Source organism: Eutrigla gurnardus (assembly GCF_963514095.1).
Source record: "Eutrigla gurnardus genome assembly, chromosome: 16".
Taxonomy (NCBI): Eukaryota; Metazoa; Chordata; class Actinopteri; order Perciformes; family Triglidae; genus Eutrigla; species Eutrigla gurnardus.
The window spans coordinates 21294419-21405439 of NC_139927.1; the positions used below are offsets into that span (position 1 = coordinate 21294419).

Genomic DNA, 111021 nt, shown 5'->3' on the forward strand with positions numbered 1-111021 from the left:
GAGGAATTTTCTTTATGATTGGTCCCTAGGAGTCATGTGCTGTTAGTCTGCTCTTATCTAAGCCTATGTTTTATCTGTTTTCATTACATTGAAGCACCTTTTGCATCAGAAAATATTTAATAAATTACACGTCATAATTATGGTGGCATTATCCTGTTCAACTCTACAATTTGAATTATAATATATTTCAATGGCATTACAGTAGTGTGTCATACAATATAATTATGAACATCTCAAGCAGCAAAACAACTTCATCCATATGCATAAATTGACATTAAATGTATCTCTGTCTATAATAACGTAAGGAGAATCGTGACCAGGCGTGTCATGGCTGACTTACTTCTTCCGGACGCCTTCGCGTGTCAGGCCCTTGGAAGAGAGCGTGTCTTGAGACAGATGGTTCCTCGCATGGAGGTTTATGCATGCTGCTCTCCAGGACATCCTCTGGTAATGCCTGACAGTGCAACATCACCTGTGGCTCGTGTTCTAATATTATAATCATTTATATTTGTAATATTTATGGAAGTGCAGTTAGTGACAGTGTGCTTGTAACAAGTTGTGGGTCAAATGAGTGGCTTGAAAACAAAGCAGCCACTGTAATGAATGCCACCGGTCTCACGCTTACGAAGCACATCTCTCATGCCCAAGAGAAATATCCATCCCATGCCCTCACATGAAGATGAATTGTAACTTAACAGGTTGAGATAAAATAATTATTATACAATCATCCCAAAACTAAATTACAGTAGCTATACATGTGTCTGAAACTACGCAATTAAAATGTCTCCACATTCCTTAAATCTGACTGAATGTGGTTGAAGCGTTCTTTTACACTCACAGAGCTTGTGTTTCTAAGAAATTGAACAGCGTGTAGGAGGACGAGCTGTTTAAAGTGCCTGCATTCATTGTCCTCTATCTTTGTGAATGGCTCTCTGTGTTGTGCAAGTGATAATTGTGGTGGGCCGCACGGCTTGTATTGGGGCTCTGGAGGATCAGGAAAATTGAATCCCATTAGTGATCCATTCAGGCGGCGTCTCTGAGTGTGTGTACAGCATTATCTGAGGTGGGAGATCTGTCCCTCTGTGGCATGTCTTGGGGCTGTGAGCCTGTGCATGAATAGCATGTCAACCTTTCCAGCTATGCTGGAGTTGCAGTTCGCTGCATCGCTGTAAGACGTGTGCATATGGCCATCTTGGAATGTTTGCAACCAGTGAAGGACGTGACCATATTTGGACTGCTGAAGAGTGGCGTTATCTTAGTAGCTAACACATTGGTACTGGCTAGCGTCTGTTTCATTGTAAATGGACCATCATTGACTAAATGAACATCATGCTGGATTGAAGGAACCTCAGCAAGATGTATACAATATTGTCATAACAAAAACTAGAAAGATGCATTCAGTAGAGTGCAGATCTGTGCCGGGTGTGTCTGCAACCAGCGCTGCTGCATTGTGGGATTGAATGAATGCAACCCATAACTGGCAAACTCCCAGGGAAGATCACAAGCGTGTCGATGGTGTTTTTCACTCGCACGTCTCACACAACAGATACACGCAGTGATCTGCATAGACTTGCTACTTGAATGCAGCACACAGAGGCGGCCTCGTTTGAGTGGTGCGTCCGTCGGGCTCCTGTTGTCGATGCTGGGCCTCTTGGTCGTAGATGTATGCCGCTGCCCCCGGTTTCATGGCTATAAAAGCAGATGAAAGTGGATCTGAATGGCGGAAAGAGAGGGAGGAGTGTTATTCAAAAATAAAAAAATGAGAGAACCAAAGAGAAAGAGAGAGAATCCAGTTGTCATTTATCAGTGCTTTCTATGAGCGGCTGTGAACATGAACAATGAAAACATGAAACATGAAAATTGGCATGGGTGACATCATGAGCAGTTAGAGGCTAAACCAGGATTGACCCCCCCCCCACACACACACACACACACATAACAGACAGACACACGCATATACGCAACCCCCACTCCAGGCCCACTCCACTTTACCCGTCTCCAAACGGCAGATGGAAGGCTTCATTACTGCTGTAGCTTTGGGAATAACACACGCACACACGTGCACATACACGTGCACACACACATGCACACACACAGTGAAACACATGCACACACACACATGCACACAAACACAAATGATGCTGCTAAAAAAAAATATATTTTTTAAAATGCTGGGGGTGCCCTGCACAGTGTTCCCACCATTAAACATACCTGTACAGTAGACGGACATAGAAAAGCTGTGACTCATACACGTAGAGCACATATGCAATTGTCTTCTGAGCACACACACACACACACACACACAACTCTTGCAAGGCAGCCATCACACCATGTCGCTGCAATACCAGAAGCTTGTTGGTTTTGTTTATTGTTTGTCTCCCAGCATTGGGACGCGTTTTAACACACACACACACACACACACACACATTTGCAGGCGCTCCAAATTGTTCGATTAAGTGGGTCATCCTCTCCTACAGTCTCTTGAAAGAGAAAAGAGCCTTTTTTTCGTGCGTTTATAGCTGCGAGGCAATCGCACCCTTCCATGGTTTTGGCTGCACCTTTTAAGAGTATTTATGGAAATGACAGTACAGCACTCTGGAGGGCCCCACACTGCTTGGTTGCTGAATGTGTGTTTGTGCATGTGTGTGCGTGTGTGTGTGTGTGTGTGTGTGTGTGTGTGTGTGTGTGTGTGTGTGTGTGTGTGTGTGTGTGTGTGTGTGTGTGTGTGTGTGTGTGTGTGTGTGTGTGTGTGTGTGTCTGTGTAAATGCACAGGGAGGATTTAAAAGCTCAGTTGTACTGTATGAATATCAGCTGCCATGCACAATAATGATGTGTATGACCAGGGTTGTGGTCTGTGGTTACTTATTTTTTTATTTATGAGCTGTAACACTTGACTAGGTCTGAGTCGCGACACCACCACTGAATTTGGCTGATTTTGGCAAGAGTGTACGGAGGCCAAACTGTCACTGCGAATGAAAGACCAAATATCTTACAGCTGATCCTTCTCTGGCTGTCTGAGAGAGACACTGACGGGGAAGGAGGAAGAGAGACAGAGGACTGAAGTGTCCATCTCTTTCTCTCTCCATCTGTCTGTCCGTCCGTCCCTTTGGACAGCTCTGCTGAGATCCAGTCTGACCAGACTCCCTGTCTGGACTGATTCGCCTCCAACAGCACAGGCTGCACAGGAAACATTGATGCTGTGTGAAATAAACAGGCTTCAAATTACATGAGTTGATGGTGAATATATTTCTGGTGTTTGGTCGGGGGGGGGTGGATAATGTTGGTATACACAGAGAGAGGCTGAGGAAAGCTACTGCACAGCCTGATGGGCCAAATGTATCTAGTAGGAACCTGAAATACAAGTATACACCAGTATAGGAGCCTAATAGTTCCACTTTGAATATGTCACACAGGTTTTACTAGATTTTCAATCCACTTACAGGGCCATTTCTGTCATTCACATATATTATGATTGTTATTAGTATAGTAGCATAAGTGTCATTACTATATCCATTTATCATTTGTCTTGTGAGCTTTTGTGCAAACTTGTCATACACTCATCCAAATCTTTTCACTTTTCCTCACAGCTCCTTCATTATTTCCTTAAGTGACACAGATTGAGTCAATATGCACAGCTTATTCAGACGAGTAATAACACTTTATTTGCACATTCCTCACACACTAGCTAACAGCTAGCCCAAACATTGCCCCCAGGAAATGTTATCATATTCATATCATCACCGTTTCATGCATCTTTGTCATTTTGAAACCATCTCTTGTATAATCTATCACCTGCCACAGGGACGGGACAGATACGTTTAATCTCAACCAGTTTGTCAAAAGTGGACAACAATACAGGTGAAATGACAAAGATGTATTGGATCTGCCGAGAAGACTGATGCATATTTTCGCCGTTCATGCCCTTGTCTGCTCTACAGGTGCCAAATAACCTGCCAATAGAATAGTGTTTTCACACTGTATTATAATCTTTATTATCAGAGTAGAAGCTTTTCATCTTTGCTACTTTTGATGAATCCACTATGTGGCAGCATAAAAACAAAACTGTAGACAATAAAGGCATTTGGACAATGAATCTGTTTTTTTTTTGTCCAAAATCTTTGCGTGTTAAAAATGAATATGACCTCCTATTGTGTCAATGGCATTTGCACACCGACTCCGTAAATTTTGTCCGTCAAAAAAAGTTTTCAGAACAGGTTCCACATCCAAAATGTCAACTGATGAGCTCATCCACCTCGTGGCTCAAAGCCTGAAGACTATAAAGATGCGGGGATGAAGGACGGGTTTGGCCAACTGTTCAGAGTCAAATTGATTGCGGAGTTCGGTGGTCTTCTCTGCAGTGTGCGGTTCCAGTAGTGCTAACAGTGTAGCAAACTGGACCACTGACATCCTGAAGTCCACCCGGAGCCGATTGGGATCGTTGATCAGCAGGTGATACTCCTTCTTGTTGATGGCCTCGGGATTAGATGGACCCAATATATTCTCTTTCTTCTTTCAAGAAGAATCTCCCTCACTGCTGGATGACTTTGTTTTTTGGACTCAGTGCAAAATAGGTATTCCTGTTGTATTGTGCCTGTTTGTGAAGGATTGTAACTCTAAAATGCTTGTGGGTGACTTCATTGTCTACGAGGAACAAATGTAGGTGGTCACCATGTAGGTGGTTTCATCCTATCATACTGTACTTTTCATGTGGTTACCCATCTTTGCAGAGTGAGATTGTAATGTATATCGTGTCATATAGAGATATCTGAGTTGTGTGATTGTGTGTGCGTGTGTGTGTGTGTGTGTGTGTGTGTGTGTGTGTGCTTGTGTGCTTCTGTGTTTGTGTGCGTGTGTGTACCTTGGCTGCGTATGTCTACACTCTTGCAGCAAGGTTGACATGAAGCTGAGAAGGAGTGTGAAGGGCACAGCACCTCAGGAGGAATGACACACCACATGCGCACACACACACACACACACACACACAGACAAATACAGTACACACAAATACACCTCCTCTCTCTTCGATGACTCATCCCACCCAGGGATAGCGGGTGAGGGAGAGTGAGGAAGAGAAAGACAGAGGAGATGGATGGGAGAGTGTGAGGGACAACACAAGTGGAGAGGGAAAGGCCAGTTTAGAGATTCACAAAGGAGACATATGGCATGAAGCATTTTCTTACTGACCTTTAATTTCAATGCTATGCTAATCCCATTCTGTGTGCCATTCCAAAAGTTATTCCCAGCCATTTATCCACGGCAAACATGCGATGTGATTTCCACAAGTGGAGTCTCACAGATGATTCTGTAAATCCTTTTTGTTTTAAAATGCTTCTCTTTCTTTGCATTGCGGCGGCTCAACTACGAACAACAGAAATCCTCCTAACCAGCTGAGCAATATGCTGAGCTTTGCTCCAGTCTGCCCTGCCGCTCCGCTGCACTCGTTTGATGCTATCTGGTAGAGAGATCCCAAACTTCCATGTTTTCAAGTCTTTATCACTGTACATCACAGTGTGTAGACCCAACTCTTAACTCTCTCCGAATCCCACAGTCTCTAATGTCTTTATCTTATGGCGTCAGGGTATTTGAGGAGGTAGATAGACTCCTGAGTAGCTAGGGATGTTGTCACAAGAGGTGATTATACTGCACTAAAGGAGGTGCACTATTGAGCTAGCTGTATTGCTGAGGATATGTCTGTATTGCTGACTGCTGCAGAGATAGTTGAGTGGTCAGGTCCCATGTGCCCAGAGAGCAACATGCAGCATATGCCCCTACTGCACCATTCCTCTATCCTAACTGTACTTTTCAGTGGTTGGGAGATAGATAGATCATCTACTAATAGAAAAGTCCCATATCTGACCAGAGTTAGAGTGACCTTGTATTTGAAATTGGATTCTAGATACAACAGTGGTGCATCATCAGTTATGATACAACTTTTTTTTGAATATCCAGAATGGATCTCAATTAAATCTGTGAACTAAATACAGGCGTAAATACAGACTGTGCAGAAATGAAGCTAGTTCGGATTCTCGTTCAAATGGCCAGTGCTAGTAAATGACTATGACAAAATAACAATATATATCTATTGAAGCAAACTGCTGATTTTCATTCCTTCTGGTATAAAATAAACATTTCATGTGAAATAATTTCACTCTTTGCTTTAAAGAAAATATAGATTTGTTTGAAGTCACAGAAATGATTCAAACTGTAAAGATGAAAAGTGTCTAACTTGTGTGTTGGTGTGTGATGTTAGTGTTTTTCCTCTCCGTGTGTTCTGAGTGACAGTGCGTGTTGTCGTCATGACGATTGTTCAGTTTGGCTTCACTGAGCCGGTTTTGCAGGTGAACTGTTTAGCTCAGGTGAGTGTTGGTGATGCAGACTGTGTTCCAGTTTTACTCATGTAGCTGCAGTTGTGACTGCTGTCGTTTGGCAATCAGAAAAAACTGTAAACTTCATCACTGAGAATGATTGTACATGTGAACACAACCTTGTGTGTGTGGAAAGTTCCAGCAACATCCAGCAGTGATACTGACTTCAAATGCTCAGCCAGAAGTGAATCAGACTGCAGGTCAATCAGTTTGAGCTGAGCATCGCTGGGTGCATTATCCATACTTCAAGTGAAGGGAGAGGAAATCATGTGCATTTCACTCTCAACAGTTTTGAAATCCTCAAATCGTCTTCAAAACTCACCACCCAGTTCCCCCAACATGAAGAGTACCTGCCAAGCTGATCAGCTCATGCTGTGGCTTGTTTCAGTGCTGGCATGTGGGTGGAGTATTGCCCTCCATTTGGCTTTAAGAGAAACTTTAATTTCTCATGAACGAGCTCTGGGATGTCCTTACCCTTCTTCTCACAAACCTCCTCAACCTCGGCTCTCAGGTCCCATACTCACTTTGTATGAGCTGAGCTGTCTGATAGCTGTCTGCTTGCTGTGTGGTAGCGTAGGTCAACCATGGTCAGTCTCATGCTTCTCCAAAAGTTCTGGGTTCATTGAATTCACGTCATCTTGCATCCTCTTCAAAAGTAATTTCCCCCAGGTACGTTTGGTACGTAAGATACTATCTCAGAGCGCCAGGAGACCACAGACCACTACGCTGTGTTTGCCTCCATTACCGATTCACTGACAAGTGACAATACGAGGAGAATCTCAACGCTGATTGGCTTCGGGTCAGATTGTCAATGCCAATTTGTTGCTCAAGCTCGATTGATGAAACGTTTTGTCTCATTCGTGCCGCAGAACATTTTTCGTGCGAATAAGTGCAGGCTGGCATATCTTGTTAAAAACTCTATATTCTCACAACTTTTTCTTCTTTAAACGTAATGGCTAACAGTTAACTCACACCTCGAAATGCCAAATGTCTGTTAACACATTACAGTGACAAATGTACTGATGCAAACTTAGCAGTCACCTTCAAAATTAAAGCAATGTAGTTGTATTGTGTGCATGATGTATACATATTTACGTTTGAGTCCTGGTTCCCCATTGACATTGGGGGTCGGTCAGGGACAGCCAAAGGCTGTACAAAGCCCAGGTCCGCTTTAGAGGTTTTCCGGGACGTCCAATCGGGAAGCGGCTCCGGGGTAGACCCAGAAACAAAAAATTATCCAGATCCAGTAACGTTGCTGCTCTGCCACTTGTGTTCATCAGATCCACCCGTCGCTCCTCCACTGTCCAAATATGGTCACTTCCTTTAATGGTTGCAAAAATCCAAGATCGGATAGGCCAAAATGCCGAACTCAAGGCTTCAAACTGTAGAACACAAACCATTGGGTGACGCCACCATGACAACATACACTTCTTATATACAGTCTATGGTCGATATCCAAGATTATGTTTATTCTACATTAACTACAAAAAATATGAATACATATATAAATATTTAATTAAATTAATTATTCATTTAATTTTCTTTTGTATGTAATAATGAATGCTGGGTAAGACATGTGATGATGTTGTCCAATGTCAAGTCTCTACTTGATCTTGATCATAAGATGAGAGATGTCACTAGTTTTTAGGCACAACCTAAGTGAGCAGTCGTACCCTTCAAAGATCAACAGGTAAGAAAAGACGAGAGGAGGGAAGAGGAGGAGGAAGCAACGCTCCCTAAAGCAGATTTCTCTGGCTTGTTTGCCCACAGACTAAAGCATCAGTTCAGCCGGCATCAGCACCAACATTAGACCTTAATAATCTTTAGTGAAGCTGTTTTTTAGATATACACTATATTGCCAAAAGTATTCACTCACCCATCTGTATATTTGAAATCAGGTGTTCCAATCACTTTATTGGCCACAGGTGTATAAATGCAAGAACCTAGGCATGCAGACTGTTTCTACAAACATGTGTGAAAGAATGGGTCGCTCTCAGGAGCTCAGTGAGTTCCAGCGTGGTACTGTGATAGGATGCCACCTGTGCAACAAGTCCAGTCGTGAAATGTCCACGCTCCTAAATATTCCACAGTCAACTGTCAGTGAGAAAATGACGGAGCGAGGTCAGCGGATGCTGAGGCACATAGTGCACAGAGGTCACCAACTTTCTACAGAGTCAATCACTACAGACCTCCAAACTTCATGTGGCCTTCAGATTAGCTCAAGAACAGTGTAGAGAGCTTCATGAAATGGGTTTCCATGGCGATCAGCTGCATCCAAGCCATACATCAGCAAGTGCAAAGCTTTGGATGCAGTGGTGTAAAGCACGCCGCCACTGGACTCCAGAGCAGTGGAGACGTTCTCTGGAGGGACCAATCACGCTTCTCCATCTGGAAATCTGATGGACGAGTCTGGGTTTGGCGGTTGCCAGGACAACGGTACTTGACTGCATTGTGCCATGTGTAAAGTTTGGTGGAGGGGGATTATGGTGTGGGGGTGTTTTTCAGGAGCTGGGCTTGGCCCCTTAGTTCCAGTGAAAGGAACTCTGAATGCTTCAGCATACCAAGAGATGTTGGACAATTCCATGCTCCCAACTTTGTGGAACAGTTTGGGGATGACCCCTTCCTGTTCCAACATGACTGTGCACCAGTGCACAAAGCAAGGTCCATAAAGACATGGATGAGAGAGTTTGGTGTGGATGAACTTGACTGGCCTGCACAGAGTCCTGACCTCAACCCGATAGAACACCTTTGGGATGTATTAGAGTGGAGACTGAGAGCCAGGCCTTCCCTCCAACATCAGTGCGTGACCTCACAAATACACTTCTGGAAGAATGGTCAAAAAGTCCCATAAACACTCCTAAACCTTGTGGAAAGCCTTCCAGAAGAGTTGAAGCTGTTATAGCTGCAAAGGGTGGACCGATGTCATATTAAACCCTATGGATTAAGAATGGGATGTCACTTAAATTCATATGCAAGTCAAGGCAGGTGAGCCAATACTTTTGGCAATATAGTGAATATTTCAAGAAAAGTTATACACACATTACGGTTGGCTTCCAGGCTTCCAGTTGGGTCATAGTAGGCTGTCATAGTAGTGTGCACTGGGGCACGCCTTAACTACTGCTTCCTGAACTGCTCCTTCAGGGTAAAAGCATTAACCAAATGTTAGCGAAGATCAATTTCCTTATTAGTGTTTACTGCAGCGTCTCATTGTAAACCACACAATTTTGTGTTGAAAATGAACATTTTTATTCTTTATCCTCCTTCCCCTGCTTTTGGTCATTCTTATTGCTCTCCTTCTGCCCCGCAGAAAAGGCAGCGGGACTCAAGGTGCTGCTAGATTGCCTCAGATAATGCAATGCTCTCAGGCAGAGCACAGGTGTGTGTGTGTGTGTGTGTGTGTGTGTGTGTGTGTGTGTGTGTGTGTGTGTGTGTGTGTGGGCTTGCCTGGCTGCCTCTGAGGGGAACATTTCTTCCCAAAAATCCAAACTGATCCCCCCAAAAGTCCAACAGCAAGCCCAGACAAGCCTTCACAGCATGCTGCCAAACAAACCCTCCGGAGGTTTTGCTTATAGGACCCCGATACAAATCATCCTCTGTGGAAATATAAAGCCCATTTCCAGTGATTTCTTATATTATGTGCAGGAAATGGGTGTTAATTGTTAAATGTGAAAATGGAGCAACATGGTCAAAAACCAACGTTATGCTGTTCTAAATAACTTGATAGGCCTACTGCAGAAAGTGGCAGAGCAAAGTTCGTCTTACATCCTCGTGAAAAGGCTGTTAAAATAAATAGTCGTGAACTAAAGCTGGTAAGCTAATTTTACATAGATACTGCTGTTTACTCCGCTCGGCCGTTTTGTTCTCAGGATTGTACATCATTTAAGTGTTTTTCACAATTGTTACACACAAATACTGGTACTTGAGAGACAATGACCACAACATGTAACTCATGCACCAACCCCCTTAACTAACTCTGCTAAACTGCAAGCACAATTCCTGCTTTACACTCAAATTGCAGTTTTAAAACACACTTTTTTCAAAACACTACACACAATTCTCTGCATTTGGCACCATTTTCATGAAGAAATCTCTTGGTTTCACAAGGAACACACTGCCATTCAAAATTCTAAAGTTAATTTCCCCACCTCGCACACTGACTCATCACATGGGCAAACACCTGCAACACAGTTTTACAATTTGCAATCAGAGCATTAGCATAAAAGTGCATGCATGCCAACATTGGCAACAGAGGCAGAGCCAGAGGAGTGAGAGTACGAGGAGCAGCCTAGCATGGATTTGCCATGCTAGGCGATATTACCCCCACTGCTTGGCCATCGCTTGCATTGCCTGTGATTTTTTTTTTTTGTAACTGTATACAGTAAATTCTTCTGGTTTTGTATGTAGACCACTGTATATGAAACTTTATGTTGGTTGGGATGAAAACTGTATACATTACAGTATTCTTGTTGGAAAAATAAAATATATAAAAACAATATTCTAAAATATTTAACAACACATGTATGTATGTACTGTCTGTAGTGAGTGTAACACTGAACAAAAAAAGGCCTAAGTCATTATGGTAAATGTGGAGAAGAAGTGTTCATCGTGTTTTACATTGAGCACATCAGTGTTCAACTGGTTCTTATAAATGTCTATTCATATGATGGTTTGTGTGTGTCATTTGACAACAAAATACCATTTTGAGAAGAAATAACATTGTTTTGAATGTAAAGTTTCATTTTGCAGGAGAATTGAGGGGTTTTGCCCATTGTGTGTGTGTTTTTTTGATTTGTGTGTAGAGTTCTGAGAGTATGAGGCATGCGTTCAGAAAATGTGTGTAAACAATGGAAACACTGTAACACACAAAAGGTGAAAATTGCACAACCTTCACTTCATGTATCAATAGCTTGACCCAATTTGGCGTCTTCACTCTCCCTTATCTGCATGAGACTCTGACTTTCCTTATTTACACTCTGATGTCAATTACACATCACCTGGTTGTCAAAACACTGCACACAATGTTCAGTTGTTGCACTTCTCAATAAAATCTCAAAGCATCAACCTGCAACACAAATATTCAAATCTCTAAACATTCAGGTCTGTTGGTATCAGGACTGCAGCATGAAAGTGTGTTGAACCTCCGTTTAGTTTGGTGAACGATGGAGAACTTTGAAGAGAGAGACAACCAGAGAGGAGAGGAGGAGGAGTGAGAGGAGGAGGAGGAGGAGGAGGAAGAAGAGGACAAGGAGGAGGAAAAGGAGAAGGACAAGGAGGAGGACAAAGAGGAAGAGGAGGACAAGGAGGAGGAAGAGGAGAAGGACAAGGAGGAGGAAGAGGAGGAAGAGGAGGAGGCCAATCAAAAGGATGCCTAATTAATTTTTGTGAAGGGGGGAGGGGGGGTGAGCAGACCTATTTACAGTACTGTGCTGTTCTCGCTGTGTGAACCAGAATCAGACCTTCTTTGCTGCATATCTGAACTGTTTTCTGTTTGACTAGGAAACAAGTAGACCTCATTCTCCAGAGTCATTGTCATTCATATGTGTGGTCCATTTCTATGATTATATTTTCAATGTTGCACTTCAGTGTGCAGCAAATGCTTAGTTGTGTGTACTCAATGCATGGTGTGTGTGTGTGTGTGTGTGTGTGTGTGTGTGTGTGTGTGTGTGTGTGTGTGTCATTTGAAAATATGGCGTTCTATTTTGTGAACAGGTGAGAGATTTGATGGAAGAGTCATCTTGCAAAGTGAGTCAGGCTGAGGTTGTTTCAGTTTTGTGTGTGCAGTTTTTGTTTGTTGTTCTTGTTTTGAGAAAAGTATGTTAACAATTGTGAAAAACTGTAATGAATGAAACACTTTTCTGAGGTTAATAAAGTTGTTAGCTTGGTCACTAATGGCTGCTGGGATCAGTTTATTGATTAGATGTATGTGTACTATGTATTTTATCAGTAGGAAATTGTGTTTTTATTTGATTAATTTCACTCCAGATGCCAACCTCCGGTTCTGAAAAGTGAAGCCATCGACTCCTCTCAGAGTCCTACTTCTATCTTGATGTATTATCTCAGTAAACATTGAGAACATGAGTTTATGGTCTCAATCTCTAGTTTCAAGTCTTCTTCAATCCAGCATGATGTTCATTTAGTACATTATGGTCCATTTAGAGTCCACCAGACCAGAAAGCAGGGGATGCTTTAGGGGGCGGGGATTACCTGCTGATTGACAGGTCGCTACCACAAATTTAACACTTGTACAGTTGTATAGTTGACCTTGAATTATGAAGCTAACTTTGTTAGCAGTTTCACACCAGAATCCACATGGATCCAGATCCAGTAAGGGTGCTGCTCTGCTGCTTGTGTTTATCAGATCCACCCGTCGCTCCTCCACACCACCAACTACGTCCACTTCTTAAATACAGTTCAATAGAGGGCGCCGGCCCCCTGTCCCACATGAAGAAGAATCAATAGCCCTTCATTGAATAAAACGTTTTTTAAAAATTACTTAAACAAGCAAGTGAATAATATAGCCTTAATACAGTAACTAAATATGCATAATTTGCAATAAAAATTCAGATTAAAAATGTTCTACGTTATCTACAGATAGCGGTAGTGTTGACGGTTGCTCTGTTGAAGATCCTCATCACAACTCCGATGACAACAGCATAATAAAGACCTTCCTCAGGAACACAATGTTGGATCATCTTAGTACACCGAACATGCTCTGTATGGAAATGTACTTGTCGAGGAGATCCTAGACTTTAACCATAGAGTCATTGAAAAACGTGCACGTCTCAAGGACACGTTTACATATAAAAGCTGAAAGATGTACAATTTCTACCTGTGTGTTTAAGGTCGTCTCAGAGGCGTGACAAAAGACCCTTTGAGACAGACATTCCACCGTAATCAGAGAGTTTAGATAGAACTTTGTCTGCATTTAGATAGCACCCCGGTGCTGCAGAATGAGTGAGACGTTCCACAGCGCGACCGCGGTATCGTCTATGGACTTGTCAGCCGTGTGACGTATTCAATGAACATCGGGAATATGATTAACTCGATGCATCAAAACAACTACGAAAGGTGAACTTTTGCTCATCTCGCACATTTACACGACTCTTCAACCGCAAGCGAAGTTGTAGTGTTTTGACAACAAGTCTCAGAGGTGTAATATTCTGTTACGCCTTTCTGCCTCGGCGAGCGTTTAGACTGACGATGGGGCAGAATAACGGCGGAATACTGCCGCAACAATAAGGCAGTCTACAAGGGGCTAATGACGAAACAGGGCGACGCAACCTCAGTGTGGATGGAGAGAGTCAGGAAGTCGGAACAGAAGGTCACATTTTAAAGACATGTTATGTTCGCGACCTGCCACAAGAATTTTTTTTTAAAGACATTGAAGCCTTTTTATTCATTTTTCAGACTGTGGAAACAGGGAGAAAGAGAGAGAAGACATGCGGGAAATGGGCCCCGGGCAGGAGTCGAACCCAGGACCACTGCGTCAAGGACATTGAGCCTCTGTACATGGGGCTGCTGCCCTAACCACTGCGCCACCAGCCGGGGCCTTCCTCAATAATTTTGCCATTTCAAATGCTGGCAAAATCAGATCTTTTATTACACCGAAGACAAATTTGAACTGTTTATTTTAAAAACAACATAATCTCTGCTTATAACGTTGAGAGGAAAAGTTCTTGTGTCATTGTAGAATTCTAAATTCCTGGCAGGACTCGACAACCAGCGGCTTGGAATCAGGGAGGGCTCCAGCTCAACCAGCTGCAGAGAGCTGCCATCCCCAGGAACAGAGACCTTGGCAGGGGATGGTTTTGAGACACACTGGGTCCTCTCCTCCAGCCTGGGGAACGGTGGAGGGGAGGAAGGAGCCCAGCCCAACAGGGGCCTTCGCTTGTCGAGCCCTGAGCGTGCTCAGTGTGTACTTGTTGGTGTGTGTACGTTAATATGTCAGTTTGTCTGCACCACTGCATGCTGCGTTGTGCTTATATGTGCCAGCTGCAGCGAGATTTATGTTGCACGTGTGTGTGTGTTTGTGTGTGTGTGTGTGTGTGTGTGTGTGTGTGTAAATGTGGATTCTGTCATCCATTGGGCCTCACACACATTCCAAAATAAATGTCTCCCACCAAGGATTACTATCGATCCGTGTGGAGCACTTATATTTGGAAAGAGAGCGGGAGAGACAGAATATACAACTCCCTCTCCGTCTCTCTTCGCCTGTCTTCTGAGGAATGGCACGTGTCCGCCTGTCTGCAGGAAAAGTATAAGGGATGATTTGGAAACACAGACCACTAAAGTGTTACAATGACAAACCACTACTCGCTATCTTTCAGACACGAAGGACAAAGAGAGTGTGAAGAAGAGAGGGAATGGTAAAGGGAGACACTAACACCCCCCTCTCACTTATTCTCCCTCTCTGAAGTAAGTGAAAATCTGTTGCTTGTCAGACTTGGGGGAGAGACGGGGTGAGAAGAAAATAGACAGTGAAAAGTGGAGAAACACACACGGAGAGACAAACGGAGAGAGGAAATAAAGAGGCCGTTTGATTGACAACCAATACGCCTGCCTGTTTTTTGTCACGCACATGATTGCTGACCCTCCCCTCTGTCCGGCTGGGGCCTCTGGGTAGACAGACCAAGATGGCAGCCCCATTTAAAGAATAAAAGATCATGAATGGATGGACGCCTCCCAGTTCGCTGCCTATCTCCGGGCTGTGCGTGTGTGCATATTGCATGTGTACATGCGAATGTTGGATTCAGCATTTTTATCCCATTCCACCCAATTACCATCAGCCTTAATCGCTCACGCTTAATCCGACCAGAATGACCACTGCTGGATCCTGGTGACATAGCTGGAACACCAAACTTTTGTTCTAAAAGTATTATTTTAACAAGATTGTGGTGTAGTTGTATGGTACTTTGTAGGAGACAGGCTTGCATGATGAAATACTATCTTTTCTTGCCATAGGTGTGTGAAGGTGGCTCATGCCAGGTGTAAAGGCTCTTTCTACAATTCTTCATTAATTATTTCTCCATAGTCTTTGATTTAAGTATGAGACCAAATTTGCAGCACTGTAAGTTTCAATAAACAGCCTTGGTTATAATCTATTAAAAGTTGAACTGCTTCATCAGGGTGTGGTGTGATCATTTCACTGACAATGGAAACATCAACACACAGCTGCCAGCAGCATTTCCCAGCTGACCCCCACCCAATTCAAACCAGGGAGAAGAGCACAGAGCACACACCGATGTAACTTTGGCACCTAACAAATGTCCAAATGGAGATCCCAACGAGAGGCTGAACTGTACTTATAGACACCAGATGTAATTGCTAGGGTCCATGATCAGATGTCATTATTCAGATAACTATCCAGGTGTAAATGAGATATCACTCATTCAGCCAGCCTCGGAGCTGGATCTGATTCCCAGCTGAAATCGTCCCAACCCTTCACCCTCTGAACGCAGCCAGAGCAGCAATCAGCCTGACTCAGATGGTTGCCTGGGTTACTCCTTCAAGTTCATCAATCAAGTTCAAGAATGTCTGTGATCAACAATGGCAACATTTGTGACTGCGGTGATTAGAAATGATCATTAATATCTACAAAAGGGTTATAGACCTTTTTACACTTTTAAACAATGATGACGTGTGTTAGCGTGTCATACAGTCTGGTAACGGAAGTACAGCTTGTCAAGGATGGACAAACAGACTTTCCGGATGTGTGTGTTAATAGTGAGAAAATACCTTTTTTGTGTTTGTACACAGCGATGATGTATTTTGTTGGCGGAGCCAAACTGGTGTCAGAAAGCGACAGTTCTGAGGTTGTACTGTCACAAAAATCACTAAGAATATAAATCATCTGGATGCAGAAGACGGGCTGTCTAACATTAATAAGCTAACAATGGTCAATGAGCTGTACTCACTGTACGGATCCAACTAAATGGACTAAGTTTCAGTTTACGGACATCTTCTATATCTGGTGTACAAAACAGTAAATGTAAACCTCAAGACCACAAATCTCTTGAATCTTTAAATGTTATACTTTGTCGTCATGTCTAGAATGTTCAGTACTAACGTTTATGTGTTCCAGACCGTCGCCCTGACGACGTCCTCAGTCATCACATTGTGACACCAATGATGTTATGAGTGCTAATGTGCTCAGTCATATTGGAACGTAAATGTCAGCATCCATACAGTAATATTCTATCACAGATAGAATATTACTGTATGGATGCTGTTAGAACTAGCTTACTATTTACATGCTACTTCTGCTAACATGCTAATGTTGCTAACGTTGATCAGTGGTGTTTACCATTATAAAATAGTCTGAGTATTACTAATATATGGTTATCTCCATCGTTGATTTGTCATTATGTGATAAACAGGAGAAAACTGATATGAAATTAACTGCAGAGACCAGAACTCAGGATGATGTCAGCAATCCAGTCATTTTTATATCTAAAAATATTGTCTGTTTCAACTTGTTTCTACTGTTTTTCTGCCACCATAATACGCATGCAACTGCACTGGCGTAAATGTGACGTTCACTCCAAATCAGTCTATACATAGACTAGCAAGTGGACCAATTTTCCGTGGCCACATGTATTTGCTGTGAAACGTAACACCAGCGCAACATCACAAGCACCAAGTCACCAGATGATCCATCTGTGGTCATGTACAGAACGTCAACACCCATGACATACACTCTTTGACTAGAATTTGTTTTAAAATGGTCAGTCCAGTGGTGGTCAACATGTTGAATATAGCTTGCAGCCGTAGACGCTGCTGGTGTTTAACAAGCGACCGTGTTAATTGATGACTCTCAGCCAAATGGGTCCACGGTTGCTCATAGCAACGGCAGCTGTTGAAATCACCAACAACAATTGGAAATACATCTTTGTTTATTATCTACACAAGCCTTTTGGACATGTTCAGCTGAAAGTCATCAGTTAACACGGTCACTGGTTCAACTGAAACACCCGTTGCTCTGAAATGGTCCTGATCTTGTCTGAGTTCTGTAGAACTTGTAGCGAGCGTGTAACAAGCAGACATTTAGATTCTGCTAACAGTTTGAATTCAGCGTTTAAAGCTTTGAACTCGTCTGAATGCTGGGACAAAACTGTACTTCCCACCAACATGCGCAGCGTTAGACGGGTCTGTATTAAACCATGAATTTACCAATCAGTCTCTAACAGCAAATATGCGGTAACTGGATTTTCTAAATACCCATTTCTATTTTTGCTGCCACTTGTTGACCCTAAAAATCATTAGATATTTCTGAGCTGAACCATACTACCTGGGCTCTGCCTTGCTCTGTCACCCTTTCTCTGTCTCTCTTTATTCCTCCTCTCCTTTCTTCTCTTTCTCTCCTCTCCTCCTCCTCTCCTTCCCTCTCTTTCTCTCCAGCTCCTGTCCTCCCCCTCCTCTCCTCTCTCTCCGACCTCTTCTGATTTCCTCTCTTTCTCACCCCCTCCTCTCCTTTCCTCTCTTTCTCCCCCTCTCCTCTCTTTCTCTCCCCTCCTTTTCTCCCCTCCCCCTCCTCTTCTCTCCTTCCCTCTCTTTCTCACCCCCTCCTCTCCTTTCCTCTCTTTCTCCCCCTCTCCTCTCTTTCTCTCCCCTCCTTTTCTCCCCTCCTCTCCTCTCTCTCCGCCCTCCTCTAATCTCCTCTCTTTCTCTCCCCTCCTTTTCTCCCCTCCTCTCCTCTCTCTCCGCCCTCCTCTCCTTTCCTCTCTTTCTCCCCCTCTCCTCTCTTTCTCTCCCCTCCTCTTCTCCCCTTCCCCTCCTCTCCTCTCCTTCCCTCTCTTTCTCTCCCCCTCCTGTCCTCCCCCTCCTCTCCTCTCTTTCCGCCCTCCTCTAATTTCCTCTCTTTCTCACCCCCTCCTCTCCTTTCCTCTCTTTCTCCCCCTCTCCTCTCTTTCTCTCCCCTCCTCTTCTCCCCTCCCCCTCCTCTCCTCTCCTTCCCTCTCTTGACCCCCTCCTCTCCCCTCCTCTTCTCCCCTCCCCCCTCCTCTCCTTTCCTCTCTTGACCCCCTCCTCTCCTCTTCTCCCCTCCCCCCTCCTCTCCTTTCCTCTCTTTCTCCCCCCTCTCCTCTCCTTGGCTGTATTTGGGGCTAAGAGATAAAGATCTCCCTCAATGGCAAACTTTTGGAGACATCTTAAAGATCCGAACTGTCACTTCAGCTTAATGCAGCCCTCTGGGCTCCCAGTACGCACATGTATACACACTCAGCCACTCCACTAATAATAGGGGCAGGGGGAGGCAGTCTGGATCCGAGGACTCATAAACACTTTTTTCTCCCAACAATTCTCTTTCATCTGTATCAAACAAAACAGTTCCTTCGTGTGTTTTGTACTTCAACAAGCTACATTGCACTTTGATTTCCCCACCTATAAATAAAAAGAGAGTACATTTGGATTTCCTGACTGCAGGCTTTCAGACAGCTGATCACTGCCACGTCTGTCAGATCTGTTCCCTCAGAAGTTCTGGTTAACATGTCAAAACAGACCATTTGCATTTCTAATCAAATTTGGTTTGACTTGAGCAGGATGCTGGGAAATCAGGGAAGCATTGTGTTTCTGACGAGTTTAAATGGAGCTCCTTTTTACCCCAAAACTTGCTGCTGCAAAGCCGCGTAGTTCTACTCTGGTTGTTTAACTCAGAATGAGTTCAAGCTTTCCTGTTAAATGTTCCCACTTCCTGTGTTCGAGGGAAAAAAATCATGTCCTTCAGTTTCTGGATCCCATGGTCCATAATGATCTGATCTCTGTCTCCCATAGGCGGGCAGTTGCTGTGGCAACCTGATGACGCTCTGAGGAAGGACGGGAGGGAGAAAAGGGAGGGAGGTGTAGGGAGATGAGGAAGAAGTAGCTGCACCAAAGATCGAGTATATTTGGGAAGATGACTCACTCAGTTACAAAAAGGCTGATCCCTCTCACATTTGCAGTCTTTGCCTGTGCTTCACACTGACATGCAGTGAACTATTTTGGAGGAACCTCCATGTTTATGTTTTGTGTGTGTGTGTGTGTTTGTGTGTGTGTGTGTGTGTGTGTGTGTGTGTGTGTGTGTGTGTGTGTGTGTGTGTGTGTGTTTGATTATGTGTGTTAGGGATAGTTTTTTCATACAGAATATAAAGTGAATGGTTTTAAAGGTGCTTGTCTAGACCCTGACTTCAGCAGAGAGGAAAATAATGATTTACCATCTCAACAAATAGGTCAGACAGACGTGAGCATGTGGAGAGGACATGTCCCTTCCATCTTCCATCTATAATGGCTCCTACACCCAAGCATGGCACTCTGCCTCTGCTCCTGCCCTGCTGTTGCCATAGCGACCACTCAGGGAACAGACTCAAAACAACTTACTGAAAAACCTACATTGTACCTTTGGACTGCTCCAAATGGGTAGAAGAGCAGTCATCTGTGGCATGTTTTTCTGAGATGAAGTAGGCCTTGATGCATTTTGCAATTATGTTTTTGGTATCTTAGGCTAATCTAAGGCTAAAGCATTTTAATGTGATTTTTTTTGTCATTCATGGTCATTAGTTTAAATGAAATGGCAACCTCCCGTTCTTAGATGTGAAACCCCAAAGCTGAAGTGCCTTAAATTTGCATTCTCTCTGCTAGCCATCGAGGGGGGTCATTTAAAGGCAAATAGACCATAAAGTAGGGTATGCTTTAGGGCAGGGCGTCACTACCATCACTACTGTCGCTACCACGCTACCAATGCAGTTAGCTACTAAGATTACTTTAACACTTAGGTGTAAATTTGACCTTGAATTACAGCTTCACACCAGAATCCAGATGGATCCAGATCCAGTAAGGTTGCTGCTCTGCTGCTTGTGTTCATCAGATCCACCCGTCGCTCCTCTAAAGACCAAATATGGTCACTTCCTTCACTGGTTGCAAAAATCCAAGAAGGCGACGGACAAAATTCCAAACTCGAGGCTTCAAAACCATAGTCCACAAACCAATGGGTGAGGTCACCATGACTACGTCCACTTCTTATGTACAATCATGTATGATAACGGGGGAGGGGGTTGACATTTAAAAAAACAATGAAATGAACACCTTCCATTTTTACTTATTCAATTTATTTTGTATTAAAAAAATGCAATAATGTCGCCAAAAATCTGTGAATTGTATTTTTGAAATCATAGACGATCTTTGGTTATACCTTCCGTACACAATGGCATTCTTTCACTAAGCTAAACTAGCGCTAGGACCCGGGGCGGGCGCCGGGGGAAGTCCTCTGCTGCTGGCGGGGCAAGGCAGCGCACACAGAAACACACACGTCCACGCACACAACAATACACGAACACACACGTACACACTCTCCGAGCTCTTCTCCGATAGAGGAGAGAGAGCGCGAGCTCAGAGAGAGGGATAAACAGAGGAAGAGAGAGAGAGAGGGAGAGAGAGAGACTATCGGAACGCAGCGGCTCGTGTGTGCTTGCGCGCGTGTGTGAAGGTACGCTCGCTCGGTGGTAGAAACGACTGGCGGGGCGGATATGGAGGGGCTCGGGAAAAACGCTGGGAAGTGACCGAGTACCGAGACGAAGAGAGGGAGAGGGAAAGAAAGAAGAGAGAGGAAGGACGAACGGACAGCACGGAAGGAAGGGAAGGGAGAGAGAAGTCTGACAGAGGAGAGGAAGACTGTGAAGAAGGGCTCGTCTGGAACACAGAAGGATCCTAAGGTGACTTAATGGGCTTTCGTGGCTGTACGCAGGTCTGGCAGAGGTGTATGCGCGCGCGCGAGTGTGTGTGTGTGCGCGCGCGTGTGTGTGTGCGTATGTTCGCGGGGTGTTGACATGTGCTGCATGGCTCTGCACTTAAAGGGAAGAGTGGAGATGTGTGCGTGTGGCTGCCTGCGTGCGTGCGTGTGTGTGTGCGCGTGTGTAGCAGCCTATATATATACCTGTGTGTGTTTTTAGGCTTGTTTGTCCACCAGCTAAAAAGGGGCCAAAGTGTGTATGCGAGCTGAGCTGACCGCTGTAAACTGGAGTGAAGGGATCAAAAGGAGTGGATACTTTTTAGGGAACAGCTTGATCTCATTCCAACACACACACGCGCTCGCGCGCACACACACACACTTCTCAGGTAGGCTGCTTGAAGTTGAGCTGGAGGAAATGAGGTGTCTTTTAAGAGTCCATTTAACTCCTTTCCTTCACTCTTGTGTGTGCGCGCGCTTGTGCATATGCATGTGTGTAAGCAGTTTTCAGTGCAGCAGGTAACACGCGCACACATGCACGCGCACACAGTCTTTGGTTGACTTGATACGTAGTAGCAGCTTCGTGTGTGTGTGTGTGTGTGTGTGCGCGAGCGTGTGTGTGCCATATACGGCAAACAGGTTGAGGGGAGGCAGATCTGATCAGACGCACAGCAACAGAGGAGAGAGCGTGGCACAGCCTCAGCAGCAGCACATTGGATTACACACAGACGAATACACGCACACACACACACTGTGGGCAGCAGAACAGCTGGGAGAAGTGTGTGTGTGTCACTTAACTAAGGCGTCTGCGTTTGCACGTGCAGGACTGTTTGCTTTTATATTATCTTTTGCCACTGTGTGTGTGTGTGTGTGTATGTATATGTGTGTGTGTGTCTGTCTACCTCCGCCTCCACCCCGGTCGGGAGACAGCAGGGTTAAGGGGAGGCTGGAGGCAGGAAGAGCGATCAGATGACGGAGAATAAGGCAGATGAGAAGATTAATCCAGTAGCGAGGGATGAAACAGAGGAAGGAAAGGATGATGGAGATTTGAGGACAGGAGGAGGAGCAGAGGAAGAAAGCAGACGGGGGCTGACATGCTCTCTCCAGGAGTGCTCCGAGTGCTTCTCATTCATAATTCACCTCCATGCCAAACGTTCATTCACATATTGACCCCCCACAGCTCTGCTCAATGGAGTTCTCGCCCCTCCACCTCTGCTTGTCTCTCAATGGACACCCCTGCAGTGTGACGCTCAGTTAGCCCGCTTCTTTTTCACTTCCAGACGGGCGAGTTTCTCGGAGGAAGCCCACACTGTTTTTCGTCCGTTATGGTTCTTTTGACACCAGTTGGAAGCCGGTGGAAGTGATTGAATTGAGTAAATTGAATATTGGACTGAGACACCACTCCAGACACAGATAATTGGTATGGATGGCTCACTGGGTTTGTGATCTCAGAACTACTGTTGTTAGCCTGATTCCATCAACACAGCTAAAACAGTCCATAATGGATCCATAATTCATGTGTGAATGAATTGAATAGTCTGTGTTTTGTATGAAAGCACAGACGCCAGCGCATGATTTATTCAGCATAAATACTCTAAAACGGCTCTTTTAATATTTCTAATTGCACTCGCCGTGCCTGGAGCTACACTGGAACTTCCCACTGGAGCTTCCCACTGGTCAGCGGTGGTCTATGAGCCATATAGCAGTGTCCAAAATACAGAGGCAGAAAGAGTGCAGAGTTACATACAGTACAAAAGGTGAACAGTAGAGAAGTGCACCATATCAGCATAAGTAAATAATGTCCAGAATGTTTGAGTGTGATAGTGGGATTCTAGCATGTTTACTACGCATGTTTAAAGGAGGAAGGATAGTTAACTATGAAAGTTAAGAAAAAGGCATTGATGGAAGTGCAAGGCAACGTGTTCTATGTTGTTGGAGCAATCTTTATTCGTGTTTTCATTTCCTGAAAAAATAATGCTTAATGACTGAAGTGGCTCTAATCATTTTTCTTCCACCAACTTTGTTTGGAATGAAAATTACCAAATAATTAAGAAGGTAAAACTTTATGACTTTGTAGTTCGACCCTGATCAAATTGGCATTAGCCTATTGCAGATACAGTATATCGCTATCAGCGCATACTGAAAATTAAAGAAAATAACCTTTGAAAAAAATTATAATATGGAAAATGCTGCTAGAATGATTCAAAAATGTCTTCAGAGTGCCACCCAACTTAAAGTAACTATACAACCTGGTATAATGTTACACAGAAGGACTCTGTAGGAAAATACAGTTGAAGCCACCTCACTAAAGGTGAAAACTTTAAACCAGCACAAAATTTACAATTATCACCATAAACCAGCGACACTTTAGGAACGCTAACACATTACGAATGCTAACACAATACAAACGCTAACACATTACAAAAGTTGTATTTTCGGACCTAAAATAGCAAACCCGATGGGAAATGTGCACCATATCTATCCACAATGCTCATTGCCGTTAGCTTAAGCCTATGGCATTTTACGCTGCAGAGTTCAAAGCTCCGTCGTCAGTGAAACACTGGAGAGAAACTAGTGAACAATAAATAGTCCTCACAATGAGCTGAAATCAAATGAATGCACTTAAATTAGGTTAATACATATTTTTCGACAATTTGTTTTAGGCAATGGTCGAAAAAACACTTAATTTACAGTTAAACTGTAAAATATCCTGCCTCCATTTCATATCTTTGTCACAAGTGTTTGATAACATTATACTCATACACACACACACACCGTTCAATTCATTCAACACATGAATATCGGCTGATTAATTGCAATTGGAGTTTTTCACTGCATAATATTGGAAGCAGCATCGGCCCCAAAAATCCCACATTATTCGGACTCTAATAGTAGAGAAAAAACAATGAATGTCGTTTTTGAATAAACGGTTCCTCCTGAATTGTCCATTGTAACTTAAAGTTGTAAATTGTAATGTCTAGCCAACTGCTCCTGAGAAGGGAGCGGTATTTCACTTCTACGAATAGCCCCATACAAACTAAATGTACTACTACTTACTAACAGCAAGGCAAGAATACACAAACTTTAACCAAACAAGTCACAATAACACTGCTATCTTATAATCTCCACATGTGGCGTCGGCCTTAGCCATCCGTGTGTACATGCCACTAACATGTACCATCCGTGTACAGTTTGATATTTTATCCATTGGACTAAATTCAAAGTGGCAGTAATGAGAAAAAGGACCTGCACCTCCTCTGGTCCTCCCTGCAGCAGGAGATCACCCTGCCAGGAGGGGAGCGTCGGCACTCAGCAGGTCCAGGAGATGGATGACTGGTCAGTAGCTGTAGCAACTTGAATTCAGACAGGACAAACCCAAGCACTGGGAGTCACAGCGGGCTGGTGGAGAGCTGGCTCTCACCTGTGAAACAGCAGCCAAAGAAAGTTTGCTGATCCTGCAGGGAGGCAGTGCCGTCCCCCGGGGATCAGACACCCGGTGCTGGGTTTCACTGGCTGAATTCAAGCTAACCAAACAAGTGGCCCGGGGCTAGCTGGCTGGTCGTAGATATCTCTTTAGCATAATGCATCAACATGAAAATATTGTATTGATACATGGATGCCAAGTATCGACCTTATAATAATATAATGTAATAATGTTTATTTAGGCCACTAGCTGGTCCTGAGGTGGTCATGGGTAAAGTCTACTGATTGACAGGAAGTTGGTCAGAACAAAGATGGAGTATTGGTCAGTCCGTCACATTGTACTTTTTTTTACAAAAAAAATGATTGTGGTGAGATGAACCATATCCATAATCCTATAAAAGTATTATGATAATATCATATCACACCTCTAAAAGATGCCGGCTTTAAGGTGCTAAATACGACCTTCAACATGCCAATGGCTGGCGGCTCGCAGCTAATGGTGCTAACAGCGCTAACACTGTAAACATCGGCGACACTGTTGACAGAGCTTCCCGTGTTTACATGAGGGGTCGGGGGGTGGGTGCTGTGCTTCGGCAATAACACCCTTGGTCAGGACAGCGTGATCAGCTGTAAGCGCCGTATGAGCACAGTGCAGAGAGGTGACCTAGCTAGCTAGTGGGGTCAGAGGCGTCTTAATGCATGGGTTTACCTGGGCTTCAGCCAGGGGCCTCGAGCAATCAGGGGTACACTGGGGTAGCGACTGGTACACCTGTCAACAAAGCAGGGAGAAGCTTTGATTACAACACACACAGAGGGGGAGTGGACTATACTCTGTTCAGGTTGACATTACTACACAACACTGTGTCAGTGCTTTGTTTATCACATTTAGCAATTTGTAAGACTTTATTTTACTTGTTTGTTGCTGTGCCATTTCTTCTCTGTTAAGTTTTCATCAATATTTTTTCCAGACAGAAGAGTGATTCATTCCTCTGAAATAGTTTCTAGGTGTCCTCTGCCTTTCATGTACTGGTTCATATGGTAAACCAACTGGAGAGGTTATAAATTGCTGTGGAAACTGATCCGGCCTAAGTGGCCAAAATGGTTTAGAACAATAATGCTGGGCTGTGTCCCCCAGGTTATAATTGTCTTCAATGGGCCCCCTGCTGATTTGAAATGGACTCTTTGTCCACAGTGATGGGCAGCACCTCTGCTCAATTAGCTTCTCTCTACTTAGTCGTGCTGAGCTATTGCCGGCCGCATCCTCACACAGTGGCACACAAGTGCATGCACATAAATATAGTCCCTGACAGAGTAGCAGGCAGGCATGAGCACGGTTGCACAAACAGTATCACGCATAGAAAAGACGTCAGCGGGTGTAAAAATAGATTATATAAATGGGAGGAAAAAGTGTTTTATGTTTACAAGGGGTGATGTCATGTTTGGTTTAAATCCATAGCTGACGTTTCGGAGGGCAGCTGTAGCAAATATAAGCCTGCTCAGCTTTTGGCTGGATCTTTTTGGTGCTTTTTAAAGGGGCAGAGTTCAAGGAGTTGTGTTTGTGTGTGTGTGTGTGTCTGTCTGTCTTTGTGTGTGTTGCTTTTAGCGGTGGAGGCATGCACACGGTGACGCTGCTCTGGTTGCCAAGCAGCACAGGAACGTGGGTGGAAGGATTTCCTGTCCTTAGGAAGCTTTGTTTATACGTGGGGGGAGAGCGAGCGAGTGAGCGAGCGTGTATGTATATGCATATGTGCAGATTTCAGTGTGCATTTCAGCAGCATGCTTCAGTGCTTGTGTGTTTTTAATGCACTCTTCGCCTCTAGTAAAAGTGCAAGATAAAAGTCACTTAAGACACACACACACACACACACACACACAGTGTGCAGTGTACACAGAGAAAAGGCAAAAAAAGGCCCTTTCTAGTCTGTTGAGTTGGCGTTGCATAACGCTCTGTCTCCTCCTCTTCTGCCCCAACACTTGCCATGTCACAGCCGCTACACTCACGCCAGGCCGCCTCCTGCTAATGATGTCATCAGCATGCCTCACTTTATGTCTCCTCTCACACATGAGATTGCAATTATGTGTTCTTGCCCTGCATGCAATCACAAAAACACACACACACACACACACACACACACACACATACACAGTTATGTAATTGACATTGAGTGAATGGGGTGACGTCAGCTTGGCTCTCTCTGACTCTCTAACTGTCTTTCTGGCTAGCTACAGTGATGTCATAAGTGGATGCAGCCATACATGGTGTGTGTGTGTGTGTGTGTGTGTGTGTGTGTGTGTGTGTGTGTGTGTGTGTGTGTGTGTGTGTGTGTGTGTGTGTGTGTGTGTGTGTGTGTGTGTGTGTGTGTGTGTGTGTGTGTGTGTGTGTGTGTGTGTTGGCATGCAAAGTCGTGTGTGGAGACAAAAATGACCTCAGGAACCATCTGATTTATATAATGTGTTTACTTCTCCTCCTTTCTCCTCTTTCTGCCGTGTAAAGTGAAAAGACTTCACAGTGAATTGATACTTTATTGTGCTGTATGTGTTGTTCTGAGCAACATGAGCTGTTTAAAGATGCGCATGCAGCACATATACACACACACATACACACACACACACACACACACACACACACACACACACACACACACACACACAGCCCCCTGAGTGTGGCTTCTATTTGAAATGAATATCCCAGTGTCTCGCAACTGGTAACTCTATCGCCTTGTTGCCCTCCGTCTGTGACTGTCTGACCTTTGTGATCCTCATCCTGAGACTCGCCAACAATCGCAGGCAGGCAGTGAATGAAAGGAGAAAGAGATGATGCTGGGTTCGTCTCCGCAGATACTGTACGTGCCAGTTCTTATTTTTAGCAAAAGAAAACACAGCATCATGGAGAAAGAGGAACGATTTGGTGGTTAGCCTTCTTCAGCTCTCCACAAAAAAAGATCTGTTTTTAGCTCTCTTAGAGGGAGAGAGCTCTATTTGTGTCTTGGGGTTGAATAGGCCGCCTGTTGTGTTCTCCAAGTGTTGTGGTTGAAGCTCTGAACATCAGCCATCTGACGTTGGACGGGAGGAGCTTTTTACCAGACCTGAATACACACATGAAGACGCACAAACACACCCGTCTTTCTGCCGTACACTCCCACTTGTTTTCTCTGGAACCTCAAACCCCAAACCGAAGGGAAATCACACCACACGTGACTGAACAGTTTACGAGCTGAGCAGCAACACACATACGCAATGGTATGAATACGCACACAAACACAAAATATGCAGGTTTCCTCATAAACTGATTAGCATTAGCTTATCTGAGACCAGACCACAAACAATCCACCAACGGGGCCGGACGGGATGATGTGATGCCGCTGACCCGGCGACGCCTTCTCACTGCCAGGACGCCACAGAATGCAGTTTGCTCAGGTCTCCACGGCGTCTGACACCGATGCTCATTTAGGGTGTGAGCATTTGTATGTGAAGCACCCAAGTGCTGCATTATGGGTAGAGGGAGGGGAGGTGGACAGGACTTTAGTGTCCTGTGTGAAACGTTTCTCATGTAATTACTTGAATGGTGAGTGTTGATAGTTATTCGTTAGTAGGTGAAGTTAATGTCAATCAGACTCTTTTCCTGAACCTAACTCGTTTTTTCTCTCCTAAGCCTAACTTCCTGCGAAGTTTATTTTGAAAAGACGCTATGCACGCCGTCACTGTCACGTGATGAAGTGATGCTAGAGGGGAACGTAGAGCTTCCCAGTGTGAAGCTCCGGCCCAGCGGAGGGGTTTGATGCATCGGTAGTTAGAATGTGTTGACACCAACACACACACACATGCATCAATACACACAGACACGACACACACACACCTCAGACCGTGCAAATACATCGTAGATGCAGTCCAAATGTCCGAAATTCACTTCAATACATAATTAAATACACATGCACACGCTCACCCCCAACCCCCCTGCAGTCTTAGGGCCTTAGTCAGCGTCTGTGTGTCCATGCGTGGGCCTGTTCCCTGGCAGTGTGAGGGGAAAAAATACCTTCCCATATGATGTAAACACCAAAGTCCCTCTGTGTGTGTGTGTGTGTGTGTGTGTGTGTGTGTGTGTGTGTGTGTGTGTGTGTGTGTGTGTGTGTGTGTGTGAGTGTGTGTGACTGGCATTCTCTGAGATAGGATTCACTCTCTGTGACAGTTTACCAAATTATTCCACAATACTGTGCAGTTTCTTTTTAAAGATAAGTTTCTCTGCCATCTCGGCTTTGTTCTGCTGCTCACAGTGGAAAGAGACAGTGCAGCGAGCACGTGACATCACCAACTAAAGCAAGCCAGTCAGGTCACTGCATTTAACTCATTTTTTAAAAATAAGGTCTTTTATTGATTTTGATGTGGTTTTGCAGCACGCAGCACTTTGTTTTGAGTAATGCTGAACCAGTGAACTTCATTATTTCTATAGAAAATATAATCATGGAGTCCTCAGGAGGTCCCTCATGTTTTGTTTTTAATACATGACTCACATTAAATGTGTAGTGTGTGATTGTGTGTGGGAGACAATGTCAAACCTGCTGGACTTTCATTTAAACGTCTGTGCAAATAACATCAAACTACTACAGCTACACAGTATGATGTTAGCATATGGACAGCTGGTTGACTCCGGGGACTTAGAACTGCACTAAAGTGTGCTAATAAGAAAGAGAGGAGAGATAAGAGATTCATTACGATTGGGAGCTCAGCAAATCTGTGTATTTTGCCAAATTATTTTTACATCAACACACTAAATTTCATTGATCAGCTTTATTTGAGCCGAAGCGTATCCTTTAAAATATGCCCAGATTGGTCGCAATCTTGACGATGGGCTGGGTTTTCACAGTGATACTCCCTGTGAGCAGCAAAGCAGTCTTGATTTGGTCAAATTGATAAAGTGTCTCTTAAACCAAACACTTGCGAAACGCCTGGTGTTGGAATTTCCCTTCATTTTTCATGAGCATTTCCAGTAATGATGTCGACAAATAGTTTAGTGAGTTCCCTGCAGTGGTCTTGATCGGTCCTCTTTCTGAGACCAAGTACATATCCGAGCAAAACATGTGGTGGATTCCCAGACGAGGCGAATGTTGAGTAGTACAACACGCGTTTCAGGTTCCCGCATTCAGGAGGTGCAGCTGGAGCATCAGACTACAGGGGACCTGAAGCAGCTCCTCCAGCTCTATCCTCCGTATGCTGAGTCCCAGTGAAACAGGCAGGCGGGACATAAGGCTGGGAGGAATTTAATTGGATGGTTGAAAAGATGAGCTCACCACCGTCTCTAACGTCTCTAGCTTGAGACGAGGTCCTAGCTGATGTAAGCACGTGTCATATTTTGTTTTCCAGGAAGAACAAAATATTGAGTTTTGGGTTAAAAATACGTTGAATAGATTTTTACAAATTGTGTTTGGCATATGTTGTAAAATAGGTGAATAATATAACTGGGGACCTGATCTAAAAGGGTTAAAGGGACATTTCTCAGCTTGTGGTTAATCAGACGTAATGCAGCAGAGACTTTATCTTTCGCAGCACCACTCGCAACGGAAACCGTAGAAATCCAAAGTCATCTACCTTTGTGCTAGCATGCACTTGATTGGCCGTTGCTGGATGATGCGGCAAACGTTGGATTCACTGCTCAGTGTTTGTGTTCTGCAGCAGCGCTGTGCACGGAGCCGTAGAGGTCTTGTTCCCATGATAACCTATAAAGAATTCAGTACACAGATGGGCTGAAATGACTGCGGTCCTGATGAAACACTTTTGGAAGTAGTATTCAATGTCACTTTCCTGCTACTGTATTCCATGTTGTTGGCTAATGCTGTCCTCAAGGGCTGCTGTACGGGGTTACAGGAGTGCAGGGGCATGGCACGCCTCGAGGGACAGCCGCGGAGACACAGAATAATGCAGCGCTAACACATTTAGCTCCAGTTTAGCGTTGACCGAAGTGAACCTAAGTTTGCGCAAAAGTGAGAATGTGAACCGTTTTATCACACCAACGAGCACGGAGGAACAAGCTGCTCTGCTGCTCGCCGTAGCGTTCGGGTTGGGCTGTGCACTGCTAACAATGGAGCGACATTGATCGTGCTCATAATGAAGCACCAGCACATTCAAACACATTCCTCCACAAAGATGGAGAGCCAGGTGCAAAACAATCATTGACCACCACCATATTTCATCAGAACTGCATTCAGATCTGGTCAGGGGGCCACATCTCACTGGAAACGATAAGTGCCGTGTGTTTGTTGCTAGGCAACTTTGTCATAATACCCCCGTGACCTTCCGACCCTGCCAAGTGTGGTGTTACTGTCCCCGTCTCGCACTCGTGTGCGTATGTGTGTGTTATCTGAGACGATGGTGCGACTGCCGCATAGCAACTGAGAACAGCTGTGATTTTACTGTGGTTTGTGTGTGTGTGTGTGTGTGTGTGTCTGCATGAAGCCGCCGCCACTGTTCATCTATACACACATCCACAACAACATAGTATGCCACACTTCACTCACTTCCACAGCGTGATAGCACCAACACACACACACACACGTTAAATCACAGCTGAAAATAGCGAGCAGAGGGAGCGACGGAGCAGTCGTCTCCCTGAAGATCCATTCATGTAAAATACTGTTATTCAAACCTCCCTCCCCCTTATTCAATAGTCTTATTCATCTCTCTCTTGACTGCAAAACCAAACATGCCTCGTCTTCGCTTCCCGGCAAGAGCTTTTGTGGCTGAGTACGCGCCGCCGCTTGTGTGTGCGTGGACTCTTCTAAGAGGAATGTCCTTGGCCTGTCCGACCCGCGTGCTCCCTCCGAGCCCTTCGTCAGACACCTGGGGCGGGTTCTCCAGCGACGCCCCTGCCAATCAGGAGCCCCGGCAGTTAATGACATCAGTTAGTGGAGGATCTTTAGGACCGGCCCCTCGAGGTGATTCGTCGGAGGCAGAGTGCTCTTATTGTTATGATGATTAAGTGTTATATGAAGGGCTATCAGAGGAGAGCCCCTTAATGAAAGTGGAGCACGGAGAGCAGCGGCGGCACAGCGATGGAGGGATCAGCTGGTGGAGTAACACTGGAGCAGGAGGGGAGAGGACGGAGAGTTTAAGGTGGGAGAAGATGGAGATTGGGAGGGAAAAGAGGGAGCGAGGCTGAATATTCAGCAGCTGTGTGTCCAGACTTGCTGACTCCGGGTGTTCATGCTCTGAATGTAGCATGAGAGGAAGACAGCGTGCCGGGAAGCCGCTGTCAAAGAGCAGAGAATGGGACGAAAGAGAGAACAAGTGCACGCGAATGCATCATATGCAAGTGTGTGTGTTATTTATGTGTGCATCTGTATAGGAATGTGTGTGTGTGTGTGTGTCTGTGTGTGTCTGTGTGTCTGTCTGTCTGTGTGTGTGTGTGCGTATGTGCGTGTGTGTGTGTGTGTGCGTATGTGCGTGTGTGTGTGTGTGTGTGTGTGGAACGCCCTGCCTCGGAGCTGCTCCTACGCTGCTCTAAATCATCAGGCCAGAATGTCCAACACATTCTGTTAGCTGTTTGTTGTTGTATCTACTTTCCCTCAGCGCCTCTCTCTTAATCTTCAGTTCATATTTTACTCCATATCCCAGAATGCCTCTTGACACCCCAGCTTGCCACTCTTTCCCCCACTTGAGAAATGCTTCTTGGTAGGATTTCTTTCAAGTCTGGAAAAAAAGAAGTAAGTAGCTCTCTTTAAACACACCGTGGTTGCATTGCGTTATGGTTGACCATGAATGCTGTCACTGGCGAAATATGCAAGTGTGTCTCCTCCATGACGGATCGCTCTCGGTATGAATGCAAGTCGTTGCAAACTGGGGCCTCCAGAGAGAAGCTGTTGCTCTTTGATCTTATGAAAATTAGAGCCCCAAAAGCCCCCACTAAATAACACAATGAGACCCCACTTCCTTCAGACGTGTTTAAAGGTGGATTTTTCCTCTGAGTAGCTTCCAGCACAGCTTAAAATATTTCATTAGTTTCCTCCAGTGTTTCGCTGCAGAGCCGACGTGTCTGATTCAGTTTCACGGAACACGATTACGGAGGAAACACTTACTTTCCTGTCGAGTTGAAGGTTTGTCTCTTTCTGGCGAGCAGTCACTGACATCAACCTTTTGGCTCGGGGGGCTTTTAAACTAAAACAACGGACCTGCCGCTAATCAGATTTGCCAGCCTCACTATAAGTATGACTGCTACAAGTACATGAAGTATTCATGTCATCTAATATGTTCCCATACATGTTTTCAGTGCCATTGTGTGTGTGCAGAAGGAAGTATCATCTGAAACGTGCTCACACAGGCAGTCTATCGAGTGAGCAGAAGTTTGAGGCTAAAACAGGAATACGGTGCAGTGAGGCATTTAAATGCCAGCGACACAGCCAGGAGATCTGTATGCTTCAAAACATTAAAGGACACGCCCCCTTTCCAGACAGACACTGATGGGTTAACTTAAAGAGGAACTGCGCAGTACATTTTTTTTCTTGTGCTTGTGCATAATCACATGGATGTTGTGGTGATTCTTGCAGCGTTACACATGTTATTGTGTTTGGTTGAGTGAAATTCTCTAAAAGCTATAATTAGTGACGGGACGATGCAGGATTTTAAAAGACAGTTTACGTTAATCATGATGAATTTTCGTTATTGGGATAATCGTAAATATCGTGACTTGAAAAATATGTCTAGCTCTCTTTCATGGAGAGAGAAGAGAAATAGAGCCTGACTTAAATAATACAGGATATTTTTACATATTTTTTTTAATTGATGTATATTTGAAGCAGGGAGACCTTATGATTCATGATAATCTTATTGAAGATTGTTTTGTTTTTTTTAATACAAAAATATTGTGTGTGTGTGTGTTTCTCAACAAAGTGTAAAGTGATTCCAGTATGTTTAAGTCCCATTTTAAAAGTTTTAAGCATATTTGATGATTATTATAATATCGTGAATCACAATATTTTTGGGGGGATAATCGTAATTATAACACAATGATATCGGCCTGCTGTTAATATATTATTTGGACATAATGAGTACTTTTACTTTTGGTACTTTCCATATATTTTCATGCCAATACTCTTATACTCGTACTTTCATTGAAGTAATATTTTATTTGTAACAGTGGTATGAATCTGAATGGTGATGACGGTGTGAAAGAACGCAATGTGACATCTGGCAACATGCTGCATTGGCCAATAAAATGCATGCTGTTGCACATTCCTGATTGACTGCAACACGAGCAGCCTTGTTCCACTGTTTACTTCTGGTTGTAAGGGTCGGTGAGGCGGACTTCTCCATTAGAGGCGCATGCATGAACCTCAGCAAACATCTGACTGCAGCGAGCGCTCGCCTTCACCGCTGCACAATTCCTCAACACACAACAGACCTTCCTTTGGTTGTCTGGCATGTTTCTTCACCTTTCCCCCCGTGTGTAAACGTCTGACCAGGAAGTAATGTTCTTATCCTAATAAAGGACTTCTGATGGCGGCTTCTGATCTGAGACTCAGGGCTGACTCCCTAATGATGTCGTAGGAGGTAAACGCTGCCAAACCCCGGTGCTTAGCGGTAGTTGCTCCATCGCCTTTGAAGCTGAGAAAAAAAAGACAAATATTCACCTGCAAGCTACATCAACAGTTTCAACATGTGACAACAAATATAATCACAATTTTTCCCCCACAATATGTAATATGATAATGCTGCCAGTTTGAAGACTGAAGCCTGAAGCAACCAGAAGGTTTATTATTTAAACTTTAGAATAATTTATCAACAAAAATAAAACAATTATAACAAATGTAAACATTTAAATGTGCAAAAATGTATATGTATCTGCCTTAACAAAGCAACTGTAGTTAGCCTGCCTTGTAAGATTAAAATAATTCAATGAAAGCTGTAACATCTCAAAACAGTAAACAAGTGGATCTCAAAAGGACCTGGGATATTAAAGTACAACTAAGATCGAATAATGATGTACTAGAGGTAGAAAACTGAATAAAAAGTAAAACATTACATAATGCAAACTTTTAAAGGCAATGTAGGTCATTTGGAAAAACCACAGACTTTGAACACATCGCCAAACCGAAAAAGTCCCGCCCCCTTCGTTCAGACCTCTGTTCAAAGCCCGGCCCCTTCGTTCAGACCTCTGTTCAAAGTCCCGCCCCCTTCGTTCAGACCTCTGTTCAAAGCCCCACCCCCTTATTTCAGATCTCTGTTCAAAGCCTCGCCCCCTTAGTTCAGACCTCTGTTCAAAGCCCCGCCCCCTTAGTTCAGACCTCTGTTCAAAGCCCCACCCCCTTTATTCAGTTCTCTGTTCAAAGTCCCACCCCCTTCGTTCAGACCTCTGTTCAAAGCCCCACCCCCTTATTTCAGATCTCTGTTCAAAGCCTCGCCCCCTTAGTTCAGACCTCTGTTCAAAGCCCCGCCCCCTTAGTTCAGACCTCTGTTCAAAGCCCCACCCCCTTTATTCAGTTCTCTGTTCAAAGCCCCGCCCCCTTCATTCAGACCTCTGTTCAAAGCCCCGCCCCCTTAGTTCAGACCTGTTCAAAGAGTGCTCGAGATCAGCAGAGTGCAATCAGGAAGAGAGCATTGACAGACAGGCAGATCATCCAATCATTTTCTCCAATCCGACTTTAGTGATTTGACGGGGTTTTTACAGTCCTGCCACGGCAACAGATGACATTTTTTTTTATGTCAGAGCATCATTTATTCATTGCTATCATTATGTTACGAGGATTTTAAGTAATATAACAGAAAGTGTTTCTGAATAGAATCACCTACTCTACCTTTAACTGTGCAAACATTTGCCTTAAGAAAACAATACAGGTCCGTTTTCCTCTACTGATGTTAAAAAACGTGAAATCTGTGAATGCTGTGGCGAGGCTCATATATGGCTCAGATGTGCTGCTGGACCAAAGGTCTCCAGCTGTGCTCCTTATCGCCTCGCATCTTCTGGATTACGGTGGAAAAAGGCGCTGCGACGGTCCGTTGTTCGCTCCACTTGCGCTGCCAACACTCGGTTAGTGGGACGGTAACTTTTCAGGTGAAATATTTGGTGTTTCCTGACTTGGTTGACACCGACAGATGACATCATTTGCGGACAGACTTAATCTACGCCATGCCACCTTTTCCTTTTTCTTGCTGTGGTTTCTTTCTTTCTACCAACTCTTCCTCACCGCCCTTAACTCAAACATTGCTTTGCGTATTTTTGTTAGCTATCAAGTAGAAATGTACAATGCTGATGATGATCACCGTAATCAACATAAATTGGATCACGATGCCGGTTGGAGATCGTTTAATGGCCCAGCCCTAACGGACAGTGTCTATTATCATGTAATGCTGCTAAAACACAATCATTAATATGCCTCGCTTTCACCGAGTGCGGTGGAGATTCTCTACACACACACACACACACACACACACACACACACACGCAGAGGTGAGCAGAGGACAGATGTGTGAAGTGAGGGTAAAGTCGTGAACGGCACGCTTACATGCCGGCAGATTAAGTGTTTTTTATGAGCGACCAGAGAATATTCAGTGAAAACATGAAGTTTACAGGTAGTGATATGTAATGTAATGTGGCCCCAGTCTGTAATGTGGCCCCAGCCCCTAGACTTTAAGACCAGATTGATTGTAAGCAAACCGACATCAAAAAGCTTTACAAGTGATGTATTTTCTTTTAGATAAGTGCTGCGTGGTGGATCAAATTTAGGGAAATCAGCTGTAGTCAAACAGTTGGTCTTCCAGTGAGGATTTCATTTAACCAAAGTATGGTATGAAGCGTGGTGGTATCTCTATGGAACATTTGACCCAGCTCTACTGATGAGCATCCAGTTCATGGATCTCCTGGATCTCAGCTCAGTGTCTTTGAGTGGGCATGCTGGCTGTGTGTAGGGTTAATGTTAGAGTGGGCGTGTCTTTGAGTTAGTGTGGGGCCAACAGATGGACCCTTCACAGTTTATCCAACAAACACCACTATCACTGCATCCACTTGGCACCGGGCAGATCCTCCGACTCTGCTGCAGAGCCGTTGTCAGGAAGGAAGCTGCGAGTTTGTAATGTGGCAACACGGAGAAGCTACCAGGAAGAACAATTGTTGCATTGGAGCTCAAGCACGGCTCGGTCGCGTCAAAAAAGACTAAAGAGGTAGCAGCAGATAAGGCATCAGCTGCCCTCCGCTTTCCTCCAGAAACCTCCAGCTAACAAGGAAGCCTCGGCACGTATTTTGCGCTGGCAGAGGGGATGCCAGCCCCTCCTCCCCCCTCCACACATCACCCCTGGCTAAAGGAATGTAGCGGAAAACGAGGGACTCCAGATAGAAGATCAGAGGCCTTAATACGAACCACATTGTGTGTTGTTCTTCTGTTTCCCATCGCCTGTGTTCTCCGCGTCGGGAGTGAAACAGCCTTTGATGAATATCTACAAAGAGATTTGATACTTATAAAGAGCGGCAATTTAGCCAGGTATGTTATCTTAAGCCTGGTAATTTGGGAATTCAATTCACTCACATGGGGGAGCCGGGGGGAGCCCGTGGTGTTTATCGGGCAGACAAGCATGAGGTGTGTGCATTGAAAGAGAACGATTCAGGGCCTATCTAATCAATGACTGACCACCTCTTAAGACCAGGGTTATCATACCTCATATCCCCTTCTCCTACCTGCTGCATGTGTGTGTGTGTGTGTGTGTGTGTGTGTGCTGTAACTGTGGATCAGCCCCCCGTCTCCCCTGAGTGACACGTCTAATCATACCACCATCATCCCCTCATCCCTGATTCTGTTGGCAGGGTCTGTCAAACGGCATACGCTGGAAGACGGGGTGACTTTGAAATGCCGCTAATGACCCTAGGATATAACTACCCTCTCCCTGTTACTCCCCCACTCCTTCGCTCATGTCCACCCCTGTCATCTGCACTCGTGGTCTTCCTCTTTCTTGTTCGCTGCAACTCTCTCAATCTGCTGATAAGAAACTGCGAGGAGGATAGGAAGCGAAAATATTGTAAGATGATTCCAACTGGACAGTCTCAGAGGCAAAGTCATTAAGGGTTAATGTGAAGACAAGCTTCTGTCCAAATGTTATTTAAGCTTTTATATAAACTGTGCAGGCCCCACAGTTTAAAATCTCCTCCACCAAGGGAGACCGGCCAAAGACCCAGCATCCAGACAAACATAGTCTCAGAGAGGAAAAACACACAAAAGCAAAATACAATCAAAGCCACATAGCCAGGAGACTACTTTAGAAGGAATCCAACAGGCAACACTTCAGCATCAAACCAGCAGGCTCGTTGCCAAACCTATTTAAATCTTGACTCAACAAAGCAAAGACAGCTTCTTATTGAGTCTTCCACAAGAACCTTCATTAACCGCGTAAACTCACAGCGAGAGCGTTCGGCTTTAAATCATTTTGCAGCCAGTTTCATGGAGAGGGAGCAGAGTACATAAAGCCACTTTTGCCTAATTCAGCTGTGACCCCAGGGACAGATAACCAAAACAAAGCCTGGGACAGCAAACAGTGATTTTCCAACTACTTTTTCTTTTTTAGAAATGAAAAAAAACAACAACAAAAAACAAAAAAAAATGTGTGAATCAATAGACCCAGAATGGCCTTATAGAAATCTGAAGCAGGGAATAAGTGGAGTGGCTGTCAGCTGGAGCGTAGACGGTGACACTGATGGGAGACAGAGGTTCAGACAGTAATACAGCTCAGTGCTACAGTGGTTAAGGCAAGAAGACGTGATGCATGTGGATATAAAACAACTTAATCAAGTGCTGGGTGGATATAGGAGCAACCATTCTCAGCAGAAGGAAAAAACAGTCTCACGTGTAAAGAAAACCTGATTCCGGCCAAACCTTTTATGCGTTCGAGCCCACTTACTCCTTTGCACAAGCTTGTCCTACTTTCCAGGCAGCCATTTTCCATTCAGCTTCAACAGCAACACAATCAACACTTGAGTATATGTTGTTCATCCTGCTTTGTTCTTCAGTAGGTGTGAAATGAAGTGAAGTTGACTCCCAAGCATTCAAAGAACTGAGAAAATCCAGATTGTATCATGTTGTGTAACATGGAACGGCAGTTTGCAGCCACGCTTGTGTCTCTGGGGCTCGAGCAGCAGGCTAAGTGTCAGCATGCTAACACGCTCACAATGTCAACGTTCATGTTCACCCGTTCTAATGTGTTCACTGTGGTCAGCTTAGCATGTTAGCATGCAAACATAACACACACTTCAAAATAAACTTCCATCTTCACAGGAAGTTAAGTTTAGTCAACAAAACCACGTTAACTGATGAACAAATCGCGGGAGGAACGTGACAACATGTACTTTTATTTTGACACTGAACAAGCAGTCACCTGAGTGAAAGTCCTGTGTTTGTTTGATAAAATGAGACCCTGAATGGGTGCCAGGATAGCTCAGTGGTAGATTCCCATGTACCGAGGCTGAGTCCTCGCCTCCCCTTCTGCTATGTCCTCCCCATCTCTCTCCCCCTTTCACTCTCAATGGGACCAGACAGTGGATTCTGTGTTCCGTACTGTTTTATTGATACTGCATGCTATGATATGGTTTGGTACCCAGCACTGCACAAATAGAGTTGATGCGTATGAAGATTTAGGATTGTGCAAGATAACTTAACATAAAAGACTGATCGTTTAAAACGTCAGTTGTAATTATATTGTATTTTGTATTATTTAATTGGGTAAAGCGTTCCTCATATCTCTTTTCCTTTATCCGGGCCTGTTTGTGAGTTAGTAAACAGACTGAGTTTAGTTTTGTCGGCATTCAGAATGCCCCGTTTGCGTTGACATAAGGTATCGTGTGCAGTGTTAAAACAGCTTGTAGGAGTGGGAGGGAGGAGTGAAGGATGTAAGCAGAGTTGTATCATCAGCAGAAGTGGTCAAAGTATTGTCAGCAGAGGCCGGCCGGACAGATGCTACAGGCTGCTGACAAACTGCTGCCTCCCTCTCTTGTCCTTCTCTTTTCACTTTTTCAAATTCCACTTTCTCCTCTCGACCAGAACATATTTGTCGGGCTCCGGTCGCCTTTCTCTGCCAAAGATGACCTAATAAACGCTTCAATCTTCATCTGCTCTCTTAACCAAACATGACGCCGTTCCATCTCAAACTTCTCTCTCTCACGTTGGAGCTCATTTGCTTATTGGTTCCCATCTACCATTTCAGCCAAATTTGCACGAGGCTCAAAGAGCAGAGCGAGTTGGAGAAGCCAAAGAGGGCGGACCTTTGGAACCAGACGGCCTCTTCCAGTGGTTGTTGCCATGGTTTTTTGTTGTTGGGACAAACTGTTGGCCAGTGGCTGAGAGCCTGAGCTGCTGTTTGTTAAAGATAAGTGGGAAAGCCAGAGGGGTAAGAGAAAGAGGGAGACAGGCAGACAGAGAGAGGGAGCCCTGCTTCCTTTCTTTTTCTGCTTTTTGACTGCAGGACATCCAGCTGAAAAACACTCGCTACCTCAAAGCTTCATCCAGCACACTCTCGCCCGATAGATCGCTCTCCCCTCTTTAAAGCGTTCACCGAGCCTCCTCCTCCGTTTTCCTGACCCGCACCTCTCTCCCCCTCTCCCCCGCTATCAAAGCTCTTTTGGCTGTGCAATGGGCCACTTTGATATCGTATAGTTTCTGGCAATCTCCCTCTCTATTTCTTTCCTCCTTTCCCACTATGTTGTAAAGAGCATAGGGCGACAACAGGGACCCGCTCACTGTTGAGAGGCAAGACGGGAGGGAGGGAGGAAAAGGTGATAACAGTGAGAGTTTTTTATCATCTTCTTTTTTAAGTTCAGCTTTCAAAATGTAGTTAAGAGAAATAAAGGCGTAGTCTTGCTTCAAGAGTGGATGGTCCCAAGACAGAACTACAAATTTGATGAACTGATTTAAGCTCAACAAGCATTATCTGATATACATGATGTTTTAACAGGGAGATTGGACATAGACACAAAAAGATAAGACTCATTAAATGAATAGTTTTACAGTTGGACAAAGTTTCCCCAGAAGTATACTTCATCCCCGGACTGATCATTTGTATTTCATTACTCACGCCGCGTTTCCTCATATTCACGAAGATAATGTGTTTTTTTCTCGCATGCCTCCACTTTGAACAAAGAGTCCAGAAACACAAGGAGACACATCTCAGTTCTCCAGTCGTATGCTTCCCAAACACATGCGTCTTCACCTGACTATTTAAAATACTCACTACAGTCTGCTGCTTGATTCAACACGTTTAATGCTCATAAATACTCCAAATGGGTCTTGCTTGTTTTACACCATCAATCGTGTAAAAATGACAAAAGGATTTGTGCAAAAAAACACTCAAATAGTCCTTTTTCTATTTCTGAGTTTTGGATTACATTTACGAGACACTATGTGTAATGCTGAGCTAATTTAATTGCCTCCCACTTTCAGCTGTGCGCTGAAAGAAAATCAATGAGTATGATAAAAAGTTCTTTTAAAATCAGAAGTGGTTTGACGGTCTGATGAGAGGAGACGGCCCACTCTGTTAGTGGAAAACAAATAATAAAGAGAGTTCTCTTTCTTTCTCTAACAAATGATCTTCGGCTCGGTAAACCCTGCAGCATCCAGGAGCACATTAACGAGACAACGACGCTCACTTTCTTTCTGGCCCTTTGGCTACATTTGTCATTTCAACCGACATCCGCAATGATCAGCCTGCAACTTGCATGTGTCATGTACGTTAATTGGACTCTGCTGAAGGAGAGACGGATGACTCCGAAGCAGACGTTAAGCCTCTTAGCTTATCATATTTGGGTATTTCAACTATTTGGAATCTAAAACTGCAAGCGACCCCATTGGGATCCCGTAGCGGTTGTCATGCTCGTTTCTGACGGAGACCATCAACGGCTGACCGAATGAGCAGCCGGCCGAGTGGGGAACTGAGTGAGTGTGCACGTGTTGTGTCATCACCAGGGCAGTCGGCAGCACTGAGCCTGGGCTTTTTTTAAGCTTGACCTGACTGTCGCAGTCAGTCCACACACACACACACACACACACACACTATTCCTGCACTCTACCAAGGGACCTCCAGGCTGCACACTCACACAAGTCACCTTCAAGCGACCACATTCACAACCTCAGGTGGCTTTTGTGTGTCTGCACGCGCGTGTGTGTCTGTGTGTGTGCGTCTCAGTCTGATTGTTCGCCAGCCTCAGAAGTGAGGATGAGCATGACTTCATGATCGCTGGCTGCTGATGAATCATACCAAACTTACTCCATGTTTGCCTGATGCAAATGTGTGTTTGCCTTGTTGGTTAGCCTACTTCGAGGACACAGGCTGTGTGTGTCGTCTTGAATTATTCACTGGCTGTTTGATTTTCTTGCACCATACTTAACACATGTTGTTTCTGAGCTGTTGCCTCCTAGTTACTGTGTATGTCCACATTTTTAAATTATTGTTTTTTTTTATAAAACAGTACAGCGCTGCTCTTACAGCATAAGCAGTGGCCCCATTGATGTGTTTTGTGCTATCATTTTTCAGTTTGAAAGTTCTGGGACTCAGTGCCCTGAAATATACTGTAAATGATGTGCTTATTATCTGCTTAGTTGTTTTGCCAATAGACAGAGGGACAATGTTTATCCACTAGCAGAACAGGCTCTGTACTCTATATTTGATTATTTTATCGTGGCTCTTGTTCAAAATCACTGACAATAAATGAATCATGGTGAATTTCCTTTATCGGGATAATCGTAAATATCGTCACGAGTGACCTGAAAAAGCTGTGTAGCTCACTATCATGAAGATGAAAAACAAATACAGGATTCAAAAATACATTTATTTATCCTTTGTTTATGCAGGGAGACCCTATGATTTAATTTATTTTTCACTAAACAAGACAAGGTGAAACCTAGTATCTTGCTGGACCGTGTTGGTCAATGCTCTCGACTCAAAGCGTCAGTCGGTCACCAGGGCAACACTGTTGTTGATGACACGGGCGAAGCATGTGGTTTCCTAACTGTCTTGTTGTGGTGACGTTAGCTCCACTGCTACATTAGCACCACCGCTGCAGCAGTAAGGTCGTGTCGAGTCTTGAATGCGACCGTTTCTGCTGCTCTGACACTGTTTCATGAGCAACGCCCCCTGGTGACGTCGTAGGTCTACGTCATTCAACTGACCAATGTTGCAACTTGATCAGTCAGTTACTTACTTACCTACTCAATTACTTAGTCTCTTACTCACTTACTTACTCAGCCACACAGCCAGTTATAGGGCTGGTCCTCTTCAGTCCAGCCTAAAAGATGTGGGTCTTATCTGTGACACAAAAACGATATTTGTTTCTTAAGAAAATGTGAAGTAATTTCAGTATGTTTATAATTACTGTGATAATGTTGTGAATCGCACAATCGTTCCCGATTTTATACATTTTATTAGATTTCCTACATGATTTTGTTGTAAATATAGAGCAGTAGCTCTATATTTACAACTGTTTACATTATTAATTCATCGGAATTATTTCTTGATTAAACAATAGATTGTTCAGAGTATACTATGTTACAGAGAGAGATTAATTATAGGCTATCACAAAGATACCCCTCATCATAGAGAAAAAGTGTTATGTCTGCACACAAATCCACACCACAGATTATTAATGACAACGTTTCCATCCTGCTGGGATCTTCGTCAAGTCAGACGAATGCACCAATCAGCAAATAAGCTCCATGGCCGAAATAGTACAAGAACACACACGCGTGTATGTGTTGGTGAACTCGAAATAAGCTGTAGAGTAACTTTAAAAACATTTGGAACAGCTCACTCAGTCAGACAATGCATGCTGCTCAGAGTGATCTCTCTCTCTCTCTCTCTCTCTCTCTCTCTCTCTCTCTCCTCTCTCTCTCTCTCTCTCTCTCTCTCTCTCTATCAGAGGTTGTATAGACTTGCATTATGATGTGTTCGAGCTCTGTACAGTAAATATGAATGTTGGTTGAAAGTAATTTATAATGTTATCATGATGTTCTCAAATACAATCTTTACAGATACTTAGACTGTCTAGACGTAGTCATGGTGATGTCACATTGGTTTGTGGACTACGGTTTTGAAGCCTTGAGTTCGGTGATCATATTTGGACTGCTGAGGAGGGATGGGTGGATGCGACTAATACAAACCCTGAGCACTCGGGAGTGAAACTAAATTGGTAAATCCACCCGGTTGGGGTCTACTCTTTAAAAGACTCTTCCTTGGCCATTGGGCCAGTTGTTTTTTTTAATTCCCAGGTAGGAGGGGCAGAAAGACCAAGCAGCAACCTTACTGGATCTGGATCCATCTGGATTCTGGTGTGAAGCTGTTAAAAAAAAGTTTGCTTTCACGATTCAGAGTCAGCTTTACAGCTAAGTGTTATCTTAACCAGTCTCCCCCTGATGGCCAGTAGAGAGAATGCAAGTTTAAGGCAGTTCAGCTTTGTCTCCACTTTTCAGAACCAAGTTGCCGGCTGATTCCAGAGGGAGTTATGACCTGTTTAACCCCCGAACACTAGCTCTAAGCAGCTTATAATACATTTTTAAAAAACTACGAATGCCAAGATAAAAACAACCCTTTTCGAAGAAATTCTGTGTGTTTGCATGTGTCTGTATGAACGTGTGTGTGTGTGTGTGTGTGTGTGTGTGTGTGTGTGTGTGTGTGTGTGTGTGTGTGTGTGTGTGTGTGTGACTTGGTCGGCAGCTGAGAGCAGCCAGGACCGAGGGGGTCAGGATCAGTCCTCTGGGACACCCTGAACCCTGACCTCTAGTCCATAGCTCTTTGCTGCAGTGGATGATATAAAAGGAAGACAGAGTCGGACCTCGTAGGATGTGATTGGTTCTGCTCTGCTTCCTGAAAGCCCCCTGGAATCCTGACATTTGTCGTTAGGGAAAAGCAGGAAATACAGAAGGGGGGGAAAAACAATTTCATGGGCTGAAAATGGAGAACGTCACAAGGCTTCCGACAACTGTTGTTGACATATATGTAGCAGAAGTTATTATTTCCCAGTCTCTGAGTGAGTTCTCATTTTCTCCTGCCCTCTGTTGGTCTTCTTCTCCCCTTCCATCCATCCAGCAAATGTGTAGGAGGGATAAAGGTCGTCCTTTTGTCATCAAAACTCCAGATTAGTTTTGCCTCGGTGCTTCTGACTCTCTGCTTTATCACTGTGGCCAGAGGAGCCACAAGGTTCAGCTCGCCTCCTGCAGAGTAATAACTCCTACCAGCTAGTATTGCATTCTTTGCAGCTATCTCCTACACTACTATTACTACTCCTTTCCGAGGTGGGGGGATTATGTTCATGGCACTGGCTTTATTGTGCCGTATAGTGAAGACTGACAGGAAAGTGAGGAGCAGGAGGATGTGACATGCAACGTATGTCACTCCGCGATCCGACTGACAAAGTTGCAACAGTCGCTTCAGTGCGCCGAGGCCCAGAGCCGAGCGTGAACGCGCTGCTGACAGTGTGTTATAAGCCTATCTTGATTTCCTTTTAATATTCGCTCTTGATGTGGGTTTTTTGGGGGTTCTGTAACTTCTGACTTGGGATTTCTCTGGCTAATATTGCAGCAGGCTTGAGTACAAGACGGTAAAATGAAATACATTATTGAAATGTTTCTTCTGGCTTTGGCACACAAAACGCCCGCAAGTCAGACAGAAAAAAATACACTGCCAACAGGGAATAAAGATCTTCTGAGGATTACGTAAATGTGGCATGTATCTGCAGGAGCATGAATGCACTGTAAGATGATTACACTGTCAATTAGAGCACATGAATTAACATACACCCTCTCCACTCTCAGAGGGGTTTGTTAACCTCCCCCCCCTGCAAACACTGGTGGCCTCTGCCTGCAGTTACAAAAGCTTCAAAAAGGTTCAGAGGTCAGCACGTTCTCTGGGTTACTGGCGTTTAGTCTTTTGATCATTTTAAATCTACAAAACAAAATTCCCATTTCTCTTCTCTGGAACTGTTGATTGCCAAAGAAGTATCTCTGAGACTTCTAATCTGTGGTGGGATCACGTTAACTGTTAACTTTCGAGTCTGCAACAGCATCGTCTTTTACCCGGTCATACGTTTATGCAGACGACAGCAGAGTATATTGACTTGAAAAAAACGTGCACCTTTATTTGCTAACATTTGACTGGAGCCAACAACTGTCTTTTAATGATTCTGATGAGATAGAAAGTATACTTCTATGCCGACGATTTATTATCAGTATTTACTAATTTAGTCATTTAAATTGTTATGAATGATGATGAATGATTTTCATTGTTTTAAATACACAGAACAGCTCATTGTTGACCTTGTCCTTTTAATAGTTTTTTCTAGAACCTTCAGCAGCATCTCCCAGTTTTATCAGTGCATGTGTGCGTTGTTAATTTAAGCTTATGATTTCTAGCTGAAAGTTTGAGCAAAAGAAATAGTTTGACATTTGAGAAATGAATAGCTCCTATGTCAGTACGATAATTAAGTTAAAGCTAGGAGATAATTAGCTCCGCTATCGCATAAAGCAATGGGGCAAATGAGGCAAATTTGAGCAAAAGCATTTGCTAACCATGAGACCTGGTTGGTGTCTGCATGGAGGTAAACACTTTTAAGCTCACTCATTAACTTGTAATCTATATATATCCTTTTAATCTGCACAGAAAGCAGAGTGTAAAATGTTGTGGTTTTAAAGGTGGTGATGTACCAGACGATTGCTCGGCCAGGTACAACAGTAACAAGGTTGTCAACATATTGTCTGCAGATGAAATCATAAAAGAACAGATCCATCTCCATGACAAGTGTGCAAACCAAGTCAAATAAATTGTAAAAGAAAAATCTCTTTCCCAAAGTAACTTGTTTATGTGAAAGTATTATAGTCCAACCATTTAAAACTGCAGAAATTGAGACGTTGAAACCAGAAAAAGTGTGATGTTGTTTAATGAATCACTTAATCAAATAAACACTTTGTTGTCGTTAATTATAGTTAGTAAAATTTCTGCAGTCGTGCCTAAGTAATTCTCAGCCTTTTGTTACCTGTCGGAGTCTTATGAAACCTATATTCATGGCGGGTATAATCATAGTAAGAGCCTGACTCAAGTACACCACCAACCTCGGCGCGGTCGGCATTCCAAACGTGGAAAGTCATTCACTCTCATCGAGCGGTGTCTTTGTACGGCCGTGTTATCGGAGGGCAAACACAGCGGCGTGCTGCCGTGGTCACACGGGGAACACTTGGATGGAGAGCGTACTTAGAGGCAGATAGTCGGAGTGGTGTGCTCACGTTCCGACGCAAACACATACAAACACATGGGGGGGGGGACACACATGCACACACCACAAGCCAAATGTGAACATGCCAAGCAGAGAGGAAGACAAATCACAACAAAGCATGCAAACACAAAAGAGATCCAGAGACTGAAGACGACAGAGAGGATAGCAGAGTCCCATCTGTCAAACAAATGAGGATGCTTCTCACTCTCTCACACACACACACACACACACACACACACACACACATACATACATACATACATACATACATACATACATACATACACACAGCAGTTATCATTTAGTCTGAACTTGAGCGATATCTGTCTTTGTCCTTTAGCAGTTGGTCCTGAGGGGGCTGCTGAAGAAGTTGCATGAAAGTTTGTTTAGAGCCGAGCAAGTGTGTTAAGCTTCATGAGAACCCACAGGAGACATGGTGACACACACACACACACACACACACACACACACTCAGGCACGGGGCTTGGGCGGCAGCTCGCACTGGCCCCAACCAACAGTGAGGAGTTTGTTGTCATAGCAACAGTAAAATGAGATGACTTTACTGTCAGCCGTAATGTTTCATGGCCCCCTTGCCGCTATGGCAACATAACAAGGAGGAGGAAGAGGAGATGGAGAGAAAGAGAGCATCAGAGCATCTCTGCATTCCAGTGGACTCCTACTGGGAACGGTGTCACTACGATGTCCTTGCTTCCTTCCATCCTCAGAAAATCACACACACACCATCAAGCCTGTCAAACACGGGCATAAATACATCCGTAAAGAGACGCGCGCGCACACACACACACACACACACACACACACACACCTTGAAAAGCCCGTCAGAGCCCGCTCCACCTCGCCCATCCCTTTGATTATGCGTTCACTATTTTCAGCAGCGCCGTTATTGTCACTGGGGCAATTTGAATTCATTACGCTCAATGTCAATATTGGTGCAACCACGGCGGTACGTCAGATAGGTACAGCTTGTTGAATGAGCGTGCATGCTGTCAGGAAGTGTGAGAAGCTGAAAGAGGGGAGAGACGAGAAGAAATGGAGGGGAGATGAAAGGCATCCGGCTCCGCAGAGCGTTTCCCTGCATCGTCGGATGGAGCGGCGGGATAACTACAGGCTGGCCAACTATACGCGGAGCAACAGCACAGCAGCTATACATCACAATGCTATATTTAGCCCAGTCCTTCCTCTACAGCCTATCAACACTGGTAAGCAGAGTTGTCGGTAGAAAAGTGAAAAGACGGAGGGATAGGTGGCAGAGCGACAGACGCGGAGAGGATAAAAGAGGAAGAGAAGCACCAGAACCAGAGAGGAGCTGAGTTGTTTTGCTCTGTTGCCATGGTGACACCGCCACCGGAGCTGTAGCGAACTGACAGTTGTCACGGCACAGCGGGTTGCTATGGGTGACAGCTGTCAGTCAATCACGCAGAGTGAAGGGACAGATCGGCCGATGATCACCTTGGATTAGAGAACGATCGCAGCGCACAAGGGCCGCCAGAACATATCTGGATTTAATCCCTGCGTCCTAATGGTGCTGTGTGTGTGTGTGTGTGTGTGTGTGTGTGTGTGTGTGTGTGTGTGTGTGTGTGTGTGTGTGTGTGTGTGTGTGTGTGTGTGTGTGTGTGTCGTAATGAGAGAGTGTATTTGTGTCCAGACTGTGAAACATGGGTGGTGAGCAGAGCAGCTTTCATGTAGCTGGAGCTGCTGCCTGGTTCCTTCCCACAGCTGTCTGTAGAGGACAATCAAAGACCTGGTTGGGAGCCGTCTAATTGCGGTGTGATACTCAGACCCATTCCCCTTCAATTACCACACTTCAATTACCTGCGTCTAACGAGCACAGCGTTGCTCTTACGTTTGGAGAATTATTGTCTGATTAGAATGGGGATGGATTCGAACACGCTAAGTCTCTCTCGCTGGCAGATCTCCCGGCCGTCACCTGCTGTCTGAACCGAGCCGGCGGTCGGACACTTAACCGGTGGTAATGTTGTAAATCAGCGGTGAAACGGCTCCAACCTTCATCGTTTCCTCAAAGCAGCGGTGTGGCGTCTGTGACCATACAACTATTAGACCTTTAACAGTATTCAGATGTTATGACAGCAACCCCATGTAATGTCAATACGTCGCTGCTACACTGGTAATTAGAGGGTAGTCGTACAAGGCAAGATTTCCTCAACCAATGAAGCACTAAATTTGCCATCCTAGTCAGAGCTGCATGGAAAGCCCCAGAGAAAATGATGATGTATATTTTTCCCCTCAGATCTAACAGCCTAATTGGGAACCCGGTCAAAATCTTGTTGTGTGTCTCCGCCCTTTGGCCTTTCACAAAAATGAAGGCTTTATGTGAGAAGCCAACTGAATTTCACTGACCTTGTTTCTTTTTTCCCCTCCTTCCCCTCGCTGCCTTTTCCCTTCCCTCTCTCCTCTCTCTTCCTCTCCAGGAGTGAGCCCTGGGCTGGATGGGACCCACCATGCCCCCCAGTAAGAAGGCCCAGAGCCCCAGTAGTGGAGCCAGTGCCTCGCAGGGGATGAGCCCGCCGTATCGGCAGGGGGACGCCGCCACAGCAGCATCCGAGGCCGAGGCGGCCGACCTCTCGTTGTCCCTGTCCGCCTCCTTCTCCAAGGCCGAGGACGAGGAGCTCACCAGCCTCTCCTGGCTCCACGAGAGCACCGACCTCCTCAACAGCTTCAGCCACTCAGGGCTGCGTAGTGTCTCACCACTGCAGGACCCCGACGGTCAGCACCCCCGCTCGCCCTCCTCCTCGTCCCCCTCCCCGGACGACCCCCTGCTCGGCGACGCACACTCGGCGTACGATTTGGCGGCGGGGGCCAACAGAAAACCGCCGTACTCCTTCAGCTGCCTGATCTTCATGGCCATCGAGGATGCGCCCAACAAGCGGCTGCCGGTGAAGGATATCTACGGCTGGATCCTGGAGCACTTTCCTTACTTTGCTAGCGCCCCCACTGGCTGGAAGAACTCAGTGCGCCACAATCTGTCGCTCAACAAGTGCTTCAAGAAGGTGGATAAAGACCGGAGCCAGGTAACGACGTCAGCCATGTTGGATTGTATGTTCCTTCCCCCGAGGGCTCGGTGTCCACTTCTTTACTCTGATTCATTCAATATATACATATTATATATGATAATATTTCATCATATTTTCTGACTGAATCAGGAAATCAGGAAAATTTGCAGGTTTGGAAATGTAACCTTTTTTATGATACACTATACTTTAGGCTACAATGTGTCATCGTGCTATAATGTTCATTTTGTGATTTAGCCAAACTTTGATTTGTCGACTTATGTGTAAAATGTGCTTCATGGTTTCCGTGTGCTCGCCTGAAGCTGTGGGAGGTTTGTCATGGAAAGGCTGCTCTGTTCTGTGTAAACACACAAAGATGGTGAGGGGATTGTTTCTGGCACATGTCGGATTCAAACGCCATACATTCTGACTCACTGACCAACATGATGGGATCACACAGGGTTTTTATCACCTGTCGCTTTCATGGAATTGTTCTATTTTTGGGATAATTGTAAATATGATCAGGAGTGAGAAGCTGACTAGTATCATTGTAGAGAAGTGAAAGATACATTTTATTTTTACTTTTATTCAAAGTACAGGATACATTTTTTTATGAAATGTATTTCTCCTTTATGTATGCAAGGATGCCTTGAGATGTATGATCATCATATTGAAGATTTAGTGCTGTTTGAGGGGTTTAAGTTTATTTTGATGATCATCCATTGAGAATCATGGTAAATTATAGTTTTTGGGCAGGATAATAGTGACATGAAGACATGCCTACTGACCAACAGAGAGCCCGGTGTTTAGTCAATCTGCACACCCGTACAAGGCCACCGTATAAAAACACTCAAGTTAAGATAAGAATGAGAAAAAGTTCCTGCATGAAGCTCAATGTTTGAGGTGATTTCAGGGCTGAGCAGCAGCAGCTCTGTTAATATGTGAATATGAGTCCTCGCTCAATATGAAGCCACTTGTGTTGTAAAAAATGATTTAATTATGAAGCAGTTTCAAGTAATTAAGCTATTATCTCACACAGTATATGATCCATTTGATCTGGTGTTCTAGATACACAGGACGTGTTTATCTTGACTTCCAAGAAAATTCTCACATACAAACAATTTAAGTTACATTTTCTTGACATGTATTTAATGTAATTAAAATCAGTTATTCAATTTGTTATGTCTGATATGATATGCCTGATATATCAGCATGTATGGCTGTGTGTTGGTTACGGAACATTTCAAATGAGGTCCAGCCTCAATTCAAAACAAGGCAAGGATCCTTTTCCATCAGCTGTATTCTTCGTACTTCCATGGTAAAATACCTCTTGGACCATATGGCAAATAGAGTACGCAGGCCATTATTCACTCTATCATGTGTGGTTATAACTGGCTTCACAGCCCAACAGTTATCAGCGGTTTGCAGGCATATCCAACGTGAAGTCAAACATATTCTGTATTTTGTCTACAGCTGTACCAGATTCGGCCTTATCAATAGTTGATGATCTCTGCTTTCATAGTTCTCTTTCACTCAGACTTTCTGAGCTTCCCCAGTGGGAACAGCATTTCGCCTTTGATTTAAGTCTTGATACAGTCTTTTATACCGGCTTTCCTATCCAGATTTTACTCCATTAAATACTCGCGGTAAACGGGAATGAATCCCTCACTCAATTAGCGCTAAATGAATACTGGAGGATTTAATAACACAGATGCCAGCAGACTTTAGATTTCATCTTGCCCGAGGGTGTTGGGGGGTGGGGGACAAACAGGGAGGATCAATGCTGGCTTTGCATCTTTAGTTGATTGAGATTATACTGGAGGATATGGGAGCTCTTTACACTTTCCTTGACCAGCGCGTGAACCTGAACTCACTGTGTGTGTGTGAGTGCGTGTGCATGTGTGTGTGTGTGTTTGTGTGTGCGTGTGTGTTTATTCATGTGTGTATTCATGTGTGTGTCTGTGCACACACCCTCACGCTATGCTGTCATCTGGCCCTTGACTACAACGGCACAGAGTTTCTCGTGTATACATATCACCATAGTAACTAGGTTGCAGTTGACATAAAAGTATGCTGTTGCTATAGCAACGAGAAAACTGATTTGGCTGGCTTTACCGACTTATGCGTGTGTGTGTGTGTGTGTGTGTGTGTGTGTGTGTGTGCATATCTGTGTGTACTTGAGAGTGTGTGTGTGTGTGAGTGAAATATGCGCATGTGTCTGAGCACTGAGGTGCTGAGTGGGGGAGAATGAGTGTATGTCCTCCTTTTGTGATATATGCACGTGTGTGTGTGTGTGTGTGTGTGTGTGTGTGTGTGTGTGTGTGTGTGTGTGTGTGTGTGTGTGTGTGTGTGCACGCAGAGCAGCATGTGTAGAGGTGATTTTGGCAAGGACAGCCTGTCTTGTCTTTCTGTCGCTGCACAACGCTTAAGACAGCACGCTAATTAACCCTTCAAACCTATTCCCCTCACACACACACACTCACACACACACACTCACTCCCACACACACACACACTCACACACACATTCAGACACGCACACAGGCGATGTCTGACACACAAACAAACAAGCACACACACACACAGATGCACGGGCGGCGTGTCGGTGTAGAAATGAGGGCACCTCTCTGCAGACTCCTACTCTACCTGCCAAGCTTTATCTGAAGCTGCAATTACAGAATCTCACTGTAATTTCAGTCAGGCGCTGCCAGTCAAAGCCTTTCACTGAGAAGATCGCCATGCCAGTGCTCCTTTTCGCTTTTACCCTTTCTACCTGTTTATGTCTTTGAATTGACCGTGCATTTACAAGGTCTGAGATCGTTTCTCTTTGTGTTGCATCATACTCATTGCTTACTGGGGGGAGGAGGAAGACGAAGGGTTTTGGTTAAGGGGAGGTCAAGTAATCGTTGTGAGTGATAGACAGAGAGAGAGAGAGAGAGAGAGGCTGAAGGAGGCAGACATGGCTTCCAGTGAACGCACCAAATCATATTTCCATCAATTTCCAGAGGTGGAGATTAATATGACAGCAGCCTATTTGTTCCAGTGACTGTATTTCTGGGTCATATCCAGGCAGATGACAAGATGGAGACTAGTTTAGAATAAGCCCGCTGTGTGTGTGAACTTGTGGGAGCGTGAGAGCGAGTGTGCGTCCCACGGTTGCTATGGCTTTGTTTACAAACAGGATTCTTCACCATGCTCAATGACATGCCTTTAATGACAAGTGTTGTTGCCCTCAGACTCACGGATCAGTGCTGAAGATCAGTGCAGCAACACAAACAAACACACACACACACACACACACACACACACACACACACACACACACAGTGATATATTTCTCAAAGCCTCTTATGAAATCACAGTAGAGACAACAGGCAGTTTTGTAATCTAAGACTCACTATGAAGTCTCTTCATAGTGAGTCTCTGCACTTCAGTGTGTCACCTCGAACTTAACCTCAGATGAGAGGCGCCCTTGATTCTGGTACTTTTTAGCAGAACATTATGAAGCGTAGCATCTGGAGTGAGCTCAGATACGTCAGCCTGAGGTGCTTTTTGAAGCTCATTTATCAGCGGGTTGCTGCCACTGATGTATCTGCAAACGTGAATACCATTTCACTGTGTTCTCAAATTACAAACGCATGATACTTCTTAAGGTTTCACTATCTTAAAGTATGCAACACTAAAGGCCTTCACACACCGGGTGCTTTTTTTAAAAATTAATTTGCACCTCAATATATTTTCTGTTGTTTTTGTCATGGATATTTTGCACATAATATGCCTATTTTTCAGCCAAAAAGCAATGTTTTCTGAGCGTTTGCACTAGAAACAAACGCATCAACCAATCAGATGCAGAACAAACATATTCAAATACTATAGTGCACAGCGACGTGGAGCCTCCGTAGTCCAAAACCAGATGACAAAGGTAGTGCAAACCAGATCCACTCCTTCCGTTCTTACCTTTCACAACAAAAGCCCTAGACATATACACTGCATTACTGTCTCAGCAGTTTGCCCCTGACACACTCCCAGATGCTGCTCTGGGTCAACAGGAAGTAGACGGTCCTCTGTCTGCAAATTAGCATGGCTGCAGGTATGAATAGTTCTGATGCAGAATATTCACAGGAAACTATTTGGGATTTTTTTTCAATTATTTGTCAAGTTCTTTGGGTTAAGCATGAAGCTAGCAACTTTTTTACGCTGCACAATATTTTGACAATAGAAATGTGATAATTTACTATGTAGTCTGAAAGGGATCACTCATAGTGACAATCCCACAGTGAGTTACCACAACGGTTTTTGTTCAGTCTCCTAAACAGCAACGGGGAGAGAAAGGGCTGTGATAATCCCACAGTAGGCTACCTGCCCAGTGCCAGAGGTCTGAGCCAGAACAAGGACCCTATACAAGGATACGACTAAGCTTTCTCCAACTTAACTGTGGCAAAACAGAGGTGATCTTTCTTGGCACTAAGACCACACTGAAACAGCTTGCAAATTTCTCTCTTGAGGTTGATGGCATCCAGGTCCTCCCCTCAACCCAGGTTCACAACCTGGGAGTGTACCTTGACAGCCAGCTCTAATTTGAGGCTCACATCACGCATGTCACAAAAGTCTCCTTTTTCCAACTGAGGAATATTGCTCGGATTCATCCCTATCTCTCACAACCTGCCGCAGAGCGCCTCATCCACGCTTTCATATCCTTCCGTTTGGACTACTGCAACACCCTTCTTGTGGGGGCAACGGACAAGACCATCAACCGGCTGCAGTACGTCCAAAACTGTGCTGCCAGGCTCCTTACCCACACCTCTCGCCGAGAGCACATCTCTCCTGTGCTCTTCAAACTTCAGTGGCTCCCCATCCGCCAGCGCATTCACTACAAGGTCCTTCTACTGGCTTACCAAGCCATCCACTCCACCAGTCCATCCTCCCTTTCAGAACTTATCACCATATCCCGGCCCACACGCACCCTCCGCTCCTCCAGCTCCTCCAGCTCCACCACCCTTCTACAGCCTCGCTACAGACTGGTCACCATGGGAGGACGTGCCTTCAGTCCTTGACGTGCCTTGAGTACAACAATGACCATCTATGAATGGTTAACTCTAATATTAATGTTGATATCATTAATATTCTAGGACTGCATGCTAATGCCTTAAAGTTTGCCTCAGTGATTAACATTTGTACCAGTCAGCCTGTATAATTAGCTAACAGACACGTTTCCACCCTGACAAGGATTATTCCTTACCATCTTTAAGGGTTTTAGCTCCAAAAAAACGATGATGCCCCATGCACAACAGCGCTGCTCTTTTTTCAACGTGAGCTAGTGCACGGTGAAGATGCCGGTGCACACCAGGGTACTTCCTAGTCTTTATCCTGTGTTTTATCTCCAAATGAATGTTGAGCGTATCATCAGAAATGTTGCTGGCTAACGTGAGCCAAACAAAGTTGCAGAAAATGCTAATTTAGTTAAATGATGACCAAAGTAACAAGTACCGGTACGAAGGTTGTAAAAGGCCCAGACTTATAGCGGCATATCAAATCTGGCGATTAGCGCCACCTCCTGACAATCATAGGGTATCTTATAGAGAGAGCTAGCTAAGGTTAGCCCGCTTGAATAATTAGATATTATTGACAGTTTACCTAGATAGATAGAATCCTACCGACTGTGAGTTCAGTGATGTATGACTGTTCCTGAGTTGTTGTGGTTCAGTGAGACAGAAAGTTAACAACTGGCTGTTTGAGCATTTCAAAGCTAATGAGCCAGATACAGTATTTCCCCTTAGGAGGTGGTGGTGACCAAAGCAGACATGAAAGGAAAGACTACCAAATAAATGCCAATGTTGCATCGTGTCTGCTGGATATGTCCAACCAATTGTTTGCTAACATGTTAGCTTCATAAGGTGTTAATATGTCAGTGTTGTGTTAACAGCTGGTTTTGCTGCTTTCAAGTGGCCTGAAAATCTGTTCATATAAGCAAAATGATATGGCTGGCGGGCTGCATGGTGGTATAGTGTGTAGCACTAGGGTCCCGGGTTCGATTCCTGGATCGGGCCCGGGTTCCTTCTGTGTGGAGTTTGCATGTTCTCCCTGTGTAAGCGTGGGTTCTCTCCGGGTTCTACGGCTTCCTCCCACAGTCCAAAGACATGCAGGATGGAGATAGGTTAATTGATGACTCTAAATGTCCCGTAGGTGTGAATGTGAGCGTGAATGGTTGTTTGTCTCTACATGTTGGCCCTGTGATAGACTGGTGTCCTGTCCAGGGTGAACCCTGCCTTCGCCCAATGATAGCTGGGATCGGCTCCAGCCCCCCCCCCCGCGGTAGACAATGGATGGATGGATGGATGGATGGATGGATGGATGGATGGATGGATGGATGGATATGGCTGGCCTTTTAATGCCTTCTGTCATAGTGGGTCATGAGTAGAAATACACGTTATGTTGTCACTTACCATTTTTTCAGTATAGCCTAAGGGAAGCACTTTCAACATCTGGAAGAACGGTACTAATGGAGAACTTTCACGGATGTGAAAATGATGCCGCTTTGAGAATTTTTGGGAAGGACAAAAACCCAATGGACCTCACTGAAATGGATTGCTAAGTGACAACATATCATGGGTGCTTTTAGGGATGTACTTACATTGGACTAAGCTCAGTTTGTAATCAGTGCTTTTACATTTGAGACATTTGCACTTCTGATTATATTCCAGTCAGAGATTGAAGTTTAGTTGAGGCACATTGCCAGACTGGATGGAATGTTTTTCATACCAGCAGGATACCATCTTTAGGAAATCTGAAAAAAAAAGAGTCCGAGGTACAGAACAAACTGTGCTCTCTAATCTCAACTACAAACCAACATTAACCCCTTTTTGTGTATACATTCACTTTTGTTTTGGTCTATAGCTAAATTTAACAGTGACACTAGTGGGGAGAAACCCTGGTTCTTCGGTCTTTATTAATCAGCACAGACTTATATGTGGTACAGAATAGCCAATGAAGAAGAACTGAAACCACAAACTGGGGCAAACTTAAGCTTCATATAGAAACAGAACCTGTAGAGATTCCTACATGTTACCCTGCTCCATTTTTCTATGCGACACACAAAAGGACAAAAATGTCCCGTTGTCCAACCAACATGTAGCTTTCACATCCAATGGGCCTCTTTGTCCTTCAACAAGAACAGAAACGTCTGTATGGAGCAACTTTATGAGAGGAAATATCCCCACTATTTTTCATCTTTTCATTCTTTCTGCCTCTTTCCTCTTCAACTGTTCGTCTCACTGTTCAAACATTTGCATCCTCTGCTGTGATTCTCAGATCTACGCGTCACGCTAACGCCTCATTTCTGTTCAACAGACCTCATATTGTTTTTGTTCAGATGTACTGAATATCTGAATATCTAAGTGCTAGCTAGACATGCCATACCATGGAATTATATATGTATATATATGTTTATGTATATATTATGTATATATATATATATATATATATATACTGTATACATATACCGTATTTATATTTATACGTGTGTATATATATATATATACACACAGTTTTTTGTGAAGATTGCAAAGTACAAAGTACAAAACGCAACGTTGTGTGAGTCTGTTCTTTCCAATAATTCCCGGAGGCCTACTTTTTAAATCAGGCTCTATTTTTCATGTTGCTCCTGACGATATTTATGCTCATCCCGATAAAGGAAATTATGAAAAAGGAAATGATAAAGGAAATTATGGTCGATCAACTTATTGTGAGTGATTGTCTGACAAAAAAAAGTAACAAAACTGTAGGGTTTATGTATATATATATATATATTTGACAAATATGTTAAAATTCTGTGATTGTTTTATTGTGTTGTACAGCTCTGTGTGTATGTATATATATGTATATACACTGTGTATATACATGTGTATATAGTGTGTATATACACAGTGTATATAGTGAGTTAATATGGCTTAAACACAATCAGGCTTGATGCTTTTACTCCGCCTGTGGATGTCCATCATAAAATGACACACAGTCATAATTCTTTGGATTGGTAGTATAGGTTAAGTCATATTGCACATGAAAATGCACTGGTCAACAAAGCCTCTTATGTTGATGCCGTGCATGTTTCTCTGCAGAGTGGCAGCTCTGTGCTTGATCCCTTTTTAATCTCATTTCATTGCTGAGTTGAAAACAAAATGTACTTTCTCCTCTCTTAATAGCCAACATGATCAGTTTACATGCATATCTGCAGTATATGGATGGCATTGTTAATTATGATGACATTGTTTAAAGTTGTAGTTTCAGTTTTGAGAGCTATATAACTGCATTTTAATAGCTGTATTAATATAGCAGTTAATTCAAGTGATATTGTTTTCCTAAAAGCAACCAGTGCATCCATCTCTCAATGCTTACCCTGTCTATGGCGCTAATGGTGTGTTCACATTAAACACGAAGCCAGTTTTTGCCTAGTGTTACTCATGCAAATATGACCGCAGGATTATTTGTGTTTATTCATGGGATCATTTGTGTTTATCTGGACAGGAGGCGGGGCTTACCTCCACGTAGACACCAACAAGGTTTCATCCATCAGAGCTGAAATCACCACTAGTGCTGCTTTGTACATGTTGAAGTCCCAGATCCACCAGGAAACCAAACACCGTCCTGTCTGAGTTCATGACATCATCCAGAGGTGGATTTAACCAAGCTGGATTCACTGGATGTAGCAAGACACACGTCTGCTGGTTTACTAAAGCTGGATGAACCCAGAATAAAGTATTTAGCTGTGATTTAATATAAATAACCAGATAACAAGGATGCTGAATTAACTCCATAATGGGGGTGATTTGTAAAAAGTGTGAAGTCAAACTTTAAGTCTGTCTGCAAGACCACAAGATAACTTAAAATGCTTGTTTTCTGAATGGAGTCTGGTTTGATGGTGCTAGGTTATGCTAACATTGTAGCTGCTCCAACAACACTCCAAATAAGGTCATCTAGACATAAATACAGCAGAGACCTTGTTGACCACAGACAGTCTCTGGTTCCTCCACATGGTCTGGTCTGGTCTCTGGACTAATGTGAGCTACTATCTAGACCTCTGGGGGACTACAGACAGTCTCTGGTTCCTCCACATGGTCTGGTCTGGTCTAGTCTCTGGACCTCTGGGGGACCACAGTCACAGGAGACAACATTTGGATCCTCCATTTAGGATTCAGCAACATGAGGACAGGAGGAAGAAGTTAACACGGACAGATAATTTGTAACCTTGAAATATTTTGACTAGTGAATGAAAACCAAATGGAGGAATACAAAATGTGCGTCATTCGCAGTAAGCCAGTAAGCCAGCAACCGGACCAATCAGCACCCTGGGAGAAGCTCCTGGCACCTCGGGCATGGCTATTCATTGGTAGAAGAGTAAATAATGCCACTAGAGGCTTCTTTCAATGGAAAAGATGTTTTCACGACTGACTTCAGCAAGAGCTTGATTGACAGATGGTTCATCCAGTCACATGACTCATACTAGTACTTCTTTAAAGTACCTTTTCCAAACATCTTCCAATGGTGGCTTCTCCGATGCTTCTCAAACCATCTGGTAGGTCAGATGAGGGCACTGTTTTTTAAACGCTACTTAAAGGATATCGTGTTGCTTTTCGTCACTACTTTAATCTGAGGATTAATCCACATTTGGTGCTCTAGTGAGTTCCTCCAGCAGCATGGCGGCGTATGCAGGATGGAGTGATCATAGTTCATTGTAACAAAGCAAAGTGTCAATCAGTGCAGCAGTGTGGCTCATTGATGTGTAGGTGCTTGATAACAATGGAGCTCTGTGGCTCAGAGGAATGAGGCCTCGTTAACTTTTGTTGTTGTTTTTATGGGAGTTGTTTACAGTAAGAAAATTAATCTCATCCACATATCATTCACTTTTATTGCTGTTACTCTCAGAAATAATAAATTACCATAGCATAGTATAGCCCTCTGAAAACAGAGGGAAACATCTAGCAAAAGTTGAAATACATGAAGCCCTAATTAAGTTAAATACATTTGTTCAATTTAAAGTGTAAATATTAATTGATTATTTATTAAACTCCCATAAAACCATAAAGTGTAGTCCAGTCCAACATGTTAATTAGATATTTTTTGTTACCTTTGAACGAAGCCAGGCTCAAAACAGGGCCAATGTAAAGTTGTATAGGCATAGTATAGGCAGCAGCCATCACCCATGAAAACTTTGATTTCAATTTTCAGAGTTGTAGAAACCTTCCTCACACTTCTGTGACAAAAATGAAAAGTAATGCTTATTAAAATAATTTATGTTGAGGAGTTAACTAACCACTAACGTCACCAGATATTTTTGAGACTCATTTTCAGACTCAAAGGCAAGTTTGACTGTGCAATTTCTTTTTGAATGTAATTTAGTGCAGTTTAGTTTCTGATGGAAGTGAATGGAACAGATCATATACTGAAAGGCACGGAGGAGATCCTGTTAATGTACACAGATTTAAGGGATGAAGGAAATGCCCATACATTTGACCAAAAAGGTTCTGCTCATTTTCTGCAAGGACATCATCCGTTTTTCTCCAGACTTTTGTTTCCCTTCATGCTAAGCTAAGCTAACTGGCAGTAGCTTCACTGTTAGCATACAGACATACGTTTCAATGAGAATCAATCTCATATAACTCTCTGCAAAAATGATTTACAAAGGTATATGATGAAGTATTTGTTTAATGTACTTAGAGTACATTTAACAAATACAAAATAGTTTTGTGTGGATTGTACGATCGGTGTAGTTGTGTTTAGGCATGGGACGACAGGAAATTCTCATCAGAATATGCAAAACCTCTTCACTAAATCCCCGTGGAAGCCTTTGACCTTGCATTGAGAGAAACGTGGATCGAGATGTCGAAGATGAACTGTCCTCGTGTATTTCCAAGTCATGCTCAGCAGTTCCGCTGTGACAGGTGAATGTGTATGTGAAAAGATCAAAGTGTCCATAGGAATGCAGTAGCAGTCGTAGTATAGTGTTACTACCGGGGTCAGTGGTGGCAGGACTTTTTAATATCTCCTATTTCCAAGACAGACCAACCCCCACAGCTTATATAACACAGGAAACAGATGTTGGCAACACACAATCATCCCCCCCCCACCTCCATCCCTACCTCCCTCCCTCCCTCTCTCCGCCTTTGTCTCCTCTTTCTTCCCCTTTTGTTTTACTCACACTAGGACGTGTCCACAGCAGTATATACAGTATATATGTTTACTCCATCATGAAAAATATCTGTCCCCTGTCAGTATTTGGTCCAAGAGGCATAAAGCGTACTGTATTCTGAACTACTACAAACGGACGTAATGACACAGATACATATGATTAACTGTGTTTCTCTTCAGTGTAATGTTGCTTCCATTTAAATATGGAGCCACTTTCACACTGAGATGTTTCTTGGTTTAACGTTTGGAGTTGTGGATTACTGCGAACACTACGGATGGGACTATTCCCGAACACGGATGCAATGCCATTAAACACATCATCCAGATATTAGTGCTGATCAGGGATCAGAGGATGGAGAGAGGAACTAATATCAATGGAGATCACAAACATGGTTCCAGGTGAAAGTCAGGACCACGGTGCTCATCTCCTGAGGACCGGCGAATCACCATAACCTCATAATCATCCATCTAGTTAAAACTAATTAAAATGGCACAAACATACTGACATCACTTTATATTTTGGGAAGAAACACATTTGTATTATTGCGTCACAGATGAGACACACTTGACAATCAAATGATATTCCAGTTTTTCACAATTGTTAACAAAAGTTTCTCAAAACAGCTTTCTCATCATCCTTGTCCTCCTTCCTCCTTGTCCTCTTCTTCCTTCTTGTTCTTGTCCCCCTTTTCCTCCTTGTCCTCATCCTCTCACTCCTCCTCCTCCTCCTCTCCTCTCTGTTTGTCTCTCTCTTCAAAGTTCTCCATCGTTCACCAAACTAAACAGAGGTTCAACACACTTTCATGCTGCAGTCCTGATACCAACAGACCTGATGGTTTAGAGATTTGAATATTTGTGTTGCAGGTTGATGCTTTGAGATTTTATTGAGAAGTGTGTGCAACAACTGAACATTGTGTGCAGTGTTTTGACAACGAGGTGATGTGTAAAGAAGGAAAGTCAGAGTCTCATGCAGATAAGGGATTGTGAAGTTGCCAAATTGGGTTGAGCGATTGGTACAAGAAGTGAAGGTTGTGCAAATTGTGCCGAAATTGCGCTTTTTGTGTGTTAACAATTGTGAAAAACTGTAAATAAGATTACCATAAATCATAAGGTCTTCCTGTATTACAGTTTTTCTCAATTGCTAAAACACTAAACCTATTGTCTGAACCAAATGCTCCGTTGCCTGAACTCTTTTTGCAAAACCATAAGCCCTTTTCACCTGTTTAGACACAACTTGCCAACACATTTTCATTGTGATGCACCTGTGTTGCATAATGTCGAGCACAGGTGGCAAAAGTTAAACACAAGTAAAGCACAAAAGTCATTGGTTGAACACAACAACTCAAAATTGATCACACTTGTGGCTAACGATGTGAGGGAACATATATTCAGAGAGCACTGGCTTGTGAGGCACTACAATGGATAGAAATCTGAGAGGAGGAGTTTGTGTGAGAGGTGGTCGAGGTGGTCAGCGAAGAAAAAGAACAGTAATATCTGATGAAATCAGAGCTACTGTGATTGACCATGTTCTTGTCCATGGTATGAGCATGAGGGAGGCCGGACAAAGGGTACAACCAAACATCAGGGTATGAGCATGAGGGAGGCCGGACAAAGGGTACAACCAAACATCAGTAGATTCACTTTGTCCACCATAATCCGAAGATTTAGAGAAGAAAACATTGACAGCAATTACTGTATGACTATACTATATACTGTACCACAGTATACTGTAAGTAAATATGTGTTTCAGTACATCACTGTGCCAATGTACTGTAGTATTGTAATGGAGGGTTAGTCTAACTGTTTGTAGGCCTAGTATTCCATGTATATTTTTGTACTTTATGTTTACGTAGGCTTACTGTATACAAGTGCTAAATGCACAAGATTTCTGTTTCTTTTTCTACTGTACAAGTGCTACGTGTAAATGCACAGGATTTCTGTTTTTAGTACTTTTATTTTTTACTATGTACAAGTGCTAAATAAACAGGTTTTTTGTTTTGCAACATGCATTTAGCCTACAGTGAACAATGAACATTTATTTCTACCGCTTCATGTCCTGAGCATTGTGTTTTCTATTTTTCTACGTAGTGTTTAGTGACTGCTCTGTAGTGTTTTTAATTTTGATTGACTCGGGGCAGGATTTGACAACATAGTTCAGTTTTGAGCATCGATTGAACTGTTTTGAGGTGAGAGTTCAGTTTTGGGCACAGATTAAACTGTTTTGAGTTGAAAGTTTGGTTTTGCAAGAAGAGTCTGAGGTTTTGTGAATGTAGCTTGAAAATTGGGTTTTGTGTTCACAGTTTAGAGAAAAGGAGAGCAGCTTTCGAGAAATGTGTCTTAGCAATCGAGAAAAACTATATATATATATATATATATATATATATATATATATAGCTGTTGTTTAACTCTTATATCTCTATTTCACTTTATTGATAGCACAATGAATTTACTTTGAATGCTTTTTATTGTGATCCACGAAATAATTCGATATCATCTCATCCATACCTGAGGACCATCACTTACTTTTATCTCCACCCGTATGGAGATATAAGATCTGTGTCATACTCTATCCCATCATTAAAGTTGAACCCCCTGAAAACGTAGAGCCAATCTCTGACCTCAGATACTTCGATCATCGTTTTTCCAGAGACGCTGCCTTTGTCTCAACTTTGTGAGTTTGTCAGGAAATGAAAAGTCCATTTCACCTCCTCTTGCTTCCAAGCCCAGATGATGCCTGTTGCCAGGGCGACCGCTCTAACCCAGGTGACAGACCCTTCCTGTGAGCTGCGCCCTGTGATTGGCCTGTTGACCAGGGGGGCCTACAGATTTAGTGTTTTGATTGGTTGGCTGGTTTGCAGAAGCAGGGGACCCCAGCAGACAGAGATTCTGTAGAGAACATTGATTTAATCGGCTGGCAAGCAGGCATACACACACACACACACACACACACGTATATTGTGCATATATACACAAATGGCTGGCGGGTGTAAGGGGAAATTTGGCCCAGTGGGGGTCACCTCTGTGGGAGCGAGTGTATGTGTGTGTAATATCATGCTCTCCAGGAGAGGCGTTGCTGGCAGTAATAGAAGCACTCACAGGAGCAGACCACGCTGGGTAATATCACACTCCCTAGGGAACTTGCCAAACACACACTCACCCCTCTTCACACACACACACACACACACACACACACACACTCTCTCTCTCTCTCAGCTAAACACGGCACATATGGCCCGAGTTCAACACAGCTTACGTACTAATGCAAAGAGCCAGACAGGAGGGACACATCAACAGTGCACACACATCCTATTAGCTCCTCACATTCTTACAAGGTCACATGATTCAGTGTCCATCCTGGGATCAGGAGACACTGGGTGTCCACATGCATGGTCACCACTCATTAGAGATGCTGTACAGTTTATGTTGTCATACAGAGCATCAAGGGACCCATAAAAACACAAGTCACATGACATGAGTGTTCGCAGACTGCAGCACCTCAGATTAGGGATGGGACTATAAAGGATTTTATCGCACTAAAAATCACTCACTTTATTTATGATTTATGATTTCAATTAAGATTATAACATGGAAAGTGATTCCAGTATGTTTTAGTTTAGGTTCAAGAGTTTTAAGCAAATCCCAATTTAAGTGAATCCCAATTATTTTGGCAGGATAATATGATATTTTCAAATCAAGACATGTCTATTTCAGCTGTTCATGCTTTTGTTTGTACTGTGCACTTCTTGGTTTTATAAAATCCTTTTTGAGGTGATTTCATGCACTCACTATCAAAGGTCTTTCACTTTCAGTCCCACGTACAATCTTAAGATTAAAAATTCTTTGTCCCATTTGTAATGACTAAAAAACACTGAAACTAAAGAGAGTGTACAGAGGAGAGTGTAGCATGTTGAGGGTGTGGATGGAAACAGGAGAGTGTAGCATGTTGGGTGTGGATGGAAACAGGAGAGTGTTGCATGTTGAGGGTGTGGATGGAAACAGGAGAGTGTAGCATGTTGAGTGTTTGGATGGAAACAGAGGAGAGTGTAGCATGTTGAGGGTGTGGATGGAAACAGGAGAGTGTAGCATGTTGAGGGTGTGGATGGAAACAGAGGAGAGTGTAGCATGTTGAGGGTGTGGATGGAAACAGGAGAGTGTAGCATGTTGGGTGTGGATGGAAACAGAGGAGAGTGTAGCATGTTGAGGGTGTGGATGGAAACAGGAGAGTGTAGCATGTTGAGGGTGTGGATGGAAACAGGAGAGTGTAGCATGTTGAGGGTGTGGATGGAAACAGAGGAGAGTGTAGCATGTTGGGTGTGGATGGAAATAGAGGAGAGTGTAGCATGTTGAGGGTGTGGATGGAAACAGGAGAGTGTAGCATGTTGAGGGTGTAGATGGAAACAGGAGATTGTAGCATGCTGAGGGTGTAGATGGAAACAGGAGAGTGTAGCATGTTGAGGGTGTGGATGGAAACAGGAGAGTGTAGCATGTTGAGGGTGTAGATGGAAACAGGAGATTGTAGCATGCTGAGGGTGTAGATGGAAACAGGGGAGTGTAGCATGTTGAGGGTGTAGATAGTACAGGAGAGTGTAGCATGTTGAGGGTGTAGATGGAAACAGGAAAGTGTAGCATGTTGAGGGTGTGGATGGCAACAGGAGAGTGTAGCATGTTGAGGGTGTGGATGGAAACAGAGGAGAATGTAGCATGTTGGGTGTGGATGGAAACAGAGGAGAGTGTAGCATGTTGAGGGTGTGGATGGAAACAGGAGAGTGTAGCATGTTGAGGGTGTAGATGGAAACAGGAGAGTGTAGCATGCTGAGGGTGTAGATGGAAACAGGAGAGTGTAGCATGTTGAGGGTCTAGATAGTACAGGAGAGTGTAGCATGTTGAGGGTGTAGATGGAAACAGGAAAGTGTAGCATGTTGAGGGTGTGGATGGAAACAGGAGAGTGTAGCATGTTGAGGGTGTAGATGGAAACAGGAGATTGTAGCATGCTGAGGGTGCAGATGGAAACAGGAGAGTGTAGCATGTTGAGGGTGTAGATAGTACAGGAGAGTGTAGCATGTTGAGGGTGTAGTTGGAAACAGGAAAGTGTAGCATGTTGAGGGTGTGGATGGAAACAGGAGAGTGTAGCATGTTGAGGGTGTGGATGGAAACAGAGGAGAATGTAGCATGTTGGGTGTGGATGGAAACAGAGGAGAGTGTAGCATGTTGAGGGTGTGGATGGAAACAGGAGAGTGTAGCATGTTGAGGGTGTAGATGGAAACAGGAGAGTGTAGCATGTTGAGGGTGTAGATGGAAACAGGAGAGTGTAGCATGTTGAGGGTGTAGATGGCAGCATGCACCTTCTGGGACATGAGCCTCTATTTGAAACGGTTGCTTATCATCAAGTGCACATTTGATGTTACAAAGGCTGTTTTTGTTCCTTACGGCTGCAAACATTCCTTTCATCTCTATTTAAATATCACAGATATATAGATTGCTGTTTATGGTGTTGGTGTGTTAATTGCTGATGGGGATATTCAAGATTACACACAAAATGAAATTCAAAAATTAAAATAATGACATTAATAGGCTTTAGCAGAAAAAGATAAGATAAGAACTGAGAACAAGGAGGTCTCTGATTGGCTAAGACGTTTCTCATCAATCATGTGATCACTTGGGAGCTGTTCTTGAAGTTGCTCTTATACCAGCTCATTTTCAATACACCTGAGTGGTCTATTATCATGATTAACGTGATATTGAAGGGAAGCAGCGAAAACACAACCTGACATTTCAGACATTGTTCTAATTTGGCTTTCTTTCTCATGAATTACTAAATAATGTCACCAGAAAAACAACATTGTGTCTTCCCATGTGTCATCCATTCCTCATTCATTAGGGACTATGTTTAAGGTCAAAGGTCATAGATTATCCAGAGAAATGGGCATTGTTTCTGCAACACCCTACATACTGTTGATTTTTTTTTTTATTTTGCAACATCTCAACCATGCTAACCAAAAGTGCATCACAATCCGCCGCCAGCGGTATCCTTCTGATAAATGTTGACTGATCCACTGATCTTCAGGAAGCAATAACCTGTGTTTTTCTCATCTACTTCAATACAAAACGCTCCTCAGGTTTTGGAGTCTGTCTTCAATTAATGCTCACACGCACGGCATATCTGACATTTCCCTCTTAATGGATTCATTGCGGTATTTGCAGAAATCAGAAGCCTGCAGTCATGACATCTCCCCACCCCGTAGCCTGTACCTGCATCGTATCAGCCAGCACTACAAAGTGAGCTGAACACGAGCCATGACGGCTTTAATTTTATATTTACTTAGCTGTCTCCCCCTCCTCCTGCCAGACTCGGTCTCTGCCGTACAAACTCCAGATCTTGCCACATTCAGATGACAAGGCAGATGAAAGTGTGGAGAAGGTGGTGAGATGGAGAATGTGTTTTCATAGCCCCTCCCTTCTCCTTAATCTATAGGCTGTTTTCATTGGGAGCCGGCAGCTCATTAGGTAGGGGGGGGCTGCTTTGATCTAAAAATACACATCATCACTGCCTCTGGATTGGAAAAAAAAGTTAAAGAGTTTCCCTGTGTCTTAATCATAAAAAAGGATCCAGATTTCTTTCCGAACTGCGGCGGCGGGTTGGAAAATGGAGGCTGTATTAACGGTGGTTCCCCTGGGACTTCGGCCTGGTGGCTGTGTGCACAGGTGGTTTGGTGAGCTTGTGTCTGGCCTTTGGACTAGTTGTCTAACATCAGTGTGCTGTGTTTGTGATGTGCTTTGAGGGGCCCGCGAGCACTTCCACTAACATCTCTCTCTCTCTCTTTCAGAGTATAGGCAAAGGCTCTCTGTGGTCCATAGACCCGGAGTACAGGCACAACCTGATCCAGGCGCTGAAGAAGACGCCGTACCACCCCTACTCGCCCGGCCTGGCCACGCCCTCCACCTCCCCTCCCACCCTGCCTCAGACATTTCACCACAGGTAAGACAGCTCAGCTGATTGGTTGATTGATTCAAGAGTGGGTTTGTACGTTTGGTTTGATTTTATCCTGCTGACAAATACTTGAGTTGGGGAACGTGAATGAATCTGGAGTTTTATTATAATGAAATCAAATCAAACCTATTAAATGCAAGCGTGTCCTCTTCGTCATCATCACGGCTCGCTCAGTCAACTCGAAGCTTTGAGGGCTTGTTTGGATGTGAGGATTTCAGTGGCAGATTTTGGCACATGAATCCTTCAGTCGTGGTGGAAGTTGTCTTGTTAAGACGGTTGGATGTGGATGTTTGAGGTCTCTGTCCAGCATGTTGCTGTTTAACATGGCCGACTTTATAAAATGCTCCCGTCATGGATCAGCATGTTAACATCTAACTTCAAGTCCTTTCTACTGTTGCTCTTGTTCCCCTTAAAGCAACTACAGACAAATGTCATGTGTTTTCTTTCTCTTCTGACAGCAGAACATTTTTTTAGTCTTGATTGACATTTTTGTTCGGATGAAACTTCCTACAAACGGGTAGCATTTCAGCAATTTATATGACGTTGATTACACAAATGATTAAATCCCACACTCGCCCATGAGCAGGTGGCAGGTTGAACGTTGTGCAGTGAAGAGAGTTCAGTGAACAGGAAAATATTCATGCACGAGGTTCATTTAGTCTCTTGAGATTCAAGAGTAAAATAATGTTCCTCCATATGTTATTTACAGACTGGTTATGTCTTATACATTCATACTTGTTGAGTTGTGTGAATTTATGTTTCCAGTATAAATTCTGAGAAATGCTTTCATACTTCATGTAACAAAGATATTTACACTTTATGAAAAACACAGATAATGTCCTGGCAGGAAATCAACTTTTACCGACATCTCAACCCAAAAACAGAAAATACTATAGATTTCTAGTTTATAGTCTGTGCCATTCACTTCCATCACAAAATAAATGACATTAGAAAATAAATGACACGATCAAACTTGCCTTAGTGTCTGAAAATGAGTCTCCAAATATCAACGGTTCACAGTGAACAGCTGAACAACTCTCTCTAAGTACAACCACACTGAGTTAACTCCTCAACATGAATCATGGTTTCAAGCATCTTTTTATATTTTTATCACAGAAGTGTGAGGAAGCTTTCTACAAGTTTTCCTCTGGCTGCTTTGGCTCCCACAATTCAACGTGTAATGATTGATGAATACGAGGAAAACAGCTGTGAAAAGTCGATACAGTAAATTCCTTCATATTAACACGGTACATTGACCCACATTTTGGAGACTTTTCTTCGAGTGCATGTGATTTAAGTAGATTTTCAAGTCAGGACTTAAAGTCTGAGTATAATCAGCCGGCCAGCCTCTACTTCAGCTGGCCGGCTGGTACCACCATCACTGAAATCAAACAAATGACGCTCAGCAAAGTCCAGACTCTTCTCTGTTCTGGTCCTCAGTGGTGGAACGAACTCCCGACAAATGTCAGGACAGCAGAGTCACTTGCCATCTTCCGAAAAAGGCTCAAGACTCACCTGTTCAGACTTCACCTCGACTCTACATAGCATGACCCACTAACCCCCCCCCCCAAAAAAAAGAAAACCCTTACCTATAGCACTCTGATCGTAGCACTGTTGCTCTTGAAGTACTAGTTTACTCAGATGAGGACCTAACACTTGTTCTATTTTTAGCTCTTACTTTATCAGCAATGATACGTTGTGGTTTCTTTGTTTCCTTCTTTTGACAAATGTACTTATTGTAAGTCACTTTGGACAAAAGCGTCTGCTAAATGACCTAAATGTAAATGTAATCGAATGGAGAAATGGTTCAAATAACTTTGCCTTTATTCTGTTTTTCAGACAAAACAAACTATGTATCACTATTTTCTGATTTATTAGCGCAATATAATAAACAATGAATCAAAGAATCATCAATATTGGCTCTAAAAACATAGAACATAAAACATAAAAGGTATACATTCCTCCCTCCCTCCACCCACCGGGGCCCAGGCCTTCTACAGCTGACCCTCCCATCCTTTACTTAAATCTTTTTGCACGCAGCAACACTTCCATCCCTCCTCCTCCCTCCTCCTCCCTCCTTCCCCCTCCTTCCCCCTTAGGCACCTCACAGGTGAAATCACCGGGTGCCTGTTTTTCCTCCGCCCTCTGCCCACGTTCACTCCCTCACCCTCTCCCCAGGACATCCTGTCCTCCACCCCCCGTTTCGCCTCTCCTCTGGCTGCGAACATGAGCTCCTCCGCTCCTCTCTCTCTCTCGTCTCCTCTGTTACTGTCCCACTCTCCCTCCCGCTCATCCTCAGGCATACATTACAACTAGTGAGCCACTCCGTCTTCTTTATTTATCCCTGCTGTGATTTATTCCTTCTCTCTCTCTCCACACTCTCTCTGCACCACTTTATCATTCAATTAAATCCTCCTTTGTTCACTTCATTCTCCAACCGCTCACAATTCCCCCACCCTCCTCTCTGTAGCATCCACCTGTTTCGTCTCCTTCCTCTCCTCTCCTGACCTGTCCTCTCCCCTCCTTCCTCTCCTCTCCCCTCCATTCGAACCTCTCCCCTCCATCCGAACCTCTCCCCTCCTTCCTCTCCTCTCCCCTCCATCCTCTCCTCTCCCCTCCTTCCTCTCCTCTCCCCTCCATCCGAACCTCTCCCCTCCAGCCGAACCTCTCCCCTCCAGCCGAACCTCTCCCCTCCTTCCTCTCCTCTCCTGACCTGTCCTCTCCCCTCCTTCCTCTCCTCTCCCCTCCATCCTCTCCTCTCCCCTCCTTCCTCTCCTCTCCCCTCCATCCGAACCTCTCCCCTCCAGCCGAACCTCTCCCCTCCAGCCCAACCTCTCCCCTCCTTCCTCTCCTCTCCCCTCCTGCCTCTCCTCTCCCCTCCAGCCGAACCTCTCCCCTCCAGCCCAACCTCTCCCCTCCTTCCTCTCCTCTCCCCTCCATCCTCTCCTCTCCCCTCCTGCCTCTCCTCTCCCCTCCAGCCGAACCTCTCCCCTCCAGCCCAACCTCTCCCCTCCATCCGAACCTCTCCCCTCCAGCCGAACCTCTCCCCTCCTTCCTCTCCTCTCCCCTCCATCCGAACCTCTCACTCACCAGCTCTTCTGCCCGTCCCTGTGGATATGCAGGAGGTACCATTCGTCCTCTCTCTCCCCCTTTCTTCTGCTTGCTCCCTCTCTCTCTCTGCATACCACCACCTCCACCACCACCACGCTCCCCAGTTGATCTGGGCAGGTTGGCTTGTAGAGCCAGCGGACTGTGTAAGACAGAATAATTGGTTCACCATAAAATGTAAAAGTGTCATTTTGAACAATGAGGTATGGGGAAGTGGAACAAATTGGAGGCCGGATTCGGAACATGATGAGGAAGGGGAGGTGGGGTGTAGTGGGTGGGAGAGGTTGGAGCATGGTGTAGGAGAGGTTGTTCATTTGCATTGTGACACAGTGGCGAATGAGAGAGTAAGCGAGGGGGGTCCATTTCTTGGTTAGATGCCCCCCTGTGATGCAGCACATGAAGGGCATGCTGTGTGTGTGTGTGTGTGTGTGTCTGTGTGTGTGTGTGTGTGTGTCTGTGTGTGTGTCTGTGTGTGTGTGTGTGTGTGTGTGTGTGTGTGTGTGTGTGTGTGTGTGTGTGTGTGTGTGTGTGTCTGTGTGTGTGTGTGTGTATCTGTGTGTGTGTGTGCGTGTGTGTGTGTGTGTGTGTGTGTGTGTGTCTGTGTGTGTGTGTGTGTGTGTCTGTGTGTGTGTGTGTGTGTGTGTCTGTGTGTGTGTGTGTGTGTGTGTGTGTGTGTGCATTCTCCATTAGGGCTGCAACTAACTATTATTTTCATAATCAATGAATCAACATCTATATTGTTGATTAATGTCTTAAAACAAGTAAAAGTGTACTTCACAGTCTCAAGGTCACGTTTTGAGATATTTTCTCCAACACAAAGTCCCTCAGTTTACTTCAAATACTTTGCTACAACTTTGACAAGCTTCTAAATGTTACCTGTGATTGAACAACAAGCGTCTCTCCAGTCTCTGTGACTTTCTTTTGAAATCACCCTTCAATGAATGGAAACCAGCGGCTGCCTGGAATTCAAATGGAAATCAATCTGAGGATTTATGGTTCGCTGTAGGCCAACCACACAGCAGTATGCACAATGTGTTGCTAATGGGCTCAAACATGAACACCACTTGTATGGTCCTTTAACCTCTCAGGTAGCAACGCAGTGTCCGAGGGATTCCACCTGTCAGGCTGAGTCAGCAAATGTCTGCAAGGTAACACACGAGTTATCTGTAGCAATCCCATCTGACATCACCTTAGGGTTTAAAGTTCACTCAACCCTTCACTCAGTAGAAGCAGTAAGACCGTTTTACGGTGTGTCTTAAAGACTTAAAGAAGCTTGCTTCTAGCGGCCTCTGTGGCAGTAGATGGAACTGCAGGCGAGCCTCTGGGACTCATCTCCCTCACCCAACAGTGTGACTGTCTCTCATGTGATGCCTTCAAATGCTCCACACTGAAAGGAGGTCCGTGGTTTCCCCTCGTTGGCGGTCACTTTGCTTCTTGATGATTTTCTTCTTCACTTCCATTAGTTTGTTGTTTCTTTTTCTTGGACTGGAAGTTGAATGGTCTTCTTTCTCTGCCTGTTGATCTTCCATTGTGAGTCAGCAGTAATGAAATGTAGGGAGCCTGACTCAGCAGTTGGAAGTTACAGATTTCCCAATTCAAGTAAACACAGCATACTTCCGTGAGTAGCTCCACCTGCAGACCAACTGCTGCTGACGGACGGAAAAAGATCAAACTCATTTTGAATTTGTCGCCACAGACAGGAGATCCTATTTCAAAGCTGATTAGTGGGTCGCATGATCAACCACCATTGTTTTAACTCACTCTTTGATAGATAGGAACTTAAAAGGCAATTAAATAGATGGAAATGTGACCACTTTAACTTTAAAGTCACTTTAAGTGGTGAATGTAAGGAGAAATGAGGGTTAAATAGGCAACTGGTTGCGGGCAGAAGGTCACAATTTGCAAAAAAACACCTTTTACACTTTTTTTTATATTCAACAATAAACAAATGTGTATTTAATTTAATTTCGTTCAAGATTTTTGCATGAAGACCATGTGGTATGGCTGAAACCCCTAGAAAAAAAGAAAGCCAGTAAGGGGACTTTGAGCTGTGATTTTTCCGTCAAAGAGTTTTTTTAAACAATTTATTTTCACAAATGAAAAACATCACTTCCAGTTTTGCCCCATATGTTATTCAGTATACCATAAGTGTCAGAATAGACAATTCAATAACATAAATGTTCTGTTAAATCTTGTAAGAGTTAACTTTAACATGTCAGGCATGGAGTAGAGTGGGAATAAGGAAAAATATCTAGTCAGAAGATGTACAGTCTATGGATATATATATATATAGTGGAACACAGTAGGTCCAATAAATATATAACACAAAATCTCTGTCAAGAGCACTCACTCTCAAGAACATTATGATATGAAGTGTAATGATGGGGAATGGCTGCACTGTGTCAAGGACTGTCTCAAGCAGTTCTACAACCAGAAGCGTGGAAGCTGAAGAGAATGAGAGGATGTATAGAGAGAGTGAAGAGAGGGAGTAAAGGCTGAGGAGGGAGGGAGAGCCGTGATGCTTCTTTGTCCTCTAGTCGCTCACACCTCTTGGTTTTTCATGGACCATAATAAGTCACGGCGCTCCGGTCGACCCCCACCGACAGTTTGCTCCGGCGTGTGTCCGCACGTGTGATTGTATCTGCATGTGTGTTAGTCAGAACGGTTATGGGGCATGCTGGGTAGGAGGTCAGCTCTATGGTGCATTCCTTCACACCCCATCAGCATCTGGATGAGAGGAGGAGGAGGAGGGGAGGATAGAACGGATGGAAGGAGTGTCTCAAGGGGATTAGGGGGGAGCTTTCTTTCTCTCCCACCCTCCCTCCCCTTGGAGAAAAAGATGGGGGGGTGAGATGCAGAACGAGCGTCTGCCACGAGTTTAGCCCCTCGCCCACTGCATTAAATGCACAGGGTTGCCTTGGCAACGGGAACGCCGCCATGGCAACACATGGAGTATAAGGCAGGTGCTGTCGCACTGTGAAGCCATTTGTTGAGAGAGAGAGAGAGCGAGAGGGGGGAGAATGAGATGGGCGGGGGTGGGGTGGTAGGGAAGACAGACAGGCTGTTAGCGCAGGAAAAATATGTTATCGCCGTGGCAACGCTATGTGGCAACTCTCCATGGCAACAGCAGGTGGCTCAGGGCTGAAATTTGCGTTCACTGCTTTTGCTTTTTCGTATTGCTGTGTGTTTGTGTGGGTGTGCATGTGTGTGTGTGTGTGTGTGCATGCGTGTTTGTGTGGGTGTGCATGTGTGTGAGTGTGTGTGTGTGTGTCCATCGGTCCCCTGCATCTGGTGAGGTGAGAGCCACATCATGAGTGCAGACGTCCAAATCCTCTCATTCAGCAGCTTAGCAGAACATAAAACAGGACTCACGTTACAAAGGAACCTCGTTTGATGGCTGAGAATGAGTGGGTTGCTTTTTCAGAGTTCACAATGTCCCCAGGTGTTCTCTCTCCTGTGTGTGTGTGTGTGTGTGTGTGTGTGTGTGTGTGTGTGTGTGTGTGTGTGTGTGTGTGTGTGTGTGTGTGTGTGTGTGTGTGTGTGTGTGTGTGTGTGTGTGTGTGACACCATATGATCCATGTTGTCCGACACAGACTGTGTGTGTTTGAGAACAGCCTGGCGAGCATCAGGGAGAAAGAGAAAGGAGCAGTCAGACGTGTTGTCTAATGGGGAGCTAAAGACCACTCAACCTGGAAAAGCTCTCCCAGCTTCCCTCTCTCTCTCTCTCTCTCTCTCTCTCTCTCTCTCTCTCCCCCTCCATCTCCCCCCCTCTGTCCTAAATGTATGGTTTCACCAGCAGAACCGTATCTATTGTCTTCTTGTGTGTGCTTATGAGTGAAGATGTCTCCGTCTATGTGAGAAATGCCATCATTACCTCCCTCATTAGTGGTGCAATGATCACCTAAACTCCAGTCTCCAGCTTTGTGTGTGTGTGTGTGTGTGTGTGTCTCTTTGCAGTGTGCAGAGTGTAAGTGTGTGTGTGTTTCAGCGTGTCCCTGTGTGTACGTCTGCCTTTACACATGGCTGTGCTACATGAGCGCGTGTCAATGTGTGTGCGTTGGTGTTTGGTGGGTTGGCGGTGTGTGAATGGACTGGTGGTGGACGGTGGGGGTTTGTCATGAGAAATTACCCCCGTGGACTACAGCGGCGAGGCTGTAATTCTCTGAGGTAATCACAGGGAATAATGGCAACAGTGGGACACCCGGGAATCTAATCATTATAATCAGAAGCACTGGCTTATGGGCTCAAATTCCTGCCTTGCTATCTGCCTAGTGATGGAGCCTGCTCAGCTGGTTGGCTGCTGCAACACGATCAAATGGTTGACCAGTTTGTTCTTTCTCCCCCCATCCCTTCTTCTTCTGTTCTTTCTAGTCCTCCATTGTGGTCAGGGAGTCCCCTCTTCAGAAAGAACGGAGGAGTTCTCCTACAAGGTACAGTTTCACCTCCGCAAGTCTTGTACTGTATGTGTGTGATCTCCCGCTTCTTTCTTTCTTTCTTTTTCTTTCTCGCTGTCTCTCCCCCTCTCCTCCCCCCCTCCCTCCCCGCTCCTCGGATGTGCCAACTCCAATCATCTCAATTCCAAATCCCTCTTTTTAGAAGCGCACCTTGAGAATACGAAGTGCCGAGTTCTGACACTTGGCTTGGCGCCAGAGGAGGAAAGCTTTTTCTACGGAGGCGTATTTGAAAAGTAAAAAAAGAAAAAGAGAAGTGATAAAGACACACAAGTAAGACAGACAGACAGACAGACAGACAGACAGACAGAAAGAAAGAAAGAAAGACAGAAGAGGAGAGAAAATCTCATATCAGAGGCGAGGGAGTAATCGTCTTTCCTTATTCACCACAACACACATGTCACTCTTTTACTCCTATACACCTCCTTTTCCCTGTATTTCCCATTATTCCTCTCCTCCTCTTCCTCTTCCCCCCGACCTCCTCCCTCGTGGCTGGCCAGCAGTTTAAATGGACATTCAATCCCAATCAGGCAGCACTCCGGGAGCTCGCTGGGCTGCCGAGTCCTAAATGGAGGGGGAAATGGATACATTAGGCGTCAGCGGCGAGCCCTCCTTCGCCGCTGATAATGGAGTAGTAATGGTCAAGGAGCCAAGGTTGAAGAGAGTGTCTGAAAACCTGGACTCCTTCTAGACCAGCACAATGGGGGATGTGTCGGAGACGGATGGATGGATGGATGGATGGCTGGATGGATGGATGGCTGGATGGATGGATGGATGGATGGACGGGTGGATGGATGGATGGATGGATGGATGGATGGCTGGATGGATGGATGGACGGGTGGATGGATGGATGGATGGATGGATGGATGGATGGATGGATGGATGGATGGATGGATGGACCGGTGGATGGATGGATGGATGGATGGATGGATGGATGGATGGATGGATGGATGGATGGATGGATGGACCGGTGGATGGATGGACGGGTGTATGGATGGATGGATGGATGGATGGATGGACGGGTGTATGGATGGATGGATGGATGGATGGACGGGTGGATGGATGGATGGATGGATGGATGGACCGGTGGATGGATGGATGGATGGATGGATGGACGGGTGTATGGATGGATGGATGGATGGATGGATGGACCGGTGGATGGATGGATGGATGGATGGATGGATGGATGGATGGACCGGTGGATGGATGGATGGATGGACCGGTGGATGGATGGACGGGTGTATGGATGGATGGATGGATGGATGGATGGATGGATGGCTGGATGGATGGATGGATGGATGGATGGATGGATGGATGGACGGGTGTATGGATGGACGGGTGTATGGATGGATGGACGGGTGTATGGATGGACGGGTGTATGGATGGACGGTTGTATGGATGGACGGATGTATGGATGGATGGACGGGTGTATGGATGGATGGACGGGTTTATGGATGGACGGGTGTATGGATGGATGGACGGGTGTATGGATGGACGGGTGTATGGATGGATGGACGGGTGTATGGATGGACGGGTGTATGGATGGATGGACGGGTGTATGGATGGATGGACGGGTGTATGGATGGCTGTATGGATGGATGGACGGGTGTATGGATGGATGGATGGATGGATGGATGGATGGATGGATGGATGGATGGACGGGTGTATGGATGGATGGATGGATGGATGGATGGATGGATGGATGGATGGATGGATGGACGGGTGTATGGATGGATGGATGGATGGATGGATGGATGGATGGATGGATGGATGGCTGGATGGATGGATGGACGGGTGGATGGATGGATGGATGGACGGGTGGATGGCTGGATGGATGGATGGATGGATGGATGGCTGGATGGATGGATGGATGGATGGACGGGTGTATGGATGGATGGATGGATGGATGGATGGATGGATGGATGGATGGACGGGTGTATGGATGGATGGATGGATGGATGGATGGATGGATGGATGGATGGATGGATGGATGGATGGATGGACGGGTGTATGGATGGATGGATGGATGGATGGATGGATGGATGGATGGATGGATGGATGGACGGGTGGATGGCTGGATGGATGGATGGCTGGATGGATGGATGGACGGATGGATGGATGGATGGATGGATGGATGGATGGATGGACGGGTGGATGGATGGATGGATGGATGGACGGGTGGATGGCTGGATGGATGGATGGATGGATGGATGGATGGACGGGTGGATGGATGGATGGATGGATGGATGGATGGATGGATGGATGGATGGATGGATGGACGGACGGGTGGATGGATGGACGGGTGTATGGATGGACGGGTGTATGGATGGCTGGATGGATGGATGGACGGGTGTATGGATGGATGGATGGATGGATGGATGGATGGATGGATGGCTGGATGGATGGATGGACGGGTGTATGGATGGATGGATGGATGGATGGATGGATGGATGGATGGATGGATGGATGGACGGGTGGATGGATGGCTGGATGGATGGATGGACGGGTGTATGGATGGATGGATGGATGGATGGATGGATGGATGGATGGATGGATGGATGGCTGGATGGATGGATGGACGGGTGTATGGATGGATGGATGGATGGATGGATGGATGGATGGATGGATGGATGGATGGATGGATGGATGGACGGGTGGATGGATGGATGGATGGCTGGATGGATGGATGGACGGGTGTATGGATGGATGGATGGATGGATGGATGGATGGATGGATGGATGGATGGATGGACGGGTGGATGGATGGACGGGTGGATGGATGGATGGACGGACGGGTGTATGGATGGATGGATGGACGGACGGGTGTATGGATGGATGGATGGACGGACGGACGGGTGTATGGATGGACGGGTGTATGGATGGATGGCTGGATGGATGGATGGATGGACGGGTGGATGGATGGACGGGTGTATGGATGGATGGATGGATGGATGGATGGATGGACGGGTGTATGGATGGATGGATGGATGGATGGATGGATGGATGGATGGATGGATGGCTGGATGGATGGATGGACGGGTGGATGGATGGATGGACGGACGGGTGTATGGACGGGTGGATGGATGGATGGATGGATGGATGGATGGATGGATGGATGGATGGACGGGTGGATGGATGGACGGGTGGATGGATGGATGGACGGACGGGTGTATGGACGGGTGGACGGTCAGGTAACTAGGAGACAGTCGGGACGGCCGACTGAGAGCACATGTAACAGAAGAGGGAGAGGAACCTGTTTAAATGTGTAATGTGTTTCTGAAAGGAGGGATGACATTCAGAGGCGGCGGGGAGGAGGAAAGTTGTGACAGACACCCAGAGGCAAAGACAAGGAAAAGGAGGCTCAGGGTGGGGGAGTGGGCTGTTAGTGCCCTCCATTATTACTTCCATGTCCCGGTCCCAGAGCTTTCAGCTGGGAGCTGAGGTGGGCTGAAATCTACTCTCCCTGTAGCACCGGCTCAGGATGAACACAAGGACAATGCCTGGCAGCTGTGTCCTTAATCCAACCCGTCAGCCCAAAGTTCATCATTTAGAGGCTCTAAATTATACACTGGACTAAGTGTTCCTGTTTGATTTTACTTTTGTACAGCTGCTACCATTTAAGAAGGAACCTATTAGTTGTACATACATACATAATATGATTAAACCTAATCTAGAGAAGTAAACTGTCCTCAGATGGCAGACCAAGTCTCTACACTTTATTTAGTTTGAATGTTTGTTTTATTGGAAATACAGACTGCTAGAGAGACTATATAAAAAAGGACATTCAGATATTGTAATTTGAAGTGATGGTGATTGAAAGTACCAAATGTGAGGTACTTTACTTGAATATTTCACTTCATGCATTTAACAGTGAAACATACGTTTTACTCAACTAAATTCCATTTGACAGTTACTGCAGATTCACCTCGACCTGTAACGACTCAAACCTATAAGAAACATCACATATGACAGACGGAAAGCTAAACTACCCTATAGTTGTAAAATGTGTAACTTCAAACAGTATGAAAATGCTGGTTACATGTTAATGCAATAGTAATAATCCAGTATTATAATATATGATAACAGGGATCTTTCTGTTGAATTTCAAGTACTTTCCCTCTTAATACTTAATTACTTCTGTATTTTTACTTAAAGTCATGGTGGAAATAGTATTCATGTAAAATTAGGCACACTGCAGTATTAATATACTTCATGATTGATTTCTGGTGTTTTTATTATCTCTTATCTCTATCTCTTAATTATTATAATGTGATAACTGTGCTAACAGCTGTTTAATGTTGCAGCTGGTTTGAGGTGGAGCTCAGTGGAAGTGTTTTATATACTGTTATTTATTATTGTTAATATATTCTTATGTTTTATATATTGTACATACTGATGATACAGGTTGTTCTTATATCTTCATCTGGAAAGTAACGAGCTGTAAAATAAACCTGGTGAAGTAAAAACTACAACAATTCTATCTGAGCAAAGTAGAAGTAGAGATTGAAAGTATCATATAATGGTACTAGTACCTCCTATCTGTATTTAAATACAGCGCTTGAGTAAATGTACAAGTCACAAGTCCTCAAGACTGTACTTAATACCTTACTTAGTATCTGAGTACTTCTGAGGACTTTACAACTGTACCAGAAATAAAACACACACTTCATTAAAAATAACTTCAATTCTATAGTAATTTACTTGTTTTTTCAGACTTAGCAAAGCTCCCTTCAGAGCTGTAGACGTTCAAAGCAATATGAGATATTTCCAAATCACCTTTGCTCACACAGCAGGTCAACAGATGGATATTCAGGAAACCTACATCAACATAAAAGAATCGGAAGCAACCAGCGAGGATGTGGAGCCGAGGTGTACTGCTGGTTAGCGTTCATGGGTTTAACAGGTTCATTCAGTTTATTTTGTCTTCCCTGTGTAAGTCAGCTGTCAGTCAGCCAGCTGGAGTGTCAGGTGGACGGGACAGTCAGCCAGTTCATCTGCAGCCCACCAGCAGCCCAGCCAGTCACACAGCATCACTATGCATCCTGCCCTCACTCTGTACTCACTTTAACACACCGCACAAACAGGTGTGTGCGTGTGTGTGTGTGTGTGTGTGTGTGTGAGGGTGGTGCTGAGTGTTGCGTTCCTGTGGTCTGCTGGGAGTGACCTTTGACCTTCGGACTGTGTGTGTGTGTGTGTGTGCTCTGCTGGCTGAGTGGAGACTGCAGCCTGCAGGGCCATGTGGAACTCATTTAATAGGAGAGCAGAGGAGTCTGAGTGTGTATGGCTCATGAGAGACGGAGAGGGGAGGGAGGGGGGGGGGGGGGGAGGGAGGGAGGGAGGCTGCCCTGGAAAACAGGCAGGGAGACAGGCGGCAGGCAAAGACTTAGGAAGCAGACAGAAAAGCAGAGAGCTGACCAGACATGGGAAAAAAGACAGACGAGAGGATATTTTCTCTCCAGGAAAAGACACCTCTTCTCATGTGTATTTACATGTCTCCCTCCTCAGCGCGCCCCGTCGGCTGCTACCAAGCCAACTGTTGTTACTGCTTGGAGCTTGGAGAAATGAATTGCTGAGTCTCAGTGAGCGAGGACTGACTTGGGGAGCGCTGCCTGTACTTAGTTTGTCACCTCGTCCCCTCAGCATATGTCCCAGGCTTTTCACCTGCGGGGGGGCGGAGCACGCCCCGGCCGGAGGTATGAGTCACCGCGTGGAGCGCCAGCGCTCTCGACGCTCTCGGAGAGGGGAAGAAATCAACAAGAGGACACGATTAGAAAGGCAAAGAGAAGGGTTTGCTGAGGAATTCAAACAGCGAAGCAAGGAGGTGGAGGAACAAAACACATAAATAAGAGTTCTGTGTGTGTGTGTGTGTGTGTGTGTGTGTGTGTCTAGGGTAAACAGTGGTGGTCAGGAGTGTGTCGCTGAGCTATGAGAGGCCATGTCAAACAGAGCTTGGTATTCCCCCCCTTCTCTCTCTCTCCCCCACTCTGCTCTCTCTATCACTTTCTCTGCTGATGCATGATCTACCACTCTGTGGCATGTGGAAGGGGAGCCGTTGCTATGGCAACCCAAAGCCTGACTGGAGCGCGGTGGGGAGGGAGGGAGGGGCGGGTGCACATCAACCCAGGGAGACCTAATGCACTGCCCACACACACACACACACACACACACACACACACACTATGCAGCGAGTGATCAAGATTACAAAAGAGACTCTGTGCAGGGACCTACTTATAAGGTTATGGAGAGCAGAGCTGGAGATATCGGAGGCAGAGCCACACTAACTGGAGTCAATAAGATTACTGTGGACACAGCTGGCCAGGGGAAGGCTAGAAACACACCAACAATGACAAACGGCAAACACATCCGTCATACTTCATCCGTATGTTACGACATGTGTACGTTGGCGATGGTTTTCCTGGGGTGCCTCGCCTTGTCAACTCTGTGTTTTAAAGAGCTCCTGGTCTCCGGGGTGAATTACATTTCTCCTCATAACATCAATCATAAATTTGCTGAGATAAAAAAAAAGGAAAGAAAGAAAAGTGCTATGTAAAAACGTTTTTTAGAGTTTGTGCCATTACAAATGTTTCTGCGGCAGAAGCGCAAACAGCAGGTCATCATTTACAAACTGAGCCCAGAGATGAAATTGACAGCTGTTTGAGTGAAGTGGGATGGCAGCGGTGAGCAGCCGGCCCTGAGTAATGAGAGCCTTTGGTTCACATAAATACACTCATCCTGTCTTCTCCTCTGCAACTCGGAGAGAAAGATACAGAGTTAGAGGTGTACGCATTGACCTCCCTTCAGTCCATTCAGTATCTGTGAAAATGGTCATGTGGTAGGAAACCCGAGTCTAGGAGACGTTGACCTTGATGCAAAATCTGCATCTGGATGAGAAACAAGCTCTTATTTACCATTATCAAATGTTTGTATTACCTGAGACATTGTTGGCTCTGAACCAGAACATCTTCAGAAACCCTATTATAACTATTATTCAACATTTAAATAACATTCAAAGTAATTTCAAAGTATTGGAAATGCCTTGCTGAGAGTTAGGCAGATTGATAGCAGGACAGTGGGATTAAACTCTAGAGAACCCAACTCTCCACAAGAATATGTAAGTAAGTGTAGTAAGTAGTAAGTTAGTAAGAGTAAGTGTTCTCCTTAGATGCAGATGTACTAAAGTGGCTCCTATCTATCAAAGAGTGTGTTAAAACAATGGTGATTGATCATGTGACCCACCCGCTGCTTTACCCAGAAATAGGATCTCCGTGTCTGTGGCCACATCCCCACAAAATTCTCAGGAGTTTTAGCTTTTCATGCCCGTCGGCAGTGGTTGGTCTGCAGGTGGCGCTACTCACGGAAGTATGCTGCGCAGATGAGAGCTGCCGTCAACCGACGTCATACAGTCAACACCCTTCGTTTTCCAAAGGAACTCTGGGAGATGAGGTCCCAGAGGCTCGCCAGTAGAGGCGACGTATCTCAAATCTTACGTACAACTTTAAGATTCAAAAACTGAAAGCAGGGGACGCCTGGACAGGGGCTACAGCTTCAAGCCTTGTGTCTAGCAGCTGTCAGATTGGATTAGGAGCATTGATCAACCATGATCTTCAGGTCTCCCCACAGAAGTCCAGGCTTTGGCATCCTTGAGGGATTTGTTCCAAAGCCAGTGTATTGGTCTGGATGTGTGCTTCAGGCTGCTAGAAGGTGAACCTTTGCTCCATTATGTGGCAGAAGTGAGCGCTCGCCGAGCCCACCGTATATAAGAGGAGTAATTGTACGTGGACTGCTTTAAAAAACATATTGAATTTGTGCTCAAGAAGGTTTGACAAATGGTGAGGGGATAAACGTGTCATTCCTCAAGCATGTAAAACGTGTGGTATCCCCCTTTGACTTCCAGCCGCCTGCTGCTCAGCCCACAGCATCAGACAGGCTGGGTTCAGCCAAGCCCAGCGGTCGTTGGTAATTGAATGATTCGTAGCAGCCTTAACTCATTTATGACGCTTTCCCGCTCAATTGAACCTTGCCTTGCTCATCAATATTGCCCCGTTGGCCTCTTCAGATGGTCGGTGAATGCTCATCGAGCTGCTCCCGGGTCTTATCGAGGTCCGATCAGGTTTTGGCAAAGCTTGCTCTGTTTCCGTCCTGCTTAGAAACTGATTATTTGTGTGTTGCATGTGTCTGTGTGTAATAAGTTATGTCTGCTGCTCTCTTTCAGTTCCTCGTGGTGTGATCCAAAATGGCGCCCGTGTCAGGAGCCAGGCGCTCTTCCCTGTGATCAGACCCCTACCCGTAAGCCCTGTGGGGAGCAGAACATTGGCCATACGGTGGGTTCACTTTGCTCCTGCTGCCCTTCACCATGTCATTAATGTCTTCCACATTCCCTCACACACACACACACACACACACACACATGCAGGAGCCTTCAAACAAACACACACCACACAGCACCAAATCTTTCCACTCATAGTTTACATAATTACATCTTTATTGTGTCCAACAGTCAGCCGCAGTCGTTCATCCAGGTGTGTTTATATAACGGTCTCTCTCAAACACACACAAACAGGTTTATTAGAGGGAGAGGCCTCGTGATTCAAAGAACATTTGGAGCATGCTTGGACATGCACATCCATCACTGGAGCATAAGAGTATGATGGCCTGCACCACATAATGAATTAAACATACCCAAAGTCTCACTAAAGGTATGCAGTGAATATTTGATCACTGTAAGGGGTGCATGTTTTGTTATAAGATATTAATATGCTAGCCCCCTGAGTCTGAGGGGGCGGGGCATGCCGCTGAAGCTCCTCCTGATGTATTGGTTGTCTAGAATAAACCCCTGTCCTTTAATGCCGCACAGAGAGTGTGTCTCTGACTAATAGGGCAAAATATGTGTTGCAGTGTAATGTAGAGGCTGATGTATGGTGGACAGTGGTTAAATGGGTTTGCTGCAGAATCCATTCTGCCTTTCTGACTTGCAAGGTCCTTTATGTGCTGAACAAGTTTCACGACCTTAGGGAGCACGAGAGCAGCTCAAAATGCACTGTGTCATTTGAAAAACGCATCGGTGGCAATCTGAAAATGAGTCTGCTCATTTCCACGAGGAAAGGCTGACTCTGTTTTGGAGATACAAGGTTTGAATCTGACCTGAGAGCTACGCATCAGGCCCCGGGGGGGCTATTTGAGGGTGATAGATTAACGCGTGAATACTTTTTGCTGTCGAGCCAAATGCAGAGCAAACTGGAGGGGCTTGGGAGTGTGGCGAGGGAGCGGGCCACCTGGCTGGCAGAGTGACAGCACACGGAGTGACCATATTCTCTCTGCTCTGTGTCCTTGCTTCATACAGATCATCCCTGGGAGATTATCTAAGCCGAGGACAGGACAGCCCATCCCGCTACTCTCCTCCACTCTGCAGCGAGGACCTCCAGGACGACCACACTTACAGCACCGCCAAATCCCCCAGCAGGCTGTGCTCCTCCGGGGTCAGCTCACCTTCCCCGCCCCTGGACGATGACGACATCATCGCCGTGGAGATCCAGTCGGACGTCAAACCCGAGCCCCGGGAGATCCCGCTGGATTCTCACATCACCACTGCCGCCGCTACCTACATTTCCCAGCAGCCCCTGCGCGGACAGAGACGTAGTTCGGGGCCGGGAGCTGGGACTTTGGCAGGAAGCAGTCTGCCCTGGACCAAAAACCGAGCGAGGGGCATTAGCGACACGCTGCCGCTGAAGAAGCGGCGCGCGGCGGCGGTGGAGAAGCCGCCGGAGAGCGACGACGAGGAGATGAAGGAGGCGGCGGGGTCGCTGCTCCACCTGGCGGGGGTCAGAGCCTGCCTCAACAACATCACAAACCGCACCGCCAAGGGCCAGAAGGAGCAGAAAGAGGCCCTGAGAAACTAAGACCCAGACATAGAACAAGTACATAGTCATGCAAACACACACAGACGGTATACAGCTCAAAGCACGCACACACACACGTACACACACGTACACACACGCACACACTAATAGGTCAACAGGTAACGTTACTACAGCATTAGTCTCAACGGACACTTCTCATCTCCCTCTATCTATCTGCAGGGCATTAGGTGAATCCTACTTATTTGTGGCAATATCAAAAATCTATGTTTTCCTACATGTTCAGCAACACTAACATCAATGGGTATTTCTCATGTGTCTTTGTTGTTTTTGTTGTTTAAAAGGGGATGAAAGCCATAAAAAAAAGCGCATGTTTTGTCACTAATTTGGACAAGATGAACACGACAAAACCGAATCACATTGAGGAGCGTACAGTACGTAAACACAGAAGATGGCTGTTGGTCTTACCTGTTTGTTTCTATGTGAATCTGTAGCAATCTTGCAGCGATGCCAGCAAAGAGGGCGGAGCCTATTTAACGAGACGTAGAGCTCTGCGGGCCGCTCGCTAGCATCACTCTCCTACATCCACGAGCACAAATGTGAGACTGTGCCAAAGATAAGCGACCAGGTTGCTTCATGTAGCCGATGTGACAGCTGACAAAAAAAAGAAGGCATAGTAGTCGAGAAGAGCTAGGGAGAATGGCCTAAAGTGTCAAAATAATTGTAAAACCCAATGTGATATATATTCATGCACTTAAGATTATTTAACACCACTTATAATAGAAGCATCATGGATAAAGACATGGTTTATTTCAAGAGCACTCATAGTATTTAAGAATAGATATTTTAAAATAAAAAAAAATGGTCATGTTTATCACCATAGAGATGGATAGTGTGCCGGGTCTGAGGCAATATCTCCTTCATTTTGTTGTTGTTGTTGCATAATGTAAACGTCCCTGAAACCTCCCCAGTACTTCTGTCCATAGACGTAGACACCTGGTATAGATGCCGTAGCTGCCAGTAGCTACAACACCTTCCTATTCATTTGAAAATGTCAAAGAACTATATACATGAACTGTGGGTTTAGATTTCTGTTTGTGTCTGTTTACCCTCACTCTACCCTCATAAAGATATAAGCAATTTGTCCCGTGTGGACAACTCTGTAAAAAGGTTAGAAAATATTTTATTTTTTTCCTTTCTTAATTGAAGCAATTTGACCTGCAGGACTTTCTCAGTTATATTGCATGGGTGCTTGTAAATAAGATAAAAAGCAAATCTTTTTTATTCAAAGATCATGTAAGATAAACAATGTATTTAGCATGAAGCATGACTTATTTTCATATAAACCTTGATCCTAGAGGAAAGAAAAAAAGTTTTGCCGCCAATTCTTATACCTGTGATTATATTGGATTTTTTTTTTTTCTTTCAATCTTTTGGGTTCTCTTTTTTTCTGAGTGGGCTTTCAAAGACACGTCTTCAGGGAGGAGCGTGGGGGATCACTCTGCAATTAGAGGCCCGAGGGTGCCACCTCTGGGCTTCGGATTCAGGCTATGTAGGCCAGCTGATTCACCTCTTAGGGGTGGGCTTCCGTCTCCTTCTGCCTGTACAGTGATTTTTAGGTGTTCAATGTTAACCCCCGTGTTATATCAGAACACATGTGTAGAGTGTGTGAGTTTGTGTGCCCAGGGACACACACCCTTTAACATTGTGCCTGCCTGCCTGCCTGCCCTCAGTACCTCTGTTGTCATGTCACCGACATGTTTTGACAGAATGTTACTTGTCTTTATTTATAACAGTATTGTTTTTTTTCTCTCCTGTGTGTAAATGTACATGTGTCCTTATTTCCCATCGGCATTGTTCAGTGTAAATGTATGGATCAGACAAGCATGGGGAGCTGTGTAGGTGTCCTGAAAGAACCTCATATCTCGGAGTAGGCTACTTTGGAGTTGGATTGAAAAGAAAGAGAAATGTAGGAGATGGCATAAATGACAAAAAAGCTTTGTTTTTTTTATTTACATACAGTGCTGTTAACCCTTTGATGAAAGGAATGACTTGCCGTAGTGGATGTCAGGCGTGCATACCCGTTTATCTATAGAACCCAGGCCTGAGATCAGAGGGGGTGTTTCATTTCTGCCACTCTACAAAGTCAACGTGTATCTCATTGAGGGTCACCAAAACACTGACTTGATTGAAATCCACAAGCACACGAGTGAGCTTTGATATTTTTTGCATCAGCGGTGATATAAATATTGCACTGCCATAATTCGGCATGCTTTTGCTGCAACAGGAATGAATAAAAGTATTAATCCCCCCCACTTGCAGAGATGCAGTGCATATAGAAAGCAGCTTTGCAGGAGAACACATAAGCTGGGTTTGGTCATCGCAGCAGCAGTCAGACAAGGTTTTTGTTCAAGCTCAATGGACGTTGAGTGCTTGTCAGCGAGCCAAGGCAAACAAATGCATGTCCCATCCACTGGTACAGTCCTTTTCCACCTGTAGCATGCATCACTGGCTTTGCATTTTGTATGGTATCCATGCCGACGTATGAAAAAAAGGCGAAAAGGAGACAGTGTCAGTGTTCTTGTTGTGTGCCATCCGTCTCTCGTCTGATATCTGTCTGAGTGCTCCCACCGCCCAGGTCAAGCACTCTGCTGTATTTCCAGCAACAATCCACTGTTGTGGTGACTAATAACATGTTCAGCTGGCAAGAGGCATGTCGAGGGGAGAATGTGTTGCTTTAGCAACCACCTTTTTTCCTCTGACTCACTCAGCGACAAGCAAGAAGGATGAACTCCTGACCTACGAGTCCTGGAAAAACAGAGCAACACATGAAATATACCTTGGACGTTTTTAAAGCAAAGGAAATATACTTCACTGCCTGAAAAGCCCCTAAACAAGTTAGTTTCAAACCTGCCAAACATAACAATGAAAAGCTCTAAAAATTACAGTTGCCATTTTATATTTGTTGATGTTTTGATGCGCATTTTCATTTTCTGGTTTGTTTAGTTTTTTTCGCTGACAAAATGATCTACAATACTGCCATTGTTTTTGTTTTTGGTGACTGAGCTGAATATTGGAAAGCCATAGGTTAGAGATGTCAAAATGCAAAACTGTTATTGATCTGTGAGATGTGATGCGCCCGGGTGTTGTTTTTTTTTCAGTAAATGTTCAATTCTCTCCATATTGTGCAATCATATTGCCAAAGAATGATTTTAAGACCTATCTCATCACTACATGTAAATATCAACGTTGTCCAATACCGTGGCAAAAAATATATAAATGTTGTTTTATTTTGTTTTCCATTTTCTGAAAAACTGCAATGATGTTTATGTGATGTATTGTCTTCCAGTTGGTTGCAATAATAAAAAATACAAGTTGCAGAAGATTAGTTTGGCTGTTCCTTTTGACGGACTTGAATCAAACATGAAAAACAGAATCAGAGGAATAATACCCATGTCGGCTCCGATCACAGCATCGCTGGGAGGCCGTTCAAGTGGATTAACAGAAGAGGCAATTTAACAATTTTTCCTCTCGAAATTCAGAGTTAAACATATTAAAGGCTTACAAGAAAGCATATCCCCTTCTACCCCCCATCCCCCCCCCCTTTGCTGGGAAAGTGCTAGCTTTGTGAGACTGGAGACTCTTTAATTTGCTCTCAGGACTGACCCCAATCATTAACCTCACACATTCCCATCAACATGGGTCTTATCATAACCATGCCTCTTCCACCAGTTAATTATTCATTTACTTCCTCTAATCATTTAAGTTCAATACTTCTGATTAAAGTCAAACTCGGCTTCCCCCTTAGGGAAAGAAGTAAAAGAGTTAAGTGTGCCAATGAGTTCCTCCATGCCTTATCGATGTGAGTGGTGCCATTTTGGAGCCGTGTGGCAGTGGAAGTCCATTCATAATTGAAGCCGAGACAGGCTTAATCTCGAGCCAGTGCTTCCCTGTGCAGTGCGCTCCCATCACAAACACAACTGGAGCTAGCAGCTCCTCTGTTGCTATGCAACCACAGCAAAAGAAAGAGGGGGAGAAAAGTGTGCATTCTCTAGATCTTTAGAGGGCATCATACTACTCTGTTACTGAGAGTGAGACTCAAAGGTAATGACGACAAGCCTCCATTAACGCAGCTTAATGTTTGTTCACGTCTGATAGGTTGAGAAACAACGAGTAGACAGGTAGCCAATCGTCTTTTTTAAAACTAAGAAATCTGTTTTATTTGTTGAGTCAAAGAAAAGAGTTATAAGTGGATTCAAAGCCATATTCATATCAGTGTCAGGTCGACCTTTAATTTCCCCCTCTGTGAAATCAATGAAGTCAGTTGTGAGGAGGCACACTGAGGTGCTAAGTGGATTGATGCGCAGAGAGCTGTGTGTTTCCACAGAATGACCAGTGATGCAAGTTTCCATGGAGACAGAAGTGGAGGTAACGTTATCGTGTCAGCTCTCATCTACTGCAAAGATTCATTGTTTTTGGAAAATGTTCTCCTGGATGTCAGGACGTGTGTATTTCTGATCAAACAGCTATAACACAGGAGTGCAGCTCATCAAAAATCACTTACGTCCCGCTTTATTGAATTCAAATAGTTGCATGGTATATATGGATCGTGTGTGTGTGTGTGTGTGTGTGTGTGTGTGATAGAATCATAAAAGTGGAGCGCGGTTGGAGCTCGGTTATGTGGTGTGATCACACTCTTGTGGCAGCAAGGTGTTACTACATTACAATTGCTCTTGAACCACAAATAAGGGCACCAAATATTCCCACGAAGTTACATGACAGAAATTCTATTTAAATAGTGATCATCTTAACGGCATGAAAATCAATAAAAAAAGATATTTTATAAACTGCTGGGAAGCGACTAGTAAATGCTCCGTCACATCCGTGTAGTGATGTAGTAAATTTAAAAGTACACTATTCCAATGCAAATTTGCACTGTTGCACTTCATCACTAAGCACTACACAATAAAGCTTTAATTGAAACCCAGCTTTTTTCTTTTATATTTGTTTAATTGCTTTCCAAATGAATTATCTCATAATTGCACATCAGTATTATAAATATCTACAACCTGCGTGTGAAAACGTTGTGATAAATTCATTGTATCAACTGTAAATATTTACATTACAAATTCATATTTACAGTTCACCTCATTCAGTCAACAAAATCATTGGGAATTCTGAACCTAATGGGATCGGTGCGTGTGTATTTACCGTTTACCAGTATATATACTACATTTCCCAGCAGTAGGCGGTCATCAAACTCCGTGCGAATTCTCGCGCGATGTGCTGCTTAACCCTGCCCTATGTCTCGCGCACTCGCAGCTCCATGCTCAGTATATAAAGCAGGACAACGACGGACGGAAGACGGCTGGGGAGTCGCAGCCCGGGATTGTAAATAAGACCGTTAAAACTGTGTTTTATTTACAAAAGTTATGCCGGCTGTTTTAAGATACCGTTCCCAGTTGTTTTAAGTCGTTTTTCGTAATTTTTGGCTCTATTTCCGTGTGGTTTTTACACTACGCGTATAATGGCGAGCTCGGCTAACTCGAACCCAGTGGTAAGGATCAATCTCTAAGGATTGTCAGCGGGGAAATGGGGGTTAAGATAATGGAAAGCTGTCGACGAGCTGTTTATGTCTTTCAGTAAAATGAATCTGCTTTAACAAACACTTCACTGTTCTATCAAATAAAATTAAGACTAACTTCAGTCAATCGGCCATTTTAATCATTCTTCGAAACTAGAATGTTCTCTCAGATAAAGCCATCTGGTAGGAGTAATGGCTAACGTAACAGGAGCAGTAATGCTATATAAAGTGGAAATTGGCTGGTTACGAACATTGCAAAATGCAAAAGTTATGGGCTTTTCGTCTATTTGAAGCTTCACAAGTTGAGCGTTAACAGCGGCTTGTTCGCGGTAGTCTCTCAGGGCTCCTGAAGTTCTGTGTCCGGCTGCATGGATCTGAACTCGGTTACCGGGGTTTGGTGTTTGTGCTTTAGTTCAGGGTGAAAGGACTGCTGGCGTCTTTGGGTCGCTTATAAAAGAACATAAATGTTAAATTGTTTATTGTGCCTAAATTATAAACTGCAGATGTTCGCAAAGCACCTCGCCACCATCCACTGCGAATTAATTGAACGTATTATTTTTAGCAAATTAAAGTCTCCTCAGCGTCAAACCGTCGGCGCTCAGTCTAGTGCCTCATCATTGTCCACCATTCCACGACTAACATGCAGGATAGCGTCCCAAACCACCACTTTACCCATCTCATAACAACCACGTCCCGCTCCCCACCGACCAGGCCACAGTACGTAGTCTAAGCTGAGCACTCAGGAGAAAATACACCGAAAATATCCTTTACATTTCGCCACATAATGTTGAATGTACGTGGCTGTCGAGCGCGCAGTTCGCCGCTCCGTAAAATGGCTTCCACGTCTGCCCTCGCTCCGGTTCTGGCCCTCCTCCTTTCTGCTGCCTGGTTTTATACCGCCATATTGGCTCTCTAATATAGACTGCCCGGGATGGGAAGGTGCTACTCGCCGCTACGTCACCGCTCTCCATATAAACACCAGACTGTGCTGTAAATAGTGGAGGAGCAGACGGGCCGAGGGGAGGGAAGGAGAGACGCGGTCGGTGCTGCGGACATTAGGGACAATGCGGTTCGGTGAGCGGAGACCGCGGGCTCGATGCTCGGTTCTCCCGCTGCTCAAACGCGACTGTCGTCGTAGACGTTTTAAATATTGTCCATTCGTTGTTCGTGTGCGCCATAAATGCCACGTTGTCCCGAGGGACATACCGTATACCGTGTCGGTGAGGACAGACGGAGAGGATTAGCATCACAAACAGTGACGTGCAGAGGGTATATTATAGCTCAATCCCAGGGATTATCTCAATGGGCCAGTTTACAGTTGAGCTATATATTTACAACACATAAACACCAAATATTAATATTACAGCCTACTTATTTATGCTAATCAGTCAAGGGGACTAAGATTTCTATCACATGGTTTGTTAGACATGTAATGTTGCTGTTACAGCAGCTGTGAAGCACCATTACTAACTGATGTGTTCCTATTAAACCCATTTCTGGAGACCACACGCCATATGGTCGATGTTAAAGTAAGCCCCAAGTGGTAACATTTATTAAAACGGATGTGTTTTTCTTCTTTAGCAAGTATAGTAATGACTGTTTTCTTCCCTTGTGTGTGTTTGCTGCTCCGTAGCCTAAACTATATAAGTCTGTGATTGAGGACGTGATCAACGAGGTGCGGGAGCTGTTCCTGGACGAGGGGGTGGATGAGCAGGTGCTCCTGGAGCTGAAAACGGTAACTGTCCCCACTGTTCCTGTATGAGAACTATCACTAGTGCACACACGTGGTGAGGTGTGCTTCTCCCTCTATGTCACTGCATACAATAATGAATCTCTGAGAATGCCTTTGGTGGATTCATCGTCTTAATGTAAATGGTACTTTTTTTCCTGCCTGATGCTTCAGCTATGGGAAAACAAACTGTTGCAGTCCAAGGCCGTGGAGGGCTTCCACACTGAGGAGCAGGCAGCCCTGCAGGCGGCTCAGCAGCAGCAGCAGGTCCAGCAGCAGGTCCAGCAAGTCCAGCAGGTGACTCAGCCAGCACAGGCCCAGCAAGTCATCCTGCCCCCTCAGCAGCAGCAAGGTTGGTCCACACTGTGGTGCTAAAGAACCATCAGCTGTAAATGCAACAGTATGTGAATGCTATTTCTGCACACTACAACATCGTCCATTTGGAAGCGTCTTACAGAGCATTCCTACGCACCACTCCTCAATTCTCAAATATTTTTGGCACGTTGATATTAAAAAAGTGTGATTGAATATTTAAGTGTTTGAAGCTACAGTAAATTGGCATTAGTGATGCTTCACAGGACCTGAACAAAAACGACCAATCAATGAATCCCCGTCCACCTAGGCATCACTGATCAAATAAGAATCAATATTTCCTTCAATGCTTTCAGAGAAATGTTTTAGATTGGCGTTTAGCTATAAAATGCTACAGGTTGTGACCAAACAGCCATGTTGAGAGCGGTCTAGCTAAATGCAGTAACAGAACATTGATTCATATTTGATGAGCCGATAGTTTGACACTTTGATCAGAATTCCCAGGCAGTGACAGCTGCGTTGGACTCCTCAGCTGTGATTGGTTGCTTTCCTTCAGATGTGGTGAATTCTCACAAAGGACCCTGGTTTTCAGAGGATCTCATGTAGTCCTCCAGATGTGTAGTGACAGTTGGAACAAATATGACTGGATATTTTTATTGAAGTTAGCAACTGTAGCTTTAAGAGCTGGTAGTAGATTACATGAGGACCAAATCAGCGTTTGCAGAGATTGTTTTTCTGTGTCATTTTCTCTGCAGGATATTATTAGTTTTGGGGAATATTATGGTATGGCTTAAACATGTCTCTCTCTCCACAGCTCCCCAGCAGCAAGTCATTGTTCAGGATTCAAAGATTTTACAGCACATGAGTGCAACGGGGATGGTAAGTAGATAATGGAAAGAACAAATGAATTATAGTTTGGGCTCATAAGAAACTCTAGATGCAATGCAACAATCGCTGATCTCCACTGTATACAGATTTACAGGGATTACTGACTGAAGCACTCTCTTAGTGTATTATGTATTTATTGAGAGAAAGGAAAGCATCGTTATCCACACACACATTGCACAGCCAGCCAAAAGGAAGAGGTGGATCCTCATGTGTCTCTCCAGGCTTTTCCTCGGATCACGACGAGCGGTGGAGCAGACAGATGGAGAGGAGAGGAGGACCCTTAGAGTGTTACCCTGTAGCCTGGACTACAGTGGAGATACAGCTGGGGAAAATGCATGCTCTTACATGCTGCTGTTGTCTCACACACACTTATTCCTACATCCCTTTGAATCACACACAACTTACTTTTGCACTTCCGCCTCTCAAAAACACTTCTGCTTGTTCGAGGCTTGCCTCTGTGTTAGTAAGCTGTATATTAAAATCTCTCCGGAGAAATGAACTTGGCATAAAATTCCTGTGTGTGTGAGAGTGCACCTGGTTTGTATTAGGTGTCTTGTTTTGAGCACTCTACACACACTGAGGGAATGTTCACATGTACCTTTTAGCCCCGGGCTAGCTGCTGCTGAGTGTGTACCTGACTACCTTGTTTTGTGTTTCCTCCTCTAGAGTGCAGCAGCTACGGCAGCAACCCTGGCGTTGCCCACAGGAGTCACCCCGTACCAACAGCTCATCACCAGTCAGGGTGAGACACTCGCAGGTTCATCTGTGCAGCTCATTGGGAAGAAATACTCAGATGTTCAAGTTGCTATTTTAGAGCAACGGTTCACCCTAAAATCTTCCAAATTGTCTGACCCGTAGCGCTCTTCATCAGTCCAGATCATTTTGGTGTGAGTGGCCTAGTTTTAGAGGGATCAGCCATACAGACATGTCTTCTTAAATATTAGGGGTGTAACGATGCATGTATTCGTATTGAACCGAAACAGTACGGGGGTCACGGTTCGGTGCATGGATTTACACGGTATAAAAATAAATAAAACTGGTGCGCGAATTAATTACGGAACTACTGTTAGGCCGTCCACACGGAAACGTTTTTTTTTTCAGCCGGCCGTCCACACGGATCCAACGTTTTCGGGGCCTGAAAACAAACGAGAAAAAAACGCTGCCTCTCCGTTTCGTGTTCGTTTTCGTGTAGACGGCGAAAACAAATAGGCTGACGTCATCGCCCCGCTCCTCGACCCTCGAGCCTGACTTCTTCCCCCGCGACGTCTCGTAACAACAACAACAACAACGGCGGCCTCCGTGCTCGTAGCAGATATTCTGCTCGTCTGTACGTTGGCGTATCAGCGCCGCTGTATGAAAATAACAGAGCCGAGAGAGGGGGGCGATATTCCGGGGAAAAAGTTGCAGAATTGCTACTTTTCTACGATGCTAACAAACAACCAACGCATTAATTTTTCTAATGAATCCATCCCAACGTGTGACAACGCCTCGTTAAGGTCCTTAGGGTGACGGCTGTTGATGCTTATTGTTGGTTTTATTTATACGGGCCAAATTGCCATCTTATGGGTGTTTATTGATCGGTTGGTCGGGTGGATAGTAGCCATAGCGTTCATGTGTTGCCATAGTAATGGCAAACATCTGGTCAAGCTCCGTCTCTTCTTCTGCGTTTTTGGTGTATTTTTGTAGCAGAAACAGCGCCACATAAGGGCCTGGAATACGTACTACAGCGCACTGAGTCGTTTTCAGTGGATTCAGAACTCCGCCTCCTGGCTACTGTTTACATCTTAGATTACGCAGTTCAGGCTGTTGCAATTAGCACAGGAGAGAGACTGTATGACACTAGGTGGTACAACCTGAGACATGCACAATAAAAAAGAATTGCGTTCTGCATTTTTGTTTTTTTCCCGTCCCCTCCATTGCCCTGAACTCGTACCGAACCGTGATGTCTGAACCGAGGTCCGTACCGAACCGTGACTTCAGTGTGCCGTCACACCCCTATTAAATATCATGGGGTCTCTACGACACAAAAACATGGAACAGTGATGTGATGACCAAATTACTCGAGATGATCCACATACCTTGTTGTGAGTAGTGATGGGATCATATAGGATTTCATCATGAATTCCATTAAAAAAACACAATAGATTGATTGTGGTCAATTTCAATTATCAGGATAATCAAAAAGCTGTCTAGTTTGCTATCATGGTAAGTGAAAATGGAGCCTGATTTATTTTTCATCAGCTGAGCCGTGAGGTCAGCTAGCTCAGAGGTGTTTGTTAGCTATGAACTTTAACATGAGCGTCTCCTCCATCAGTAGATGCATGCCGCCTCCTGTGCATGATATGCCTGTCAGATGTAGTTTGGTAGAAAGAAACTAGTTCCTATGAAACTGCTGTGGAATATGTTGAGTAGAGCCCGACCAATTTGGAGTTTGAGAGCTGATTCTGATATTATGGAGTAAAAAAAATGGATAATTACAGATATATGTATGAAAAAAAAAAAATCCATGTCATGTCCTGGCTCTCTGTGTTTTATAACATACCAGGTTGTATGTCTATGGAAAGGTATAGCACACTCTGCTGGGCAAATTATGTATGACATTATTGCATTATTGCTACATTATTGCCATTATTATTTCTAGCAGTACCTTCTATGTAAGATTCTTTAAAAATGCCTATCAGCCAGCATATACGTGCTTTGAGCACCACAAACCGAATGCCAATAGTCCAATGCTATTTAGAGAGAAGGCAGACATCTACGCGGCTACTAAACTACCTAGACTATAAATAGGTAAGAGGAGAGGACACATAAGTCATGTAAGTTGAGTCATAGAAGGGTGCACTCTCACAGAGCTCGTATCTCCTCTGTTCTGCAGGTCAGATCCTGCAGGTGGTCCGTGCTCCCAATGGGGCTCAGTACATCATCCAGCAGCCCCAGCAGCAGATCCTCCTGCAGCAGCAGATGCAGCCTGGCGGCGTGCAGGCACCGGTCATACAGCAGGTATGTCCCATTAGACAGGTAAGATACACCTATACCTTTGATAAACCCAGTCAAGACTGTTAATTAACAACATGGCAGCGTTTTTATCTGTGGGCTTCAGGACAGCAACCAAACAGTTCAGTGTATAATAATTGACATCCAGTGTAGGGCTGTCAAACAAAAATCCATTGTCGGATAATAATCAATACTAAATATTAGTATCAGATTAGATAATATTTTGCAAAAGTATCGATACCAATGGTGTGTCTTCGCCGCCTCCATGAAATAAACAGGACAGTACCTGAATCCATTAGCATGGACCAGATCCCTGTTTACACCGTGGAGAAACCTGCTCCCAACTCACCGACTGGATCACAGAATCAGTTTATGAACGCAGGAATCCCTGAGCTATACAACACACTAAAACAAACTATCAGAGACCTGAACATATTTGTCATATATTTACAGTTATGTTACTGTTTTGTTTAGTTTTTTAGCACTGCGTTTTTTGCACACTGTTATTTTTGTAGTTTGTATTTTAATCTTTATTTTGAAAATATAGTGTATTTTCCTGGGTATCAGCATGGAGTTATACGTTCTAGTACGCCGACACCCTTAATCAAGTGTCTCATCAGCGTGTGGTGGCACAGCTGTGGCTCCTCTGGTGTGAAGCAGTGGAAGAACCAACTTGTGGAAACAAAAACTTAATATGTGAAGAAATTCCACCAAAATCTAATATTCTGGAAAATCAGACATCACACTTCCCCCCATAGAAATAATATCCATGACCTTTTTATATGAGTGACTTCTCTAAATGAACCAACAATTTAAAATCCATCTTGAAAGCATCGCTACACAATGAGATAGAAGCCAGGTTCCCTGCGTTTCAGTAAACCTCAGGTTTAAAGAGGATAACGTTTGGCTTTTCAACATGTAATTCTCTCACAGGTCTCCTAAGCCTATACATTAATATTAATCCTAGAGCTTTTACAAAATGTGATTCCTTGCTCTTGACTGTGTCCAGGTCCTGGCTCCTCTGCAGGGAGGTCTCCCCCAGCAGACGGGGGTTATCATCCAGCCGCAGCAGATTGTCTTGGCTTCAGGAAACAAAGTCCAAGGAAACACGCAGGTCAGCTCCTCTTCAGTTCTCTGGAAGATACCCATACTTCCATCTGTTCTCCCACCATACCAACCACCTTTGATCTGTAGTCATGTTATTGACGACCACCTTTTCCCTTTAGGTGATGCAGGCAGCAGCCATGGCACAGCAGCCTGGTCAGGCAGCAACAGCTCAGGTCCAGCAGGTCCAGCAGGTCCAGGGTGCTGCTGCACCCCAGGTCCCACAGCAGCCCCCGGTCCAGCAGCAGCAGCAGGCTCAGCCCCAGCCTCAGGCACAGCAGCCTCCCATGATGCTGCAGGTGGACGGCACCGGAGACACATCCTCAGAAGAGGACGAGGATGAGGAGGAGGAGTATGATGAAGACGATGAGGAGGAGAAGGACAAGGATGGGGGAGAGGACGGGCAGGTGGAAGAGGTGAGCACCGGAGGAAACGTAAAACAGACGCATGCTTGTGTGTGATGGCAGCTGGACTGCAGCGCATGGGCGTCGCATGTGCTGTTAAAAACATTAGTGCATGACGGGCTTATTAACGTGTCCAGCGCTCTTTTCATTGCTTCACAACCAAAGTAAGCAGGTTCACCCGTCAAAAAGCAGGACGATGAGAAGAAGAAGAAAGTCGTTCTATAGTCTATAATGCAATCTTCTTTAGTCCAGATAATAAATAAGGATGAATAAGGGTTGCTCCTGTAACATATATATCAAAGTGACATTTATCTCCCCAGTGTTTTAATGTTTTATAGGCCAGACATTCAGTTTCAGTTTTCACAACTAGATTATATAATGTTCCACTTGTTGATGTTCTTCCCTCGCCAGGAGCCCCTGAACAGTGGTGATGATGTGAGTGATGAGGAGGACCAGGAGCTGTTTGATACAGAGAATGTAGTGGTGTGTCAGTATGACAAGGTAAGAGACCATCCAGTGTGTGAGAGAACATGGCACAACAAAGCTCAATCCACCCGCATGGATACATATGATGTGAGCTGCAGATAGATGGAACTTTGTTGTCTGTTGACATTTGTCCTGCATCCACCGACAAGCACTCGGTCATAAAGGCTCTCCTACAACATATAAGTGGAATTAAAAGGCCGTTCATATTTCTGCTGTTGTCTATTCTTTACACACATGTAGTGCACTATCCGGGGTTAGGGAGCCCTCCTCTGTAGCTCTCCCTGAGGTGTCTGCCCTTTTCTTTTTTCGTCTTTCCTTTGTGGATGGAGGGTCCCGGGACAGAGGATGTCATACTCTGTACAGACTGTATAGCCCCAATGGAATTAAATGAATCTGACTGTATTTAAAACAGTAGCCAAGTGCAGCAATATAGAAAATTGAGGATGTGTTAAAGTAAAATGTATTTAGAATCGTTGATGGGTGGATTGTGGTCGTGTGCGTGCGTGTGTGTGTGTGTGTGTGTGTGCGTGTGTGTGTGTGTGTGTGTGTGTGTGTCTTCTGTGTGCATGGGCTAAAGCCATTAGAGACGTGTCCACTGTAAGATGAAACGTGTCCATCTGTCCTGGACGCCCACACCATTAACTTCTTCCTCTTTGCTCTCCAGATTCACAGAAGTAAGAACAAATGGAAATTCCACCTGAAGGACGGGATCATGAATCTGAATGGGAGAGACTATGTCTTCTCCAAAGCCATTGGGGATGCCGAATGGTGAAGAAATAAAACCATATAAAGCGACAGGAGCAGGAACTCTGTAACTCCTTCTATCCAGTTAACAGACACTTCAATATCCTTCCATATCCTGTGACTGGAATCATTTCAGGAAACTTCTTGGAGTCTTTGAGAACTCTGACGAACCCAAAGGACTGTGAGGTACCGTAAAACCCGGGTGTTGTCAAACACTCCCCAGCCTTGCAGGATGAGAAGCTACAGGGGAGGGACGGCCTGCGACCAGAGCGTTCTTTATCTCTACTTTTGCTTCTTCCAGGCTTCTCTACGTTTTTCCTGAGAGGATTCACATACAGTGGCAAGTAAGCATTTCACATCATACAGGTGTAGTGGACCAGGGTGACCTGCCCTGCCCCGCCACAGGGGGGGTCAGAGGTCATTCAATATAACCCCGTAGATGAGGAACACCTTCGTGATGCGCTGTAGTCAGTTGACTGGATTGACTCAATTCTACATTTAAGCCCAAACTTAGTGCCACCAGTCGAGATCGCTGCCTTTAGAACAGCCATAATTAAGTTTTGGCTTCTAATTTTTGCTCTTGGATCATAATTCTGTCTCAAGTCATGTTTATGAAAATGGTGCTCCAGAGTGTTTTATGTAGTAAATGACCTGTTATTGTTTTAAACTTTTTTTAAAATGTGTTTGAAGGGTTACGACAAAGAAAGTAAATGACATTAATTCTAAAATAACAAATAGTTGTTAAAAGGCATTATTTTAATAGAGTGCTCAATCCAAAAATACTGTCACTGTTCATCTGGAGCTTCATTCCATCTTTCTCCTCGACAAGAAAAGGGAGAACAGATCCAACGCTGAATTCATTTAACAATTGTACAAAATGTCCCAAAGTTTGTCCTGTTGGTGTTTCTGCTCTTCTTTTAGTTTCCTGCAGCCGTCTGAAAATTTGCACTGTCGATTTATCAATGTCGTGAAATCAGTCAGTTAATCAAGTGTGTGCGTGTGTCTGCGTGCGTGTGTGTGTGTGTGTGTGTGTGTGTGTGTGTGTGTGTGTGCGCGTGTGCATGTGTGTGTGTGCGTGTGCATGTGTGTGTGTGCGTGTGCATGTGTGTGTGTGCGTGTGCATGTGTGTGTGAGTGCGTGTCTGTGTGTGTGTGTGTGTGTGTGTGTGTGTGTGTGTGTGTGTGTGTGTGTGTGTGTGTGTGTGTGTGTGTGTGTGTGTGTGTGTGTGTGTGTGTGTGTGTGTGTGTGTGTGTGTGGGGTCACCGCTTCTCCCTGGAATTTCTTCTTTTTTTTTTTAGCACACATTTCAACATCTCTCAGTTGAAACAGTAAAATATTTTTCAATTAAATCCTTTTTCCTTTGTTTTGGTGGGGACCGGGCGATGTCCTTTTTTTCTTTATTTATTTATTCCTGAAAACTCATGAAACATTGTATTTTTTGAAAGGTTGGAAGTGCACCAAACTGTGCTCTTAATATCGAAGTGTTCCTTTTTTCTCTGTTGGCAGGACGAAGCTACATAACGCTGTGTTCCAAATAATTTCGTCAACCATATGTTCTCCTGTGCTTTCATTTTATTCATGACTTTTAAATGAGGATATTTTCTATCAAAGCGAGTTTAACTCGGGGGGCCTGTGTGTTTCTCTGCAGTTTGTTTTTAGTGCCCCTGTTGCAGCAATTTGAAATAAAGTATGTGTTTTTTGACTTCTGTGTCGATTCAGTTGATGGGTTTCAAAGAAACTACATTTATACTGAGGAATCAAGGCAGTCTGATCATTTTCCCATAAATGATCTTATGGGAATAAGATAAGAAAATTGCACCATTTTGAGTTATGTACACTGAAAACAAGGTAGTCTTGAGGAGGTTGTCGGTTTTAAATCCAGTGTTAATGACCAATCACCATCTAATCACAGAATGGAGCTGTTAACACCCGTGTTGAGTAGCAGCATTTAGTGTCTGGTTATTAGTCACAATCAAACTAATCGGCTCGCATTTGCTTAATTATTTAATGTTCTCCTTATCGTTTGTTCCGTGTGCCTTTTTGAGCTTTTTCATTTTGACTGGTTTTAACAAATGACAGCTAATGAAAAGGATGTCTGTTCAAATGTATTCTCTGCTTTCTGTTTTTTTCTGTGTTCTGTTCAGATGATTATGGAAATATATTGTTCATATTATTCATCCAATTTTTAAAAAAATTAAATCAAGTTTGGAACAAAAATCTTAAGGCTGTGCTTTGAATTAAATTAGTTTGATTAAAAAAAAGTCAAGAAGATTGGAGTCCTGATTAGAAACCAGTGTATGAATCTGTGTCACCTGGTAGTCTCAACCACTGCCATGTTCCCATACTGGTTCCCATGGTTACGGCCCTATCAGATGAACTCCTCCACTTCACCAGCATCACCTGGCATCCTCCTCGTGTTTCTTTGTATTGATTTCAAAATGGATGGTTTAATAGTGTTAGTATTAAAGTGGAAGTTAATTTTAGCTTCCACTGTTTATCCATTACATCCAACTATTGTAAGAATGTATGTGTTAGCTTTTGCCAATATTGTAACAATTTATACATTTCTTTTAGAAATTTAAACATTTGCTTTTATTTAACGATTTAAAACTATCGATTATTTGAAGCTATGTATCCATTATCTTGGGTAACCTGCTAGCGACACACTGTCGCAACACCCCACCAACCTGGAATATCACTAAATGGGTTAGCTTTGGTGGAATCGGCAACTCATTCTCAGTCAGGGTGAGGACGATGCACAGATCTTACTGTTGGAAGTCGGCCACCACACTGTGGCTCCGCGTCAGCCGGTGTTTAGGTGGAGACGCCGATACCTGCCAGTTATTGTCCGACTTCTTCAGAGTTCAGTTCATTTAAATTGATAAACAAGAACTGTAACGTAATAACGGTAAATAAATACCCAGCATTTTCCCGTCGGTCACACTCCATCCTATGACGTCACCCTTTATGCTCTCTGGTTGACAACCAACCAGCTCCTCCCATCACACAGCCACTGAATTATCAGTGTCCTAATTAAAAGTGAGCGCCACACACTTTTAAACAGCACCTAGTGTTCAAACCATAGAAATCAAATAAGAGTAGAACAGACAACTGTTGGTCATTTGACTAGTAAAACAGTTACAAGTTGTTATGGTGACAACACACATCAGTGGCCGTAACCTCCAGTTCTGAAATGTGAAGCCAAAGCTTGTGTCTTAAACTTGTATTCTCTCTACTGACCATCAGGGGGCGGCGACTCGGCTAAAAGAAGTCAGAATGCATGGAAGTCTATGAGAAAATGAGTCTACTTCTCTCTTGATGTATTATCTCAGTAAACATTGTAAACATGAGTTTATGTCTCAATCTCTAGTTTCAAGTCTTCTTCAATCCAGCATGATGTTAATTTAGTACATTATGGTCCATTTAGAGTCACACACCAGCAGTCAAAGGGAGGGGTTGTTAAAAAAGCCTGCTGATGATTGACAGCTGATGATCAGCACTGGCGATTGACGTGGGTCTGGGGTGGAGAAACTACAATAATGGACTACAAAGCACATCGTTCACTTCTCCACATGTTGGTTTTATAAACAGCTGGTTCACTGACTAGCTTCAGGTCCAGCAGCTCCTCCTTCCTGTTTGACCGTTGGCTGTATTTACATTTCATTTGTGGTTTTAGTTTCGTTCGATTTGTAACATGATTGAAATAAATAAAAATATCATTAAATTATTATCACTGTCCACACACATTTAGCAACACGGGCTTATTTGACATCTTCCCCAAATTAACAGGGATTTTGGGAGAGACTAGGCTGCCCTAGCTTCGCTCTCGACAGTTTGACTGTTACTTCCCAACAGCATATAACAGATATATAGATCAACTCCTCAAGCTTACAAATGACGGTGGGCTGAAAGGTATAATCGCCCTCGATTGACCATCTTGTTGCAGGGAAACAAACAAACTGATTCAGGGATATTGGTGAGTTGCAATGTTTGCTTTAATAAGTTAATGTGCAATAGACCATAAAGCAGGGTTATTCTTTAGGGGGAGGGGCTACCTCGTGATTGACAGGACGTGACCACAGCGTCGCTACATGCATCAACAATGCAGTTACCGTAGCTACTAAGATGACTTTAACACTTAGCTGTAATGTTGACCTTGAATTATGAAGCTAACTTTGTTAACAACTTCACACCAGAATCCACATGGATCCAGATCCAGTAAGGGTGCTGCTCAGGGTGCAGATCCACCCGTCGCTCCTCCACAGTGAGAACATGCTTGCACTGAGAGCCTTGGTCACATGACACAGTCAAATTGAGCTCCGATGAACAAGCTCAGGGCTAACACTAATGCTGCATTATGTCGGGTTATGTTTTTGATGTATGTAGAACTGTTTCCCTCACGTTAGCGCTGTGCTGGGTGGAACATGCACGCTTTGTTAGTATCCTGCAAAGTTTCAGCTCTTAATTTAATAAATGAAGTATTAACTTGTAACAACTTGTTTTTGTTCACAATACATTGAGTTCCACATATCAATCCCGTTTTCTTTATGACATTTTATCTATAATTAATCGTTTTCATCATTTACCTCACAGCGGTCCACAAAAATATTGCCTGACATGGTACCAGTCCGTCTGACATGTACCGCTTGGTCCATCTGACATGGTACGGTCCGTCTGACATGGTACGGTCCGTCGACATGGTACTGGTCCATCTGACATGGTACCAGTCCGTCTGACATGTACCGGTCGGTCCATCTGACATGGTACGGTCCGTCTGACACGGTACATGGTACAGTCCGTCTGACATGCTACTGGTCGGTCCGTCTGACATGGTACGGTCCGTCTGACATGGTACAGTCCGTTGACATGGTACTGGTCCATCTGACATGGTACCAGTCCGTCTGACATGTACCAGTCGGTCCATCTGACATGGTACGGTCCGTCTGACATGGTACGGTCCGTCTGACATGGTACAGTCCGTTGACATGGTACTGGTCCATCTGACATGGTACCAGTCCGTCTGACATGTACCAGTCCGTCCATCTGACATGGTACGGTCCGTCAGACATGGTACGGTCCGTCGACATGGTACAGTCCGTCGACATGGTACTGGTCCATCTGACATGGTACCGGTCCGTCTGACATGGTACGGTCCATCTGACACGGTACATGGTACAGTCCGTCTGACATGCTACCGGTCGGTCCGTCTGACATGGTACGGTCCATCTGACACGGTACCGGTCCGTCTGACACGGTACATGGTACAGTCCGTCTGACATGCTACCGGTCGGTCCGTCTGACATGGTACGGTCCGTCGACGTGGTACCGGTCCATCTGACATGGTACCGGTCTGTCTGACATGGTACGGTCCGTCTGACATGGTACAGTCCGTTGACATGGTACTGGTCCATCTGACATGGTACCAGTCCGTCTGACATGTACCAGTCCGTCCATCTGACATGGTACGGTCCGTCAGACATGGTACGGTCCGTCGACATGGTACTGGTCCATCTGACATGGTACCGGTCCGTCTGACACGGTACATGGTACAGTCCGTCTGACATGCTACCGGTCGGTCCGTCTGACATGGTACGGTCCGTCGACGTGGTACCGGTCCGTCTGACATGGTACGGTCCATCTGACACGGTACCGGTCCGTCTGACACGGTACATGGTACAGTCCGTCTGACATGCTACCGGTCGGTCCGTTTGACATGGTACGGTCCGTCGACGTGGTACCGGTCCATCTGACATGGTACCGGTCCGTCTGACATGGTACGGTCCGTCTGACATGGTACAGTCCGTTGACATGGTACTGGTCCATCTGACATGGTACCAGTCCGTCTGACATGTACCAGTCGGTCCATCTGACATGGTACGGTCCGTCTGACATGGTATGGTCCGTCGACATGGTACGGTCCGTCGACATGGTACTGGTCCATCTGACATGGTACCGGTCCATCTGACATGGTACGGTCCATCTGACACGGTACCGGTCCGTCTGACACGGTACATGGTACAGTCCGTCTGACATGCTACCGGTCGGTCCGTCTGACATGGTACGGTCCTTCGACGTGGTACCGGTCCATCTGACATGGTACCGGTCCGTCTGACATGGTACGGTCCGTCTGACATGGTACGGTCCGTCGACATGGTACGGTCCGTCTGACATGGTACCGGTCCGAGGCATGTAGGTTGGGGAACACTGGTCTAAATGGCTGTCAGTCCATGCAGAGTGCAGGGCGTTCACCCTACCGCCCCTCTAACTCCTAACCAAACTGATCCCCTGTATTTCCTTGTGGGTAATTATGAGATAAAGGTGTGGTGCTGTCTGGGATTAAAGCTGAATCAGAAACTACATGGAGACTTTTGCCCAAGATTGTAAATGGATTTGAGGCCAGCTGTCACTTCTACAATATATCACACTTCACAAAGACGTATTCAGTCCTGAGCAGTCCGAGTGGAGGAAGAATGTCTCCCTGGCTGCTTCTGATGCAGTCAGTCCTCTTACTGCTCCTATGCTGCTGGTGAATGAGGCTTATGATGGGGCCCTGGAGATGTCGATCTTATTCTCTATAGCTCTATGCTTACCACCTAACTGACACTGACTGCCAATCAGCTGCAAGGCAAAAAAGGATTTGTAGGTTTCAGTGGACTAGTCAGGCCTGCTGGCTGTGGCATGTTGAGCTCTTTGGAACAAAGAGCCTCTATCCATTTCTAATGGACATTCCTCCTTTCCTGGTTTTCCTCCATTGTAAAATTCAGTGGCGACTGGTGGAATTTCTTTCAGGGGGGGGTTATACCAAACAACCAGCATAACCTATTTAATCAAAAGCTTTTCATGTGATAAATATAATGTACAAGGTTGATAAAAAGACCAATTCCTATTGCCTACTGATTCAAGTTTATATTTTAATTATTGTATTAAATTAAATTACTCTAAATTAGTTCAATAGGTGTGACCTGTCTGTCTCTAAATGTCGGCCCTGTTATAGACTGGTTACCTGTCTGTCTCTAAATGTCGGCCCTGTTATAGACTGGTTACCTGTCTGTCTCTAAATGTCGGCCCTGTTATAGACTGGTTACCTGTCTGTCTCTACATGTCAGCCCTGTGATAGACTGGTTACCTGTCTGTCTCTACATGTCTCCCTGTGATAGACTGGTTACCTGTCTGTCTCTACATGTCAGCCCTGTGACAGACTGGTTACCTGTCTGTCTCTACATGTCAGCCCTGTGATAGACTGGTTACCCGTCTGTCTCTACATGTCAGCCCTGTGATAGACTGGTTACCCGTCTGTCTCTACATGTCAGCCCTGTGATAGACTGGTTACCTGTCTGTCTCTACATGTCAGCCCTGTGACAGACTGGTTACCTGTCTGTCTCTACATGTCAGCCCTGTGATAGACTGGTTACCCGTCTGTCTCTACATGTCAGCCCTGTGATAGACTGGTTACCTGTCTGTCTCTACATGTCAGCCCTGTGATAGACTGGTTACCTGTCTGTCTCTACATGTCTCCCTGTGATAGACTGGTTACCTGTCTGTCTCTACATGTCAGCCCTGTGATAGACTGGTTACCTGTCTGTCTCTACATGTCAGCCCTGTGATAGACTAGTTACCCGTCCAGGTGTACCCCGCCTTCGCCCATTGTCAGCTGGGATCGGCTTCAGCCCCCCCGACCCTGAATACAGTATAAGTGGTAAACGATTGATGGATGGATTAAATTCATGAAGTCAGTGTAACTCCCACGAGCGCATGAGTAGGAGGGACGGAAACCTAGCACCCTCTATGGGCCAGCCGCCACCGGTTGAATTCAATAAAGCTACTTCAGTTTCAGGGTCTTGTTATAGTTCATAAAGTTTGGAGTGCCTGTGGCTCTGGGGTAGAGCGAGTTGTCCTCCAATTGGAAGATCAATGATTCGATTCCCAGCTCATCCAGTCTGTGTGCCTTAGTCCATATTGTCCCAAAAGCTGTGTATGAAAGTGTGTGAATGTGGACTGAATGACGCTTCTGTCGATAGACTAGAAAAGCGCTATAGAAATGCAGCTCCATTTACCATTCATGCTGGCTCACACTGCCTTGATGGGACACAAAAAAACAGAACTTACTGAGAGCAGAGTTAAAGTTAATAGTAATAGTGCTTTTACAACTTTGACGAGTCAAATGGGTTTGGGAAGGAAATCGATTCATTTCAAGTCGAAGGGCAAGAAGTCCAGTGAAGTTAGCTTTTGTCTAAAGGTGGGAGTAGGCTCCAAAGGAAGTGCCTGTTGGATGGTCAAACAGCATGTCAATCCTTTTTTGTACTATGAATGTCACAAATTCACCCTGAGTGACTGCTCAGATCCCTTGCCTAATACCTGGTCTGAAGATTTTCTGCCCCTTCCCTGTTTTGTCTGCCTGATCTGCCTGCCATCCTGGTTTTTGGGCCTTGCCTGTGTGACCTGCCTTTTTGGAGACTCAGCTACTGCCTCTGAAGTTGTGCTTTTGGGGTTGCTGTTTTCTGAGTCGTGACAATGGATGCCTTAAAGGTGTTACGTATGATGTTGGGAGCATTTCTCTTCCCTCGTCACTTGGCGACGGCTGAGTCGGCAGTTTGCATCTAACAACGCTAACAGTGCAAACTATGGCAAAAGGGCTGGCTGAGATATATATATCGCAAATAGATGTTTGATATATTAATGTTGTGAATGTCTTATATTATGCATTTGCCCTTCGATCACTGTGAGGTAGGGCATCCAGCATAGTGCAGAGGCAAAGCACAGGTATACATCTTCAAAAAGTGGGTATGTCACATATAGCTGTTATGTTGTCATTGGTTGCACTTTGAGATCAGCAGCTCTAAAATAGACTGATGTCACCCAGGATTCTCACAGCTGAATCAGCAGTAACACAGTGACACATGTTGTGTTTTTGTGCACACCCAAACAAACACTTTTCAATTTCTGTGTGTGCTCCGGACCCTTTCGGGCACCTAGTCTGGAATATGTAAATGCTCCTTAATTAACAAGATCACCTGCAGTTGTATCAGTCAGGTGACACTACTCGTGATCCGTAAGTTTGTGCACGAGGATGATTGTAATTGGGATAAGTGGCTAGAACCTCTGTTGTTTGCAGTGCGGGAGCTGCTGTTCGGCAGGAAACCACGAGGGGTGTTGGACCTACTTAAAGAAAACTGGGAGGATGGTCCAAGTCCCAACAAACTCCCAACAATAATGAGGTTCAATTCTTCCAGGAACTGAGAGCAAAATTCCACACACTGGGTCAATTATCACGTGAGAATTTGCTCCAGGCCCGGAAACGTCAACAGCAGCTCTACAACAGAGGAACGAGACACTTCTCATCGGGAGATAAAGTACTTGTATTGCTCCCTACTTCCAGCTCCAAATTACTCAGGAAGTGGCAAGGTCCCTTTGTGGTCACACAGCGAGTGGGTGACATCGACTATGAGGATGTGCGCTCGGACAGGGGCGGGGCAACACAGATATACCACCTCAACCAAAGCATGGAGAGAGGCGGTACCTTTCTCTCTGGTGAGTACGGTGATGGAGAGAGATGAGTTGGGGCCTGAGTTGCCAAAATCCACCAATCCCGCCTCACTCACTAATGATGACCATCTCTCACGTCCCAGAGAACAGATGTAGCCACGTTGCAACAGCGGTTTGCTGATGTGTCCTCCTCCCTGCTTGGACACACAACACTCATACACCACCACATCGGAACTCACCCGGGTGTGACTCCAGGTTCACTGAGCTATAGGTTACCTGAACGCAAGAGAAAAGTGGTTCAGGAGGAATTACAGTCTATGCTAGAGTTGGATGTAATGTAATGTTGGGTCTATTCAGTTCTGTGCAGATTATTGCAAGATGAATGTTGTTTTACGGTTGATGCTTATACAATCCCCCGGATCGATGAGCTCCGTCCCGACGGTTTGCTACGCCAGCCATTTTTCAGCGCAAGTATGCAACGGGTGGCCATGGTGCTCGAGTCAGGCAGGAGAGGCTCACGGCCAACCTGAAGAAGTGCAATTGGATTGAGGGAGGTATGGTATTTGGGGTACCAATTGGGCGGAGGACAGGTGCGGCCTAAAGTGGATCAGACTTCTCTCTCCCTTTTTTCTTGCAGACGGATGCATCAAACAAGGGGCTGGGGGCTGTTTCGTCCCAGCTGGTACAGGGGGTCGATTCGATGATTGCTATAGGCTACATCAGCCGGAAGCTCTCCGAGAGGGAAATCGCCATACAGTATCATGGAAAAGGATTGTCTGGCTATCCGGTGGACGGTCGAAACCCTGAGATATTACTTGCTGGGGCGCCCATTCATCCTCTGTTCGGACCACCCCTCCAGTGGCTCCACCGCATGAAGGATGCCAACGCCCAGTTTGTATCTTGCTCTTCAGCTTTTTAACTTGAAGGTGATCCATAGGCCGGGGGTGCAGATGGTTGTGGCTGATTTCCTCTTCCACTCCCACAGGGAGAAGGAGTTGGTTCAGCCTGATGGTCGAGCGGTGGGGGTATGTGGAGGTGGGCGTGGTGCAGCATCTGGCTGCAGGAGAGAGAGGAGTGTGGAGGCAGCTCACGGGAACAGTGTCAGCTGATCTGGGTGATTGATGGATGTGCTTTATATGCTGGCGGCCGCAGAGGATGGCGGAGCACACTGGACGCTGGAACTGTGGCTATGTGTGTGTGTGTGTATCGTGTTATGGTACATAAATATAACAATATACTGGTAAACCTGTATCCTACTGGTCTTTTGATCTGTACGAACCCTGTGTGGCAACAGCCAATGCCACAGTGAACAATATGAGAGAGGATGTGATCTGAAAGTCTTAAAATATTTTTTTTCATTACAGCTTTACATAAAAAAAAGAATTATGAAGACTTTTAGCCAGATACAACATGTCCTGGTTCAGTCATTTTGGTCATCTTTCAAACTGGGCAATGCATGACACAGATATGTGCACAAAGAGAAAAAGACAGTGAGATTTTTATTGTCCTACAGATCAAGTGTATGTCATGGTGACATGTTTAGCGACAATAGAAAATATAAGACTTTACCTAAATGTAAAGGTTGATGACTATAACCACTTTCAGAACAACACAGGAACAAATGTTTTCACTGACTTCAACTCTGTGGTCCACTCTAGTAGTTATTCAAGAGTTTTCTGTAAGTGAGAGAAACTTGACTCTTCAAGAGGAGCGTCCATGCCTGCTGGCCCATGGAATAGCTAAAGGAATGACGTCATAAATGCAGGGATTTGATGTTCCCTGGAACAAGTGCTGCATGGATACTTGAAGAGTCTGACCTCCTCCGAGCGACCAAGGCCATTCTAAATCTCCAGACAGAAACCACAGTTTGTCGGTTCAGTCTTTCTCATGAATCTTTTCCCACTGTATTTGAGTTTAGCAACATAATCTGGTGTTAGCGAGGTGCATCGTCAGGTCGCGGCCTGCTTATTTTGAGGAACAGCTC

General features: G+C 44.7%; 2 protein-coding genes across 4 annotated transcripts; both read left to right on the forward strand.

The window, feature by feature from the left end:
• The first annotated feature begins 20745 nt into the window (after positions 1-20745).
• On the forward strand, positions 20746-85387 carry ches1 (checkpoint suppressor 1). The gene is made up of 6 exons (XM_084031183.1): positions 20746-21047; positions 49151-49750; positions 67734-67885; positions 75377-75435; positions 83668-83776; positions 84796-85387. The coding sequence occupies exons 2-6, from the start codon at positions 49169-49171 to the stop codon at positions 85349-85351; spliced, it is 1458 nt and encodes a 485-aa protein (XP_083887309.1). The 5' UTR covers positions 20746-21047; positions 49151-49168; the 3' UTR covers positions 85352-85387.
• Positions 85388-90605: 5218 nt separating this feature from the next.
• Positions 90606-101256, forward strand: gtf2a1 (general transcription factor IIA, 1). 3 transcript variants are annotated; one of them, XM_084031138.1, is made up of 10 exons: positions 90606-90866; positions 92527-92628; positions 92797-92974; positions 93749-93813; positions 94489-94564; positions 96698-96840; positions 97826-97930; positions 98043-98336; positions 98736-98825; positions 99475-101256. In XM_084031138.1, exons 1-10 carry the CDS (start codon positions 90837-90839, stop codon positions 99580-99582), a joined length of 1191 nt encoding a protein of 396 aa, XP_083887264.1. In that variant the 5' UTR covers positions 90606-90836; the 3' UTR covers positions 99583-101256. The 3 variants fall into 3 exon arrangements, with proteins under 3 accessions (XP_083887264.1, XP_083887266.1, XP_083887265.1); XM_084031140.1 differs by having other exon boundaries at positions 90612-90866; positions 96698-96822; XM_084031139.1 differs by lacking the exon at positions 90606-90866 and adding an exon at positions 92265-92422.
• Positions 101257-111021: the final 9765 nt, after the last annotated feature.

Coding starts and splice junctions, on each gene's coding strand:
- ches1 (XM_084031183.1), top strand. CDS start 49,169: ATGGGACCCACCATGCCCCCCAGTAAGAAGGCCCAGAGCCCCAGTAGT. Junction 49,751..67,733: donor TGGATAAAGACCGGAGCCAG/GTAACGACGTCA, acceptor TCTCTCTTTCAG/AGTATAGGCAAAGGCTCTCT. Junction 67,886..75,376: donor CCTCAGACATTTCACCACAG/GTAAGACAGCTC, acceptor TGTTCTTTCTAG/TCCTCCATTGTGGTCAGGGA.
- gtf2a1 (XM_084031138.1), top strand. CDS start 90,837: ATGGCGAGCTCGGCTAACTCGAACCCAGTG. Junction 94,565..96,697: donor ACAGCTCATCACCAGTCAGG/GTGAGACACTCG, acceptor TCTGTTCTGCAG/GTCAGATCCTGCAGGTGGTC. Junction 97,931..98,042: donor AAGTCCAAGGAAACACGCAG/GTCAGCTCCTCT, acceptor TTTTCCCTTTAG/GTGATGCAGGCAGCAGCCAT.